We start from the raw sequence: 121,896 nt of genomic DNA, 5'->3' as shown, positions 1-121,896 counted from the left end.
CTGTATTCTGACCTATATTCTCATCCATTCCTCTATTTCCAATTTTAACTGAAGTCATAAAATAGACCGGCATTAAATAACACTCCTCAAGGCAACTTTGAATAGATTATGAAGCTGTAAGCATTACTGTCATTAAGATTTTGGAGTTAGTTCCAAGTCAAGATGTTTCCCCAACATCAATGGGAAATCCCAACAGCTTCCTCAATAGGAGGAACATAAAAACAGAGGATTGATAACCAGGAATTGGTCATTTGGCTCTGCAAACCTGCTCCTCTATTCAATAGGATCATAGCTGATATGGTTGTTTTCTCAGCTCCACTTCCCCATCTGCCTTCCATAACCATTGACTAGCTTCTTTATCAAATATTGATCTAACTCAACCTCGAATACATTTAAAGTCCCAGCCTCCACTACCCTCTGGGAAAAAAAACCCCACATGCCAGCACCCCTATGAGAGGAAAAACAAATTCTCATCTCCACTTTAAGGAGAGACTCATTGTTCTTAAACTATTTCCCAAGATTAAATTTCCACATTTAAAAAAAAATCCTCCTGGTATCTACCCTATTCTGTTACCTCAAGGTTTTGTATACTACACTCAGATTACTTCTCATTCTCCCAAGTTGGTAAAGATCTGAACTTTCTTTTCAAGGTAAAACCCTCATTGCAGAAGTAAATTGTGTGAACTTCCTCAAAACTGCTGTTACATGTAGTCTCATAAGTGCTCTGTCCAAATCCCATAAAACATTGACAAGAAACTCAACCACACCATCCATATACATACCGTGGCTACAGGCCAGGTCAGAGGCTAGGAATTCTGTGGCAAGTACCAAATTTTCTGTCTCCCCAAAGTCTATTCACAAGCAAAAGTCAGGAGTGTGATGGAATACTTCCCACTTGCCCTGATAAAGACAGCTCCAATATCACTCAAGCAGCTTGACATTATCTAGGACAAGGCAACCCACACAAACATTCAGTCTCTTCCCCTCTGATGCTCAGTAACAGCAGTGTGTAATATCTATGTGATGTACTGCAAAGTTTCATCAAGACTCCTTAGACACCATCTTCCAAACCCATAACAAATACCCTCTGGATGGGCAAGGCCAGCTGACATGTGGGAACACCACCATCTGCACTTTCTCCTTCAAGCCACCTCGCTATCCTGACTTGTAAATATATCACTGTTCCATCAGTGTCACTGGGTCAAAATCCTGGAATTTCCTCCCAAGTGGTATTTTGGTCTACCTTCGGCATTTGGATTGTAGCAGTTCAAGACAACAGCTCACCACCATCTTCTCAGGGCAACCAAGGACTGGCAATACTTTCTAGTCCAGTCAGTGATGACCATATGTAATGAGTGAATAAAAATTGTCAACATTCTAATTTGTTCTAACTGGCTGTGCGTGCAAACTAACTTTGTGATTAATTTACTGATTTCTGTTTGTGCAGGTTACAGAACGACAGCATATTAACTGACAGGTGGAGTTGCAAAATGGCACATACACAGCACCTGGGAGCCTTAAAGTTGAACCCTTAAAGGCAAGGACAAATACAAAATCTCCTTCCTTTCCAAAAAAGAAAGTTTGACATTTTACAATAACATGTGAGGCAACAATTCATATTTTCCAACTAAGTTATGGATGTTCAGATAAGATCCTCACCACTGTGTGGTGAGAGGTATACAAATGGAGATAATCCTCATTATCACCTTCATTATTACATAATCTCATCTCATTAATATGCACTCACCTATTTTACCAGAAAAACACTAGATGTTGAGTTTTCTAGACGTGAAAGTCAGAGTGGTTACCTATGAACTCCAAATTGTTGCTTACACCTTTAGATGACTATCTTAGACACCCAGTGTTTGCACCTCAAGGAATGGTCGTGATCCCTTGCGCTCTAAGCACCAAGTCTACTGCATTCTTAAAAAATATTTAATGTTTTGGCCTCAATCGCTATCCATGGCAGAGAATTCCATGGTCCACCAGGCTCTGGGTGAAAAAATTTTTCCTTAATTCTATTGTGAATAGCTTATCCTGTACACTAAGACAGTGACACGTGGTTCTGGATTTCTGGTCATCAGGATCATGCTTCCTGCATTTACCCTGTCTAGTCCTGTTATAATTTTATAAGTTTCTATGGGATTCTCCCTCATTCTTCTAAACTCCAATGAATATGGAGCTAACCGATCCAATATCTCTTTGTATGTTAGAGCTGCCATTCCAGGAATCAGTCTGGCAAACCTTTGTTGCACTCCCTTTACATCCAGAACATTGTTCCTCTGATAAAGAGACTGAAACTGCACTTAATATTCCAGGCTTGGTCTCTGTGAGGCCCTGTAAAATTGCAGCAAGACACGTCGACTCCTGTACTCAAATCCTCTTGCTATGAATGTTAACATATCACTTGCCTTCTTCACTGTCTGCTGTACCCGCATGCTTACTTTCAAATTAGTGTACATAGACACACAGCCTTTCCCAATCCATTATCATTCAGATTATATTCTGCATTCCTATTTTTGCTACCAAAGTGGATAATCTCACATTTATTGACATTACATTTGCCTTGCATTTGTCAACTCACTCAAATCATGCTGAAGCCAGAGATCCTGGAATATCACAGAAATGCTGAGTACTCCCAGCTACAGTAAGTGGGAGAATTGATCTAGCATTGGAAAAGACAGGTGCCATGGGGACATTCCAGGCAGTTAATGAGTTGAGTTTGGGATGATAGAATATGAAAATTTGCTAGTGTCATAGTAAGAAATCTTCCATGAAACTTAACAAAAATGGCACTTTGCCAAAGCTCGATAAAATTCTGTCTGCAAGCGTAGACTTGAAGTGTAATTGAAAGGCATTAGTTTGCTTTTGGTTTAACATAATCAGTTATTGATTTCAACTTAGAAAACTCGGAGAGTTGAAAGATTTTAGGACAGTTTTAGGAGGATACCTGACTTTAGTCATAAACATATAAAGTTTCTCTCCTGAAAAGAAGCCAACAGGACAGTTTAAGGAAAGCAATTACTTTGAGGTAAGAGTTTAGTTTGCAAACCTTTCATTCCAAGAGTGTTTGGTATTAATCTGTTTTTATTAAAAAACTGAAAAGATCTAAGCTTTCCAGCTAATGAATATACATATAAAAAAGCTTCACAATTCACTGGACAGGGGCAGCTAAGTTACATCAAAAGACTTAACATTGAAGGGCAATTTCTCTGGATTTGAAACATTGCAAACTGATAGTATTGGGTATTGATGAGACTTTGTTTTGCTTTTTTAAAAATCTTCATAATTGTGTTCTATATGTAAATAGCATGGTTGGATACTTTTATGGCTCTGTAATAAAATTTTGTTTCACTGTTAGAGAAAATCTGCAACCTTGTGTACCAGTATTTCAGTAAATTTCAGTAAAAATGATCATATTTTTAGGAAACGTGTAAATGATTGACCATGCGAGATTTCATTCCGGGATCTGGCCCATCCAGAAGTATAATGAGCTGTGTTCATAACAATACACAATCAACAGACCCCTCTCCATTTGAGATTTATGACCAACCAGCAATCCCCGTCCAAGAACCAAATCAAGCTCCCAAAAGCATCCCCAGAAGAGGTAGATACTCTGTCACCTTTCCCCGTTGCTGATTATTCCTCTTAGTTGCATCTACCCGATTACCAACAGATGCTTGTTAGTTGTAGGTGAGTATCCAATTCCAAACACTGAATATTTATCATAAATCAAATTAACTGATGAAGGTCTCTTCACATCTCCATAGCAGGACTTGATGATTGATATCATTGACTTTGGATAACATGTTAACTTCAGCTCTGCTGTCTGTTGTTTGCTCCACATTGAAACTTGGGCACTTTTTATGGGCAATGCCTTATGGCCATTTTAAACCAGTATTTTAATTCCTTTTTAAAGCTATTTTCATTAGTGTTTGTTACTCCCACTCTAACCGGAATCAACACTGTGTTCCTATCTGTCGATTTAGTTATTGCTGTGGTCTTCAGTGACTGACACCCGTATGCAGAACCCCACTGGAAACCCATGTGTTAGTAACGCCATACCTCTGGGGACAAGGGGGTAGTGAGGGGAACTGACTGTAATATTATACATACTTGGTGGAATTAAAACTCTATGCAGTGTAGGGGGAATCCTGAATTGTGATCTCCCTCTAGTTTCCTGACTGACTCATTTCCTATGAGTCATGTCAGTTAAAAAATCTGCTCTATAAATGTGTTGTATTTTGGTTCTGTTTCTGATTGTTAATGACAACAGAAGTGATGCACATAGTACATTATATTTGGAGATAATAAAATGTGAGGCTGGATGAACACAGCAGGCCCAGCAGCATCTCAGGAGCACAAAAGCTGACGTTTCGGGCCTGGACCCTTCATCAGAGAGGGGGATGGGGAGAGGGAACTGGAATAAATAGGGAGAGAGGGGGAGGCGGACCGAAGATGGAGAGTAAAGAAGATAGGTGGGGAGGTAGGGAGGGGATAGGTCAGTCCAGGGAAGACAGACAGGTCAAGGAGGTGGGATGAGGTTAGTAGGTAGATGGGGGTGCGGCTTGGGGTGGGAGGAAGGGATGGGTGAGAGGAAGAACCGGTTAGGGAGGCAGAGACAGGTTGGACTGGTTTTGGGATGCAGTGGGTGGGGGGGAAGAGCTGGGCTGGTTGTGTGGTGCAGTGGGGGGAGGGGCGAACTGGGCTGGTTTAGGGATTCAGTAGGGGAAGGGGAGATTTTGAAACTGGTGAAGTCCACATTGATACCATTAGGCTGCAGGGTTCCCAGGCGGAATATGAGTTGCTGTTCCTGCAACCTTCAGGTGGCATCATTGTGGCACTGCAGGAGGCCCATGATGGACATGTCATCTACAGAACGGGTGGGGGAGTGGAAATGGTTTGCGACTGGGAGGTGCAGTTGTTTGTTGCGAACTGAGCGGAGGTGTTCTGCAAAGCGGTCTCCAAGCCTCTGCTTGGTTTCCCCAATGTAGAGGAAGCCACACCGGGTACAGTGGATGCAGTATACCACATTGGCAGATGTGCAGGTGAACCTCTGCTTAATGTGGAATGTCATCTTGGGGCCTGGGATAGGGATGAGGGAGGAGCTGTGGGGGCCCCCCACACCTCCTCCCTCACCCCTATCCCAGGCCCCAAGATGACATTCCACATTAAGCAGAGGTTCACCTGCACATCTGCCAATGTGGTATACTGCATCCACTGTACCCGGTGTGGCTTCCTCTACATTGGGGAAACCAAGCAGAGGCTTGGAGACCGCTTTGCAGAACACCTCCGCTCAGTTCGCAACAAACAACTGCACCTCCCAGTCGCAAACCATTTCCACTCCCCCGCCCATTCTGTAGATGACATGTCCATCATGGGCCTCCTGCAGTGCCACAATGATGCCACCTGAAGGTTGCAGGAACAGCAACTCATATTCCGCCTGGGAACCCTGCAGCCTAATGGTATCAATGTGGACTTCACCAGTTTCAAAATCTCCCCTTCCCCTACTGAATCCCTAAACCAGCCCAGTTCGCCCCTCCCCCCACTGCACCACACAACCAGCCCAGCTCTTCCCCCGCACCCACTGCATCCCAAAACCAGTCCAACCTGTCTCTGCCTCCCTAACCGGTTCTTCCTCTCACCCATCCCTTCCTCCCACCCCAAGCCGCACCCCCATCTACCTACTAACCTCATCCCACCTCCTTGACCTGTCTGTCTTCCCTGGACTGACCTATCCCCTCCCTACCTCCCCACCTATCTTCTTTACTCTCCATCTTCGGTCCGCCTCCCCCTCTCTCCCTATTTATTCCAGTTCCCTCTCCCCATCCCCCTCTCTGATGAAGGGTCCAGGCCCGAAACGTCAGCTTTTGTGCTCCTGAGATGCTGCTGGGCCTGCTGTGTTCATCCAGCCTCACATTTTATTATCTTGGAATTTTCCAGCATCTGCAGTTCCCATTATCTCTGACATTATATTTGGAACTTGTTTCTGCATACTTCAGGGCAACTTGCAGAGAGCAATATAGTGAAGATAAACACTCCAGCAAATAAATGATGAAAGGGTGTATCAGAAAATTGACGTGGTGTTCAAGCACATGATCGGAGGTTCTGCACTTCTCTAGGTTCGGATATTTTAATGCAGTATGTCACTATCACTTACTGAGCTGTAGTCTGAAACATTAGGTAAAGAATCACATTTAAATAATGTGGAATTCTTGGCGACGTCCTTGAACTACAATCAGCACTCATTAGTAATAGTGGGACCTTATTACACACCAGCACTAATTAGCTCAATCAGGATACTGAGTGGTAACTAAAGGACACAAAGTCAGCAATGGCTACCCGCCTGTTGTGCTAAGTAATCATAATTGCTTTAGGAACATTGTAACAACTGGTGCTGTTGGACAATCTGTGTGGTGAAGCACATTGAAAAAAAATTGCTACTGCTGTGTTGTTTATGGAGTAATGACAGAAGGCAAAGGATATTTCTCAGTTTTGATAGGCTCACAGGGGATATTTCGCCTGTACTGTTGACCTGGTAACCTTTAAAACAATTTCTTTTGTTCTACTGAGATTATTTATACTGTGTAATGCTATATAGAAGCCTAATTGCATGCATTATCCATTGCTGGAAATTTTATGAAACAAATGTCTCTAATAGAAACTGGACTTCATTTTTACAGCAGCGATACTGGCCACATGCATTGATACTTAGTGTACAACATTGATTGCAATCCTAAAATACTCTGTAATTAGCAGCAACCATCAGATTTTTAAATTGTATTAAGATTGCTGAAATAAAGCAATCAAGTGTTGTTGTATTAGAGATCCAAACAAATGTTGCTTGTAAGAATGTTTTATAAAACTTGTACAGTCGTTTTGTCATGATAATATGAAATATTGAGTGCTGAATTCTGAATTCCATTGTCTTGGAACTTTCATACATTATAATAGTTTTAAAAGGGATTCTCATTATTTCTAGTAGAAATAACTACATTTTAATTAGAGAAAGGTACATATATTTGCTAAGTAGAAAGATCAGAACACTAAAACCTCCCATCCTTTGTCAGCCTTCTGCAGGGACTGCTCCCTCTAGGACACCCTAGTCCACTCATCTTTCACTCCCAACACCTCCCAAACCTCACCTCTCTCCTCACAACACTTTCCACTATAACCACCTGTCTGTTCACTTCTTCCCTCCTCAGTATCCAGGAGACCAAACACACATTTCAGGTGAAGCACCAATTTATCTGCACTTCACACGGTTGAGTCGACTGCATCTGCTGCTCAAAATATGATCTCATTCCCACGGGGGAAACAAAGTGTAAACGCTTGCATTCTGTTTGCAAAAAAGAGCCTGAATACTTATCATACCGGCCACTTCAAATGTTTCCTGGCCACCATCTCTGTCTCAGGTTTTCCGCAGTTCTCCAGCGAAGCTTAGCGCAAACTGGAACAACAGCATCTCATTTTCCACCTGGGGTCTCAGTAGCTTTCAATATCAAGTTGAATAACTTTAGGGCTTGAGCCCTCCAATGTCCTTACCCCAACTCCCAAAACCAGGACTTGTTATCACATAGCCTGCCATTACATAGCACCCATTGTTATAACAGCCCCCATTGACAGTTTTTCACCCTTCTAGCCAGATCATTGTTAACTCCTTTATATGTTTAACTGTTCTTCTCTCTCTTTGGGTTTTATGCTCACTTATCCTTTACTCCTTATCCCCTCCCCTGACCCGATCTTCTGCATATAAATCAACAGCTTCCTAGCTACCATCAGTTCAGAGGAAGGGTCACTTGACCTGAAACATTAGCTCTGGTTTCTCTCTAAAGATGCCACCAGACCTATCAAGCTTTTCAACAAATTTCTATTTTTGTTTCTAGTTTATAACATCCAGAGTTCTTTCTGATTTATTTTTTATTAAGAATAATTACAATATTTGATACTTCTGATAGTCTAATATCCATCAAATAAAAATAATTTTTATTGTGTCCAACTGAGGAGGTTAAAATGAGAGGAACAAATTTGCTGCTCTTCATCTGGTTGTAACATTATTATTGTAAACACTGATGTTTTATATCCATACCCACTTGAAACAGGTGTGCAAGTAAAAATCACTTCCAGAGCTTAAACATGTCACTCCTGTATGTTGTATCTTTAGTCGACATTCTGAGCAAGCGAAAGGAACATCGAACGGAAGCTAGTAGGATGCTTCTTTAAATATGCAGAACAGAACATAATTAATCATTTGGACTTGAATGCCATTTTAATCTATTTATGCTGACACTTTTGTAGTTTCAAATTAATGGATAGTACACCAGGATGACCTAGTCATTTTGGTAATTATGTCAGAGTGATTATATTGGATTCTAATGCTTCTTCTGATATTGACCATTACCACCAGGTATACGGAACACCAGCGACTGCAATTGCTCCTCTAACTCACAAACCATCCTATTCTGGAACTATTAATCAGATGAGGAGGGGTGAAACAACTCCCTTCTTTTTAGTCTCCATGGCTGGCCACAACAAATACTTACATTTTTGGCAGTGTGTAGCTGAACCTCTCTCCAATTAAAATGTAGTTTATTAATTTCTCTTGTAGAAGTAAGGAACCAATTACGAAGTTTACTTGAGTTAAAAGAAAAATGTTAGCTGCTAGTGCTGAGAAAAAAAAACAACGTAATGTCAAGCATACATGGACAACTATACAAGGATAGTGTCCAGCTCAAAAGGAAGATGAGAGGTGTATGTGGTTCAGAATTTCCTAAGTTATTGTTTCCTAGGTTAATAGTTGCTGGTGACATCTTTCATTTCTCAAGTTGTGAAAATTCTTGTAGACCAAAGATGAGCAGACCAGGTGGATTGGCCAAGCTAAATTGCCCATTGTGTTCAGGGATGTGCAGATTAGGTGAGTTATGGGGGATGGGTCTGGGTGGGATGCTCCGTGGGTTGGTGTTGGGCCAAAGGGCCTGTTTCCACACTGTAGGGATTCTATGATTCTATGCGAAAGTCAATGTGAACATTATTGCACCAGACTGGGTTGCTTGGTTTCACAGCCTTTTGACAAAATGTCAATTTATTTCAGTTTTGTTTGTATATTCTATGTTGGTTTCATGATGCATGACTAAGCTGTGTGGGCAGATGATTGCTGTGGCCATTTTGTGTCAGTACTTTTATCCATTTTTAAAATTGTTTAGTCCATTAAATTTCCAGATTTTAAAATCTATTAATGAGATTCAAAAATAAATCGGTCATATTTTATCACTACATTTCCATCCTGCACGATTGGGTCAAAATTCAGGAACTCCCTTCCTAACAGCACCATGGGTCTGCCTCCATCATTAGGACTGCACCAGTTGAAAATTATTTCTCAAGGGAAATGAGGAATTGGCAATAAACACCCGGTCTTGCCAGTAATGCTCACATCCTTTAAATGAGTGAAAGGAAAGGACCATATGGGACCTACCTGGCATGATGCAGCATTGCTGTGTTTATCCGTTATGTACCACATCCAATCCAGAGCACAAACGTAAGGCCAAGAAATCTAGAAATTCGGTCATGCTCTAAAATGGAGGTGGCTCTCTGGCTGCTATACTGAATGTTTGGATGCTCCAACCACAATCACATTTGTAAGCCTTAGAGTCCAAACTGTACTGCTTTCGTTTAGTGAAAAGCATTAGTGGTCAATTAATGTGCCAGGAAATGAAATTAATTTAAAGTTATCTCTTTTTACTGCTGCGTACTCTTGTCAAAAAATATTGAAGTTCCAAAGAGACAGTAAGCACTGCCGATGCTGGAATCAGAAATAACACTGTGTGTTAGTTGGAGGAACACAGCAGGCCAGGCAGCATTAGAGGAACAGGAAAGCTGGCGTTTCAAGTTGGGACCTTACTTCAGAAATCTGGGATGGGGAAGGGAGCTCTGAAATAAATAGGATGTGTGAGGCTGGAGAAGGTAGGCAGGATGGGATAGATGAGTGTAGGTAGGCAGTGGTGGGGATTGGTCAGTGAGGTGGGAGGAGCTGATAGGCGGGAGAGGAGATGGACAGGTTATGTCAGGTCAAGGAGGCGGGGATGAGAGAGACGGTTGGTCATGGAATGAGGCCAGGGTGGGGAGATTTTAAAACTGGTAAAATCACATTTAGGCCATTGGGCTGTAGGCTCCCAATGGAATATGAGGTGCTGCTCCTCCAGTTTCCAGGTGGCATCATTGTGACGCTAGAGAAGGCCCAGAATGACATATTGCCCAGGGAGTTGGAGGGGTAATTGAAGTGGTTAGCGACTGGAAGATGTTGTCGTTTGTCATGACCAAAGCGCAGGTGCTCAACAAAACGGCCTTTGAGCCGTCACTTGGTCTCACCGATGTAGAGGAGGTGACATTGGGAGCAGCAGATGCAATAGACCACATTAGCGGATGTGCAGGTGAACATCTGACTGATGTGGAAGGTGTTTCTGGATGGAGGTGAGTGGGGAGGTGTCCGTAGCACTTCCTGTGTTTGCAGGAAAAGGTGCTAAGCTGGTGGGGTTAGTGGGGAGTGGTGAGTAGGCGAGGGAGTTGCGCAGAGAACGGTCCCTTCAGAAGGCAGATAGGGGATGGGAAGGAAATTTATTTTTGTACTAATTTAAAGGGAAAAGAGAGATGCCCCTCATCTTTTGCCGTAACATAATTCTTTTTAGCTAATCCATTCATAATTTTACCTTTAACTCTCGTGTAACATGAGAATGGAACACATGGATGGGCCAAAGGTCAAAATGAAGGGATTCTTTACTCCACTAGCATCAGTGCATGAGAAACATGAAGGGAAATTGAGGTTAAAGACATTTTCCATAATTACATGGAACGAAGCCTGTGGGATACATTGTATTGCGAATCCTTGGTCTGATTGCACCTTTATTTCAAGAGCTTTCCTTCACCCAAAGACACATTTTTTCCCCCAGGAAATCCATTTGACTGCTCTCGTTGTCTTCCATCACTGTCACAACGTTCCCCCACCGCATCCCAAAACCAGCCCAGTTCGTCCCCTCCCCCCACTGCACCACACAGCCAGCCCAGTTCTTCCCCTCCACCCACTGCATCCCAAAACCAGTCCAACCTGTCTCTGCCTCCCTAACCTGTTCTTCCTCTCACCCATCCCTTCTCCCACCCCAAGCCGCACCTCCATTTCCTCCCTACTAACCTCATCCCATCTCCTTGACCTGTCCGTCTTCCCTGGACTGACCTCTCCACCTATCTTCTTTTCTCTCCATCTTTGGTCCGCCTCCCCCTCTCTCCCTATTTATTCCAGAACCCTCACCCCATCTCCCTCTCTGAGAAGGGTCTAGGCCCGAAACGTCAGTTTTTGTGCTCCTGAGATGCTGCTTGGCCTGCTGTGTTCATCCAGCTCCACACTTTATTATCTTGGATTCTCCTTGAGACTGTTTGATCTCTGCTGCTCAGGCCTTCCCTCACCATTGCCACCTGCTGCTGAAGATTCCAGTACACACTTCCCTGCTTAGAACTTGTTGTTCCGGCAACTACATGCAGTGGTCATTTGCTAACAATGGGATGATTAGGCTGGTCAGTTGCACCGTGATGGCTCGAATTTTTGAGACCACATTAGTGGTAGCATTCTCTTCTTGCATCATTGTTCTGGATAAATAGTAAGAGTTCGGAGATATCCACCATTTGCTTGAGAACACCTTTTTAGCCTCTTATCTATACTGGCAGATTCCAAGGCATCCAAACTCTGTGGTGTATTATCCATATTTGGGTCTATGTCGGCCAGATATCTAGGAGTCGTATGATCAAGGGACATGTTGGTCCAGTTGCTGCTTCTTGACAAGTCCCTCTATACTATCTTCTGAGGCAGAAGGATATCTGCCCATACTGGTCACAACACACAGGTCACTCCATTGTCAACCATCTCCACATCACTCAAGATACCACCCATCAATACTTCAGAGTCAGCTATACCTCTCAGTGAGCTGTTTGCTTACATGTTATCCAGCAGATTACTGACCTCAAATGACTGCCCTATTTGAAGCAACTTCTGAGGCTTGCATCCGACTATGGATTCATCAACATAGGTATTGCCCCCCTGTGACCAGCCACTTAAAACTCTGGGGTTCAATGTCCTATGCATCCTATAATTTATTCCAACCTATGTTATTATGCTCTTTGGAACATCAGACCTGTTGGGCTTGTGATCTTAGAGATATCTCTTAATACATTTGATTCCAGATTACAGATATTCTCAAATTCCTTATTTCTACTGGATTATCAATCGGGTCACAACCCAGGCTATGTAAAGTATGGTCCTGAACTGATGGGGACAGCTTGGCATAAGACTGTGCCTCCTCCTGAAAGAGCCTTGTCTCTGCCTAGCTCATGGTGGGAGACTCGACCAGTTCAACATCTGCTGAGAAGTGAAAGCTATTCCATTAGATGGAGTCTCTGTGCCTGGTGGTCATGATTGTTGAGGGAAATCTTGTTTGAATTATTCAGCCCTATCACAATTCCAAAACCTCTTTGGAGCATTCCTAGTGTGGAATCATCAGGGAAGCTTACAGCAGAGATGGAACAGCATGGCCTGGATCTGCCAATGCTGTGCAGCAATCTGTTTGTCCTACTTTTTCAGGCTGAAGTTTACATCCCTGTGCAAGCAAGCAATCACCTCCCTGAAGTGACCTTCTTTCCTGATCTTCAGAGCCCAATCTTCAGAGATCCAGATGATGTTATCCTGTGCTTCCAATCATGAAAATTAGGGTTTGTCACATTAACTTCCTTAACTCTATCTTGATGTTAACATCCTTCCTTGCTTCTGCTAGGTAGTCCTTCATCTGTCTGTCTCTGGTCAGTTTGAAGAAGGGATTCTAGAGAATTATGTGATTGAACTATTGCATCATTTCAGGGATACAGAAACAAGGTCCTTTCAGCTTTCTTATCCCATTAAACTTGTACAGTCATGATTACAGGCTAATGTTGTCCCAAAAAACCCATCCTAAGGATCTTCTACAGACTTCTTTGAACATCTGTGCCTCTTCCCAATATTTTCTGATAGGTTTTTCCACACAAATGTCCCTTCACAGACTGTTCTCTCTGCCCCTGGATGTCATAACCAACGGTGTTTCTTCAATCTAACTTTCAACACCAGCTCATTGGGTCTTTCTGGTCTTCCCCAAAATCTGACTAACTTCCTATTCATTAGCAAGTAGAATATCTGACCAGGAGTATTGTTTCCTTCTTCTGTAGCACCAAGAGAATGCACATGAGGAGTCTCTACCTCGGATTAGCCTAAAGATTCAAATGCCTTTGCTAGTATCTTCCAATGATCTCAGATGTTCAGCATCCTTTAAGGGTGCTGCCATGTTAAACTCCTACATCATTTCAGCCACGCACCTTTCAATCCCATTTACCAAGACTTGATACCCGTGAAATGAGATTTGAACACATGAATGGCCCAATGATCATGAAGCAGGGATTCTTTATTCTACTGACATTAGGTTATTATAAACGTGAAGGTCATTTAAAGTTAAACAAATAAGTATTTATGGTATTTGCATGGAATGAAGCCTGCATTGTGCACCAGCTTCAGCAATCCTTGATTTTTTTTTGCTTTTTCTTACCTTGAGCTTTCCTTCCTCCAAAGGCAGAGAGGGTCCATTTGATGGATCCAACTGGTGTCCATCACTGTTGCCATTTATTTCTGGAGGCACTGGCACAATTGCTCAAGTCATCCTGCTCTTTGCCCTTCCTACACATTGCCACCTCGTCCTGGAGATTATGTTACAATAGGTGAGACAAATGTACATAACGATTAAACAGTATTCAGCACAGTGAGGCAAAATGGTTTCCAAGCCTGTATGTATTTATATTTCCCTGAGCTGGAACAGCAGTGATGTGCAGGTTTCTGAGTGATGTGTTTCTTAATTAGATTCCTAGTCGCAATATCAAAATTGTGAGAAATTGCTAAAGAAATGGAAGTTAATTGGGAGATTAGGTTTCAGCCAATGATCAGAACAGCACAGATAACAGTTTAGTTTCTGTACATCAGAGAGAGAACAGACAGAGTGGCTCTTGATCAAGCAACGTGTGATAAACTGAGAGCTTTGAATCACAAAACATATGGGCCATTGAGAAGAATTGGACTTATGTTACAAAGTGATCAGAAGAAGGAGACTTTGGAAAGCTTCACTTTCAGAACTGTCAAGAAAAAAATCCAAGTTTCGCAATTCTAAAATATTAATTAATAATTTTAGTAAAACATAAATCACTATCATGGAAATAATAGAAATTGATTTTATATGAAACAAATAATTTATTTCTGCAGTCTGAAGGCTTTTAAAACATAAACTTGGTCATCATTAATATGACCTCCTAGGTTCACCTTTTCTTCACTGCACCGTGGAAGGTTGATTTTTTCATACATCAAAATAATTTGTTTCATATAGCAATGTATGATGAACACAGTATCTCTTGACAGTATATATATTAACTGGAGTACCAAAAAACTGTCATCTTTCACACACGCCATGTTCTTCAACAGTAACATTTCTCAAATATTATAACTATGACTCCCCTACCTCTGCCTTCATTCTGTCATCGAACAACATTGTCATTATCATTGTAGAACTAAATGTCCGCCACCACATGATGTGCAAACTCAGTCACTGAAAGCACTGAGATAGCAAGTTATAGAGTTAGATGAAGTTCCCACCATCATTGAAAGCACTGCTGTTCTGAGAAGTGTCAAGTAAGGTGAGTAGCTGCTCGTGCACCTTATAATATGTTCTTGATCTCTCTGTTGGTCTTCTGTCTCCTGCTGTTCTCCTTTTTGTTGATCCTGCTCTCTGCTTGTTGCCCATAAGTTTACCCATAGTAGACAATTATTGGCGCTGAGTCATTTGCTCTTTGCGTTTTAGTATGGGTTCTACTATTATTCCTAGAAACTCAGACTAAACCTCAAAGTTTCTTTAAATAATATTTATTGACAATTTATGTATAATGGTAAGGCAGCAAGCCTCCACTCTTTGAGGTGCCCTTGTTCCGGTCTTTTATGCTCTCTATGACACAGCTTTGGAAGTTAGTTCCATAACAACACATCTTTTCAGCCCATCTGCATATTCATTAAACTCTTTCTTTGTATGTTGCCCAAAGTCAAATGAGTCAGCCATGACAACACCTATCCTGATCTCAAGTCTCAATATCTTATAAATGTATGCAATAGTTTCTCAACAAGGGTACTCAAAAAATCCTTTCCAAATGAATATCGAGGAAGCTGCTGTGAACGCTTGAGAATCCATGCATGTCATATTTAAATTAAATCCCATTTCAAAGACTTGTTCAAAACCCCTCATTTCTATGTCAGGAACCAGTAATCTACCTCTTTCTTATACATGCACATTGCTGAACATTTGAGTTAAATCTGGAAGTATTCATGTAGGAGCTGGTTTCCAGATACGTGGGCTTTTCCACCAACTTTTGCAACCCCCGAATCCAAGCCCACACACTTCTGCTGTCAAAATTTTTGCTTTATTTATATAAATTCTCTGAAGTGTATCAAAAATAATAAACATAAAATAGATATTTAAATATTTTGAATAAAGCACAGCATTAACATAATACATGTTACAAATATGTGCTTCTGTGTAAATGCATACGTCATTGTAGAATGAAATAAGAACATGATAATGTTAGTTAAATGGAAGACTTGAATTTATAATGCACCATTCATGACCTCAGGATATCAAAAGGCAATGAAATATTTTAGATGATCAGTCATTTTCAAAAGTAAGAAACACTGCAACCAATTTGTGCATAAGGTACCATAGAGAGTAATAATCTTGGAAACATTAAAAGCCCAAATATTCTATCCATAACATTAATATGCAGACATGCTATCAAACTTATCATAAGAAATGTGATTTCTGAGTATTCCTCATAATCTTGCACTGGGGCATTTAAATCTTGTGATTTCTATTCTCAATACACATATTTGCTTGCGAATGAGCTAAAGCTTTTTCCAAAATTTACACCGTCAGTGGATAGCTGTCTCCAGGTTGTGTCGGACAATGATCTAAAGGTAGCTTCCGTATCAGGAAGAAGATTAAACTGAACTTAAAAACAACCTCCACGTGACATTGACACCCTGCCCAGTCTCGATTAAGGCAACATTAGAGAGATATGACTGCTGATGGATTAACCTGGCAGTCACCACACTCAGGTAAGGAGAGAGGTTGACAAGGGAAGTCTTTCATGGTAACTTCAACCAGTATGGAATTGAACCCATGCTGTTGGTATCACACTATATTACAAACCAGCCATCCAGCCAACTTAGCTACCGACTCCTAGCAGGACATTACACTATCTTTCACTGCACAATAGGGACAATTCACACAAAATGATTAGCCTGTCAGAAGTTTTACAATTTTACACCTATACTGCGGTCAAAGATTGGTCACCTACAAAAGACAATCAAAACTGACCAGCTTACCAGTGGCCAAGTCAGCATGACATTTAAACACTTCGATGCTTCAAACAAGGTTTATTCATTTTCTCTAAATCATTTATATTGAGCAGTGGGGATTAATAAGTGGTTTGTAAGGTTTATAGTTTGTACATTTTAGATCATGTATTAAGGTGCAAATGCTGAATAATTTATTGGACTGAGAATTAGCACTGCAGGAGAGACTAATACGAAACAAGTAAGCATATTTGTTAAGGATATTTTCCAAATCCATCGGCTTTTGTTTTTCCCCATGCAACAGATTTGTCAGCAAAGTTAGACCTTATCTGATAAAAGCAATTATAACAATATGAATATGGAATTGACTGAGTTACAGGAAATGAAGTGGAGAATTGCTAGTCAATTTTCAGATTGGAGGCAGGTTTATATTAGGGTTCCCCACAGGTTAGTGTTAGGTCCCCTGTTGTCCCTGATATATGTTATTATAATTCCAGCTGATATTATTACTGGTTAATTCAGATCCAAGACTTAAATCTGGCTTGATAGATCATATTTTGTCTTTTGGTATTTAATGAGGTGATCTTTCACTGGAATGAAAGCAGGTAAAACTAAAGATTTTGTTTTAACAACAAAATAGAACGAAGATAAAAAATCAAGCTATTTACGCTAACAAAATTGTAAAGATTTTGAAACACATCGTAAAATTTAATCCTTTTTATCCCAACAGCAATTTTTAAAAATAAAACTCAAACACCAGAGAGAACACTTCCTCTACCACATCTAGGCTTAATGTAGCTATTTCTTTCCATTTGCAGTGCTGAGTGTTTGATGGCCTCTTCTTTGAGTGTTCACAAACTAAGTTTAGACTTTCTGAGCTTCAAATAACCCTTTCAGAGTTCTAAGCAAACATTTCTGTTCTGTAACTTCCAAACTAAAACACTTACACTAAGGTAACCTCTTTAGTAACAGGTCAAAACTATCTCTTTTATTCAGGTGATATTATATTTTTAATTCACTCACAGCATGGTGGCATCCCTGGCCAGGCAGCATTTATTGTCCATTCCTAATTGCCCAGAGGGCATTTAAGAGTCAACCACATTGCTATGGGTTTGGAGTCACATGTAGGCCTCACCAAGTAAGGATATCAGTTTCTTTCCCTGCAGGGAATATTAGTGAACCAGATGCATTTTTCCAACAATTGACAATGGTCGTCATTAGATTGTTAATTCTCAATATTTTCTTGAATTCCACCATCCACTATGGCGGGATCCAAACCCAGGTCCCTAGAACATTATCTGGATCTCTGTATTAACAGTCCAGTGATAATACCACTATGCCATCGCCTTCCCTTAATTTCACACAACTAACTTTCTTTGGAACTTCTTCAAAGTAACCCTAACTGCAGGCAAAACACTTTCAGACATATGGATGTTACCCTAAGCAAAACAAAAAATCAACTCTTGATCATTCAAACCGAAAGCAAACTAATGATCATCAACATTTACTTTGGCCACTTGTAAAACTCACCCAATATAAAAACAAATATATTACCAAACCAGGAAATCTCTCAATCACGCCTTACTTTTTAAAAAGCAGCTCTGGAAATATTGACAGGTTAATCATTAGACCCCTACATGCATGCAGACTAACCCATATGATATCTGCTCCAAATTTAATCTTTAAAATAAATAATACTAGCACATATCTGAAAACAGACTTTACTTTAAACCACCATTCAAAGAAGAATGGAAGTGTATCTTTAATCGGCATTTTCACGACCTGTTAAAAATGATCTTAAAACCATTTTCTATGTCACATTAACAGTCGTGACATATGGACATTAAACGTACAATGAGTTATATAACAAACAGATTTTACCTAAATCATGGGCACCCTAGCACTCAGTTTCCTTTGTATATGCTCTCAATAGAGCACCTATTATAACATTTCTTTTTCAGGAACATGAACAATTTTAAGATTATAGTTGGAAAATTAATCTCCATCATAATCATCATTAAGTTCTTCTCCCAAACTTTTTCCAGGAAAATGAAAGGATTATGATCCATATAAATAGCAATTTCTTCCACATTGTTCATGATGTATATTTCAAAATGATACAGAGCCAACACAAGACTAGATGTCTTTTTTTCCAACAGTTGAATATTTTTGCTAGCAGGTGATTAGTTTCTTTGAAAAATAACTGACAAGCTATTCAATCCCAGTTTGTTAATCATGAAGTTAAATGGCCCTGCACTCCAATGTCACTGGCACCAGCAGCAAGTTTGAATGGCTTCTTACTACTTGGGCTGAATAACACTGGCTTTCAAGTTTCAAAAGGCATTCTGACAAATTGCATCCATTCAATATTTCTGACTTTCTTCAACGAATTTGAAGCAACAACAGCGCTGATGTTAGGGACAAACATGCAGTAAAATCAACTCATTCTTACTTTACACAAGATCTCACATTTTGCGTCAGGCACCAGAATTCAAATTCACTTTAATTTCAGTTTTATTTTGGCCTTGTTCCCATATTGCAGCCCAAACAAGCCATTTTTGCTTGAACCAATTCAATCTTGGCCTGGATTATAACCAAACTGGTTTGTTGTAGCCAATCAAGCATTTCAGGTCAAATGGTAGAAATATTCTGGCCATATTTGGCTAAAAGCAACCAAATTATTGATATAAACAACACAGTGATGCATGCCTTTAATTACTTTATTGGCTAACTGTTATAACATTGCTGGTGCATTTTTCATTCCTGTGGCATGACTTTGCATTATTAGTGCATAACCAATGTTACAAAGTTGCTATTTCTTTGGGTCTATCAGTAAATAAGACATGCAAAAATTCTTTTAGCATGTCGAATTTTGTGTCAAATTGCATGTGTCCAATTTGTTCAGTGCAATCCTCCAATCTCAAAGCCACCATTGTTAAAACCTTGACTTTGTGACCCACCTGATTTCAGCAACATCACAATAGGTAAACTCCAGCTTCTGTAATTTGGTTCACTGATGTCATTGTTCATCATGAATTGAATTTCTTCCCTCACATGAGGTATTTTTTCTGGATTGAGTCTGTAAGGGTGTTTTCTTATATATAGGTTATGCATCCCCCATCTTATTATCACAAATAATAAAAACATTTATTTCCTGGCCTCTTCCCACAAATTCATTTATGATTCTGAACAGCCTTTGTAAATTACTTCAAATTTTTTTCTGGATGATAAGACAGGCTGCTTTCTAACGTTTAGCCTACTCTACATTATCCAATCTGGTTGCTAGAAGGTAAACTTTGAAGTTTCAATTTCTGATTCATTCTTCATTTTTTCCAGATATTTCACTCCCTACTTCTATCACTACCTTAAGTACACTTTTTGCCAAACTACCATGACTGCCATGATATCTTTTTTAAAATATTAAAACAACATACTGACTCTTTTTCTCCTCTCTGGAATACTCACTACAATTTTAGATCGTTAACTTTCTTTTTGATTTGATTAAGCTCAGTTAACCCTGATTTTAATGGAGGCCTAGAGACAGGTAACAATATTGACATCTTGTCTTAGTCAATCAAGGTTCAAACTTTAGACTTGACATCTGTTCTAGATTTCATTGTTTGTTGAACCTCATTCAAATGTAGTTAATCATTTGCTCTGGTCAGTTTCTCTGTGAAACTAGTACCAGAAGATGGAAATGTTACCAGTGAGCCTCAGTTTATCAAATTTTCTTTAATCGCTTTAAGTAGTCCTTTCACCTCATCTTTATTTGTTAGTTAGAGTCATAGATTCATCTAGTATGAAAACACACCCTTTGGTCCGACTCGTCTGCACTGACCAGTCATCTCAATTTGACCTAGTCCCATTTGTCAAGATTTGATCCATATCCCCCAAAACCCTTCCTATTTATATATCTCACCAGATGACTTTTAAATGTTGTAATTGCACCTACCTCCATCACTTCCTCTGGTAGCTTGTTCCATATACATACTACCCTCCGCATGAAACTGTTACTCCGCAGGTGGTTTTTAAATATTTCTCCTCGCACCTTAAACCTATGCCCTCTATTTTTGGACTCCCCCCTTGGCTATTCATCCTATCCGTGTCCCTCGTGACTTTGTAAACTTCTTTAAGGCCACTCCTCAGTCTCCGATGCACCATGGAAAATAAAAACAAGCTATTCAGTTTCGTCATTTAGCTCAAACCCTCAAGTCTGGCAACATTCTTGTAAATCTTTTCGGCATCCACTTTCAAGGAACTGTGGACCTCCATGCCGAGGTCTTTTTATTCTGCAACATTCCCCAGGGTCCCATCATTAACAATATAAGTCTTACCCTGGTTTGTCTTAACAAAATACAACACTGCATTTTTATCTAATTTAAACTCCATCTGCCACTTCTTGGCCCATTGGCCCATCCGATCAATCAACCATTGTGCTCTGAGATAATCTTCTTCACTGTTCACTACACCATCTATTTTGGTGTCATCTGCAAACTTAATAACTACATCAATATTTATATCCAAATCATATATATAAATGATGAACAGCAGTATACAGGATAAATCATGCAGTCTTATTAGCAGCACCTGATTGGCAAATAGTAACAATTCATTCTAGTCATTTGAACATCATTGGTAAATCAACTCTAATTATTGTATTCAAAGTTTAATTCCAGCTTTCCAATGCATCTTGAATGCGGGTGATAAGTTGGAGATGTAAACTAGTTTATTCCCAAAATTAGCTATTATTTCTTTAAATATTGTGACATAACATTTGACCCTTGATATGAATGTACTTTTTGGGTAATCCGTAGCATTGAACAAACTTGCCTGTTATCAATTTTGCAGGGTTTTCTTTTGCTAAAGACATTATTCACTGATTTCTAATGCTGTTTTTATGTATGTGTCCTACACAATATTTTATGACCCGACTATTCTGGTCTTTAAAGGTTGATATTGGATTTAAAGGCACAGGTTTAAATAGAGGGTTGGAGTTCTTTTAAGATTCTTTTAATTTGACATGTGCAGCTATTACCCTAAATGTGTACATTTTTGTAGATTTTTTTCCAAGGGGTAAATAGGTAGATTAGTTCTGCACAGAAGACTACACGAAGTTATCTTTTCTTTTCTGACAATTCTGCATTGCATTTTCAAGGTTTTTGCCTGCTCAAATGAGTCACATGCAATTTCGTATTAGTCATGTTGTTAAAGGGAAGCAAGTTACTACAGGTGTAAAAATAATGGGGACTGATATACTTCTACCAGTAACAAAAAAATCAGACTTTCAGATGCATGTGCATTTTTGGCTGACTTGTGTTAAAGACATCAGCTCTAGAAATTCTAGAGTAAATAACCTCAAAAGATATCTGGAAACTTACAAGCATGTAAGCTGAGCTCTGGCCTCGAAAATGCCGCAGTCAATAACAGGCTTTGTTAGCTCAGTATCACAGACTTTACGCACAAAGTGACAACTGCTAAACTTTTTGCCAAGTCATCACAGAACATGGACTGCCAACTGCATTTTCAGGTCATTTCACAAAACTCATAAAGCTGATGTTTCCTGATTCAAACATTACAAAAAAACTTTCCTGCAGAAAAACAAAAACTATATTTCAATAATAAAAGCTCTTGCCAACTGTTATTTGAATCAGTTGGACCTCATACCAGACCTGCCCTTTTGCTCAAATGATGGGTGAGAGTGATGATAGTTTCAGAGATATGGAGGCTTGCATTATCCATATGTACTTTCAACGCACAGACTATGAAAACTGACCTCTTGATTGCTGAAAACCTATTTAGTGTAATAGATTCTGTTTCTGCTAACCAACACTTTTTCTTGAGAAAGTGTCATTTGTTCCTCTTCTGACTGTCTTTTTAATCTTGTAAACAGTTTTCTGATAATGTCAATACAATTGTTGTAAATAACATAAATGATTATAAAAATATTACTTGTTACAAATTAACCAATTCTATACTAGGATTTAAAAATCATGTGACAATCCATTTTGATTTTTTTCTTGAAAAAGGAAGCATCTTCCGATTTATAAACAAAATCTCTTGATTTTTAAGGGGTTGTCTCTTGATTTATGAGACGTGGGATTGGCATTATTGTTGTCACACATCTTCTGAACCAATATTTCAGACTGACTTCTGTGTTTGATCTTTCAATACACAAGTCCTTGTCTTTCCAGTCATTAATTCAGAGGGACCTTGGCCACATAACTTCAAAAATACTTTGTTGGATAAAAAGTTCAGTTTGGATTGTCCCTTGATTATAAAATGTGCTATATAAATTCAGATTTTATTGTTTCTGGTTCAGTGATATTATTTCAATGAATTTGCAAGCCAAACTGAAATAAAATCTAGCCCTTGACACGAGGGCAAACTCTTTGAAATGGTCTGTTAACGGACATGTGGGATTTGTCAACAATAACAGATAGGGTGGCATTGTATGTGTTCTATGAAATCCTGCAGATTATTTCGCAGTAAAACTGTCAATATTGTGCTTTTTATTTTTCATTAAATATTAAAATACAAGAATAATTTAAAAAAAGTTTAGTAGTGTTTTGTTATGTGTTTCCAGTTCTACACAGCCACTTATCTTTACAAATTTTCATAACATCTTGTTGTGCATTTCTCATTTGAGATTCTATCCTGAACTCTAATGACACTTTAGTAAGAAATACCTTTTCTAAAAACATCACTATCCATCAAGTTTTCTTCCTAAAAGGAAAACAATTGCAAGAAGAGATCAATTTTCATCAAGGAAATAAAAACGAGAGTTCCAAAACTTTGTGTACAACTGTAGATTGTGATATCTGTTGTGTTGTGTTCTTTGGGCTATTCAATCTTGACTTTATACTGAAACATGATATCATTTTCTGGCTGCATTAGTCCAAATCCATATCTGCTTGTGTTAAAGGCTGGGACTTCTGCCTTTGGATCAGTAAGTTGAAAATCAAAACAATTTAGCATTAAAGAAACGAACCTGTAAAACAAAATATACAAATAATTTCAATTACTTTCAATAACAGTTGTTAAGTGAGTGATACAGATGCTGTGTACATAGTTTAAGGTATTGTTGTAATATGGAAGGCTGGATTTTTGTGAAGAAGATGGGTAGCAAGAGCTGAGAGAATTCCTGATTCTGGAATTGCATCGCCTTTAATGAAGGCCTGTCCTCTATCATTTCATTTTATGAAATGGGATGAGGAGGAGTCAGGTCCAGTGCTTCTGGAGGCAGATCTGAATTGGTGACAGACATGGGTGGATGGCAAGCCAGGAAGGCTAGAAAAGTCTATCTCCTTCTACTTTTTATTCTTCATAGGATGTAGGCTTCACCAGCAAAGCCAGTATTTATTGTTCATCTCTAACTGTCCCTGAGAAAGTGCTAGTGAGCGGTCTTCTTGAGCTGTTGCAACCCATCCAGTGCAGTTACAGCCAAGTTGCAGTTGGGAAGGTATTCCAGGATTTTGATCCAATGAAGGAATGAGATATTGTTCCATATCAGGACATTGTCTGGCTTGGAGGAGAACTTACACGTGAAGGTATTCTCATATATCTTCCGCCTTTGACCTGCTGCTGTTCATTTTGTACTCAACACACACTGCTGCCATGGTGTCATTAGTGGTGGGAGTGAAGGTTTGGGGTGGTGGGTTGGGTTCTGATCAAGCAAGTTATCTTGTCCTCAGTGGCATCAAGCTTCCTGCAATTTGCTCAAGCACACTCATCCAGGCAAATGGAGAGTATTCTATCATACCGCTGAGATGTTTCTTGTAGATGGTGGAAAAGATTTAGGGAAGCAGGAGATGTATTACCACCTCTAGGAAATTTTCAGTTGCTAATCTCTTGTAGCCATAGTATTTATACTGCTGGTCCAGTTCAGTTTCTGGTCAATGCCAACCTCTGGGCATTAACACTGCCGGCAAAACCATTGAATGTCAAAGGGACTTTGTTTTATTATCTCTTGATAGAGGTGGTCATTGTATGGCATGAATATTTCATGTCAGCTATTAACCCAAGTCTTAATGTTGTCCAGACCTTACTGCATATAGACTCAGAATGTTTTGGAATCTAATGAATTGCAAATGGTTATTGAATTTAGTGCAACAATCTGAACATCCCAACTTCTAACTTTATAGATCATTGATGAAGCTGGTTAGGACCCAACTCTGACCAATGCTTCAGCAATGCCCTGGGACTGAGATAATTGGCTTTTATAACCATGGGGCATTGATTTATTTGATTAGAATCTTCATTATTTTGTAATAGTGTCCTTCCTTGTCTGTTTATTTATTCAAGGTTAAGAGGTATGAAGTGAATTCAAATATTTTTGACATTAATGATGAGTGGCTGTGATTGATCAATGGCATTATCAAAAGGTAAGGGAGGAAATACTTTACAAAAGGAATTTGAGTGTTCTTATTTTGATTTTTCACTCAATACCTGGGTTCCCCAATGGGTCATGAATTCTCTGAGGTACTGCTAGCCGCATCTTCTGACAGAACAGACACAGCTCCATCAAAACACAGGTGGAGTATATTTTGAATTGCCGAGCTCTGTAATGGACCTGGCAAAGGTGGAACACTACAAACAGGCCAACCACTCACACCTTTAAGCTGTGCTAGTTAATGCTGCCCAAAAGTGAAACAGTTGTGAGAATGCCAGAATTCTTAGTCAGCATGATTTATGTTTCATCTTGGTGGATAGAAAACCTGGATATTGAATAAACAACAGGAAATGACCACTTCAAGATAAACAGGATGGATGACAGAAGTTTTTAACAATCATCAGAATACTTCGGGGAGAAATTTTGCAGAATTTTCATTTACTGCCACATATTCAGAAGTCCAGCAGAAATCCTGGAAAATGCCTGAACAGCTACCTTTAATTATTTGTGCTGTTCCTCCAGGAGTTACATTGAAATCCCTCTGTGGAAATTCCAAGCATTTGCCTGCAGCACAGAACACACCAGTCCGAAAAAGACAAACTTACCTGAGATGCGACAGGCAACAATGCAATTCAAATTGACATATAAGAAAAGTCATTTGCATGCATTGCTCTGTCTGTGTGATGAAGGTGATGAAACCAATATGACACTAGGGCATTTCAGGTGGCTATGGAGTTTTCTGAGAGATTTTGTGATGTATTCCTATGTCCAAGTCAAGTGACCTAGGTTTAAATTCCACGTCTAAACTTGATGGCCATGGAAGATGCATTCATAACTCAGCCAAACAGCTGGCTTATCAGCCTGCAAATCCTCCAAAACACATCATTGGCTGTTGATAAGAGCAGGAGAGATTCCCAATCAACCATGTAATGGAAAGAAATGTGGTAGTTCTACCATAAATTTCCATAGCTGCAACCTACCGCATGAATGTAAACATGCATGTTACCACAGTAATTAGATTCCCTGAGTGAAGTGTAACACAATAACCACAAGAGGGTTTCTGCAATATGGACATGCATTCAGCAGGTGACTGTTGGATTTTTCAGGACAATTTAAGGAGTATTCAAGTTTGGCGAAATAACAAGACAGCAGCAATGTATGACATTCCAGTTTGATGGCTTTGCTGACTTTCTTGTCGCTCATGATACATTAGTTTTTTTGTGAGCTTAAGTAGTTTCAACCTGATAAGACAAATTGTATGGAAATACTTGTGTTTACAGGATTGTATACAAGTAATGTATACTACATACAATGAATCTAAAATACACTTACACTTTTAGGCTATTTGTTGCTAAAGATTGTCCAATACAAACATTGGTTCCTGCACCCCAAGGCATGCTGTAGTGCTTTAGCTGCTTTCCACCCTTGAAGAAAACTGTTTTTCTTGTTCCATCTGGGTTCAAAAATCGATCATATTTAAATTTCTGTAAGGTCAATGAAAAAGCATCGTAATTAAAACCATATAGCGAGACTAATTGTAACTGACAGGAACACAATTCCTGTTCCTGTCTTCTATTTATTGCTAGATTTTGGAGTAATATCTGATGATTGTAAAGCATTCAAAATAAACATTAATCTCAAAAAGTGACAAAGGGAAGACTCTTTCTGGACCATTTTACAACCAGGGTACTTTCTAGATATTATGCAGTTAATATAGGGGATAGAAAAAAAGATTTGGGGGGGTTCAGATGCACACATCTTCATTATTTCATGAACAAGTGCTAAAAATACTCAAGAAAGCTAATGGAATGTTGGCATTTATATCTAAACCTGGATATTGAATAAACAACTGGAAATAACCAGTAAATGAAAATTCTGCAAAATTTCTCCCCAAAGACTGTATTACAAGGATGAAGAAGTTATACTGTAGTTATACAAAACTCTGGTTAGACACGACCCTGGTACATCCAGGTGTACCGTGAGCTGATCTGGGCACCTCCCCTGAGGAACGATTTATTAGCCACGGAAGGAGCACGACATGTTTTTACAAGAATGTTACCTGGACCTCAAAGAAAAGTTATGAGGATAGAATACACAAATTAGCCCTGCTTTCTCCAGATTTTAGAACATTAAGGCATGATGTGATAGAAGTCTTCAAGGCATTAACAGGAAAAGACACGGTAGATAATTATAAACTATTTCCACTGCTTGGAGATTCTAGAACTAGGGGGTATTATTTGAGAATTAGGGCCAGACTATTCAGGAGAGATGTTAGGAAGTACTCCTATACAGAAAGAGTGGTAGAAGTTTGGAACTCTCTTCCACAAACTGCAGTGGATACTGGATCAGTTATTAATTTTAAATCTGAGATACTTAATTTTTTTAAGCAAAGGTATTAGGGAATAAGGGCCAAAAGTAGGTAAATGGAGTAAGGCCACAGATCAGCCATGATCTCATTGAACAGTGGAACAGGCTCAAGGAGCTGAATGGCCTACTCCTGATCCTGTGTTTCTTGGTTCCTATGTTCACTGGTGCTAAAATGCACTGGTGAACATCAGAAGGACATTTTGGAAAACAAATGCTGAACAAATTCTCTTTGCCCCCTATGATAATATTACAGAGTTTGTTGACAAAAGAAATGCTGTGAATGTGACATATTTAAAATTTTGTAATTCTAATGGCTTGACAGTATTACATTGTCCAGAATTTAGGGGGAAGGTATAGAATAGAAAACAAGCCTCTGAAAATTGGCAACACCAGGGAAACGTCAGATGTATAGCAATAAGTGCCATATATGTTGCTTCTGAGAACATTAAAGTATGCAGAAATAACGTAAAAGCAAAGTCTCCAAATCCTATTCATCCACAGGCTGGTCTCTCAGTAGAGAGAGATGACTGGTGGTGGTTTAACTGGAAGGTAATCACATCTCAAGTCAAGAGGAGAGGTTGAGCAGGAGAGTTCTGCATTGTAACCTCAGATGGTGTGGGAATCTAATCTGTTGGCAGCCTCCAATGGTTAAGCATCTTTGGGTAAGCATCCTTCAAAGCTGACTCTAAAATACACAACAATGCAGAATCACTGAGCAGAGACTGATAGCCATAAAGATGGCCGCAGCCGGGATTTTGGCCTCATCTTCTGCTACAAGTGACCCCACTATACAGTTCTACATCTGTAAAATCTTTTTACTTTTCTGTTTTGGCAGCATCACTTTGATAAGTTGTTATGATCTCTCCATCATATTTAGTTTGTACAGTTTTGAATTTCTTATTACCTTTGTTAGACCCTCAATATGTGACTCTTATACCTTTCATGTTATTCCAGTCATGTAGTTTGTCACCAGCACCACCTTATTTTTAATTTTTTGTAATTATCTCTTTTTTTCTCTTAATCAGATTATAAATAATCCCTTTGCTGATTATTCAACTGTTGACACTTTACTCATCATCTAACATTCTTGGTCACCTGCAGAGACTTGTCATCTGACACTCCACTCACACCAGTTATATGATCTTTTAACCTCTCTGCGCTTGATCTCTCTGCCCATAAACTCTGGGTCTGCATGCTGTGCTCTCTCACTGCACCTGACAAAGGGGCTGTGCTTTGAAAGCTTGAGATTTCAAATGAACCTGTTGGACTATAGCCTGGCGTCGTGTGACTTCTGACTTTGTCCACCACAATTCAACTCCAGCACCTCCGCATCATGTTTGCTAGTGGCCTCCTAATGTGCCCCTTTTTCAAACGCAGTTAGCATTTTTAAGGAGGGCACTGAATAAATATATAATTAGTGAAGTGATTAAAGGTCAAGAGAAATAACATTATAAGTACGCACTAAAGCTTAGGGCAGCTGCTGCCAAGGCTCAGTGGGAAAATACCAGCATCTAGCGTCGTTCTGCCAAAGCATAACAGTGTCTGTTCAGTTGTCAGATCCTCCCAGATCCTCAAATGTATTTAAATATATTCTTGTATAAGCAAGAAATGCCTTGGGTTTGTTTGCTCTACACAAGCAAAGATTGTTGTAAGAATCGAACTTCTCTCGTAACTATGTTTCTATACAAGGCTTTAATCTCCTGTTTTAATGTTCATTACAGAAATATAATTTCTGTCTCTGATGACATTCCTTATGGTTAATGGATTTGGCTATATCTTAATCTTGTCTATTCTTCATAAGACATACTGTGGCCGAGTCAGTTATGGATGTACTAAATCTTTAACAAGTTTGTATTTGATCTGGCTTTAAAATTCCTTCAGCCAAAGTCATCTTGGTTATATATGAAGTCACATAGTAAGCTAAAGCTGTTGTCTCAGCACCCATGTATTTTAACATTTTTGTTTTTGCTGTTTGACTAGTAATGATTGACAGGGTCAATAATACGTTTTAATGCTGAGGCATCAGTCAAGTTTCTAATCCTAGTGAGTGTATTGAGAGGCTGTAATACTTTTGGCACTGATCATTCTGTATTATTTGTTAAATAGTTTAGTCACAGCTGTCACTGAGTTGGATTCCATCAGAGATAATGGGAAATGCAGATGCTGGAGAATTCCAAGATAATAAAATGTGAGGCTGGATGAACACAGCAGGCCAAGCAGCATCTCAGGAGCACAAAAGCTGACGTTTCGGGCCTAGACCCTTCATCAGAGAGGGGGATGGGGAGAGGGAACTGGAATAAATAGGGAGAGAGGGGGAGGCGGACCGAAGATGGAGAGTAAAGAAGATAGGTGGAGAGAGTATAGGTGGGGAGGTAGGGAGGGGATAGGTCAGCCCAGGGAAGACGGACAGGTCAAGGAGGTGGGATGAGGTTAGTAGGTAGCTGGGGGTGCGGCTTGGGGTGGGAGGAAGGGATGGGTGAGAGGAAGAACCGGTTAGGGAGGCAGAGACAGGTTGGACTGGTTTTGGGATGCAGTGGGTGGGGGGGAAGAGCTGGGCTGGTTGTGTGGTGCAGTGGGGGAGGGGACGAACTGGGCTGGTTTAGGGATGCAGTAGGAGAAGGGGAGATTTTGAAACTGGTGAAGTCCACATTGATACCATATGGCTGCAGGGTTCCCAGGCGGAATATGAGTTGCTGTTCCTGCAACCTTCGGGTGGCATCATTGTGGCACTGCAGGAGGCCCATGATGGACATGTCCTCTAGAGAATGGGAGGGGGAGTGGAAATGGTTGGCGACTGGGAGGTGCAGTTGTTTGTTGCGGACTGAGCGGAGGTGTTCTGCAAAGCGGTCCCCAAGCCTCCGCTTGGTTTCCCCAATGTAGAGGAAGCCGCACCGGGTACAGTGGATGCAGTATACCACATTGGCAGATGTGCAGGTGAATCTCTGCTTAATGTGGAATGTCATCTTGGGGGTGAGGGATTCCATCAGGTTTGTTGTAAATCTAAAAATTAAGCAAATATGAGAGAAACTTTGAAGCAATGCTGTTCTTCCTGGATGCCATCTTTTCGTGCTGTAAATACTGTAAGAGAATATTGCCAGTCAGGAGACTGCCCTTTCGGCTAAAGGAGACACCCAGATGGAGTGACATCAGTAAATATGCCAGAAATAACAGTGCTAATTACAGCACTATGAATGATATCAGTGAGAATATGACACTGCCCTTGTAAAGTCTGAATTTAATTTGCTTTCAGTTGATATTCCAGTAAAAGAAAATAAGGACATTTTGTGATCCGCAAGATGCTGTGGCAGTGCTACCCTGTAACTTTTATCGAGATTATCAAGAATTTATTTTATCGGGAATGACGAGACCCGTGGAGCGGGGAGTGGGGTGGAGTGGTGGTAAGGGAGCATCACCTTGAAATGACATAGGCACATATCCCTGTTCCTTCATCATTGTTAAGTCAATATTCTGGAATTCCTCACCAGCCACCAGACTGAATGCATCATTATCAAAATGTTTATAGCAATTCAAGGAGAAAGCATTACCTCTTTCTCATGGGAACTACAGATGAGGAATACATGTGGTGTTGCCAGCACTGCCAATCCCAGGAACAAATCTTTAGAATGTTTAATCATTGCCATTCTCCTTGGTCATATCACCAGAGATCAGAACACTGTCCCCAGGAGGGTAACTCCTGCCAAAAGATTTAATGCCTACCCTTCTGATGGAAACTGGTTAGGTAAATTGTTAAAACGCTCATAGTCACTTACTCATCTCCTTCCCCAACAATCCTAATTTTAATTTGCTTCTTTGAGCAGACATGAAAAGCATTGAGCTGAAGTCAGGAGGACCCTTTTTTTATAATGCCAATGAATTTACCAGGTCTTGATCAGTTTTAGCTAAGGTTTTTCCAAATGCCCTTGTCAATCCAAAGCAGGTAACGAGGGAGGGCTTTTTACTTTCTCCTGTGTCACCAGGAATATTTGGCCAAGCCAAACAACAAATATATAGGCCTGTCCATCAATCCAACAATCAGTTAACAGCTTCCTGTTATTATTACAGGATCGCCTGGCCCTACATTATCAGTACCCCTGTTTGTCATTATATGATGCCTGATGTTTAGAATGTCTGCAGGCTCCCCAACAACGTGTGAACAAAGTCTGATAAGACAGTGAGGTTAAAGTTGATGCATTTTGGATTGCCACCAAGAGGATTAAATAAACTGATTGCTGTGATTTCCAGCCAGGAGCTAAATTAATCTAAAAACCTCATGCACAGCATGCCATCTATCGTGGTGCAACATCTCCTTGGTATTGAATTGGATATTAGCCTTGATTTTGAAGTCACTGCTAGAGTGCAACTTGAACCAAAGGCTTTCTGCAGCAATTGAACCAAAATGGTACTTTAAAAGCAAAGCCCAAGCCAAGATTTTAAGATACTTTCTGAAGAACGGTCTAGGCCCGAAACATCAGCCTTCCTGTTCCTCTGATGCTGCTTGGCCTGCTCTGTTCCTCCAGCTCTACACTTTGTTATCTCAGATTCTCCAGCATCTGCAGTTCCTACTATCTCTTATTAAAATATAATTTTGTTCGGTATATAATGATTTTAAACTGCAGCCCTTGCAAGCTGGACAAAGAGAATGGCATTGCATTAATTTCATTTCAATGAGGGATTTATACTATTTAAATTTTCAATTTTGAATAGTTTCTCAACTATTTATGAAACATGTCATCAAATGACTCTAACTTACCTCAGAATCTTCATAGATTTCTGGGTCCATCTGGGGACTTAAATAAGGAAAGAGAACAAGTCTGTCTCCCTTGCGGAGGTGATATTTTCGGCCATCTGCAAGCTGCAGCGCCATACTCTGGAGAATTTCTCTAGTGATAAATGGTGCTGCTGTCAGCCGCAGAGTCTCATTTAAAATACTATCTGTTAACAAAAGAGAAGGAATGTCACCATACTTTCAAAAATTAAATTAATTAATCCACTGAGTTTTCCCATACTTTTCTGTTGAATTTTTCAGTCGAAAACTAATTGTGATACTCGAAACACACAAGGGATTCATTTTATCGTCCTTTTTACACCGTCATGAAATCTCAATCCTTCCACAAATGAAAACATTTACTCTCTACCCACTCTATTTAATCTTCTCAATATCTTGAACTTCTCTATTCAATCTCCTTTCAGCTTTCTTTCGTCTAAGAAGAACAATCCCAGCATCTACACCTCTATCTAGTGAAATTTCTTGTTCCTGGGACCATTCTTATAAATGTTTTCTAGACTCTCTCTCATGCTTTTGCAACTTGCTAAACTGTGGTGTTTAGAATTGTACTAAATATTCCAGTGGTGACAATGTAGTTCAAAGATTAATCATAGCCTCCTTGTTTTTATACTCTGTGGCTCCAATTTTGCCATAAGAAAGAAGCTCTCTGTGGTGATGTCAGAGGAAGTTCTAAATCCTAGGTTCCACCCGTGAACCTGACATTTTCTATTTTCTTGGGGATGGTATCAGTGCAGTGTTGCAGCTCCAAAGCTCAGGAGTATGGCCGGCCTGCTCGGGAATGGATTGCTGCACCAACGTCTCTCATGTCACAGGCTCGAATCTCAAATGAGAGCACCATGCCCAATCCATTTCCACCCTGCACCTTCCCTAATGCCCACTAATCACCACACCAGACCAAAAATGGGCAAAGCAGGCATCCATTTTTAATAGTCAGGTTTGTGGGACTGGGATATATCCATCATCTGTGCACTTGACCTGGGAATGTAGTGCCTAAAGGCGCTATTTATAAATTTCAGGTCTTCTCTACCTTTTTAAGTTTTTTATATAGCTGCCCTGCCACTTTCAAGGATCTGTGCACATTTACCTCTGATGCTGTACCTCCTTTAGAATGGTGACATTTAGTTTACTTAGTTTTGTTCTTTATACACTTTATACTCTCTATATTAAATTATATCTATTCATTCTTCGAGCCTGAGTTTATCTTTTTGAAATCTATCCTTCCTCATATTTCATAACACTTCCAAGTTTTGTATTAGCTGACAATTTCAAAATTGTACATCATACATCCAAGTAAATGCCATTAATTTATGTATCAAGAAAAGCAGAAATCTCAATACTAACTCCTAGGAAACCCGAGTGAGTACCCTTCTCCAATCCAGAAATCCACTGTTCAAAACTGCTCCATTTCTGATCCCAGATCTAACTTTGTATAAATGTGCTATTGCTCCTTTTATTCAATAACTTCAAGCTGGTAAGCCTGTAATGTGGCATTTTATCAAATAACATTTAGAAGCTCAAATAAATTTGATCCTGCACCATATCAACTGTGTGACCCACATTGGCTCACTTTGTTACTGTCACCAAAGTGTTCAATCACGTCAATTAAAAATGATTTTCCTCTAACAAATCCACACTGGTTTTAATTTATTAATTCAAATTTTTCCAAGTGACTATTAATTTTGCCCTGGACTATTCTTTCTAAAGCTTTCCGATCATCAAAATTAGACTGATGGTCCTGTAGCTTCTGGGTTTCTATTTACTTTACTTTTTTGAGCAAATGCATAACATTTGCAATCCTTCAGTCTTCCTGCACAACCCATTAATCTAAGGAAGGTTATGAATATTACCCCTGAAATTTGTAACCTTACTTCCCTCAGCATCTTCAAATGCCAATCCATCCTGCCTTGGTGACTCATCAGCTATTAGTAGAGTCAACCTTTCTCATGACTCTATTTCTTAATTGTTAGCCTGTCTAATACCGCAACTCATTATGATTTTGGAAGCACCTTTTCCGTTGTTTGAAGTATTCATTCAATACCTCAGCCAAGTGCTCTGTCTCCATGTGCAATTTCCTTTTTAGGTCCCTAATTCACCCAGCCGTTTTATGGCTCTTTTACCATTTGTATACCATCAAAAAGCTTTGGATTCTCTTTCGCATTAGCTGTCTGTCTTTTCCCATACTATGTCTTTGCTTTTTCCTCTTTAAGCTGACTCTGAATTTGTCAAACCATTCTTTCCACGTTGTATTAATTATGTTGATCCCAGAAAATAGTTAACTAGTGACAGCTGGAACATATTTAATGTAAACTTAAGACAGGTAAGGAATATCAGAACGAGCAGAACATTTGGTTCCTTGACCCTGTTCCTTAATTCAATGCGATCATGCTACAAATCCACTTAACTCTCTGCTCTACATATTCCTCTAACTTTCTGAGAGACCAAAGATCTATCTCAGCCTTGAGTACAATCAATGATCAACAATTCACAAGCTTCTAGGGTACAGAATGGCAACAAAAATTCACAACACTGAATCACATGATTTCTCTTAATCTCAGTTATAAATGATCAACAATTTATCCTGAGAACTGTACTCCTGTGTTTTCGACTACCCAAGTAAGGGAAATCAACCTTTCAGTGTCTGCCTGTCAAGACTTTTCAGAATCTTATATATTTTAGTTAGATCATGAGTATTCTTCTGAACTCCAGAGAATACAGATGCAATTTACTCAGCAACCCATCAGAGAATAGCTTCTCATACCAGGGACAGCCTAGTGAGCCTCTGCCTTCAAAACAACTATATCCTTCCTTGAACAGGGAGAGCAAAAACTGGCCACTGTACTTCAGGTGTAGTCTTATGAAAATCTATGTAAACTGAGGGATTCTTTCAGATGTTTTGTATTCCTATCTCCTTGCAAAAAAGACTGACGCATAATTTTTCTTCCTAATTGCTTGCTGTCCCTGAATTCGAAATTTCTATGTTCCTTGTGTAAGTGAACCCAAGTGTCTCTGAACGTCAACATTTAAAAGATTCAAGCCTTTTCTGAAAAATTTCTGAAAATTTGGATTTTCTGTTCTTACTGACAGAGCTGCTTACTAAGTTGTAAACAATCTCACATTTCATCACATTATACCCATCTGCCACTTGTTGCTCACATAGTTAAACCGTTTAAGGAGAACTCTTTCAACTAAAACAAAGAATTATTTCATCCAGCAATCATGACCAGCTTCAAAACCAAGTGATACAGGGTCAAAGGACTGTGAATGAGGTCATTCAGTTACCCTATCCTCGGGTCCCAATGTAGTTCGACTGCATTTATTCTCAAAGAGGAGTTGAACATAATCAAAATTAATCACTATTGGCCAGACATTATTTACATAATAATTATTTTTATATTGATCTGAGAACAATATTTGCACCAATGCTTCCCTAAATATGGGTCTCATGCACCTAACAGTAATACCCAATGTAGATTCGCTCGATCCTCAACACTGCACATTGATAAAAAAAACTCAATAAGGGAATGTGGAAAAGTCAATGTACTTAATTTGACAAATTTAGTTACTTTAAGGGAAAAAATACACATCACGTCAGGAAATAAATCTATGATAAAACTGAAAATAGTCTAATTCCACATCAGAGATTCAAGATATTGCAATAGAAATTGATACAGTTGGGTCCTAGAATTGCAATTTGAGTAGGAGACAATCCCATTATTTTCAAAAACTATAGCAATAATTGGTTATTAACTTTTCATAATTGTGAAATGAATAAAACCATATTTTAAGTAAAAATGTACCGAAAATTGGAGTACTGTCAAGAACTTGCTGACTAATAGTAGACATTACACAATTGTAGTGGATTTTCTTGACTTCTTCTTGAACTGCAGACATTGCTTCTGGATGTTTCAGCAGGAACAATAGGAGCCAAAATGCTGCAGGCCCAATATTACCCTAAAATAAATCAAAAGAAGTTTATGTTTTTACATCTTTTGGCAGGAAAGGTTCTATTTATTGAGTTTTCAATACATGTCAGATTCCAACGGCTATAAATAGACATGCACAGCACAGTTTGGAGAAATCTTTTTTGACAGACCCTCTAGAAAAACTGTGAAAGACTCAACACAAAAATGATGCAGATTCAATGCATTCACAGAATCTAACAGATGTCATCATCATGTATTCTGCTTCAGAGTGATTTAATTTGTATGCAGTTTACAAGTTTTTTTTAATTTAAAACATAGGGAATGAAACAATTTGTCAATATAAAACAGCCAAGCGTTCAAAGTTAGTGATAAGAACATAGGAACAGAAATAGACTGTTCAGCCCCTCAAGCCTGTTTTGACATTAAAGGCTGATCTATGGCTTAATTGCATATACCTGCCTTTAGCTCTTATCCCCTAATACCTTCACTTAACAAACAAACCCCTCAGATTAAAAATTAACAATTGATACAACATCAACTGCCATTTGTGGGAACTTTCCAACCTCATCCAACTTTTCTGCGCAGAAGTGCCGAACAGTTTGGCCCGAATTTTTTTTAGACTATGTCCCCTAGTTTTAGAATACCCAGTCAGTAGGACTAGTTTATGTTTACCCTGTCTTTTCCCATTAACAGCTTGAATACTTCAACCAGATCTCCCCTTAAGCTACTAAATTCTAAAGTATTTGAGTCTAATTTGTATAATCTCTTCAAGTATCATTCTGGTAAATCTATGTTGTACTCTCTCTAAGGCCAATTTATACTTCCTATGTTTCAGAGTTAGTGGGAACTGCAGATGCTGGAAAATCTGAGTAAACAAGGTATAGAGCTGGATGAACACAGCAGGCCAAGCAACATCAGAGGAACAGGAAAGCTGATATTCTGAAGAAGGGTCTAGGCCCAAAATGTCAGCCTTCCTGCTCCTCTGATGCTGCTTAGCCTGCTGTGTTCAGCCAGCTCTACACCTTGTTATCTCTATACTTCCTATGGCATGGTTCCTAAGTACTTCAATATTTCTTATGCTTTGGGTTTCTATGTAAGTTTGTAACTCCCAATGCTGTTCATGTAGTTAATTTGTAGTAAGGATGCAAATCTTCCATACACACCTGCAACTTCAATTTAGTTTTGTATTTTCTGATCCTTCCACTGGCTTTGATATGATTTAGTATTTTAGTTTTCTTTGTGCCACAAATGCATATCAAACATGCTTCCAGCTTCTTATCACTTCTTCCTCCTATTATCCACTGTTCTAAGCGTACCTAACATTTCCTTTAAGGGCCTGCTGCTTAGCCTCAAACTTTGAAAAAGAAAATTGGCTCATATGCATTGCAAGCATGGCGTGAATTAAGCTTTTGATTGAATGTGGTATAAAAGGAGCTTAAGAAAAATTGTGGTTAATGGAAAACAATGAAAACTCTCCACTGGTTGCAATCATAAGTAGCACAAAGGAAAATGGTGAGGTTGTTAGAGGTCCATCACCTCAGCCTCATAATGTCACTGCAAACATTTGACATACCGTATCTTAGATCCAGCTATCTTTGATTGTGTCAAGAATCACATTCTCTTCATCATAATATCAGAATCGGTCATGTTCACTGACAATTACACAATGTTTTATTTATTCACAACTCATTAAAATATGTATTAAAATAAGCTTGCAGCAAGACCTGGACATCATTTCAGCTTGGACTTTTAGGTGGTATGTAATGTTGTACCATTCAAGTGTCAGACCCTTACAATCTGCACAACGAAAGAATTCAAGCATCTTTGCATGGCATTTCCAACAGTGAGTCTCCTGCCATCAGCAACTTGGGGTCTACCATTTACAGAAGCAGGACTGGATAAACCACTGCATTCATAAATGTTGGACTAAGACTGCAAATTCTGCAGAAAGTAACGCACCTCCTGACTACGTGGTGCCTGTTCACTAATTACAAGGCTCAAGGTAGGAATGTGATGGAGTACTCTCCATTGTTAGAGTTCAGCACCATCAAGTTCAAAAGTTCAACACCTTACATATTTTATAAACAACCTGTACATAGATGTTATTAAACACCTCTGGAGCAGGTTGGGCTTGAACCTAGGCCTCCTAGCTCTGAGATTGGGGCATTGCCACTGTGTGACAAGAGCCCCAAGTTCAACACCATAAAGCAGCTATCTTGGTGGGCATCTTAGCTATCATCATAAATAATTATTCCTTCCACATCAGGCACACAAGAGGAGAAGTGAGTTCCATTGACTGCAGCGACATGCCAGAATTTCTTTGACAATGAGGACCCAAGGCTCAAATTCTACACTGAGAAGAAGACATGTAGGAACATCACCACATCCATGTTCCCCCCTAGCTCAGGAACCAACTTGACTATATCGGCTACTCCTTCATCTTCACTGGGTAACATACACCCGCAGTACTGTGGGCATATCTCCACCACATAGACTGGACAGCAGCACCTCAGGAAGACAACCCACCATCTATTTCACGTGGATGATTAGGGATGACCATTAATTACCACAGGTGGCTTAAAGAAAAAAATTCTGACTAAGGCCAACAAGTTAGGAGCCCAGGTCTGAAGAAAGGTCTGACTAATTTAGCATATGGCTCAACTCTAGGTGTGGGTTTCCAATTTGCTTAAATTGTCACAACTGTAAGACCGATAAATTGTTCCAATGATGTCTAAATTAAGTTCTAAAATTCTTGACCAAGCTTTTGGAGCTGTCTTTCAAATAGGTTGGGGCCAAACATAGAGTGTGATTCTAAGCAGTCCTGGTCCATAACGAGGCCAACGTGGTGGGCTCAGTGTAGGACATGTGAATGGAGAGCCACAATAAGTTTCAATAAAATCCTTCAAGCCACATACGCCCCTTAACTGAATCTATTTCATCATAATTGTCTGACCACCACCCTATTTGAATATGCTCAGGGTCAGGATTATGTCAAATCTGTCAAATTGTCAATTATGTCAAATGGCCTCCATCTGTACTGCAAATGTCTATAGGAGGACTGGCATGGAGTCTACCAGTTACAAACTTTACAGCCACTTTGCTCTGATTGAGACCCAGACCTTCTCAAAAGGTCTTTGTTGGTCACAGATCCTAATATTACTTTTTCTGGTTCAGCTGGTTTATTTTTTCATTTTGCCTCTGTGAAGTTTAATGAGAAATTTAATGTACTGCTATAAAGAATTCCATTAATTTACACTGCTGTTGTTTCTTTAGATTTAAAGTGCATTACTCTGAAATTATCCACTATGCAGAAAAACTGTAAAATGTTTGCGTATCCCCCAACCCTTCTCCACATTCAAAAGGTCAAAGAAACAGAGATATTCAGGACAGACATCCAAGAAAAGTCACTACTTTTAAATAAGTATTCAAACAAGGAACAACAGCTTTTGAGAAAAGCAAGGAAAACTGGAATAGAAAATATTTCCAAAAATTCACTTGACAGAAGAGAGATCTTCATATATTCACCAATTTAGAAGGCTAATTGATCAGCCATTATTGTGTGCCATTGCATCTGACACCTGATGTGGCAATACTTACGTGAGCACATCTTACTTAAGAATGAGATATAGGTGATAAGGTATTGAAAGATTCACCAGATTTTTATTAGGGCTTCTGATATATAAATATATATTACAGTCACAAGTGCTTTCATGTATTAAGCTATTTGGTTATAAAGGCTAATCCACTTTCACTAATGTATCATGCTTCAAGTAGTCCCAATTAAGATGGAGTATGGGACCTTTACAAATCTGGTCACATGCAGTGGTTATACCATTTATAACCAGTGGTGATACTTTAATGTATACTGCATGCTGTTAAGCATTACACAACAATCGTGTGTTGCACAATGATAGATATTTTTAGCTCCCTGTCATCCTGTTACCATTAAAATTGTTCATGTTCGGGATCTTCTGGCAAAGAGTCTGGCTGTAAATGAACAGCTAATCGAGTTTTAGTGATTTTTTTAAACAGTTTACTTATGGTAGGTGAACCTTGCTGGCATGGCCAACATTTATTGCCCATCTCTAATAGCCCTTGAGAAAGTGATATTTTATTGAACTGCTGGTCATAATACATTGAATGTTATATTGGCAGTTAAGAGCATAGCACATTGTAATCTTTAGAGTATATATTTGATGCAATATAAGTGACATATCTTTCTTAAATAAATGTGAATACTATATTTCAATTTAGAATTAATTCTAAATTGGTCGGCTGTCTTAATTGAGAAATGTTTTAGGAGGCTGGTAATCTTGAATTGCGCAAATTGTCATGCAAGTGAAAGATCGTCTTGTTGCCAGTTAGCTCTTTGGCACTGCATAAAAGTCTGATCAATCAGATCACTCAAAAAGGCAACCCTGCGATAGTCCTTGATTTCCACTAAGCCAGCCTACTCTTCTTTCTGACTACATATTTATTAAGTTTTATGTTTTGAAGGAAATGTCTCTATATTAAAAGTTTCATTAAAACATCAAATCTATTTTCCATAATTATCTCTCCTTGAGACAATTTAATTAAATGTATCTGAAATTGCTAGCTCTGAAAACTTACAAATCAAATGTGCTCAAGTTTGTTTTTGCTTATGATTTTTCAATGGTAAGAACAAGTTATTCATTAGCCTGAGGAAATATGAAAGGGTATCCCACTATCAGTACTGCATTTAATAGTTAAGGAGATTCCAGAGAATCAATTACAGCCTCCTTGCACATTTTCTTTCCAGCCACTTTTCTATATGTTTGCTATACAGAAAATAATTTAGTTTAGAAGCTCAGTTATTACAATTTATTTTACTAAAACGTGAGGAAAGCATTTTTTCAGTGCAAAAGGAAACGAGAAAATTTCCACTGATTCTTCCAGTCTTCTGTGGAACATTGACAATTGTGAAAATCACAGAGAATCAAACTAAACAGGTGCATTTAGTAATTTACTGGCAGTCCTTGGTTGCAAATAATTCTGCTCTTGATCCCTTTCGCAAGTCCATTTGTACATAAGTCAGATAACAATGCAGGACAATATGAAATAGCAGTTGTTAAGTACAAGGAAGCATTTATCTGTTGGGTCTTTAAAATTTCACTCTTGTTGGAATTGCATTTGTGAGTACACATGTTTGTAAAGTTGGACGTTTGTAAATTGGGGGCTCCCTGTATGTTGTTTCCATGAAGTGCTATGGATGCAAGTAAATCTATCCATTTTATTACTGTCCCCCATTGTTTATGTGTTAACCCAACTTCTCAATATAAATACTCCATCAGTGTCAACATGCTTGCTATTTCAACAACTTAAAGCTTCTCAGAAATAAGAGGACAATGTGGATATTCCAGATAAACAGATGACAAGAATATTCATGTTTTCTCAGAATCTACCATTGTAACTTTAACAGGTGGAAATTGGAGATTGGTGGAAATGCTCAAAAACAAATTACAAGAGGTTTCTGTTGCTGTTTTACTGGTCAAGATTCATACTACTAGGAAACACCTGCAGAAGTTCCAGTTATGCATTGACAGAGAGAACTCCTATTCATATAATGCACCTGATAAAGTACATCACAATCAAGTCAGTAATTTTGAAGTGGGTGTCGTATTATAATCAAACTCTTGGTGAGATTACACAATTTGCCATTATTCCAGACAGGGTATTCAACTGCGAAGCTTCTGTCTGAGGAAGGATGAACTGATTCCCCTTCTTTATTCACTCACCACCTTGGTTGGCTGCTACAACGTTAATTTAAACAGGTCCCATTCCTTTGTGATAACAAGCTGTAGAGCTGGATGAACACAGCAGGCCAAGCAGCATCAGAGGAACAGGAAAGCTGACATTTCAGGTCGAGACCCTTCTTCAGAAAATTCCTTTATGGATAACTTGCTCCCAAACTCAAATGAACATAAACTTTAAAAAGAAACAAACTAACCAGGATATCTTGAATTAACAAAAAGGGGCTTTATTAATTATTGAATATGAGAAGAATTGGTAACACAACATACATATGCACAGATTGGAAATAAGAGGTGAGTTCAGGAAGAAAAGATTTGAAAAAGCAGAGCATTTAACTTTGCACCTGCTGTAGTGCACATTAGCAGTAACATTGACAGGATAGTTACCAGTAATTTTTTGAGATTCTTGGTTTTACAGTTTGAGTGAAGTTTCTTTGTCCTGATTTCTTTTATTAACTGGTTGACAGGATTCAAAGTGAGAGTGTCTTTACTTTCACATGTGGGTAACTAGGGGATAGATCATTGACTGTGACCTTTACAGCAACTGTGACTGATACGTATGACAGCATTCGATCCACTAGGCACTCAAGTAGAGCTTAAACTTTGTTTTATATTTCTTGAGGGTAAAAAGATATACCTGTAAGAGATGGTCTTCTGCTGAGAGAAGAGAAATAGTCAACCTTCCTCATTATCTCTTCTTCCTAAGTCTTTCCCTGATTTGAGTTTCCCTGACAATTTAAGTGTGTGACATTCAAAGAGTTTAACCCAAGATTTTGCCAGCAGTCACTGAATTTAAATCTGCCGTTTTTTTCTCTCTCTCTGTAGCAGTTCTCCTTTTGAAAAAGACACATTTTTGAATTAAAAATACAAAATACAGAAAATATTTAGAAATACCTTGGAATTCTACTCCAACATTTGTAGCTGACATAATGAAGAGATACTTCTGGCAAAGAGTCTGGCTGTAAATGAACAGCTAATCGAGTTTTAGTGATTTTTTTAAACAGTTTACTTATGGTAGGTGAACCTTGCTGGCATGGCCAGCATTTATTGCCCATCTCTAGTAGCCCTTGAGAAAGTGATATTTTATTGAACTGCTGCCATCCATGCAGTATAGGTACTCACAGCAGTTAGGGAGGAAGCTCTAGGATTTGACTCAGTGAGAATGAAGAAACTATTGATATAGTTTCAGTCCTTGAAGGGGAACTTACATGTGGAGGTGTTCCTTTGCATCTGCTGCCTTGATTCTTCTCTGTGTAAAACTCCTCGGTGTCACAGGCTTTGTAGACAGAGACTTGATGAGATGTTGCGGTGCACCTTATATGAGGTCACTGTCTCCAGTTCTAGGTCCCTAGTTCTAGATTTTCCCACAACAGGGAACATTCTTTCCACATGCATTCTTCAACATTCTTCAGGATCTTATGTGTTTCACTAAAGCTGTGTCTTACTCTTCTAAACTCTAGTAAGTACCAGCCTTTCCTCATAACCACTAATACCTAACACTGTTATTAGTTTAATAAACTTTCTCTGAACTACTTCCAATGCACTTAAACACCTTCTCAAATAAAGAGAACAATCAAGATGTGGTCTCAGTAATTTCCTATATAACCGAAACATGAACTCCCTACTTTTGTATTCAATTACCATTGCAATTAACAGTAATATTCTTTTTGCTGTCATAATTACTTGCTGTACCTGCATAAAAAACTTTTATGATTCATGCACCAAGACAACTAGACCCCACTGCATTTCAGAGCTCTGCAAATATTCACTTCTTATTTTCTTCCTGTCAAAATGGACAATTTCCCATTTTTCCACATCATGCTCCATTTGCCAGATCTTGTCACTCACTAAATCTTCCCATATTCCTTTGTAGTGTCCTTATGGCCTCTTTTAAATTTAATTTCCTTCATATCTTTGTGTCATCTGCAAATTTAGCAACCATACCTTTGTTTCCTTCATCTTACTCTTTAATTTAAATAGTATAAAGCTAAGACCCTAATACTGATCCATGTGGCATATCATCCATTACAACTTGCCAACCAGAAAATGACCCATTCATGCCTGCTCTCTGTCTCCTGTTAGTTAGCCAGTCTTTTATCCATGCTAATATACTACTTTCTAGACCATGGGCTCTTATTTTCCACAATAGCTTTTGATGTGGTGCTTAATCAATCTGGAAATTTACATTCAATACTTCCCCTTACCTATAGCACACTACTTGTTTAAAGAACTCTAATAAGTTGGTTAAACACAATTTCACTTTCACAAAATCATATTGATTCTGCCTGATGGCCTTGAGTTTTTCTAATTGTCTTTAGAAATAGCTTCTAACATTTTCCCTTTGTGTCAGATATTAAAGCAAATAGCCTGCGGCTTCCTGCTATGCGTCTCCTTCTCCTTTTACATAAATTAGTTACACTCTTATTTTCTAATCTAGTGGAATTGTGCCGAAGCCTAGGGAATTCCAGTGACATTTTAAATTATACTCAACTGATAACTTTCCAACTCATAGGTAAAAGAGTGACCACACAGTCACAGCACATACCCAATCAGTGAATTGAATTAAACAATATCAGAAGATTATGAGATTCTGGGATCAGAAATTAATAGGTGACATTAGATTGAAATTGATCTCTATGCACAAGCATTCATTACACCCTTTGATAATCAAATCAGAAGTAATTCATGTCAGGAATCTTCCAGTGACGCAAATGAAAAACAGAACTCCTATCTCCATTAAACATCCTTACCCACCTGCAACAGTAGAGCAGTACTGTAACTCATGGTGCATCCTACAGTATACTGTTATCGATGTAACTGTGCACAAAGGACAATTTCTTCCTTATTCAGCTGTCTGGTTTTTGTTCTATTTTTTGCTATGGTGGGATACTCACTATCTATAAAGGGATCTATTTGCTGCATATACTAGAAACTATAAATATCATTATCTAAAAAAATCAATGAATTCTGTCCTTGGCTTTTATAATTTTAACCTTCATGCATTAGAATAGGACAACAATTCAACCACAAAAATCTTACGCCCGGAGGAAATGTGAATGTATAATGCTAATAATAACAGGCAAACTGTCATGTACAATACATTATACTAACTGGGCGTTTTATCTTCTGAAATTGCAACACCATGGTCAAGGACACATATATCTATTCCAAGATTTTAAAATTTCACCTAGTGGTTATGAAATAGTATTGACAATATAAAAGCAGTCCTCTAATTTTCCTACATTGAATAGGCACAGGATGAATCAGAGACTGCTATTTTTTTCTCCCGAGTGATCGGATCACGACAAAAATAACTTTTTAATAAGATACCACTCAAGGGAGAATAATAGCACTTATCACAGCATGAGTGAAGAGCCAAGAATGACTTGCAGTAAGATAACCACTTGCAGATCTCTCAGAAATATTCCAAAAAACATTTACTAAATTAGTTATTTTGAAGTGAAATGACTCTAATAGGAGAAAACAACAGGCTAGTCCTTTAAGGAGATCCCAAAGACAACACTGAGCTGAATGACTAGTTCAGATGTTTTAAAATTTGCTGTTATTGATTGAAGGAGAACTGCTAAACAGATTACCATAAGCACAGTTTTGAAGGTTCCTCAGCTCAAAGATTATTATAATTGTTGAATGCAATTAGAAAATACACTGCTGCTAGTAACTCAAAGGAATTCCATTTTTCGTACGTTTCAGTTGGTGTCAACAGTATTTTGAAGAAGTGGTGCCAATGTTTTTTTCTTTCTTTTCTGTGAAGAAATGTTTCCTAATGTCAACCCTAAAAAGCTTAAATTATACTCTCTTGTTTCAGACTCCATGCTTAGACAAAATAATTTCTCTCCATGTCATATCACGGGGAGGAATTTTCCCATTTGTATAATTTAAATGTGTTGTTGAGTGAAATTCATGGCATTTGGACTGCCATGGTTTGGAGCAATATTTTTTGTTCAATCTTCAATCCTTCACCTCATTAATTATGTAACTGTAGTCTCAGCATCTTTCTTGTCGAATTGTGCAGCTGTAAGTGCTCATCACTGCTGAAACCTTCTGGCCTTTGCACTGCTGATTTCATATTTAAATCCCAGCTACACACCACTTCAGATGCTGCGAGTCAGGAAAAACCCCTCACACTGTGCTGCTTGATCATTGTCACTGAAGGCATAGCCAATAGGAAAGGAAAGGATCCCCATTTCTTGGATAGGGGCTTGGATGTCTTGGTGACAGTGTAGGGGAATGAGGGGCTATCCCTTTTCCTGCAGACTGCTGAAGGAGGCCACACTATCAGACTAAAACTGCATGGATCCAAACTAAATCTCACTACTGCATGCATCATATCCACTTAAGAGGTCTCACCCACTTCATTCTCCCAAAAATCCAACCCTCCCTGCCCTCTGCACTTTCTGTTCAGTCAGTGGGAAGACCTCACCCCCTCTACAGCTCATGCTTCACAACACCTGCATTTTCATCCAATTCCATTATACTCAGTCCCTCCCTTTGTCTCATTGCAGGAGGAAGTGTCCCATCTCTGGGCTGATGTCTTCACAACACTTGAACTGAGTTACCTATACTCCTACAGATCTGGCCATGGCCCAAACCCTGGATTGCAAGGGAATGTATCCCTAAACTCTGGTGGGACTAAACATCTGACTGACCTCTGACTGACTGCGGTGTTATCCTGTAAAAGACAATATTTCCTGTTTACCTCACTACGGTCTGTTCTCCTTTGACCTGCGTGCATGGCCACTTGCTTAAAGCACATGCAGTGTGCTTGTCTAATAAACTGTTGATGCATGCTGCTGTTGTGATGTGGCCAGGGTGCTGTGCAGTGAAATGTCCATCCCTTGACTGTTTAGTGCCTCTCTGACTGTGTTAAAAAGCGATGCAAGCCACAAAGGCTGACAACGTGTAAGTCAATGCTGATGTCAGCTAGTGTACATTTAAGAAAGCAGTGTGAAATAGTCAGAGACTGGAGGCATCAAAGTCAATATGTAATGGGTGAAGACTAAGAAAGCAAGCTAGGAGCCATAAGATGCATCCTGTGCATCCCTGTGTGCAAAGTGACTCAGCTGAATCATGCCACTCCTAGGTGTTCCTGAGCTCCAAAGTAAAGTGTTGAAGCGCAGTGGTGTGTGAGTTGATTTGAGACCCAGGTATGGAGATGTGGTAAAATTGGACATTTGCAAATGCTTACTTGAGTGTGCGAATGGTTACGGAGGATGATGGTCAATGAGCATGCAAGGGCATTGTTGTGAAGAAGTAGTTGGGTGATGGCCAGGACAAGCATTTAGTAACTGCAGTTACCAGGTACCAGCTCTGATTTACATGTTGGGAATTTGCAGTGTCTGGTTTCTCAGGGAAGGAAGGGAGGTTTGGAAATTTCATATGAATAAGGTGAGTTGGGGCTTTAATGAACTGTTGATACATAGAAATGAGGTAGTTACTGCTCAAAAGTGACATTCTGAAATCACCATTTAAGGCTTGAGGCAAAAAAATCAGAATATCTTTCACTGATGTTGACATTCTGCTTTTATCATTCGGTCGGCATTTTCTCACCTTTCTTGCCATTGCTTATGCCACGTCAGGAAGGGGAAAATTCTACCCTTACTGTAAACACCTCAATCTACTCTACTCAAGAGAACATAAACCTATCCATGCAAAATATCCTCATTCTTTATCTATTTCGGGACTCAGATCTCCACTTGTTCCAAAATCAATAGTTCTTTTGTAACCAGAACTGTAGGATTTCATGTGTAGGTTAATCAGGGTTTTATGCAAGAATTTTTTTTTAAATGAGATGTGAATACTGATGGCAAGAATAGCATTTGTTGTCTGGCCTATGAGAAAATGGTGGTCACCTTTTTAACTGCTGCAGTCCCTCTGTTGAAGGTACACTGACAGTACTGTTAGTAAGGGAATGTTTTTGACCAAGTGACAATGCAGGACTAAATTTTAAGTCAGTTCCAAGCTCCAAGTCAGGAGTTGCTGCTCCCATGTGTCCACTACTCTTGCCTTTCTGGCTGGTAGAGGTCACAGTTTCGAAAGGTCCAATCAAATTTGGCTTCATGAGTGATATATTGCTGCTGCTGCTGTAGCCTGGTGCCAGAGAATGTGAATGGTTAAGATAGTTGATTAGGTGGCTGATCAAGTGGATCCTTGATGCAGAGAGCTATTTGAGTGTCATTGGAGGTGCTCCCATCAGGCAATTGGAGAGCATTCCATCATGTTGTTCTTTTTGGGGGAAAAAATGTGCATGTGTATAGGCAATGAAGTGACAGAATGAAGTAGCTCCTTTGAAAGTGCCGGGGAGCTGATTAGGTTCTTCATTCAGTTATGGTCATTATGAGGTGCAAATGTTACCTGCTACATATCAGTCCAAGCCTGAATGTTGGGAATGGTAATGAACACCTTGCAATCATCAGTGAGCATACCCACTTCTGACTTGATGATGGAGGGGAGGCCATTGATGAAGAAACCGAATATTCCTGGGCGTAGGACACTATGAAGTCTTGCAGTAATATCTAGGGGCTGAAATGGTTAGCCTGCAGCACTACCACCGTCTTCCTTTGTGCTAAGTCTGGCTCAAACCAGTGAAGAGTTTTCTCTGATTTCCGTTGACTTCAATTTTTCTAAGGCTCCTTGATGCTACTCAGGATCAAATGATGCCTTGCTGTCAAGGGCAGTCACTGTTTTTTCTCCTTTGGAATAAATCTCTTTGTCCATGTTGAGACCCAGGCTGTAATGAGAGCTGGAGCTGTCTGATCCTGTCAGAAACCAAACTGAATACCAATATCAATGGCACCTTTCAGCATTTGCTGATCATTGAAAGGATACTGCTGGAGCACTCATTGGCTGGTTTTGATGTGTCCTGGGTTTTGTGGTTGCAAAATCCATAGACAATTTTCCATTATTACTGTGTAGATGCAAGTGTTGTTGCTGTACAGGGCTAACTTGGTTACAGATGTGGTTAAGATATTTAGGTATAGAGCTGGATGAACACAGCAGGCCAAACAGCATCAGAGGAGCAGGAAAGCTGATGTTTTGGGCCAAGACCCTTCTTCAAAAATGGGGGAGGGTAAGGGAGGGTTCTGAAATAAATAGGACGTAAGGGGAGGAGGATAGAAGATGAATAAAGGGGAAGATAGGTGGAGAGGAGACAGACAGATCAAAGAGGCGGGGATGGAGCCAGTAAAGGTGAGTGTAGGTGGGGAGTTAGGGGGCAGGATGAGGCTACTAGGTAGGAGATGGGGGTGGGGTTTGAGGTGGGAGAAGGGGATAGGTGAGAGGAAGGACAGGTTAAGGAGGCGAGAACAAGCTGGGCTGGTTTTGGGATGCGATAGGGGAAGAGGAGATTTTGAAGCTTGTGAAGTCTACATTGATGCCATTGGGCTACAGGGTTTCCAAGCGAAATATGAGTTGCTGTTCCTGCAACCTGCAGGTGGCATCATTGTGGCACTGCAGGAGGCCCAGGAAGGACATGTTATCTGAGGGATGGGAGGGGGAGTTGAAATGGTTTGTGACTAGGAGGTGCAGTTGTTTAGTGCGAACCAAGCGTAGGTATTCCACAGAGCGGCTCCCAAGCCTCTCCTTGGTTTCCCATATGTAGAGGAGGCTACAGATGTGGTTAGTTTTTTTTAGTATCCAGTAGCAGTCTTGCACACAGCTCAATGCTTTTCTTCTCCATCAGCAAAATCTCCTGTGGTACTTTTCCCCATCTATTAAACACCATCAATAAATCAACTATGTTTTCAATTGAATGATGTGACTAGTCTGAACTATAAAGCTAGTCACCACAGCTGTGTTAGTTATCAGTATCAAAGTATCCCTACTGTACAGAAAGAGGCCATTTGGCTCATTGAGTCTACACTAACCCTCTGAAGAGCATCCCACCCAGACATATCCCTCTACCCTATCCCCATAACACTCCATTTAGCATTTCGTCTGCACATCTTTGGTCTGTGTGAGGAAACCCATGCAGCCAAGGAGAAAGTGTGCAAACTCCACACAGAGGCTGGAATCAAATCTGGATCCTTGACTTTGAGCCACTATGCCCATCCAGGCTCTTAGCAGTAGTGGAAATATTCAGGGCCCAATGTTACTCGAACATCCGACTGCTTTTTGTTCCAGACCTAAAGGTTAACATTTTATGAACCTTTTCACTGACTGCCTCTGGCTTTTCCTCACATCTAGGCAGGCGCATCCTGCTGATTGGTGGTATCTCAATTTATCTTTAGAGAAGCCAGCATGCTAAGGGAATCAAAAGGAAATTGCCATTCTGTACCATATTTTGGCATTTTGTTTAATTGCATTGTGCATCTGTTCCAAGCTTCAAATAATTTCTTTTCAATGTATGCCAAAGGCAAAATCTTCCTAGAAGCATAATGAAAATGTAGAAGGCAAGATTTCAATTGCATAACACCACTATGCAAAATGGCTTTATAATTTAAAGTAATATTTATCATTAACATTTCAGCTAATTGTCACTAGATTGTTTTCATTCAATGAACATATCTGCAAACTTTATGTCTTTGACAGAGGAATCTTACTCTTTCTCATTATTTGCATTCAAAATAGTCATGAAATAGTAGAAAAATAAAAGGGAAATCTTTAAAGACAAAAATGGTTTGCAATCATTTTACAATGTAACAGGATATAATATTATGCAATCAATGTGTAAGATAGCATTGGCTCCTGTCTGAACTATGCTTTCCTAAGGTAGTACGTACTGCCAAGGAACTGCTCACAATATCTTACATGGCCTTCTTATGTTGCCAGGAAAGAGGAACAGTGAGATACTGCACCGGCCTTGTCATTGGTTCTTTGCAGCTACATATCAGAAAACCTTTGAGTTTAGCATGAAGATCATTTATAGAACATGATTCAATTTTAGACACCTCACACTGTCCCACCCCATAATATTGGACTCCACCAGTCTTAATATAAAGCTAATAATCATAACTACTCATGTGATGTGCAAGAATTTCTGCACTTGTTAGATTGGTAACAAGTTGGATCATTGAGCTGGGGTAGAACATCCAGAAACATTGTACTGCCTAAAAAGGCAAGCAAGAATCTTCACACAGCTTTCATAGGAAGAATGGTTCGACTACATCACTGAATTCTCATAAAAATTGATTGAATAGGTCAGAGGGAAACTAAGCTAGTTTTATTCGACAATCACACCTTTCCAACAAGCAATAAATAATGGTACTAATTTATCTTTCAGTATCTAGGATATGTTGAGGAGGTGTGGTGCTGAAAATAGATTGTGTTGCTCTGCCACGTTTTGATGTTCAGCTTATTCACATGTTGTCCGGTTTTCGTGAGAACATTTTGTATAAACGAAGCGCTTGACTTCTGCTCACCAATATTTGATTTGTTTTGGTTTTTTAAAACATTTTAGATATGAAATGTTACTTTTTCCAAGCATTACAAATGTTTAGCTGCACCCCAACAACATTCCTCCCTGTGCATTTTCTGGATAGATGTTAGCCTATTGAAAGTAAAATGCAAATACTGTCCAAATGGTATTTTGGAGAATAATACGTAAATTAGTTTAGCATATAAGAATATATTAGTCCTAAAATAATCCTTGAAAATGATGAGTTGTATTTTGAAAAAAAAAACTTCATGGTCGATGAAATGCTGAAATTGTGCTTTGTTAACAGTTTAACATAATTGTCAACATAATTGATTGATAGCTCATTACAAGTATATGTCCTTCTTCTATTGCCCTAATCATAGTGATACATGAAAGTTTTAATGTCCATGTATTTAACAAATAATATACAGACTACAGAATCCCACAAAAAAAATTGTGCTCACGAGTGGCACATGGATACTAGAACAATAGTTTATCATTGAATTTATCTGTTGAGATATTAACTGACATAGAATACCTTACATACAGGTTGCAAACATTTTAGAATGTTATTACCGTATATGAACTAGATGGAGATGCGCTGGGCAGACATTATTATACACACATGTAAGTGTAGATTTGCAGCAATGAAAAGAGTTTCCTTCAGCAGGTCACAGTGATTCCCTACCTGTGTTGCCCAGAGCTGAAGTACCATTGCACGTTCCTGCATAGTATGATTCATACCCAGTTCCTGAAGATGATTGCAGTAGCTTTCAAGCCAACTGCTTCTGTTCACTTTTGTCTTTAGCTTCTCCACTGACAACAATTGCCATAGATATTTCTTTACCAAGGCAGCCTCATTCTTTTCATCTATCAAAATTAAAATAAATATTTTATTTGCCAACCGGCCATAATTTATGTTGATCAAAGTTGCTTTGAAAATATGAAACAGATACAAAGGGCAAACATTAAAAGCAACATATACAGTGTGTTAATGATTACTCACCAGCAGATAACATGGAGCGAGCTAATTTTATCAAGAGTTGGTCTAGTTTCTTATACACCTTGTAGATTTGAGCTGAATGAATTCTATCCTTAACTTTTGATGCTTGTTCATCGGTTTGAGCAGCCTCATTTCCATACAGCGTAAGGTATCCTGCCCTAATTAGACAATGGATTAAACATTATATCTGCTAGTCAAAATTTCAGGGGCTGATTGTTGCCAGAATGATAGAAAATAAAGATTTTTTTTTCCAAAATTATTTAAAATCTGCTTTGGAATTCATCAAGGCCGTTTCATTTTAAGTGGCTTTGCCCATGTGAATATACAACTATGTATATATATATATACAAGTATGTACATACTTGCTTCCTGTTATTCAAAAATGCAAATCCATCTTCACAGGCTATAATGGAAGGATTTATTTTATGATCAGTGACATTCACAGATAGTGGGAAATTATTTAGAAACTCAGTCCATCATGTGTCATAATTGAGTGGTAACATAAATTGATGGGAAAAAACTGCTATTGAAAAGGAACAAAAATTGTATTGCAATATTAAACTCAATGCTAATGACATGTGGACTAGCTCATTCACAGTTTTCCATGGCTTTCAATGTCTTAACCTCATTTATAGAAACTAGGTCTATTGGAGAGCAACATTTACTCCAAATAGGGAATCAGCATTTAATTGGAGATACTTCAAATACTGCAATGTGACATTATCAATTCAGTGATGGTTTTCAGGACAAGGTTTGTCATTATTCAATTAATTTCTAGATTCTTGAAAACAGTATTGGTGTAGTTATTTTCCGTTCAGCATTTATAATTGATGATAGGACCCTGCAGTGGGAACCTCACTGTGTATCATTTAGGGAATGAAAAAAAGAGATGTCAGACTGGTGAGTTTACATTTATGACTGTCTGTTGCTATTTGTAATCTGTATCAAAGGCAAAAGCACATATACCTTGGCATCTCTGAGGAAATCTATTTTGCCTGTCATTTGAGAAGCAGTGACAACAGCAGCACAAACAGAAATGCTGGAAAAAACTCAGCTGGTCTGGCAGTAATTATGAAGAAAATACTGGGTTAACATTTAGGTCCAGTGACCCTTCTTCAGAATTGTGTTCACTTCTGATACATTGTGGGGTTTGGAGCCCCGTTTGACTCCAATGTTGGAGTTCCAAACCAGAACATAGAATTCTACTGCTACAGTGTGACATCTCAGGTAAGTATGGTGTCAGTGGATGCTGAAATATGATTTTAATTAACTTCTCCTTGTAGATTGCCTGTGATGCTACTTACACTAAATTGGGTACTATGTGTTTCTACAACCACAAAAGTGAAATACATTATTTTGATACTGAGCTGGCCTTGCTTTGGAGGTTTTGAAGTACTTAATTGGCTATTCAGTGCTTTGTGATGTTCCAAGGTTGCATAGTAACTTATATAAATGCAAATCCACTGTTAATTATTTTTCAGTGAAGATCCAAATTAAATTTAGAATGTTCCTGGAGTCTATGATTCAACCATTTATTCTTTTGAGCCAATAATCCTTCAGTGTGCCGGTCATAATTCATTTAAAGTTCTACTGATTAAGGATTCCGATTAGATATGCTTTATTCTGTAAAACTCAATAACACATCAGCTGGTGTATTTGACTCACATTTTTCCTATATAATTTTATATTCTGCTTTGTTTTTAAATGCCGTAATATTGTCACATTGATATTTACACCTGAACAGTAAAACATATCCTACTCATGGCCTGATGTTAAAATATGAAAGCTATTTTTAACAAAAGACCAGTCGAATATGTCCAAGCACATACTCTTCTAGAAATAATTTTAACATGAAAAATAGTTTTCACAGTAAACTCATAATATAGACATTAGATTAAAATGTACAATAACGGAGAAATCTCATTATAACAATTACCTGAACATAACATCAAAACAGAAGTTGAATAATGCTTCTTTTTTCCAGATATTCTTTGTTCCATTTTCATCAATCAGTAAAATTGTTTTAAGATTAGACAAAAATGCCTGTGTCAATGATGAAAGACTTTTCCCTTGTAACTGCCTAACATAAATAAAAATAATCAACATTAGTGTACATAAAATGTATGATATATTCATCATTTCCAGATTCCGGAATAAGCATTGACTCAATAAATAAATAAATCAACTATATATTTCTAGGACTACAATGCCTATTAAATACTGTAAATGAACACTTTTTTGTTTAAAGTTTATTTAAAAACATTTATGTAGGGCTAGAAATAGCCAAAGGGAATTTTAATAATGAGCTGTAGGTGCACTGTTTTCTTTCTTCTAACTATCATCCTTCTTATAATTTTTATAAAACTATATTTTGCTGATAAAAGCTTGCTGACAGCAATGCCAACACATTATTGTTATTGTAAGGTAGAATATACTAAATCTGGAAGGTCTAAAGTTTTGTTTCATCCTGATGCGATGAGAGGAGCTCCAGAGCAAAGCAGAAAGAGACTCCTTCTGGAGAAATGATCTCTTCTGATTTAATGTGCATGTCTTGAATTTTTCCTTAATATCCAATTTATGTTACATATGTGTAATATTGGAGCAAAGTCAAAACTTCTTCAGAACTTAGTTTTAGCATTCTTTACATCAAAAATCCCTGCTTACCTCCGTGGATATCTTGGCATCAAATAAAGGAGATGAAAACAGTTGTTTTCAGTATGTAAAGGACAAGATTTGCCATCTTGACAAATTTCCGGAACATTTCTAAAAGCTGGCCTCTAGAGGCAGCATTACCGTTTGCACAAGATTAGCTCAAGTTGTGCGGTGCTGAATAATCAACAGAAAGAAATGCGCAAAAACCTCAAAGTGTTAAAAATAGCTACAGATACTGCAAATATTTTAGTGGAATTGATAATCAGAGTACACTTCAAGTGTTTGTGAAATTTAAATCTGAAAATCAATAGCAAGAAAAGATAAGCACCTTTAATTACACAAGTATAACTTAGATTTATTTATTATTTTATACCTTGATATTTCCTTATAGGATATAATAAAGAACGTTAATTGAATAATTGCTGTGTCTTTAGAAGCAATCAATGTTTGCTCCAAATAGAACTCAGAAGCTTATTACACTCAGGCTGAAGTCAACTAGGCTGTCAAATGTTACAAACCTACATTATTTGAATCATAGAATATTCTTTGATTTCATTTTTGTGCTATTGGCCTCTTGCTGACAAAACAAGGACAATGTGATCAACAACTATGAAGCTACGGTAAACAGTAAATAATTTTATAATGGGTTTTGCCAATCAAATTGACCAGATTTTCAGTCAGTGTCTATGCAAAGTGTTTTCAGACTCCCAGAATGGTCCTGATGGGCCTGAATTTACTGTCCATGCCTACCTTTAACACCCACTTTTAAGTGGTGTCATGAGGAGCTAATATTTGAGGAGAAATGATAATTTTCCCTTTCTGCTGAACTTCTCAGAAATATAGTAAATTCCTTGAAGAAACAAATTGTATATCTATGCACCATAAAGAAACCTTCACCCCAATAACTAGCCAGAGGCATATTCAACATTTTTAACTAAGCTGTCCCCTTGGGAAGCCAGAGATAGAAACCCAACCAATTGTCACAGGCAAAATTGACATAATTATTGCCATGATCCACTTGAGAAAGTGGGCTAACACTTGAGCCCTAATACTCCCGGGGCATCATAAATATTACAGATTTAATCAACTTATTCAAAGTCTCCAATTTTCCTAACAAAAACCAAAAGAGCCGTGAATGCTGTAAATCAGAAACAACAACTGAAATTGTTGGAAGACCTCAGCAGATCTAAGGAAATGAGCAAGGATCACTCAATTGAAACATTCATTCTGATTTCTCTCCACAGATGCTGTCAGTCCTCCTGAGCTTTTCCAGCAATTTATGTTTTGTCTCTAATTTTCCTGTCTAATGAAGGTGACCAGGTTTTTGTACATAAAAAGAAACTACTATTTCTCACAAATAATTTAGCTCTAACCACAAACAAGCAAAACATGAATGATCAATTTACAACACTACTAATATAAATTCTAACCTCTTCTAAACTCCTACACCTGTACGTAGATGGACACAGATGAACAAATGAACGCAGATGTTATAGGTGGAATTAAAAATAAGCTTTGGGGCACACAGATCAGTAGCACCAGTCTACAGGATTCAATGAGAAGTCCTGTTCCTTACTGAAGGCACAGAGTGTGTGACACACAAGTTGTTCAGTCTCTCAGTTGCTAGTTATAGGCATCAGCTCACAGCAAATTGTTGACGAGAATAGCCAGTTATAGTTCAATTATTTTTCTTCCTTAGAAGGAGAGGGAGGTGGTGGGGGGTTGGGGAGGGGTCCGCTGTCTATCTGCAGTTTGCAGGCTTACTGTCACTGCATTATTGACAGGGAGGCTGTCCAGCAGTTCAGGAGCCAATAGGAGTGTTGTTGTCATGTTAATGACTCCTAGCCCACACAACTGGTCCTGGTTAAAAAAAACTAGTCCATAGTTTGTATCTGGTTAAACCTTTCTCTGACGACAAATCAATAGTGCTGTTGAATCTCGAGCATCTTCCGTCTCAACTTGAACAAAACAACAACACAAAGATTTCCAGTAAGCTGTTTACAAAGGTGCAACATCTCCTTTCATTGTCCTTGATTTAAAGCAATCATTTCCGTATTTTGGTCCTCAGTTCAAAATAAAGCAAACTAAAAAGATGTTATCTGTACACTGCAGAATCTGACACAGGCCCCCTTCAATTATATTTATCAAAAATGGACTGGAAAAACACAAATATTTCTTCAATAATATTTCAGGTGGATCCTGAAGAAAAGAATCTCAGGGCAATAATGCCTTTAACAGTCACTGGTGATGTTTGACTAGATCATCAGCAGGCAGCAAGTCTTCTTCAAGAGTCTGCAGATGTTTGCAACAACCTGACATGATAATCTTAGTCTCTGGACGCAATTTCTCAATCAGATCAAAGAAAATGAACCTCTGCCTGTGCACCCAACTACTTGAGAAGTATTTGCAATCTCAACTTCTATGCTCCTTTTCTCCTTTGCTTATACCTACAGATTTCTCCATGGCTGAATGTTGCTGCTGCCAATGGTCATCACGCTTTTTGCCCAAGATGCCGGCCTTGGCACCACCTATCCTGATCTTGACCCTTATTACATCCAAAAGTGCACAGCTTAGTCTCTCACCAAGTACTTTCAAAGAACCATTTCTCAGTTGGACGAAACTAAGAACTGTGGCTACTGCATATGCATTTGTTGGCCTCTGAGAGCCTAACATTTATTTAGTCCCATGAAGTTGTGTGTACTTTTCTAACCTTAATGCCAATGGTAAATTTCAGGAAGAATAAAAATCCTATGCAGGTTATGTTAAATTTAAATCTCTCTGAAAATCCTTTTGAAACTGTTTCATTTAACTATTATTAGCAATATCCACCTGGCAGATGAGGGAATATATAGGAGTTGAAAAATCTGGAGCAGCTTTGGTCACACAACATTTTCCTTGACTTTAATTATCCTCTTGTTCATTATTACTATTCCCCCCACTTTTGTTAGCAATTGCCTTACAAATTAGGAGGGACACACTGTCAGAATTTCTCCATTGATAGAATAAGCATTAGTGAATATCCACCTCAAGGTTTTACATTCTGCAATAGTTTAACACTCTGGCTCTCATGCTAACTGATCTTCTATTTAACTTTAAATGAACGTTTATGCTCTCCTGAACTTCCATATCAACCTGCACATTCCATGCTATGAATCAGTATTACAGAGAATCTCATTTATCTTCTACGCACTCTAGATATTATTATGGATTAAGGTTCCCCTCGTATGTCATAGCTGCTGCCCTAATGAACAAAAAATGTGAGTTGCATTTTGACACAACTTATGGAAAGACACATCAAAATCAAATAATGGTCTATAGGCTAACAAGGGAAACATGACATGTAAATCCATAGCTCACTAACTCCATCATTTGACTGAAGAGGAATAGTGAAAAGAAACTTCAAAGGCCTTGGCAGCACATAATCAGCTTATTTAAGAAGTATTGGTCTGTGCCAACAGTGTTGTGCAATCCTGTTCACTGAACTTCCTGACAAATTTACATATGTTAAAATCCCATCATTTTAGAAAAGATAATCTTCGGCTCTATGTTTTAATCATTCACGTAACAGAATTGGAAAGAACGTCACATATGAACCTATCCATGAGATGCCTTTATTCAATTTTAGATGCGTTATTTTTCTACTTTAATATCTTCAAATTATGTTATTAGGAATGAACACAAGAATGTTTAATAAACATAGATAACACAGTATGGAGCTGGAGGAACACAGCAGGCCAGGCAGCATCAGAGGAGTAGGAAAGTTGATATATTGGATCAGGGCCCTGATGTTGTCTGGCCTGCTGTGTACCTCCAACTCCACACTGTGTTATCTCTGACTCCAGCATTGGCAGTTCTCACTATCTCTGTTTAATAAATATGACTGAAACTATTCAAAATAAATGGAATTATGTCTCCAGCATCTCTAATACCACATAACACAGCTTTTTGAAAGGCATTGTGCTTTGCACTCATTTAAATCAATGACCAGATAACTGCAGGAGTTGTAAGTTAGACATGCTGATTTCTGTTCCAAGTTTTTTGATCTGTACTCCTGCTGATTAAGACTCCATGCTATAATGAAGTCTTTGAAACTTTTTTCCTGCTCTTTGAAGGAGCGGATAACCAACAAACAAGTTTTCTCAATGTGAAGTATTTACACAATAATTAACTCTTGAATGGTCAGTCGAAGTTTAAATGCCTGCAATGATGGCTGTGAAAAGTTATATTTTGTGTGTATCAAGGTCTTATTAATGTCATGAGATCAGTAAAGCTAATTCACAAGAGTGTCAAGAAATAGTTCTATGTCTGAGTGAAAGAAACTTCAACAAATATTTAACTGCAAAAATACTGTTTAATTTCTTCCTGCAAACTCAGTCACAAATTTCAATTACATTTTAATGGGCTGCATGTTTCTATGTAGCTATAAATAATCATTTACATAGCAAATCCTTTCGTATTTTCACTCATTTGAGTTAAACAGAACTCATTTCCATATGATAGTCATTTAGACTGACACATGCTTTGGTTGAAATTAGAATGGTCTAATTATTATGTCATTGTTACTTTCTTGAAATGTTTATAATGAATATTCTGTGATACTTACATTTTCAGCAACACTTTTTCTTTGTTGTGATCATAGTCAGGAAACTGAAGGTTGAAGATTCTGTCCATTAAAATTGCTGAATATTTTGTGAAATTCAGTTTTGTACCGGATTCTGTCACAACTGAACCGAATGAATGTGGATCAAGTAAAACAGTTACATATCGTCCTGCTAATTGGACCTAAGTGAAAACAAAAATTACAAAAAAAACACTACTTTAGCAAGTGCAAGTTGTGGAATTGCCCACAATGAAACTCACAGTTTGGTCATGCAAATCTATGTTTTGTTGAAATAGCAGGTCAGTTAGCTCAATCAGCTGGAAAATGCAAAGGTTAGATTGAATAACTGGATGCTTCTAAAATGAGTATTTCCCCATGCAATCTTTTGCTTCCAAAGGAAAAGAGATATATTTGAAAATGCTTGTTAAAGCCATACTGTTTAAAATAAACAATTAATAACAAGTAACAATCTGTGACAATTATTTACAATTTACATTGGCTTAAGAGGCCTAGAGGCTTTTGAGAAAGATGTGTTTTTTTTTCAATTTTCATAGCTAGTTAGTCCTGAACAGATTGCCAGCCTGTTGCCAAAGGCTATATTTCAGGGGCACCATTCCGCATCGATGATGGCTGATTAGAAGACTCTCATGTTCTTACACCTGCCAGAGGTGTACTGGAAGGATTTACAGGTTGAAAATCAACCTGTTTGTCTAATTATGAACACATCTTTGAAGCAGAACATGAGCCATGAGCTTCTGACTCAGAGGGAGGGATGCTACTCACTGCACCACAAGATAATTATATTATGATAATTATATTATGATACTTTCAACACAAGTTTCTGTCTCTCACATTTCACTTCCGGTTGCTATGTTTTTGTTCACTTTTGAGTCACCTTCCCACTTTGAATTCCTGTGCCTCATTTCCAATAGAAACTGCCTTTGTAAATTGCCACGCTGCACTTACATCATCAAGTTGATAATGAAATTGCAGCAAGTCAGTTTCGCAACTCTTTGTTTATCAGACTGCACATTAGTAAAACGCCTATGATTTATCCATCAAACACTATGCTATATGCCTCAATGACACCATTTCAGTTTTCACCAAGCTACTAGAACTCTTTTCAAATAAATAATACAGTAAATTATCTAAAGCGTTACGTACACAAGATTGGGACACATTACATCAGTTTGAAATGAGAACGGATTTGCACATTAGGCATTGTTCCAATCACTCAGTCAAAAGATCTCAACTGGTCCCAATGATATAATCACGTCCTAATTTTCAACTAAGAATGAGACCCAAGTCGGTATCAGGTGGGTGACTCAACTGCTCCCTTCTTTAAGCCGCTAAGATGGTAGTGAATGGCAATTGATTAGGCAACATGCCTTTGGCAGCATTTCAATATTGATGGCTGCTCAGTTTATGTTGGGCAAGCTTTAGTGGGAGCTTATAGATATAAATATTTGGCATTTATCAAAGTAATCAAACAGTGTAGTGAAACTGAGTATGCATTTCCTCATAACCATAAATGTTCGACAGGGCATTGGCCTTTGCGTAAGGCACATGGTTTTTTTCAAGTGCATAAGGAAAGAAATATTTAATAGCGATGTCAGCGTTTGAAATTTCGACGTGCTTTTTTTGACATTACTTTACCCATGATTGTAATATTGCTGAAAAAAGAGAAATATCGCTGAAACTATTTCAATTCAAATGTCATCTCATTTCAAATAAAATGTTAAACATTTATTATATTAATATTCCTGTTTAAAATGTTTCTTTCCTTTGATTTTGTTTCAAAACAAATATGTTTTAGTCTAATAAGTTTGATGATACTCCAGTCTTTTTACTTGGAACAAATGTATTTTGATATGAATGAATCAGTAAGAGAATTCGGGCTGTAGTTTGCCTAGTTTTGATGTAATGTTTTCATGCTACAAAGAAATGGAGACAGATCATTTATTATTATTATGTCTATTTTCTAGAAACATTTAACATGTCAAGCTAAGATGCTGAGAAGTATGTTCTGTTGGGGAGGAAAACATTAGCTGAGAGAAAATGAAATAGCTATTTATATTTTAGTGAGTGCTAAATGGCTAAGATGTAGGGGTGTCTTAGATGCCCTTCCCCCTTGCCAGGCATGTTTCTGTTGGGAGGCAGAAAAATACATCAAATCGTTAGCTCACAGCTTTCCTGAACACTCCGGTCATATATCCCTGCAGCTGCTGGGACTGCTAAAGCCACTGCTGGGACTGCTAAAAGCCGCTGCTGGGACTGCAAAAGCTGCTGGGCAATTTGAATGCTGGCAGCTCGACAGCAGAACCTCCTCCAACTGAGGGGTGGAAGTCTCATTGTTAACTCCTGAGCACATCCAGGGAATGTTAGTGCTGAACTGTTTAACACTGATTGGCTTGGAACTGACAATTTTCAGGGCTGGGTGATGGGTAGGGTGGATGAGCTGTAGACCTCCTGTAAAATTCAGCCCCAGTGTGGCTCATGGCTAGTAGGTGAAAGTGACATGGATAATAAATGCAGTTACCTACACACCACCACTTAATCCAGAAGAAAGTTTAAGGACCTCAGCAGGCCAGGCAATGATGGGAGTAATCAGCTATAACTTATAAATAAATACTATCAACTGTCAAGGTAGCAGAATGCATTTTATACCCATCTTCCAGCTGAATGCATTTCTTTATCCAGGACTGTCGATGTTTTAACCCTATAAAACCCTCTACATGGCATGTAATTGCTTGTTGTGTGCACTAGTCATCACAACAGTTATCACCTGCACACAGCACTTGGGCTTTACAGTGTATTATGGTCATTAAAGTCAATTTGGTTGTTTTACTATTTTTTTTCCCCAGTTCAAAATAATTACTAACAGGAAGCAGAAATCGGGGTCAGTTGGCAGGTTCATTAAATCAAAGTCTTTATCTCCTTAGCTACAGGGAATGTTGTGCACTCTGAGGTTGATTGTTATTAGAAAAGCTGGATATGGGTAAGTGGAAGAGCGTGTCTACTGAGGGTATATTATTACAGTTTTCATTTCATCCCATTTCACCTTTACATAAGTGTCTGTTAACTATACTATGAAATCATAAGACTCTTCTGCTATTAAATGCAACATGTGAGTCTTTAAGAAAGCATTCTAATTTCTTCTTCTCTTTCCCTTATCTAGATGGCCTGTCAGAACAAGAACAGGCCAATTACCATCTGGTGTTAGAAGCACTTAGCAACATGCACCATTAGTCATTCTACCCTTCCCAAGGACCATACAGATATTTACACCCTGGGGGAGTTACAGAGTCCAGCAGAACAGACTGCATGAGGTGAGCTGCTTTTGACATATAAAGCAGTTTGATAGTTAGCTAGATGACCAGGAATCATTGTGCTTCAGCTAAACAGAATATGAAGTTCATTGATTCTGCATTAAAAGAATACAAGCAGAGTATCTTGGAGGTCATTATCAATGCACAGTAGATGAAATCTCAGGGGAAGATTCTCTGAAAGATGATTGAATAATATTACCATCTGCTATGTGGTTGTTCCAGGGGCATTTGAGAAGAAGTCACACGTTACGCACCCTAGGAACAGCCTTTGCCATGTTAGTGGATATTCAGAGTCTTTTTTTGTTTTTGGAAGCAGAGGCAGGAAACAGCGTCAACACAGAGCAAACCAGTACCTCATAAGTAGCCGTAAGCCTCTCGGGGAATTTGTTGCTGACTTAAGCTGGAGGTTCTAGGGATCTACCCAACTAGAATAAGGAAGAAAAAACTGGGTTGCTCAAGAGAGACCCAGTCTTGAGGGGCAATTCATATTTCATCAGTTATAGGTGGAAACTCTCATCACAGTCAATTATCTAGTTGCTTGAAAACTAACAAATGGCATTTGAAAGTCTGATGAGTATCTTCTCTGCCTGAATTAACTTTGAGGGAGAACTTTAAATAGTCTCCCAACGTCTACACCAACTCAGGCAGGTGAACAACAATAGTATTGTAACGGGAGCAAAGGAACTTGTAAAACTGAATGACAGTCCACTGCTGCCAACAGCTGGTGATTGCTCAAATATATTCATAGCATATAGAAAGTGTAACAATGAGAGGCACTGTTTGAGAAATAATATCATTCTGATACTGAAATAAGCACAACTAACGAAACTATGCAGAGACTTTCAAGTTGGTGTTGACATAGTTGTTAACCCCTTCAATATAAATGAGATAATTCTGAGGCGTGGTGACCTTCAGGTTAAACCACTACCAGTCACCCTCCTAATGGGAGAGCTACCTATGGGTCAATAGGGCAATGGCAACTTTACCTTTAATACTGACATTAAGAAAATGATAATTGTTAAATATAATTTTAATTACCTGTAATGAAGGAAAAAAAGCTTGAAATGTTTTCTTTAAACTATTTAACATTGTTTTTGAACATTTTTGCTGCATCACATTGTCAATCATCTTCTAACATTTTTTTCTCCACTCAGGTTACTTTACTGAATTAACTTTCAGTACCACCAGATGGCAATAGAAGTTAGCATTCTCTAAGAATTTTCAGCTTTCTTGAAGAACCTTCTATAAAACTGAACTGTAGCATTAAGAGTATTCTATATAACTTAACACTTAATTGTTTTCGTGATGATGGGTAGCAGAATTTTGTTTTTCAATTTATCTGCCTCACTTGGCAGCACATTACATTTCAAGCATCACTTTCCTTTCATATAAGTGCAAATTGGATTCACTCTATTAGGTCATTTAATAATAGTAAAAATAATGTTCTTCATATTAGACTGGTACAAGTTATAGTGTATTGGTTTACATTTTTACCAGAATTATTCTTTGTACTATAGCATAACTCTGCTATGTTGGTTAAGGATGTGGAAGAAGAAAAGATATGCAACCAAGACCAACCAAATGACAAACCTGCTCTTCCATTAGCTATGCAATCGTTTTAGTGCAATTCATTCATTGGGTGTGGGCATGGCCAGTAGTTATTGCCCATTCCTAATTGCGCTTGAGAAGGTAAAAACTAAAATAACTGTGGATGCTGTAAATCAGGAACAAAAACAAAGTTGCTGGAAAAGCTCAGCAGGTCTGCCAGCATCTGTGGCGGAAAAAACAGAGTTGACATTTCAGGTCCAGCGACCCTTCCTTCTGAGGGCCCGGACTCAAAACGTTAATAACGTTTTCTCCTCCACAGATGCTGCCAGACCCACTGAGCTTTTCTAGTAACTTTGTTTTTGTGCTTGAGAAGGTGATGGTCACCTGTCTTCCAGTGCAATACACCTTGTATAGGTAAATCCACAATGCTATTAAGGAGTAAGTTCCAGATTTTGGGTCATGCTACAGCAAAGAAATGGTGATATGTGTGTGGCTTTCTGGGAAATAGCAGGTGATGCAACTGCTACCCTTTTCTTTCTGTGAAGGTCACAACTTTGGAATATGCTGTTTAAGAAATATTGGTGAGTTGCTGCAGTGCTTCTTGTAGATAGTACACACAGCTGCTATTATGTGTTGTTACGAGGGAGAGAATGTAGAAGATATTAGATGGGGTTCCAATCAAGCAGACTTCCGGATGTTGTTGAGCCAGATTCGTACAAACAAGTGGGAAGTATTTTCATTACACTCCCAACTTGTGCCTTGTTGGCAAGATTTGAGGAGTCAGCTGGTGAGTTACTTGCTTGGTGCAGTTCAGTTTTGAATTAATTGTGATCCTGAAGATATTGGTTATGAGGATTCAGCAATGATAATGCCATTGAATATCAAAGGGTGATCATTGGATTCTCTCTTGAAGATGGCCATATCTTGCCATTCTTGTTGCTAATGTTAATTGCCATTTATCAGCCCAAGCCTTAAAGTTGATTGGATTTTGCTGCACTTGAACTTGGACAGCTTCAAAATCGTGATCACAAGGGTAGTCACCCTCATTTTCCCTTTGCTTACTTCTGTTTGTTGCATGCTGCTTCTGCTGTTTGGCATGTAGGTGGTTCTGGGTTGTGGCTTCACAGGATCAACACCAAATTTTTAAGTATGCTTGCCTCTGCTTGTGTCATGCCCATCTGCTTTCTTCACGTTTCCCAGCTTGGTTGTGATAGAACATAGAACATAGAACACAGAATATAGAACAGTGCTGCATAGTACAGGTCCTTCGGTGCACGATGTGGTGCCAACATATTATGCTCCTAAGATCAAACTACCCTGTATACCCAACATTTTATTATCTTCCATGTGCCTATCCAAGAGTTGCTCAAAAGTCTCTAAAGTGTCTGACCCCACACACACTGCTGGCAGTGCATTCCACATGCCCACCATTCTCTGTGTAAAGAACCTACCTCTGACATCTCCATTACACCATCCTCCAATCACCTTAAAATTATGCCCCCTCATAATAGTCATTTCCGCTCTGGGAAGAAGTCTCTGACTATCCATTCTATTTTTCCCTCTCATCATCTTGTACACCTCTATCAAGTCACTTCTCATCCTTCTTTGTTCCAATGAAAAAAGCCTTAGCTTTCTCAACCTTTCCTCATAAGACCTGCCCTTTGGTCCAGACAGCATCCTGGTAAATATCCTCTGCATCTTCTCTAAAGCTTCCACAAACTTCCTAGAATGAGGTGACCAGAACTGAACACAATATTCCAAGTGTGGTCTCACCAGGATTTTATAGACATGCAGTATAACCTCACGGCTCTTAGACTTAATTCCCGTCAATGAAAGCCAACACACCATATGTCTTCTTTATAGCCCTATCACCTTGGATAGCAACTTTGAGGGATCTATGGATGAGAACCCCAAGATCTGTCTGTTCCTCCACACTGCCAATTAACCCTTATTCTGTATTCAAATTCGACCTTCCAAAATGAATCACTTCACACTTTTCTGGGTTGAATTCCATTTGCCACTTCCTTGTTCAGCTCCGCATCCTGTCAATGTCCCATTGCAATCTACAACAGCCCTCCACACTGTCCGCAACTCCACCAACATTTGTGTTATCGGCAAATTTACTAACCCACCCTTCCACTTTCTCATCCAAGTCATTTATAAGGATCACAAAGAGCAGCAGTCCCAGAACTGATCCCTGCGGAACACCACTGGTGACCGTGCTCCAGGCTGAAAACTTTCCATCCACTACCACCCTCTGTCTTCTATAGGCCAGCCAGTTTTGTATCCAGGCAGCTAAGTTTCCCTGAATCCCATGTCTCCTTACTTTCTGAATGATATAAAATGGGGAACATAATCAAATGTCTTGGTAAAATCCATATGCACCACACCATGTCTGCCTTCATCAATGTGTTTTGTCACATTCTCTAAGAATTCAATAAGGCTTGTGAGGCATGGCCTGCCCCTCACAAAGCCAGGCTGACTATTCCTAATCAAACTGTGCTTTTCCAAATAATCATAAATACTATCTCCCAGAATCTTCTTCAATAATTTGCCCACCACAGAAGTAAGACCGACTGGTGTGTCATTCCCAGGATTTTCCCTATTCCCTTTCTTCAACGAGGGAATGACAATTACCACCCTCCAATCATCTGGTCTACTCCAGTAGACAGTCTGGACACAAAGATCATCATCTAAGGGGTAGGAAACTCTTCCCTATAAACCTTGGGTATATCCTGTCTGGCCCAGGGGACTTCTTTATCCTCATGTTTTTCAAAATTTCTAGCATATCCTCCTTCCTAACATCAACCTGTTCAAACATATCTGCCTGTTTTATGCTGTCCTCACAAACGTCAAGGTCCCTTTCACTGGTGAATTCTGAAGTAAAGTATTCATTAAGAACCTCCCCTACCTCCTCTGACTTCATGCACAAGTTCCCTCCACTATCCCTGAATTGGCCCTACCCTTACTCTGGCCATCCTCCTGTTCCTCACATAAGCAGAGAACACATTGAGGTTTTCCTTGAACATACCCGCTAAGGTTTTCTCATACCCCCTTCTAGCTCTCCTAAGTCCATTCTTCAGTTCCTTCCTGGCTCCCTTGTAGACCTCTAGAACCATGTCTGATTCTTGCTTGTAATGGTAGCCTGGAATTTATGAGGAACTTGAAACTAAAAAGATTGACGTTGTGCACAATTCTGCTGTTGCAATTGCTAGATCTGTTTGAAATCTCTCCAAATCAAAATGATGGTAGTGCCACACAACACGGTGGAGTATATCTTCGGTACGGAGGTGGTCATGCCATTGATTTCATGCTCAGCATTAATCTTGATTTATTTAGTTCCAGATTTGTTAACTGAATTTAAATTTCAACACCTGCCTTTGGTGGGATCCAAACCTTTGTCCATTTAGCATTAGCCCGAATTATTATTTATTGAAAATACCACTATACCACCGCCTCAAGCTGAGGAAGACAAAAATAAAATTGACTTTGAACAGAATTAAATAGAAATAAATGTATTTGAAACATTGCTAATGCAGTTTAGACTCAAAATTATAGATCTTACCGTAAAGATATCGCCATATTTTTTCTTCATTTTCAATAAAAATTTGGCACTGTCCTTGCCAAATGCTAAGGCATGACCCAGCCATGGAATTAAACCTTTATCTAGTGGTGGCTCATTTGGTAACCTAAAAGAGCAAATAGAATGTTTATTGTAAACTCACTATTATTGCTACTATCCCCATTACTAATACGGTTACAAAACCATGCCGACCTTAAACAAATCAATAAACATAGTATTCAAATCAGGAAGATTCTGCCTGATAACCTCCTTGAATTCTTTGTGGAATTGACCACCCCAAGCAGATTATCATAAGTTCAACCCACCTATACTTCCTGTGAATTTATATGGAATTGACTAAATGGCAGAAAAAATATTAGGAATAGCATGCCATGAATGTGCAGGGAGACACTCATGATAGTTAAGTATTGAGTGGGATATCACTGAGCATGTTGCTGTTTTTAATTTACATTAGTAACTTGAACTTATAATTCTAATGTAAGATGGCCAAATTTGCAGATGATACCAAAACATGTATGGGACAATGGAATCAGAGGATGCAGCTTATAAAAATGAGAAGTTGGCCAAACAGGCAGTGGGAGGAGAATATCAAAAGGAAGCTTGTCAAAAGATGTCAATTACTGTACATCAATGAACAATTAGCAACACATATGCTTCAGAAATGATGTTAATTTGGCTACAGATAAAGTTGAAAAAGATTACATTTACTCAAAGCCTAATCCATTTAACCATCAAAGAATAGTGCTTCACATTTAGTTGCACAGTCAAAACAATAGAATAACAGTAGTGGAAATTTGAGTTTACACTTCCCATGTACTTCAATGGCTTGGCTCTTTGTGGGAACAACACCCAGAAAGGCAGAATAATTTTCAGCTTTGCTGAACAAGTAGGTGTTGCGGCGCTGGCATATAGCAAAGATGAGGATCTGAAGTAATGCATGAAGGTCACTGATTCATGTCTTCCCAATGCAGGGAAAAGATTTTCTGGATAACAAAGTGTGGAGTTGGATGAACACAGCAGGCCAAGCAGCATCCTAACGTCAGCTTTTGTGCTCCTAAGATGCTGCTTGGCCTGCTGTGTTCATCCAGCTCCACACTTTGTTATCTTGGATTCTCCAGCATCTGCAGTTCCCATTATCTCTGACCACAAAGATTTTCTGGTCAGTGTTTTTACAGTAACAAAGTGAGTGATGAGCTCAAGCAAACCATATAGTTATGGAAACAGAATGATTAGCATACAGTCATAGAGCCATAGAGATGTACAGCACGGAAATAGACTTTGGACCAACTCATATGCTGACTTAGATGCTAGTCTCATTTCCAACATTTGGCCCAAATCCCTCTAAACCTTTCCTATTCATAACATATCCAGATGTCTTTTAAATGTTGTAATTGTACCAGTCCTCCATCACTTCCAATAGCAGCACATTCTATACACACAACCACTCTCTATCTGAAAAAGTTGCCCCTTTGGTCCCTTTTAAGTTTTTCCCCCTCACCTTAAACCTATGGCCTCTAATTTTGGACTCCCCCAACCTCGAGGAAAAGATGTTATCTATTTACTCTATCTATGCCCCTCATGATTTTATAAGCATCTATGATGTCACCCCTCAGCCTCCGATGATCCAGGGAAAATAGGCCCAGCCTATTCACCCTCTCTGTATAGTAGAGTTTGAGATATAACAAAAGTATCTTCTTTATATTATGTTGATGTGTTCAATGCCATGTTGTGGACCTTTTGACGTAATACAGTTCATTGGTAACATGCCACTTTGTAGAAATGTAGAGATCAGAAGTAGGATTGGTGTAGGGTTTTGAGGAAACCATTTGAAGCGATAGTTGTATGAGATTGTGGATGTGATGTAACAGAGTTCTTGTATTATGAGCTCAATAAAGTTTCAGGTTAGCGTACTGCATTCAAATGGAATAATTTACCTGACTGCTCACATTTGATTGTTTATTTGAAATTACTTTTAATCGACTTGCGTACATATGCTATGGCACATCTGTGAGGAAGATGGAGACTTGAACCCAGATGTAGCGAGTCTACTGTGGTTGGTTGACTCACCGAGCTTGTTCGTTAGTTCGCAGATGTTTCATTATCCTGCTGGGTAACATCATCAGCCTCTGGTGATGTGCTGTTGTGTTTTCCCACCTAGTATTTAAACTCTGGGGTCAGTTGGAATTGGTTGCTTCATTTCCAGTTTTTCTTTGGAGTGGTGTATATATATTCTATGTGTTTATTGATGACCTTCTTGGTGGAGAACCAAGCCTCTAGAAATTCTTTGTTTGGTCTGTCCTAGGAATCCTGATGTCCTAATCGAACCAGTGGTTCTCTTTATCCGTGTAAATGGAGACGAGTGAGTACTTTTTGTTGCTAGTGAACCAACCACAGCATCCTCAACCCAAGCTACAAATCTACTCAAGAACTGTAGAGAGTCTATGTCTGCACCACTAGACCCTCAGCTCAGTAAAGCCCTGGTTCTTGGTTAACGTTACAACTGACATTTAAGAAGTCTGTTTTTTTTTTAACAAAACTGAATAAGAAAGAGATATTGGCATAAATTAGTTGACGTCAAGATTATATTGTGCATCACACTGATTATATGGACATTAAATACTTATCTTTGATCTCTTAAGTATAAGGCAGAAATTTAAGCAGTTGGCCACAAAGAAAAGCTTCAAAGTTGAACTTCAATTGTAAAGGGAAATTTTAAATCCTCCGTTTTGAGTAAGATTGAAGTCCATTACCTATTAGCATTTTCTCCACTAACTACCTTAACCATGGCTACTTCAAGCAAACTCTAAATAACATGCATTGGAAGTGAAAAATAATCTGATGTCTGAATGAGTTAAACTTTTAAGGAATACTGTCATGATGCTAATAAAATATGGACTTTTAATTTTCAAATTCCACCATCTTGTTTTAATACCTGAGCGTTACATAGATAAAACAAGGGACAAAACATTTACGTAAAATGATCACAGCAATCATCTGACCATACAGGCCGGTCAAGCTTTCATGAAATCAGTGTGGAATAAATAAAACTGTCAGCACTGAAAGTGCCTTTTGATCAAAAGATACCAAAACTAATGCCCCAAATCAGGCATTCTTCAATTCTTGCTTTGACTCACACCTTAAGTTAAGTTTCACATATGGCAGATTAAATACATCACCTCCAATCATCCAGCTTGGAAAAATGAACTTGTGTGTGGAAATACACACAGAGTCTATATTTCAAGTAACTGCTTCTAGCAGAGGGTTTTTAATGGCAGAACTGGAAACAGTTTGGAAAAGTGTTCTCTTAGCCTCATATGAAGGAAAATTACCTGGTCACAGAACTGATCAAAAGAAAAACATCAAGAACTCAAAGAACAATTGAAATGTTTGATACTGCTAATGATTCAAGGTACCGACTAAGTACAACTGTCTCAGGTTAAAAACTTTACACCTTAGGGACACCCTAAAGGCTTTAAATTTTATGTTTTTTATCTATCAAACACTATCTCTTTTTAACTTCTCACCTGTGTATATGTATGCTTAATCTTTATTATGTCTTTCAAAATTATTTGTAAATGAAATACCCTTTATTTTATTTAGAAATGACTTAGAATTGGTCAATTTCTGATTCTGTAAACATTGAGTAGCTACTCTTATATGAGAGTGAAGTACAACCTTGTACTAAAATGAACTTAAGTCTGTGTTTAGTCCAACCAGGGAGATTGAAAATGGAACCACTTCATGTTTCTTTATCTGGTTATAATAAATTGTAACATATGAGTGAAAAAAGAACAGTACACCCATATCAATGCCTAATGAATTGGTAGGATCAATAGCAAATAATTTCGTGATGTATCAGGAACCACAGAAAATAAATGGAAAAATGAAACTGAACCACAATTTGGTAAATTTCTGAGTTTGCATCAATCACTTCAAGGATATATGGAAAGAAAGTGATCCTTTTTGGGACCATCAATGATACCAAGACCCTCGCAACAGCCCCAACCAGCTCTCCATCCTTTCATTGTATTACAGAACAATGAAAACCAGTAAGGCAAAGTTGGAGGAGGACGGATCAGGGATTTTCCAAGTTGCTGATTTTTTTAGTTAAATTGGTCAGTTTTACCGAAAATGACTTAGACAATTGTTTCATTACATCGCCACATTTTGGTTTGGTTTCCCTATTTTCTGCTACTCACAATAGAAGCGCACAATATGCCATGCGGGAATTGTAGGAAGTATTTTTTGGAAACTATGATGTTATTTAAAATACACCCTGCAATGGGCTTCCTGCTGGTTAATCTTTGGCACTGTGGTATTGTGTAGTATTGGAGAATTAGAATAGAATGTTCTTTATTTTCACATGTACTTCAATACAGGAGTGCCGGAGTACAGTAAGAATGTTTTACAATGGCTGCCCCTAATGGCACCATCTTAGGTAGAAATATCTAGGTACAAATCTTGTATACAAGAGAGGAATAACAAGAAAAGTAGCAACATTGCTTACAGTGGCTAAAAAATAAGTTAGAAGTAAGATAGCAATAAGTTAGAAGTAAGATAGCTATAACATTGTTAAAGGATTGATATTACAGCCCGGTAAAGAATTTCAGATTGAAATTGCATTGCAGCAGCTCAGTGAGCATGTGGTCTGATCATCCATGCCAAACCCCAGGCTGGCAACAGTCTCGCTCTGCACCAGTAACCAGCTTCACCAACGTAAGCAGCGCTGCTCCGCGAGTCACTTCTCCTCTCCCGGATCTCCGAGACTCACGTCCCCGCACAATGCTGCGGGACTCACTTCCCCATGCACTGCTCTAGGACTGCTAAGAGAGAAAAAAAGAAAAAGAACATGTGGAGCAGAGAAGCTCCAGGTACAGCGTCCTCCTCCGCCTCCATCTTGCCGGATGGTATTGAGATGTAAATTGAAGCCGCAGTCAAAGATGAAAATGATGGAGAAAATTAGAAGAAAATAATATTTTAGTTATAAACTGGGGATGGCACTTCAGAAGGCAACAGATAAAGGAGTCTTTCAAGGACACGTAGATGGAGAAAGGAGTAAAGAGTTTGAAAGAGAGATAGGCACCAGAGTGTAGCAGAAGAGACAATAGGTAGGGTGGGGAGGTAGCCTTGAGCCCCAGATGTAGAGTCAGCAGCCAGCCAACAGACTCAGAACAACCCTGGCCTATTGCTATAACAGGCTGTAGGAGATAAATTTACTGATGAATGGGACTTCAACCACTCCGTGGCAGGAACACCCAAGCTTTGCCAGCCATTCTGATTGACTGACAGCTCCAGCAGTGACTGAGCTTGGTAATGTGTACTGGTATGATTATTACCAGTCCCAGGATGAAGGGCCCAGTGGATCCCAATAAGTCAGGGGCATTGTGCAGGGAGGGCTTACCAACTTTAGGGAGGGTGGTGAGTAGGCCAGATGTGCCACACTATGAATTGGGAACATGAGGGTTAAAGCATTGCTTTGGTGCGTTCATATTAAGAAATCATTGTACAACTGCTTGAGTGCCTGAATCAACGGTAACGGTCAAATTTTCAAAGCTATAGTGAAAGTGAGAGTTTGAGAGACAGTCTCGGAGGAACGCTGCAAAACTGCTGGTGGAAAGCAGTGCTCAGCCATTGGAAGAGCATGATTTGATCATACACATGTATGTTGTCTGGGGACATAGCTGTGGGAGTTGTGTGTCCAGCTAGTGATAAGCTGTGTTTGATGTGAGAAACATCCTGCCAAAATGGGCTGAGTAACTGTATAACAGCGATGCAAACTTGTAACTCAGAGAACGAGAGAGTTCAACAGGGGTTAATCTTCTATGTGCATGTAAAACAAACTTGGGTTTACTCAAACAGATGCTATTGATGTTATACTGTAGTGAGTAAAGTGGCCAGTTTTAAAAAAGTTTGGGGGGGGGGGGGGGTAAGGAAAGGAAGATATTTCCTTCTGGGTCATTGTCCCCATGGGCATTAGGCAACATCCAAAACAGTACTCTGCTTATTTCCCACACTTCTGAAAACTTTTCAAACTCAGACCGCTGACTCATGCCCACTTATGTTAACTGTGCTCTAGTATGAGAATAGTAATATAGGGATCATTTGAACTCTTACCAAGCTCAGGATGAATTCTGAAGAAGCATTATATTGGAGTCAAAGCTCCATTTCTCTCTTCACAGATGCTACCAGACCAGTTGAGTTCATCCATAATTTTATACTTTTATTTTAGATTTCCAGCATTCCCTGTGTTTTGCTTCTAAGTGACTAACTGTGAAATTATTGAATTTCTGCTTTTATGTCATATCGTAGTACAGAAAATTAGAACTTACATTTTCTATGCCACAAACAAATCTTCATGGAAATGAGTTGAACGCATGTTGCATAGGAAATATTTGAAACCCATTTTTATCATATTAATTGTAACTATAAGTTCAAATTGTTTCACTCCTTAACAGTAAAAATAATATAGTTCTCATACAGTTAAAAGAATGAAACTATCATGTCTGTTTTAAAAACAATCATTCCATTTAAAGTAAATGTTCTAAGACAGTTAACTGGAAATTTCAACTTAAATGAGTGGGAAACATTCCAAGTGTACAGATCACTCATTTTGTTACATTATTCCATTATTTTTGGAAGAATGATTTCAGTTTGTTCCAATTTGCCTTTTCGACTCAGCCGAGGTGCCTGCAGGGTTTTTCCACTGAGAAAATTTCATCTGATTCAAGAAAAAATGTAACAGAAGAAATGGATGGAATACAGCTGGAAACTCTTTTCTCACTGAAGCAGCCAGAACCATGTTAATCCAGCTTTCATTTCTTACACTCTACTTTTTGTGTATGCCTTCCATCCTCTTATACATCAGAGGCACTGCTAAATGCGTTGTTTTCGTATAACTCAGTTGCTTTAGTCAGCTCAGTCATGGGCATTTTTTTTAATGAATGCACACTTTGTCACGTGCTGCTACTTTAGCAGTGTTACACCCAAGCCTTTGTCAAAGCCAGCAACTCCTTTGCTCCTTAGCAGCTCTTTGGTGATCCGTGTAGCAGTTTGTTGGGATTTGATGGTGGACATAGCATGACCTGCTCTGGAGCTGTTTACAATATTAAAAATAAATGCAAATAGGACCTATCTCATAGCTGACCGAGGCTCAATTGAATTTGGGCCTTCAGTTTGATCCTTAAATTACTCATGAGAAAGGACTCCAACGGAGCACCTAACTCATTATTTCAGAGCACGCCAAAATTGTTGATTTTAATGCTGAGCTGTACCAATAGTCGGTCCAATGAAGTGGGGGTGAGGATGGGAAGTGAATGGGAGAGTGTGTCAGTGGGGAGGCGATTGGTAGTGTAACAGCAATCACAAGAGATAGTACTCATAGTATTTCTGTAAAGTTAAAGAAGCTCTCCATCAGAGGGGGAAAAAACCCTAAATGAGCATGTGCAGCACTGGTTTCATTTATTATTAACAAATTTCACAATGGGACTTTATAACAGGCCTCAAGACCCTGACTATCATATTCACAATTTTCCCAGCTCTGCAGTTCATGGCAAAAATTACAGAAAAAAAAAAGAGACATGCCAAGTTCTATACTATTTGGCAGTTTGATGGTCTTGCAAATGTACTCATTGTTGACTTTTGAGACAGCCTTATTGAGGGATTATTATCTCATTGTGGGAAACCTTACCTCTCCTGAACGGCAATGGATTGCAATAGTTGTAAGAATTAACTTATTTTTCTAAACAACCTGTTTGGAGATGTTATTATACACCTCTGCAGCAGGTGGGACTTGAACCTGGGCCTCCTGATCTGGGGTAGGGACACTACCACTTCGCCACAAGAGTGGCCCTTACAATATTCTTCAGTAAGGTTTTCCTGCATCAAAGTGCAGTGACTAGCCAATCCAAAAACCCTCAAAAATGGTGAATAACACATACTAATCTGACTCTCCTTGTCTATTCCAAAATGGAGGTCCAGTACGACCAGTACGTTCATTCCAAGTGAGAGACAGTAAGAACTGCTGATGCTGGGCTCACAGATGATACAGTGTGGAACTGGAGAAACACAGCAGGCCAGGCAGCATTAGAGGAGCAGGAAAACTGACGTTTTGGGTCAGGATGCTTCTTCAGAAAATTACTTCAGAGTCAAATCAATCACTCAACAAATGGTTATTACTCTGATTACAGTTAAAAACTCAGATCACTTCATTGAATAGCTTAACTGTGTTTTTAACATTGAATAAAGACAGTAGAAGAGGGGACATATTCATAACATCAATTGATTCCACTGGTGACCAGTGAAACTGGTAATTGTGTAGGGGTGGTCAGAGCAGGAGTTCACAGCACTGCCTGAAGTGGCACAGTTATATGCAGATGGGTAATGATGGGAAATTCTGGTAGTTTGTTGTCAAAATCTTAACAATATCAGGGTTTTTAGTTCATGTATTACATCGAATAATACTGCAGCAAGACTAATTTTTAGCAAATAAGCTGCATGGTCTGACATTACCGTCTTATGTCATAATTTTGAGGTTAAGTAATATGAAACTTTCTTTTCCAAACTTCAATATTCCAGCATTGCTCAATCTTATACCATTCATTACAGCATTTAGTTTGATGCATATTAAGAAATCTATCTGAAGAAGGCAGGAATCAAAATGTTCAATGCAAAGCAAATATTTTTCTTTGCCCCCTGACTATCAGAGAACAGTCTTGCATTCACAATTCACAAGAAGAGCAATGTAAAGACAACAAAAACATTTAGACTGCATGAAAGAACAGCACTGATTTGCTGACAAGTGAACTTTGGTAGATACTTTGACAGGGACAATGCATCAGTTAATGACAATTAATAGTTATTTGCCAAGCTTTGTATAAATTTTAAATCACGTAGGTTGACTCTGACCGGTCAAGGCATGGCTTTGAGAAATGGCATAGCGAATAGGTGTCACCTAGTTTGTTGAGTTGAAACAGACACAGGGCACGTACATATTTTATCTCTCTCTGCAAGAACAGGGCCCAGTATACTAATATATGTAGCTTCCAGTACACAGAAGTGCACCACATTTTAGGCCCAAATGACAATGTTAAATTGGTTGCCTACATAATTCTTTGTGAACTCAGGGTTTTCAGCAAAAGTTGTTCAATTGTAGAAACATATGGGCTACAAGCCTAGCATTACACCACGACTGAAATCCATATACCATATTATCCAATCATGTTATAGGCAGAACATCTTTTTGTAGTGAAGGAAGCATCCTCTATAGCAATGCTCAAGTTCTGTACTTCCAGATGATTAACTACGGTACAATTGATTCCAGTATTATAATCTATCACAAGAAATGTAAATAAATGTTATCATACTTGTATATAACAAATATTTTCTTTGAAGTTAATGATTTGTTTTATACATACTCAGATGAGGAACTATTGAGATTTTGGGTTTTTCTCATATTTTATGGCAAATGTTGAGTAGACTATGGGAAATTGTCAGACACATTCAGCAATCAGAACAGCAGAAAAGAAACCCAGCAGGTCCTGTAGCATCTGTAGACAGACAAGGAGTTAATATCACAAGAACAGTATGACTGTTCAAGATCAGCCCACAGGTGTGATGCCAACTCCCACAGTTGTGACTGGGGTCACTGGCTGTATAAGGGAGGGAGAGTGGAAGGTAGGGCAAGGGCAGCTACCCCACCCTTTATGATGCCAGGGTCTTCAATCAAGGAACTCCACTGGGATTCCACAAACAAACACATTAAGATTGTTTTTTCAGGCTCCCAACAAGGTAGTTTCTGCAACTGCCCTTGCTTGAATACTGGGGTGATAAGATGAGACTCTTTGGTTGACAGTAATTGGCTGCGCAAGGGCCTCGATTGCTACCTACGAGACTTAGATGGGTGGGTGGAGGGGAACATCAATGTGACTGAATCTCCACCCAGCACCTTCCTGTCCTTGCCTCTAACTATACGGTGGGCATTCAGTTTTGCCAATCAATGTAATAGATCTCCCTTTAGCTGAATATCATAAAGCATAGGAAAATGGGACAGGAACAGACTGTTCAACCCCTTGAGTATTCTCCACCATTCTAAATCATGATTGATCATTTATCTCAACATTTAAAAGAATAAATGAATTGGATTTAATTAAGACTTACCCCTCCTTCTCAACAGGCAAATATAGAGTTGGGGGTGGGACACAGCGACTGTCATCTTGTTTGATCTCACTTAATAAACTGTTTTTTTGATGGAGAAATGATGGGGAAACTGTCAGTTTTTACCATTATAATACTCTGCATTGGTAGGTGAAGGACTTTTCTCCCAAATACATAGATCAAACCAAAAGTTCTCCCAGGCTGTGGTAAGACATTTAAAACCTGTGTTCCGTAATTGAATTTTCTGATGACTAATTTACTCATTAATGACAAATGTTTAAAATTATGCCACTTATTGGAGAGAAATGTTTCTTCATTATGGCAACATATTGAAAGATTGTGAAATCAATTTCATTCTGTTAATTTTAGAGGACTGATTATTTTGAGGGGAAGATTCAACTTCTAATATTGACAGGGAGATTTCATCCCACCCTTAATTGCGACATTAATAAAATCCATTAGCTATAAATGAATTGTTTAGAGATAAAATATTGTGAATATTAATTACATAATGAATCATCAGATCCCATCATCCTTTCATGTTCGAGTCAGGGAGCAAGAAATAACACATTAATATTTTGGTAATGCTTGCAGTTTATCAGAACGAAATAAGCTGCATATAAAATAGCCCAATATATTGTTTCATGATATACTAATTGACTAGTTGATCTAAGTGATCTAATTTTGAGAGGTCCTGCTTTTGATTGAAATGTTAAACCAAGCCTCAATTTCTCTTTAGTGGACAAAAAAATTCTATAGTAATATTTTACAGAACAGCAGGGACCTTATCCCTAATGTCCCAGACAATATTTATCCCTAATCGACATCTCTAAAAAAAAACACAAAATATCTGGTTGCCACTTGCTTGTTAGTTGGAGATTTAATCAACATTACTAAAAGAAAACACAAAAAATCTAGTTGCCGCTTGCCTGTTAGTTGGAGGTATTTGTGTGCAGATTGGCATCCATATTTTCTACCACATAGCAGTGGCTGGATTTCCAAAGAGTTTCAGTAGCTGTAGGGCTTTTCAGACTATGGACAGGCGCTGACATAGCGATAACGTCACTGGTCTAGTAACCCAGAAGGACAGACTAATGTCCTGGGAATGTGGCTTTGAATCTCACCACGGCAGAGCGTGAAGTTTGAATTCAATTAAAAAAAATTGGAATTAAAAGCTGGCCTAATGGTAAAACCCATGTGGATCACTGGCGTACCTTAAGGAAAGAAGTCTGCTATCTCTATCTCTGATAATGGGAACTGCAGATGCTGGAGAATCCAAGATAATGAAATGTGAGGCTGGATGAACACAGCAGGCCCAGCAGCATCTCAGGAGCACAAAAGCTGACGTTTTGGGCCTAGACCCTTCATCAGAGAGGGGGATAGGGTGAGGGTTCTGGAATAAATAGGGAGAGAGGGGGAGGCGGACCCAAGATGGAGAGAAAAGAAGATAGGTGGAGAGGAGAGTATAGGTGGGGAGGTAGGGAGGGGATAGGTCAGTCCAGGGAAGACGGACAGGTCAAGGAGGTGGGATGAGGTTAGTAGGTAGGAGATGGAGGTGTGGCTTGGGGTGGGAGGAAGGGGTGGGTGAAAGGAAGAACAGGTTAGGGAGGCAGAGACAGGTGTTGTGCTCCTGAGATGCTGCTGGGCCTGCTGTGTTCATCCAGCCTCACATTTCATTATCTTGGATTCTCCAGCATCTGCAGTTCCCATTATCCCTGAAGGTTGGGGTGGAAGGTGTTGGTGAAGTGGATGAACTGTTCGAGCTCCTCTGGGGAGCAAGAGGTGGCGCCGATACAGTCATCAATGTAACGGAGGAAGAGGTGGGGTTTGGGGCCTGTGTAGGTGCGGAAGAGGGACTGTTCCACGTAACCTACAAAAAGGCAGGCATAGCTGGGGCCCATGCGGGTGCCCCCAAAGAGGATCCCCCTCATTCTCACACACCACCCCACCAACCTCCGGATACAACGCATCATCCTCCGACACTTCCGCCATCTACAATCTGACCCCACCACCCAAGACATTTTTCCATCCCCACCCTTATCTGCTTTCCAGAGAGACCACTCTCTCCATGACTCCCTTGTTTGCTCCACACTGCCCTCCAACCCCACCACACCCGGCACCTTTCCCTGCAACCACAGGAAATGCTACACTTGCCCCCACACCTCCTCCCTCACCCCTATCCCAGGCCCCAAGATGACTTTCCATATTAAGCAGAGGTTCACCTGCACATCTGCCAATGTGGTATACTGCATCCATTGTACCCGATGTGGCTTCCTCTACATTGGGGAAACCAAGCAGAGGCTTGGGGACCACTTTGCAGAACACCTCCGCTCGGTTCACAATAAACAACTGCACATCCCAGTCGCAAACCATTTCCGCTCCCTCTCCCATTCTTTAGATGACATGTCCATCATGGGCCTCCTGCAGTGCCACAATGATGCCACCCAAAGGTTGCAGGAACAGCAACTCATATTCCGCTTGGGAACCCTGCAGCCCAATGGTATCAATGTGGACTTCACAAGCTTCAAAATCTCCCCTTCCCCCACTGCATCCCAAAACCAGCCCAGTTCATCCCCTCCCCCCACTGCACCACACAACCAGCCCAGCTCTTCCCCCCCACCCTCTGCATCCCAAAACCAGTCCAACCTGTCTCTACTTCCCTAACCTGTTCTTCCTTTCACCCATCCCTTCCTCCCACCCCAAGCCGCACCTCCATCTCCTACCTACTAACCTCATCACACCTCCTTGACCTGTCCATCTTCCCTGGACTGACCTATCCCCTCCCTACCTATACTCTCCTCTCCACCTATCTTCTTTTCTCTCCATCTTGGGTCCGCCTCCCCCTCTCTCCCTATTTATTCCAGAACCCCCACCCTATTCCCCTCTCTGATGATGGGTCTAGGCCCGAAACGTCAGCTTTTGTGCTCCTGAGATGCTGCTGGGCCTGCTGTGTTCATCCAGCCTCACATTTCATTATCTTGCTATCTCTATCTCGTCTTGTTCTATAAATGACTCTGGGTCCACAGCAATATTGTTGACTCTTAACTGCCCTCTGATAAGGCCCAGCAAATCATTCAATTCAAGGTTAATTAGGAATGGGAATAGAAATGCTAGTCTTATCAGTAATGCCCATGTGCAAATAAAAATGAAAATTTTTGACATGATGAAAGCCACTATCTCATTACAAGACTGTCTTTTGTGCGGGAATTGTCACTACTTTCTCTTCTGCACAAGTCTGTATTGCATAAAGAATTCAGCTCATTTGCTGCGGTAAATAAAATGGTGGCACTAATCTTTCTGGAGTTGTTTGTCTAATCTTTGAGGAGCTCTCTTTTTCATCTTTGGTGCCTTGGGTAATGCTGCAGCACCATGGATTACGCTGGCTAATTTTGGTGAGCACCCTCCGAGGCAGAAATCTCTTGAAGGAATTCCTAATGAATTCCTAATGTGCCCAACACCTGAAAATAGATCCGAATTGTGGCAGCAAGTGGAAGTTCTGTAATAATCCAATTCTACAAGTGAACTTGCCTTGAGGGAAGCTTAAAACAAGCAAACAAAGAAAAACTTGTATTTATATAGTTCCTTTCACAACAACTGCATGCCTCAAAGTACTTTATAAACAATGAAATACTTTTTGAACTGTTGTAATGCAGAAACAGTGGCAGCTAATCAGCATTTAACAAATTTGCACAAACAGCAATGTGGTAGTGACCAAATAATAAGTCTTAGTGTTGTTGATTGAGAGTTAAATATTGGCAAAGTCACCAGGGATAACTTCCTTGCTCTTTTTCAAAATAGTGCAGTATGGTCTTTGGTATTCAGCAAGAAGGCAGTTATGCCCTAGGTCTCAACCAAAAGACAGCACCTCCCACACTGCAGCACTCCCTACACTGGAGTGTCAGCCTTAATTTGTGTGTTCAAGCCTTGGATTGCAACTTACATCCAAAATCTAGCAAAGCAGAACTCAGCCTGAAAAAGTATTAAATCTGATGGTAAAAGTATAATCAAGTTATTAGATTTTAATGTTCAGTAAATTTGAAAAAAAACTAAAAGATTTTAAAATAAAATGGTCACTTAGTAGTACAGAACCTGGATATTGAGAAGAGAAGCATTCTGCTGAGACATTTCATTTTCTGCTCATCAGAACAAATGCTAGAACTTGGGGGGGCTACAGTTCACTGTTGTTGTATTTTCCATGGCAATACCTTGGCCAATCAGATTTTACATACCAACCATTCCAAACATCTTTCTCCTGTAGTATGAATTGTTGTCATTATTTGGAATTTGGCATTCTTGAGTTTGTCCTGATGAGTCGAGAACCAAAAGGTTTGACGTTCTCTTCAGACAAAAAAATACCAGATTTACTTACAGATTTAATCATATTAAACACAGTGAAATTGGGCAGATCCCTTACTGGTGTATATATGATTTTGCATACCCTCCTACATATCTTGTACATGCAACCAACTTTGCTATGCATTATGTCCTGATGATCGAATACCCTAAGACACAGCGATTGTGGTTTGTAGCCATGCATCTAATTCTAATATTTTATTACAGTTTGAATAATGATATTTTCTAAAGCTTTTGCTTATTGCTTCACCATTCTACTCTAATGCTCATGCTTCTCAACTGAATAGCTGATCAATCAATATCAGCACGTGTCATATCAAGACAACTTAAAATTTGAGCCTGTAATGTATGGGTTATTTGCTAGAATCTGCAGCAACTGTATTCTCTCACTTAACTGCACCTAGCACCTCTTCTGTACACAAAACTGAGATAGCTGTCACTATTTTTGCAATAAATGTTTGAATGTAATTACTGTATTTCTTGCTCTTGACATTAATAATTATTTATTTTTCTATTTAGATTTTAATGTGTATTGAAACTGAAATTCTCATCCTTGATCATTTCAGTGTAAAGCAACAAGGTGAAAAAGTTTGGAGCTGGAGGAGCATAGCGGGCCAGGCAGCATCAGAGGAGCAGGAAAGTTGATGTTTCGGGTCAGGACCCTCCTTGAGAAGAGTTTTCTGAAGAAGAGTCCAGACCCGAAACATCAACTTTCCTGCTCCTCTGATGCTGCCTGGCCCGCTGTGCTCCTCCAGCTCCACATTGTGTTATCTCCGACTCCAGCATCAGCAATTCTCACTATTTCAGATGAAAAAGTTTAACATCAGCAAAGGGAAGACTTTTAATCCTCATTTCAAATTGAGCATAGTATTTAATATGTGTTCCAAATACAGCCCAGGTGTGCAAGTGAAAATAAATTAAGTAACGACAACAATTCAGCATCCTTTGATTACTTATTCTACAATCTATTAAGTCTTCCTTGAAAGTCATTCAAGGTACTACAAATTAATGCTCATCCAATGTCGTTAGCAGATTAGTAAAAACAACCAGCTTGCCCAGGTGAATGTGTTGAATCTACTTGCATTACACAATTCGAGTCAATCATGATATAGCATCTGATTGATTCCAGACTATATAACGCCCAAGACATCAATAGCCTCAGTGTTCCCAGTATGATGCATGTTTCTGGATTTATGCAACTGCTGGATGATTGTGAATCCTGCAGTATGCATATTTAGAGCAAGTGGTAAAATAGTTAAGGTGAGAACAATGCATATCCTTGTTAAGCAGTGTGACTAACATAAAAGAAGCAGATGTAATCCCATTAGTGACCATGAAAGATCAAGGTAGGAGAGTGATATAAGTAGTGAATATTTGTTTTTTTTACTAAACACCATAGTTTTCAATGGGTCTTTTAAGAAAGACCAGTGACTGAATCAGAAGCTTCCTAGCCTGGAGGGAGGAGGCCATGTTGCAATTCCTGTTTATATTAAGAAAAACAATATGTCCAATATCTGAAAATCAGAAAGCATTATCACTTGAACACAAAAATCTTGAAGTATTGAATGAGACAATCAAGGTCATTGTACAATTACTGAAGTAAAACATTGGCTGAATTTTAGATCCAGCTCTTGATTTTTCAATGTTGAGTAAATTCCAGATCAGAAACCTGTGGTAGGACACAGAGATTTTAGGAAGCTTATCTAGGAGCTAACTCTAGAGCTAATTCCTAGAGTTAAACAGTTAGTGTGATTTATGACACAGGAGGGTCAATGGGAGTGTGTAAAGTTCAAGGTAACTGGCAGCCACAGTGGGAGCGGTCAATGTTAATGCTGTAGGTGGGGGAAACTACAAGGATCACTTAAGATGGAACCATTTTCTGAAAAACTTGTACAAAATAAATATTAGTCACAGCTGTCTGCCCAACTTAGCAGAAGGGAAGTCCTTTCACAAGATGGCCTGTGACTATAGCAAGATAATAAAATGTGAGGCTGGATGAACACAGCAGGCCAAGCAGCATCTCAGGAGCACAAAAGCTGACGTTTCGGGCCTAGACGCTTCATCAGAGAGTCTAGGCCCGAAACGTCAGCTTTTGTGCTCCTGAGATGCTGCTGGGCCTGCTGTGTTCATCCAGCCTCACATTTTATTGTCTTGGAATTCTCCAGCATCTGCAGTTCCCATTATCTCTGTGACTATAGCACTCTGGATTGCTTTGCAAGCTGTGTCTCTGTGCTTTCGGACAAGCCCTTTGGTGGTCATTACCAGGCCAATTTGAGGCTCCAGCTACATTCAAGGGGCCCATCCACCTCTCCGGCAATCCACGTAGTAAGTGAAGTGTTCTTGATTGGTACTTTATTTAACGTTGGGTCCATCAGCCCAAAGGCAGATGGAATGTGACAGCTGTCAAAGAGCTACTTCCTTAAACATGACACCAGGTTCTTGTCCAACAGGTTTATTTGAAAACATAAGCTTTTGGAGCTTTGCTCCTCCTTCAGGTGTTAGCGAGCGAGGTAGTATCAGACTCAGAGTTTATAAGGAAAAGACTTGTTACTTATTTTTACTGATTTAAAATTAATTTTAAATTTGTTACTGATACTACCCCTCTCACTTACAGCTGAAACAGGAGTAAAGCTTTGAAAGTTTGTGATTTCAAATAAACCAGGGGGACTATAACCGGGTGTTGTGACTCTTCTGGCCTTGTCCAATACTCCACATCCTCGAAAAGAGGCTGAAGGGAGGAACACACTGAGAGGCTGGTGAGCCAATATCACATGCACCTCCCTTCCAGATGAAAAGCCAAGGCATTCAAGGCCATGGGCCAAGAGATGGAAAATGGGATTAAAATTGTTTGTGCTTATTTGTGACAAGCAAAGGCCTGTGTGAAAGGGCCTTTTTCTGTGCTGTTGACCTATGTGACTCTGACTCATAAAATTATGCTCTCCTTTTCTCTTCATAAATTCTGCCTAAGCTGCTGAGTATTTCCAACATTTATCATTTCTATAAACAGATTTTATCCAATAAAACCTGGTAGACCAATGTAAAAAAAACTGAGATAGATGTTAAATCATGTAGAAACCATCGGAAGAGGGGGAAATCCGAGATAACAAAGTGTGGAGCTGGATGAACACAGGAGGCCAAGCAGCATCTCAGGAGCACAAAAGCTGACATTTCGGGCCTAGACCCTTCATCAGAGAGGGGGATGGGGAGAGGGAACTGGAATAACTCGGGAGAGAGGGGGAGGCGGACCGAAGATGGAGAAAAACGAAGATAGGTGGAGAGGAGAGTATAGGTGGGGAGGTAGGGAGGGGATAGGTCAGTCCAGGGAAGATGGACAGGTCAAGGAGGCAGGATGAGGTTAGTAGGTAGGAAATGGAGGTGTGGCTTGAGGTGGGAGGAAGGGATGCATGAGAGGAAGAACAGGTTAGGGAAGGAGAGACAGGCTGGGCTGGTTTTGGGATGCAGTGGGGGGAGGGGACGAGCTGGGCTGGTTTTGTGAAGCAGTGGGGGGAGGGAAGAGCTGGGCTGGTTTTGGGATGCAGTGGGGGAAGGGGAGATTTTGAAGCTTGTGAAGTCCACATTGATACCATTGGGCTGCAGGGTTCCCAAGCGGAATATGAGTTGCTGTTTCTGCTACCTTCGGATGGCATCATTGTGGCACTGCAGGAGGCCCATGATGGACATGTCATCTGAGGAATGGGAGGGGGCGTTGAAATGGTTTGCGACTGGGAGGTGCAGTTGTTTATTGCGAACCGAGCGGAAGTGTTCTGCAAAGCAGTCCCCAAGTCTCCGCTTGATTTCCCCAATGTAGAGGAAGCCACACCGGGTACAATGGATACAATATACCACATTGGCAGATGTGCAGGTGAACATCTGCTTAATATGGAAAGTCATCTTGGGGCCTGGGATAGGGGTGAGGGTGGAGGTGTGGGGGCAAGTGTAGCACTTCCTGCGGTTGCAGGGGAAGGTGCCGGGTGTGGTAGGGTTGGAGGGGAGTGTGGAGCGGACAAGGGAGTTGCGGAGAGAGTTGTCTCTCTGGAAGGCAGACAAGAGTGGGGATGGAAAAATAGCTTGGGTGGTGGGGTCGGATTGTAGATGGCGGAAGTGTCGGAGGATGATGCGTTGTATCCGGAGGTTGGTGGGGTGGTATGTGAGAACGAGGGGTATCCTCTGGGGGAGTTTGTGGCAGGGGTGGGGTGTGAGGGATGTGTTGCGGAAAATGCGGGAGACGAGGTCAAAGGCGTTCTCGACCACTGCGGGGGGACAGTTGTGGCCCTTGAAGAACGTGGACATCTGGGATGTGCAGGAGTGGAATGCCTCATCCTGGGAGCAGATGCGGTGGAGGCGGAGGAATTGGGAATAGGGGATGGAATTTTTGCAGGAGGGTGGGTGGGAGGAGGTGTATTCTAGGTAGCTGTGGGAGTCAGTGGGCTTGAAATGGACATCAGTTTCTAGCTGGTTACCTGAGATGGAGACTGAGAGGTCCAGGAAGGTGAAGGATGTGTTGGAGATGGCCCAGGTGAACTTGAGGTTGGGGTGGAAGGTGTTGGTAAAGTGGATGAACTGTGCAAGCTCCTCTGGGGAGCAAGAGGCGGTGCCGATATAGTCATCAATGTAATAGAGGAAGAGGTGGGGTTTGGGACCTGTGTAGGTATGGATAGAGGGGGAAATGGTTGGTTTTGACTGACAGACCACTATCCCTTTTAAAATAAAGGTGATGGAAGCACATATAGGTATCAGATTTGAACCAGTGTATAACTGAGGGATGAAAACTTTAAACAAATTCTGGGACTGACATTTTGCAGAATATGCTTCTGGAAAATATGAACCCAAGTGGCTTAATCAGTTTGAATGCAACCTCTGCCCGAGAGTATCACTTTCTTTATTCCAATCTCCAGAACTCCTTGGTCCTCTTCCTGCCCACAAATGATACATTGCCTCAAGATGAAGCCAAAATTCTGATTGCTGATCTGCCTGTTTATTGACAATAAATTACACAACTAATTTACTCAAGATAAAACACATCTGAACCACTCTTGTGATCATTACAGGATAGCATCTCCACCAGACATTGAGTAAATGTCCAGGTTTATCACAATTTGTAATGTCAGATGTTCTGGAGAAATGTTTAAAATGGATGCCTTATTCACTTAATGACTTCTGCAAGAGACCTTTTGAATTTTAGTAACAGTGTCAAGTTGGGAAATCTGCCCTGTTAGTCTCCACACCAGTACTAAAGCCTCTTCTCCTTTCTAGGAGAAAAAAGATCTACTTTGCAATGGAGATAATGAGAACTGCAGATGCAGGAGAATCCAAGATAACAAAGTGTGGAGCTGGATGAACACAGCAGGCCAAGCAGCATCATAGGAGCCAAAAAGCTGACGTTTTGGGCCTAGACCTTTCATCAGAAACCCAAAATCTTGTATTTTGTTTTACAAAATAACAGGGGCCTGAATCTGAGCAACTGGAGATAACAATCTGCAACATTCACTCAAGGTGGATGCAGCATGTAAGAGCTTCCTTCATTTGAAACATTGAGCTCAACTTCAGTTCCAAGGTCTTACTTTTATAACTGGGCTAAATTCTCGATGAGAACCTAATGCTGATAATGGTTACTTACGATGTAATTGGATGTTCTTTTCTCTGTTTACTAGAGTGGTGTACACACAATACTCATGCTGGGCAACCACACAACTGCTTACCCACGCTTCAAACCCCTATTTTAGTTGACCTTCAGACTTTTCTAACCAGATGTTTATTTTACTATTTGTTCTCTCAGGCTCTTTGATTCTCTTCTGTTTTTACATTTCTTTTTGTTTACTCTGGCTTGTTGCCCTTTTACTTTTTATTCTTTCCCTTAAACATCCAATTTCTATTTCTTGCTATCCCAGGTTATGTAGTTTCATTTCATTGCTTTCACCAGCCAGCCTGATTTACGCAGTTAAGGCTCCACTATCAGGAATCTTTTACACACAGCATGGTACCTAGTGTTAATATTGATCAACTTTGGCAGTTGTTAAACTTGTAAAATAGAAACAGCAACTCTGGGAATGCTCCTCCAAAATCTTAATAGATTGAATTAAGAACTATTCTGACCAAAAACTGGTGAAATCTAGTAACACCCTCATTATTGTAGCCAATAGACAATAGACAATAGGTGCTGGAGTAGGCCATTAGACCCTTCGAGCCAGCACCACCATTCATTATGATCATGGCTGATCATCCACAATCAGTATCCTGTTCCTGCCTTATCCCCATAACCCTTGATTCCACTATCTTTAAGAGCTCTATCCATCTCTTTCTTGAAAGTATCCAGAGAGTTGGCCTCCACTGCCTTCTGGGGCAGAGCATTGCATATATCCACCACTCTCTGGGTGAAAAAGGTTTTCCTCAACTCTGCTATAAATGGCCTACCCCTTATTTTTAAATTACGTCCTCTGGTTCTGGACTCACTCATCAGTGGAAACATGCTTCTTGCCTCCAGAGTGTCCAATCCCTTAATAATCTTATACGCTTCAATCAGATCCCCTCTCATCCTTCTAAACTCAAGAGTATACAAGCCCAGTCGCTCCAATCTTTCAACACATGATAGTCCCGCCATTCCGGGAATTGACCTGGTGAACCTACGCTGCACTCCGTCAATAGCAAGAACGTCCTTCCTCAAATTGGGAGACCAAAACTGCACACAATACTCCAGGTGCAGTCTCACCAGGGGCCTGTACAGCTGCAGTAGGGCCTCTTTGCTCCTAAACTCAATTCCTCTTGTGATGAAGGCCAGCATGCTATTAGCTTTCTTCACTGCCTGCAGTACCTGCATGCTTGCTTTCATTGACTGATGTACAAGAACACCTAGATCTCGTCGTGCTTCCCCTTTACCTAACTTGACTCCATTGAGATAGTAATCTGCCTTCCTGTTCTTGCCACCAAAGTGTATAATCACACGTTTATCCACATTAAACTGCATCTGCCATGCATCCGTCCACTCACCTAGCCTGTCTAAGTCACCCTGTATTCTCATAACATCCTCCTCACATTTCACACTGCCACCCAGCTTTGTGTCATCAGCAAATTTGCTAATATTACTTTTAATGCCTTTGTCTATATCATTAATGTATATTGTAAACAGCCCTGACTAACTCAAACTAAACAGTGGATTTTTTTTTGCAGAAATTGGTAGCCAAACATGTACATGTTTGCACAAGGCATGTAAAATTTCTTCTTCATAAAATGACACGTTGTCCTTCTCATGGCTAAAATTACAAAGGAGTATTCATCCTAATGTGACACCATGCAGCTCCATTTGGATGATAGTACTGCTTCCGTTGCATATATGAAATGAACCTGGGCAAGTCTGTCAACCAGATTGTCCAATGACCTATTTTAAAGAAACCACCTTCTCATTTACCATGATGCAGTTATCATTAATTTTGCATCACTTTCATGTGTTTCACAGAACATTTGGAAAAGTAGTGGCATAAACCCAGAATTATGCTTTCACTTTACTTCCGTGAGATGTAATGTGGTGGAAGAACTGGGTAACTTTGCATCAAATGGGCGCTTGGAACATTCACTGTAATGAAACAGTTTGATTGGAGAGTGATCACAAATAAATTTCAGACTTTGTTTCAATTAGACTCCATTCGGAACATCACTTTGGGTGAACCTAGACCCCCAAATACTTCCAAGGAAGTGACTGACCACCAACGCCTCCAAGGCAGTTTAGGATGAACAATGAATAATGGCCAAACCAGTGGCAGCCATATCCTGTGAACAAATTCATTTAAAAAAAGGACTGCTGAAGCCCGTGTCTCTAGATAACATACCAAAGAGGCAGCAATCAGTTTCTGGCTGGTCTGTTGGTGCGCATTTAGTCTCACCTCAGTAATTTAGAGTTTTAGCAGGAATGCTGTACACTTGTGGAAATACTTGCAATTTGCACAATATATTTCAAATCTTTTGGCTGGGAGCAGTGCAGCATGTAACTATTCTGTTTGAATAAGTCTCTTACAGATGCTGTCTCAACCCAGGATCAGAGAAGGCTGACGTTTCAGGCCTAGACCCTTCTTCAGAAAATTTAGAGTTATTTAAACAGAATAATTACATGCTGCACTGCTCCCAGCCAGAAGATTTGAAATGCAAATTGCAAATAGTTGCCACCTGGCCTGCTATGTTTGTCCATCTCTGCACGTTGTTGTCTCAGACTCTCCAGCATCTGCAGTTCCTGCTATCTCAGGATCAGAGAATGTGTTTTTAAAAAGGGTAAATCCAGAACCAAAAGTGTTGAAAATGGCAGATATAAACCTCTGATTCATATTTGATTGGCATTCCTGGATGAAAAGAATGCACTTCAGTGAGTTAGCTGCACAACCAAAGATCGTGGCAGAGTGAGGCTTCCGTTCAAAATCTAGAGACCTACTGTTCAGTTCTGTAATGCAAAACAGGTGACTGTTAGCTCAGAATAGTTTGCAGTTTCTCACTTCCAAACCATGCCAAACAATTATGCTGTTAAATGATGAGTCCATACATTAGAAGTTGCTTCTTATTGTTGCAATATATCCATTGACATTTAATAAATATACAATGCTTTTATATTTATTCCTGTACAAACTATATCACTTAAGGCATACAACTACCCCCAATAAAGATACCATTAATTACTGTTGAAGAAATTGTCCTATGGGCATTCAGTAAGATTTCTGACTGAGATAATGGGAACTGCAAATGCTGGAGAATCCAAGATAACAAAGTGTGAAGCTGGATGAACACAGCAGGCCAAGCAGCATCTCAGGAGCACAAAAGCTGACGTTTCGCCTCGACCCCTCAACGTCAGCTTTTGTGCTCCTGAGATGCTGCTTGGCCTGCTGTGTTCATCCAGCTTCACACTTTGTTATCTTAGATTTCTGACTGATACTTTTTTTTGCTGATATGAGAGTTTATTGTTGATGTGGTTTATCGTCGATGGGAATTACTACTGCTACTGTTAAAAGCTAGCAAATGGAAGATTCATACATCATAGCTTAGATAGAGGTGGTTTATCTCTTATTATTTACAGCAGTAGGTTTTACTTCAAGATTTTTATTGGTATTTTGTTTAGGGTAGCTGAAAGTAATTACCATCCCTTTTACAACAATCTTCCTCTGTTAACAGTCAGTAGAGGGATTAGTGGATGGGTTCAGCGTATCCCTACTGTGATCCTGATGTTGATCTATGTGGATTTGGAGGTTCACTGGCATTTCATTCCTGGGAACCATTGTCATCTGTCTCTGGGTTCAGCCCAAAGGTCTGTACATTTCCTGTTGTGGCCAGATATACTTGTACTTCAGGCTCCCACTCCTGGCAAATCGAGCTAACTGAGTTTGGAGCAGCAATTCCACAGCAATAAGCGTCATCCCTCAATTCTCCCATCATAAATTGGCCAAAGCCTTTGAGCAGTGTATGCCAGTTACTAAATTTAATGTGGCCAGTTTCTGGAACAGGGTGGTATATCTGGGCTAAATTGCCTCGGCCGGCTTGCACTGGGGACAAGGAACATAGCTGGGGGCCTAGACTAGGAACATGGTATGAGAGTTTCTGATTCACCCATCCTTTTAGCAAATGAGTTCCAGTCTTCCATCAAACCAAGTGGGAGGGGAAAAAGTCTCCTCAACTCTCCTCATAGCCTTCTCCATCTTCCCTTGAATCAATGCCCTAATTGTTTCTGATACCTCCACTATATGTTTCATAATCATATAGACTGCTATCAAGCCCTTCCTTAACCTTTACTGCTCCAAGAAGAACTGCACTATATTATCTAAACTTACTTTGTATCTCAGACTGTCCAGGCCAGGCAGCATCCAGGTAATTCTCAATATACCTCATCAATGTTCCCTCGAAGCTGCATTCCATGCTTGGCCATCAGTGGCAGCACACCAATCATGGCATTGGCTTCCGGTTCCTGTAGTCACAGCAGTGCACAGACCTCAGAGGCCCATGCATCCAGTAAGAAAATTAGAGGGAACATTGCTTTCCACTGCAATCACAACCTTCCTATAATGTGGTGACCAGAACTGCATGCAGTGCTCCAGTCCTGGCCTAAATGTGTTTTGTACAGTATATAACCTCCTTTCTCTTGTATTCTATACCTTTGCTACTAAAGGAAAGTATTTCATATGTTTTTTTTAAATCACCATATTTACCTGCCTGACCACCTTCAGGAATTTGTGGATGGGGATACCAAGGCTGCTGTGATCTTCTGCAGTTTCCAGGAGCCTACCATTCACACAGTAATCCTTTACCTTGCTTGCTGAACCCAAGTGCATTATTTCCCACCTTTCCAGGTTGAAGTGCTTTAGCTACTGCTCTGCCCCACTGTCCAAGCCATTTATATCCTACTGCAGTTTATGGTTATCCTCCCCATGATTTACCACCCTAGCAATTTTCATGTTATCCATGAACTTCTTGACCATAACCCTACATTTAAGTCCAAGTTATTTACATACATCAGAGACGGAGTCCTGCTGGGCCCTGCTAGAAACATATGCCCATTCACAGAAACATCCCTCTACCATCACCCATTGCTTTGAGGATCTCGGCCTACCTCGGATTCAGCATGCCACTTTGCCTTAGATACAGTGTGCGCTTCCTTTCTTGATCAGCTTGCGTAAGAGACCTTATCAAAAGCCTTGTTAAAGTCCACATAGACCACAACAAATGCATCACCTCATCAATTCTCTTCCTTAAAGAAAACTATGCTGAGTATCTTTGATTAACCTATGTGTCTTCAAGTGCATAAGTATCCTGTCCCTCAGATTTTTTTCTAATAACTGAGGCCTGTAATTTCCTGGCCTATCCTGTTATCCCTTTTCAATATTGGGATAAATTTACAATCCTATTGTTCCTCACCTCTGGCCAGACAAAATTTGAAATTCTAGGGCCTCTGTTACCCCCTCCTTTGCCTCCTTCAACAGCCTGGGCCACAGCCCATCAGGACTTGCATAATTATCCACTTTTAAGACTGCTACACCTGCTAGTAGCCCCTTGTGATCATATGGAGTGACAGAGTAGACTCAAAAGGCCAAATGGCCTACTTCTGTTCCCATTTTCTTTTTTTTTGTGCTTCTGTGTTTCCTCTGCCCTCCAGGTTCACTTACCCGTGGTTTTCCTTTTCATTTCATTGCAGACTCTTTGAGCTGCTTGTCAGGATCCTATCCCCTGGCAATATAGTTTAAATCTGTCCAGACAACATTATTAAACATTCCCACTTGGATGTAACCCATCCAACTTGTACATGTCCCACTTTCCCCAGAAATGATCCCGATGTTTAAGCAATCTAAAGCCGTCCCTCCTGCACTGTTGCTCCAGCCACATTTTAATTGACTCTATCCTCCTTTTCTTATTCTCAATACTGCAATGGCATGTGAAGTAATCAGGAGATCACCACCTTTTTAAGGCTTCCTTTCAATTTCCTACCTCATTCCCTAAAGTCTGTTTGCCGGATCTAATTTCTCTTTCTTGCTATGTCACTGGTCCCAACATGAACCACAATTTCTACCTGTCCCTGTTGGTCTGTGACATCCTTAATATAAAAACAGAATCCTGGGGAAACTGAGCAGGTCTGGCAGCACCTAAACTGAAGTTGCTGGGAAAGCTCAGCAGGCCTGGCAATATCTGTGAAGAAAAAAATCCGAATTAAAGTTTCGGGTCTGGTGACCCTTCCTCAGACGGCCCTTTACCAGTTCTGAGGGAGGGTCACCGGACCCGAAACGTTAACTTTGATTTTCTCTTTGCAGATGCTGCCAGACCTGGTGAGTTTTTCCAGCAACTTCTGTATTTGTTCCTGCTTTACAGCATCTGCAGTTCTTTCAGCTTTTATTAAGTCTCCTTAAGTCGCTGTCTTCTGAACTGCTTGATCCTGGTAACGTACAATCTACAGTCATGTCTACAGACAGAGAAGCACTTACCTCTCCTCATTTACAAATCCCCAAATGCTTGCCCTTTCACATTCCTTCCTGAGCAGCTGGACCACCTAGAATGCCAGCAGCTTGGCTCTGGCTGCCCTTCATAAAAGCATGAAGACTCGTGTTTTCTGAGATCGAGAAATGGTTTACAAGTGAGAGAAACTCAGCCAATTCCCTCACTGCCTGCCTGATCCCTTTCCTTTGTTGTCAGTCACTCATTCCATCTCTATCTGCAACTTAAGCTGGGGTGACCACATCCTGAAGCATGTTATCCACAAACCTCTGTGCTTTGTGAATACACAATCACGCCCCAAGCCTTTGCTCAAGCTCCAAAGGCTGGAGCTCAAATTGCTCTGCCCGGAAGCACCTAGTGTTCATGTGGCCATTCAGGCCACTAGGAGCATCTAGGATATCCTATAAGGCGTAGGTTGAGAAAATAATGAGTCTGAACTCCCCAGACATGCCCTAATAGAATATAAATACTTTTATTTTACAGTTGATGATATCCAAGTATACATGTGGAAATATATTGTTCTTGTTTTTATCTCAAATCTCATTCAAGCCAGCTGTCAATCTGTCCACTTCTCTGTGATGATGCTAATCTTATTGGTAATGCTGACCGTTTGTCACAAGGTTTCACTTCAGCTGCTCCTCTTGGGTGTGTTATGATAGTATAAGTGCTGCATTTGCTTTTAAATTGAAAAATTTGAAGTGGAGCCTGGCAGAAGTTCTACTTTCAGTCTCATTCAAGCATAGGTTATGTATAAAGAACATAGAACATAGAAAAGTACAGCACAGTACAGGCCCTTCGGCCCACAATGTTGTGCCGTGGAATAATCCTAATCCAAAAATAAAATAACCTAACCTACATTCCCCTCAATTCACTGCTGTTCATGTGCATGTCCAGCAGTCGCTTAAATGTCACTAATGACTCCGCTTCCATGACTACCACTGGTAAACTATTCCATGCGCTCACAACTCTCTGGGTGAAGAACCTCCCTCTGATGTCTCCTCTATACCTTCCTCCTAACACCTTAAACCTATGACCCTCGTGGCAGTCAATCTTGCCCTGGGGAAAAGTCTCTGGCTATCGACTCGATCCATGCCTCTCATTACCTTGTACACCTGACAGTCTACTCTCTATCATCAGTAAAATGATGGAAGGTGTTGTCAACAGCACCTCCTCAGCAGGAACCTGCTCAGTGACACCCAGTTTGAGTCACGGTGGATACTCGGTTACCATCTACCACCCACCTGAGAGCAAAGGAGAGAAAATCGAGAACATGACAACACAAATAAGAGCAATATCTAATCACAGCAGTTCTAAATAAAATCCTAGACACACCCAAGCACAAATAAGTTGGTGCCGGTCAAATGCCTCACCCACAGATGACTTGAATATTGTTTTTCTCTTGGTCAACTTTTGATTTTTTAAAAAATCTTGTATGGCTATTCATTTGCCATGAGGCCGTACCTTGCAGCTGATGTAGACCACTTTCACTGCCATTGTAGCTCCGCAGGTACAGCCCTGCCTCTGAGCTAAAAGCTCCAAGCACCAGTCCCAATTCAGGACCTGTACATGGAAGAGGCATTCTAGATATAGTCAAGCAAATTTGATAATCAGCCCACTATCTCCTTGGAATACTTCCTTACTATTCCCCAAATGGAAAAGTAGGGTATGTTAAGTACAGGGTGATTCCCATTCTTCCATTCTTGAAACAAAATGAATAAAAGACTATAAGTTAGTTATAGGAGCCGAATTAGGCCACTCAGCCCATAACGTCTACTCTGCCATTCAATCATGGCTGTATGCTTCTTAACCCACTGTCTTGCCTTTTCCCCATAACCCTTGATTTCTTTAGCCAGCAAGAACCAATCTATCTCTGTCTTAAAAGCATTCAATAACTCGGCCTCTACATCCTTCGGCAGCACTGAGTTCCACAGATTCACCACCCTCTACCTGAAGAAATTCCTCCTCATCTCAGTTCTCAAGTGTCATCTCTTCACTCTGAGTCTATGCCCTCAGGTCTTAGTCTCTCTTACTAGTGGAAACATCATCTCCACGTCCACTGTATCCAGGCTTCTCAGCATTCTGTAAGTTTCAATCAGATCTGTCTCAACCTTCTAAATGCTGTAAAGTACTAACAGATTTCGCAATCATTCATCATATGACAAGCCCTTCATTCCTGGGATCAATTTTGAAAGCCTCCTCTGGACCCTCTCAAAGGCCAGCACATCATTCCTTTAGATACTGGGCCCAAAACTGCTCATAATATTGCAAATGCTGTCAGACCAGAGCCTTATACAGCATCAGCAGTGCATCCTGCCCTTGTATTCTAGCCCTCTTGAAATGAATATTAACATTGCATTTGCCTACCTAACTGCCAACTGAACTGCATGTTAACCCTGAGAGAATCATGAACTAGGACTCCTATGTCCCTTTGTGTTTCAGATTTCTGAAACTTCATCCCATTTAAAAAAGGTATGCCTCTATTCTACCTACCACAGTACATAACCTAATAATTTCCCACATTGTATTCCATCCGTCACTTCTTTGCCCATTCTCTGAGCCAGTCCAAGTCCTTCTGCAGCTTTCCCACTTACTCGACACTATGTACCTTTGTGTCATCTGCAGGTTCAGCAGCAATGTCTTCAGTTTCTCATCCAGATCATTTGTGTATGACGTGAATAGTTGTGGCCCCAACACTGGCCCCTGCAGAACTCCATTAATCACTGGCTGCCACCCTGAAAAAGACTTCTTTATCCCCACATTCTGCCTTCTGCCAATCCTGTATCCACGTCAGTGCCTTGCCTCTAACACCATGGGCCCTTCCCTTATTTGGCAAACTTCTGTATGATCCCCTGCCAAGTGCCTCTGGAAATCCATATACATCCACTGGCTCTCCTTTGCTCATTACCACCTCAAAGAATTCCACCAGACTTGAGAGATGTGACATCCCGTTGAGAAGCCAAGCTGACTCAGCTCCATGTTACCTGGTACTTTCATGTACTCTGCAGTCTCATCCTTGAAAATGGAACCTAAAATCTTACCAGTGATTGAGGTCAAACTAACTGCCCTATAATTTCCATGTTCTGCCTCCCTCTCTCCTTAAATAGGGCTGTTACGTTAGCCAACTTCTCTTTAGAGATGGCCACTATACTCATCTCTGCCCTCTGAAGCTCTTAAAACTTTAGGTTTACAAATAAAGTTACTGTTGAATGGAATTTGTACTTAACTTGCCAAAATAATTTGTTATTGTACTGTTTGACTGTGGTTTAAAACTGATGCATGGATCTGATCAGCAGCTCTGTTAACACTGCACTCAGAATTAAACAGATGGATACAATGAAGAAAGTGACCAATGGCACACTTGTCCCTTCACCATAGATTGGAAAATCAGAGTGAGTTTCTCTACACAACTTGCATATCTGGAGAGAAAGCCAAGTCAACATTTTGGGTCCAATGACCCTTCAGAATGGATCACTGCCAAGAAAGGTAGATATTATTTGTAGTTCTCTAGGATTGGGTTCAGCCGGGGTGCGTGGCTGCAGGAAGTTGGGATTCGGAAATGGGGACAAGGAACTGAGCCTCTGTGGCCATCCCCTTGCCCTCAGTTCACTCCCTCAGTGTTGCAGAAATTATCCTATACTGAGATAATCAACCCCTGTCCCAAACTGACAGTCTGGTACACAGGTTTACCAGGCTGACCCCATCTTGTCTGATGTGGAGAAGCGGTAATTGCAGCCCAAGTGGGATAAGGCCCTTAAGTGGTTATGAAATGACCATAGATCCTTAATTGGCTATAGCACGGGTAAGATGAGCTTGGGACCTCCTGCCTAGAATATAATTTCTGTGGTGACAAGAAAGCAGCAGAGATTCCCTTGAAGCCAACTCACCCCTGTTATCTTCTCTTCCCTACTGCTTTTCAGCAGGGGAGATTCTGTCCATCGTTTTAGTATATACGTACGTCATGCCTCTTTTCTGATAAAAGCCCAAAGAACAGAAAGGGTTCAGAAAAGATTTACAAGGATGTTGCCAGGGATGGAGGGTTTGAGCAATAGGGAGAGGCTGAATAAGCTGGGGCTATTTTCTCTGGCATGTTGGGGACTGACGGGTGACCTTACAGAGGTTTATAAAATCATGAGGGGCATGGATAGGCTGAGTAGCCAAGGTCTTTTCTCCAGGGTAGGAGAATCCAAAACTAGGTGGACATATGTTCAAAATGAGAGGGGAAAGATGTAAAAAAAGACCTAAAAGGTAATTTTTTCACAGATGGTGGTGCACGTATGGAATGAGCTGCCAGGGGAAGTAATGGAGGCTGGTACAATTACAACATTTAAAAGGCATCTGGATGAGTATATGAATAGGAAGAGGTAGAGGGATATGGGCCAAATACTGAGAAATGGACTAGGTTAATTTTGGATATTAGGTCGGCATAGACAGGTTGGACTGAAGAGTTTGTTTCCATGCTGTAAGCTCTATGGCTCTAATATGACTATAGTAGTATACTAGACACTATCAAGCAATCCGTGCCATGTGTGTTTGAAAGCAACACATGACTAATTATCATGAAACTCCTAAAATTTTGCTGTGCACCTCAGCACCTTCAAGATAAAAATCAGTAAAGCGAGATTAGGGAAGTCTAAGAATAGGAGTTCCTTCAGGAACATTAGTAGAAATGATAATCAAGGAATTGCATCTGCAACATGTTACTCAAAAGGATTTGTTTTGTTTAATAAAGAAATACAGACAGAGGTCTGTGATAGTTATCATTTCAAATCTTGCTTCTTTCAAGTAGAGACTATAAAATAGCAGGAATATCTCTGCTCACTCTACTTATTGCCACGTCGGAGTCCTACAAATTGTTGAGAGGTTTAGTCTCGAGTAGGCCATTGTAAGGCTATTGGCATGTAATAACTCCATGCCACATATCTTTTTAAATATACATCCTTGATTATCAGGAATTCTGTAACAATGCATCGTTAATCTTTTATTGATTCCTGCAGCTCTGTGCTGCCTTTGAATATTCCACTCTAATTTTCACAACAATTGTAACTATTTAATGACTTTCATTAACTCAAAAAAATCAAATGCAAAAACACGAGTGAGTTTGCTTACAGATTAAATTACATTACATATTTTTGTGCCCCAGAGCTTAAATTACAATACCAACATTCATCTACTTGCAAATATATTTAACATCATCCCAGAATATTTACTCAATTATTCATCTTACCTGATCCTCCACCATTTAAGAAAAAGTATGACGATCAGACAAAGTGCAAAGAAAGACAAAGTGTACATGCTCTTTCCAGAAAAAAATTCTTCTTTTCTCCTTCTCTGGTGATGCTATGTGCTTTGAGTCAGATCTTTTGAATCTCAGCTGTAAGAACAAGTCTAATTCTATAATCGCAGTAGCAACAGGTTTGACCTGCCCTGTCAAAGTGATACAGTGCAAAACCATGTCAGCCTTTATAACAGATGCTGAATTCAGAATATGGCACCTTTCCATTTTTTAGGGCCACCCCTTTTTTCCAAATGGACGTGCTCTACTCATGCTGTAAGATTCAAGTTACGTTTAAAACACCAAAAAATCTTGACACATGAGATTTGAACTAGAATTTAATCTGTTATTTGGATATTCCTTGAAGAGGCAGCTTGGAGATAAACTATAGAGTACTTTGGTTAAGTAACTTGCAGCTCCTGACGTACAAAATTCTGTTCAGATTTCTCCATCTTTGAGAGAGTTTGTCAAGTTACCACCCCATTGTATATTATTTTTTAAATTTGCTTCTATTAAGCTAATAGAATTATAAATAATTCTGCTTGGGTAGCGAACAATTTGTGTTTAATACTCAAAGACAGAGAACATGACATTTGAACAACACCATTGCCTAATTTTATGGGAAGTAATTAAAATTAGAATTATATCAGTATTATTTACTAAATATTAAACTGAACAAAATTAGCAGTTATTTAATTTGTTCAATATCAGTAAGTGAGATAAACAGCACAGAATTACACAGGGTACAGTTTAAATTTGCAGCATGTGAAGTTGTCGTGTACACGGATATGGTTGTTTTTTTTTGTGTGCCTGATTCTATTGGGCAGGAGGTGGCAGTGAAAGCCTTTAAATTGTCCAATTGAATCAGCAAGATCGGATCAGCTTTCATGGGAGGACCCTATTGCCATAATCTGGTGAGCTAGGAGTAATGAAGCCCTGCAGCTTATCAATTATTCAGGCTGTCAGGAGTAAGACTGAAAATTGAGGATGTGGAATATTGAAACGGGGTTGACAGAAAGCCAAAGTAATTTTGTTGGACAGGTGAAACATTTTCCTTTCAGGTCCACTTGTTAGATTGTTCATTGGCTAGCACCAGTGGGTAAAGTATACTTAACTCGTTTTGTGATTACTTGTACATAGGAATGACATTGAGATCCTGCCTGGGATTTTCATTTAAACCTTAAAATGAACCTTCCAGCTATTGCAGGTGAGAACACCAGTCACACACGTTGAGGCCATCTGAATCTAACAGGTATGTGAAACTTCAGGTATCCTTGATTTTCAGAATATAAAATATACAAAATTCACACCATTCACATTTTGAAATGTGGAGCACAAGCTACACCTCCATTAGATAACATCCAAAGGGTTACACACTACTCAGTGAAGCAGGTATTGTTATTACAAGTTATAGTAACAATGACACACAAAGACTAAACAATGCAGGTCAATAGGTCGGTAGAAGTCAAATATTTAAACACTAAATAACTGACTTCTGTAAAATGCTTAAACAAAGCAAAAGGTCAGATAAAACTTTTGGCTCAATCTCAGTCCTCATAATGATCTATTTTCTCCTTGCGGTCATCATTAATTGTTTGTTTCAGGATGAGTAACATATTTCTCAATTCCCATACGGAAGTGAATTTATATAATACTGGCTGTGAGTGTTTCTACTTATAATTTTGTAATGTGTGAATTTTGAAATCCATGAAAAAGAACTAAATTTCCAATAATCAGATATGATGACGATCCATGTTGCTATTGTAACGTGCAACTTTAAATGAGAATCATTTGGACGGAAAAGTGCTAGACAATTGTAAAGAATGCCCCTGAAACCCCTGGTTGATTCTTCCTGTTTCTCATCACATCTCTGCTAAAAGACCAACACAGGAAATTAACTAAATCCAAGTTATGCCCGGTCACCGTTGTTTCAGTATTCTTATACATGTAGGGAAATCCTTCAGGCAATTGACAGAGAAGGTTTAAATATAGATTTTTTTTGGTTTAGTTCCACTATTGAATTCAATTTGGATATCTTGCCATGTAATTTGTGACATGTCTACCTAAGAGTGCCTATGGCCTGACTTTAAAATTCTGCAAAACTCCTATTTATACAATATAATACATTACATTCTGTAAGGTAAATACGCCTCTCTATACAGACTGCTCGTTCTTAACCCCTAGCACATGATTATTCATAGACTGTTACGTCCCTGTTTCTTCATTCTACATCTACCCTAAAGTGAAATAGTAATTCTTTCTATAACATCTTTTCTTAAATCAGTTACATTCCCACCATATCCATCCCAAAGTCTGAACTTCACAGGTCAAACCTCAGTGGTACTATTGCAACTCTCCCTGATCTTGTTCTTGTCACCAAAGACCAAGGCCAATGTTCATTGACTGGGTCACCATTCCATGAGGCAATTTGATATCATCGTTTTGTCATCACCCAGAGTTTTTGGTATTCAAACTCATTTGTTCTTGCGACATTTAATAACATGAAGGCTTTTCTGGATGTCCCAAACTTTCAAACCAGTTTGAATGAGATGGGATTCTGTATATTCAATTCTCATAGTCATAGAGGTGTACAGCACAGAAAAAGGCCCTTCAGCCCATTGAAGCTGCACCAGTCAAAAACAATCACCGAACTATTTCTAATCCTATTTTCCAGCACTTGGCCTACAGACTTGCACGCCTTGACGTTGGAAGTGTACGTCTAAATGCAACTTAAACATTATGAGCAGTTCTGCCTCCTACAGTCCTTACAGGCTGAGTTCTAGATTCCCACCACCTCTGGGTTAAAAAAAAGTCTCCTCATATTTCCTCTAAATCGCCAATGCTTTACCTTAAATTTATGCCCCACTGATTACTGACCCCTCCACCAATGGAAAATTTCCTACCCCATCTAGCCCTTCATAATTTTATACATCTTTATCATGTCCCCCCCTTCAGTCTTCTCCACTCCAAGGAACATAATCCCAGCCTATCCAATTCATAACTAAAACTCTCCAGCACAAGCAACACGGGAGCCAGAAAAGTGAAACAGAATGGAAGAGGCACTTGGCCCATCTTGTTCATGCCAACCCTGGGGCACCCCAGATGCCCCTTTTAATACCTTCTTCCTGCACATGGCCCACAGCCCTGCAGCTTACATCACTTAAGGTGTGGATGCAGGTATTTTTAAGGAGTTTAGGGTCTCTGCCTTTGCCATCAACTAGGCAGTGAATTGCAGACACCTACCACCCTCTGTGTAAGCTGTTTCCTCAAGTACCCTCTAATACTTCCACCACACTCTTGAATCTATGATCCTGGTTTTTGAAGAGAAACAGGTTCCCCCTGTCCAAATCTATGCTTCATGATTTTATATACCTCAATCATGTCACCCCTCTATCTATCTGCGTTCAAAAGAAAGTGACACAACCTCTCCTACCTCTCATATGGCTACAATTCTCCAGCCCTGGCAACACTCTCGTAAATCCTTCCTGCACACTATCCACAGCAATTACATTCTTCCTCTAGTCTGGCGACCAGAATTGCACACAACACTCCAATTGTGGCCTCGCAAGTGTCTTGTATAGTTTCGTCATTATATCCCTACCTTTGTATTCTATACTTGTGCCAATGAAGGGGAGTATGCTTTCTTTACAACCTTATCTACCTTCTAGGGACACATACATTTGCATGCTTAGGTATTTCACTCCATCTATTCCTGTTAATATATTCCTACTTATTGTGCATTCCCAGGTATTTTTGACCTCCCCAAATACGTTACTTCATATGTTTCGGAGTGAACTTCATTTGCCACATTTCTGCCCATCCCACCAGCCTACCTGCTTCATTTTGGAGCTGACAACTACCGTCTATATTATCCATTTCAGGACCAATTTTTGTGTGTCATCTGCAAGTCTGTTTGTTTAAAGGCCGCCCTCAAAATTTCAATATCTGATCATACTTTTTGACTAGGTATTATTGTTAATAACATCTTTACTTTATGCCTGGATGTATACTACTTGTTGTACATTTCTTCATTGATCCTATTCCATGTTGCTTACTTGCTACTGATCACTTGAGATATTAGATGTTATAGAAATATAGAAAATAGATGCAGTTGTAGGCCATTCAGCCGTTCGAGCCTGTGCCACCATTCAATGTGATCATAGCCAATCGAGTAATTTCAGTGTCACATTCTGGCTTTCTCTCTATACCCCTTGATCCCTTTATCCACAAAGGTCATGTCTCGCTCCCTTTTGAATATATCCAATGAACTGGCCCCAACAGCTTTCTGTGGGAAAGAATTCCAAAGGTTCACAACTCTCTTAATAAAGAAATTGTTATCCCAGTCCTGAATGGCTTACCTCATTTTCTTAGATGTGACCCCTAGTTCTCCACCGTTGGGAACATTGTTCTTGCATCTACCTTGTTTAGTCCCATCAGGTTTTTATGTTTCTGTGAGATTCCCCCTGCCCCCACATTTTTCCAAATCCCAGTGAGTACAAGCCCAGTCAATCCAATCTTTTCTAATATGGCACTCCTGCCAGCCTGGTGAATCTTCCTCGAAAGCAAGAATGTCTTTGCTCAGACTAGGAGACCAAACCTGCACACAATACTCAATGTGTGGCCTCACTAAGGCCCTGTGTAACAGCAGCAAGGCATTCTCACTCTGATACTCAAATGCTCTCACTATGAAGGAGAGCATGCCATTATCTTTCCTTACTGCCTGCTGCATCTGCATGTCAATCTTCAACTGTTCTACCTTGACACCCAGGTTCCGTGGTAACTTTTCTTTTCCTATACGGCCACTGTTCAGATAACCTGCCTTCCTGTTTTTGTTTGCAACCAAGGTGGGTAATCTCACATTTACCCACCTTATATTCCATTTGCCAAGTATTTGACCAATTAGCCAGTCTGGCCAAGTCACCCTGCAACCGCTTGGCATCCTCCCCACAGCATACACTGCCACCCAGCTTAGCGTCATCTGCAAATTGAGATATTGCGTTCAATTCCTTCATCCAAATCATTAACGTATACTGTGAAAAGCTGGGGTCCCGGCACTGAAATCTGCAGTACCCCACTCGTCACTGGCTGCCATTCTGAAAAGGACGCATTTACTCCAACTGTCTGTTTTCTGTCTGCCAACCAGTTCTCTATCCCTGTCAATATGTTATCCCCGATACCATGAGCTTTAATTTTCCTTACTAATCTCACGTTGAACCTTGTCAAAATCCTTTTGAAAGTCCAGATATACAACATTGACTGATTCACCTGTGTCCACTCTGTTGGGCCCATCCTCAAAATTCTAGACAATTTGACAAGTATCATTTCCCTTTATTGAATCCATGCTGATGTGGACCAATTCTGTCATCTTCCAAATGCTCAGTTATTACACCCTTAATAACTGACACCAGCATTTCCCCTCTACCGATGTTAGGCTAACTGGCCTGTAATTCCTTATTTTCTCTCTCCCTCCTTTTTTAACAAGTGGTATTACATAAATTACCCTTCAGTCCATTGAAACTCTACCAGAGTACATAGAATGCTGGAAAATGATCACCAAAGCATCTGCAATTTCTGGGGCTACTTCCTTAAGTACTCTGGGGAGTTATTAGGTTTTAATCCCATCAATTTCGCTAATACCATTTCCTGATGAATAAGGATTTCCTTTTGTTCATCCTTTACGTTTCACATTCTGTCCCATAGCATTTCCCGGATGTTATCTGTGTCCTCCTTAGTGAAGACAAATCCAAAATATTTGTTCAACTGTTCTGACGCCTCTTTGTTGTGCATTATGAATTCACCTGATTCTAACTTCAAGTTCACCTTAGGCTCTGTTCCAGCATGAATTTGTGTTTCCATCCTTTAACACACTTTTTCCATTGAAAATAAAGGTACTGAAGCATCTTGCTCCATAATTTAGCAAAACTATATTCCATGCAATATTATTTGCTCGCATTTTAACATTTTTCATCATGCTCTCGGCCTCTCCATTGGTCTGAGGATGAAGAGAACTAATTACATGATTGATTCCATAGTCTTCTGCAAAATTTCTTGAAGCATTCATTCATAAACTGTGGACTATTGCCTGAGAAATTTTCATTTGTAAATCAATGGAGTTTATAATGACACATTGCATTTGCGATAAAGATGAAGTTTTCCTTTGTTTTCTGCAAGGCTCCGGTTTGCTCATTATCCCAAACCTCTGCTTGCTCATTTGCAAAGATTTTCTCAAAGGTTTGGTCATTGTACCAAAGTTCTGGATGAATTTTCTAATCCAGCTGAAAATTTCAGGGAATTTCTGCACATTATTTGCAAATCAACTATTATGCATTTTTGTTTAAATATTGTCTCAAATTTAAATCCTGATTTTGTAAATTCACAATTTTCATTAAAGGTGAGAGCTGTTTCCTCAGAAAACAAATTCTGAGTTGTGTTTCTGTCCTGCAGTACGATGTGTATTATCCATATAACAAATTACTCCGTTATTCCCTTTAAGAAAATTTCACATGATCTGGCATTTTTCTGGTGGCCATGACATACCAAAGAGAAGGTGGAAAATGTTCTTGTTTAACACCTTTGACTTATTTTCAATGGTACCTACCAAAACTCATGATTAGCTTCAAGCTTAATGAAGAAGACGTTGTTGGCAAAGTTCGTCACGCTGCCATCCATTGAAGACAGAGGGTGGATTTCCGCCTGGACTGCATTATTTAATTTGTCAGTTCTACACAGAACCAAACGCAGCTCCATGACACTTGATAAAACAGTTTTATATCAAGTCCCTCTTTAACTTAGTGCATCAATGGGTGTGATCCTCCGGGAATGTACATAAGTAAATATAGACGCAGTCAAGATAGTCTGATTATTGTCAGAACAGATTTGATTAATGGTAATCATTTACCTGCCAGTGATTTTTCTGATCAAGCAACTGAACCGGGCCTATCCTTAACAGTGTCTATCAGAGAAAACCAGGGACAATTCCACTTTGTGCAAGAGTAATCTTGTGCCCCAAAATATACCTCTTCTTTTTACACTTGTGGTATTTCAGGAGTTAAAAGTTCTAAACACAGTTTGACAGATATTGAGTAAAGGTAAGCTTGTAAGGTTCACGAGGTGGGTTGTCTGGATTTTGGATTATGGTGCCAGGTGAGTGAGCGGGGTAGTGTGCTAGACGAGTGCATAGGGTAAGTTGGGTGGTTGGACTGGGTCTGTGGGGTTGTCAGCTCCAGCAGGGATTAGATTAGGTTGGGCTAATGGGAATGGGGTCAGTTCCAGCAGGGCCAGTGTCAGGGAGTGTGTAAGAATTGTGTCCAGTGGGGCGATGGGGGTTATTAGGACTCAGATGTGTTTTTGGGGGAGGGGGTAGCCAGTAGTGAATCATGGAGTCTTTAATAGTTGCTCAGGATTTAGAGTAGGTGGGTAACTGTGATAATGGGAGCTGCAGATGCTGGAGAATCCAAGATAACAAAGTGTGGAGCTGGATGAACACAGCAGGCCAAGCAGCATCTCAGGGGCACAAAAGCTGACGTTTCGGGCCTAGACCCTTCATCAGAGAAGGGGATGGGGAGAGGGAGCTGGAATAAATAGGGAGAGAGGGGGAGGCGGACCAAAGACGGAGAGAAAAGAAGATAGGTAGAGAGAAGAGTGTAGGTGGAGGAGGTAGGGAGGGGATAGCTTTTCCCCCGCAGTGGTCGAGAACGCCCTTGACCGCATCTCCCGCATTTCCCACAACACATCCCTCACACCCGACCCCCGCCACAACCGCCCCCAGAGGATCTCCCTCGTTCTCACATACCACCCCACCAACCTCCGGATACAACGCATCATCCTCCGACACTTCCGCCATCTACAATCCGACCCCACCACCCAAGCTATTTTTCCATCCCCACTCTTGTCTGCCTTCCGGAGAGACCACTCTCTCCGTGACTCCCTTGTCTGCTCCACACTCCCCTCCAACACCACCACACCCGGTACCTTCCCCTACAACCGCAGGAAGTGCTACACTTGCCCCCACACCTCTCCCTCACCCCCATCCCAGGCCCCAAGATGACATTCCACATTAAGCAGAGGTTCACCTGCACATCTGCCAATGTGGTATACTGCATCCACTGTACCCGGTGCGGCTTCCTCTACATTGGGGAAACCAAGCGGAGGCTTGGGGACCGCTTTGCAGAACACCTCCGCTCAGTCCGCAACAAACAACTGCACCTCCCAGTCGCAAACCATTTCCACTCCCCCTCCCATTCTCTAGATGACATGTCCATCATGGGCCTCCTGCACTGCCACAATGATGCCACCCGAAGGTTGCAGGAACAGCAACTCATATTCCGCCTGGGAACCCTGCAGCCATATGGTATCAATGTGGACTTCACCAGTTTCAAAATCTCCCCTTCTCCTACAGCATCCCTAAACCAGCCCAGTTTGTCCCCTCCCCCCACTGCACCACACAACCAGCCCAGCTCTTCCCCCCCCACCCACTGCATCCCAAAACCAGTCCAACCTGTCTCTGCCTCCCTAACCGGTTCTTCCTCTCACCCATCCCTTCCTCCCACCCCAAGCCGCACCCCCAGCTACCTACTAACCTCATCCCACCTCCTTGACCTGTCCGTCTTCCCTGGACTGACCTATCCCCTCCCTACCTCCCCACCTACACTCTCTCCACCTATCTTCTTTACTCTCCATCTTCGGTCCGCCTCCCCCTCTCTCCCTATTTATTCCAGTTCCCTCTCCCCATCCCCTTCTCTGATGAAGGGTCTAGGCCCGAAACGTCAGCTTTTGTGCTCCTGAGATGCTGCTTGGCCTGCTGTGTTCATCCAGCCTCACATTTTATTATCTTGGAATAGCTGTCTGGAACTGTGAGTCAGTTAGAAATCCTGTTCATGCTTTAGTCCTAAAGGGACATAGAACCAGACCTAATGGGACAACTTGAGACATCTTGGGTTTGGACATCCAAGGCATTCAACTTCAATCAATGTTCATTCGCAGAAATACTGGACAAGTAATCAAGACACAGTTACACCTATTCTAAACTATCAGGAAGCCAATTCACCACAACGGAGACAACAGAAACACAATGGAATACACAGATTTGCAAGATGATAATGAAGTACGCAGTCTGTATAACTGTTGGCCCTGGCCTGGGCAGGGCCGGGGGAGGAAGAGAGATAGAGAGAAAGCGCCATCCCCACAGCTGCCAACAGAACAGGGACCCCAGACAGCTATCCTCTCTGAGAACTATCAGCAACTGACCACAATCAGCAGATCTGACAACTGACAATCTCCGAAATCCACAGACACGACTGACAAGAAGTCAGACACGTTCCGAGTTGAAAACTGGCTCACAAAACCACCACAAAGTAAGAAAGCCCAAGTTCTCAAACCAGCTGAAGGCCTATGCAGCCTGAAGCTGGTGCTTCGCTGAAGACTACGGTAAGCGGGTGAAGCCAGCTGTATTTCAATATTGTTTATCCCCAGGGCCTATTTCCTCGAGACCCAAAGTATCCAACCTAGCTGGCAGGGTGGGGAAGGTGGATTGCTGACAGTGCAGGGAAATTCGAGGTTGGGAAGTCTGATTAAAATATCTGTGTTTGAAATTAAACAGTAGTTTCTAATAATAATTAGTCTGTGTTAAGTTAATAATTGATGGTGTCAGTTCCACTGTTTTGAATTAGCGTTTTTAGCTTTCATATTTTATTCACCTTTGTATTATTTCCCTCTTTATTACTTTTGTCTTTTTATTTCTTGTGATATACTCATCTTTGCAATTAATCAACGCTGACCTGAAACACTTGTTTACTGCCTTCTTCACTTCATATTGCTAAATTAAGTCCTGTGTCAGAACCAACGACCTGGTGGGTGATCCAGGCTGCCCGAGAGTTCGGGCAGGGTTACTGATTGCACAGACCAGAGCTCCCCACAGCATCCAATCTAGTGATCCAAATGGGTATAAAAATGGTTTACTAAAACATTCAGAGGATACTAGATTGCCTCATGGTTCTTCAGCCATCACATAAAAATCATTATCCTGAGTGAAATATGGTCATAGAGTGGGTCCTGGTGCAAGCTGATAGTGCCCTGCCTGGAATTCATCTTGATGCCAACATTTTGCGTAAGATGGAAGTAAGTGATCAACACCAACCCTAGCATTCATGCAGAATTGAAACATTTAACAGGAAAGCAGTGAAAATTATGGTGGTCATTCTGAGTAGTAGCTAATATTGATACGGCTCTTTTCAATCTGCTATCCATATTGATTCAATGTTGGGAGTTGTGTAGATTGGTCAATTTAGCATTGTGTGGCCACAGTGTCCAGAGATGTGCAGGGTAGGTGGATTATCTATGGAAAATGCGGAGTTGCAGGGTTACACGGTTAGAGTAGGAGGGTGGATTTGGGTCAGATGCTCTTCAGGGGAATTGAAGTGACTCAAATGTGCAGTTTTATATTTATCTATCAGCTTAAAACTACAAACATTAATCACAAGCAAGTTCAAATATGCTAAATAGATGAATTACTTGAAAAGCAAATGGACCCTGCTAGACCTCAAGGAATGTGACCTAAATCACAGTGAAACCTATATTGCTTTCACCGCCAAAAGCCAGTAAGGACTAAAAGAAGGGTCAGCTTACTTCAATGGATCACTACCTGGTAGAGTATATTATGAATGTTAAACTTTACAATACAGTTTTCTTGAATGTTTCTTTGAATTGAAAAGGACATAGAGTGCCCAAAAGAGGAGTTTTGGCTTAACACCACCCTGGATGGGCTGATGCTATCTAGAGCTGCAAATCTGTTGATTTGCTAATACCACCTTGCAAACTTTGATACAAAGGAGAGACTGTTAGTTTTCTGGACACGTCATGGATGATATTTCTGCTTCACTGCCAACTAGACCTCATCTAGCTATCAGGGGAGTTCACACAGAAGCTGGTGGCATCCTCACCAGATGGAAGCCCATAAAGCAGCTGTTCCCATTAAAATGCTCAGTCTGAATTGAACGTTATTGTGATGATCAGCATACCAATTAAATGAAAGAAAGCCAACATCAGTAAGCCCCATGTTTTGATGGGCACAGGCCAGACAGTCAGACTGGACACCTAAACAGAATTTCATAGATAACTCAGATAACGAGGTGTAGAGCTGGATGAACACAGCTGGCCAAGCAGCACCAGGGGAGCAGGAAAGCAGACGTTTTTGGCCTAGACCCTTCTTCAGAAACTGAAGATAACTTCATAGATACTTCATAGAAACTTCATAGATAACTCAGTTTGCTCAAGGGACTAATACAACTATTGTTTGGATTCTGGGAGGACAGGACGGCTCACATTCCATGGAAATTTGGTTTGTAAGAATGGACAGAGGGTGTTGGAGATGTTTCATTTCCTTGCGGGAATTCAGCGTCATTTCTGCTCTCCTTGGTCCCATGAGGAAATATTACAAAAGATGATCTTACAACTTCAGACCTCTTCTAAACAATGTAGTGTATTTGGACTTCAGCAAAACTTTAGATAAGGTTCCACGTGAGAAACTGATACCACAAGCAATAGGGAAGTTTGAAATACTCTTAATAGTATGTGGGAGAAAAAATTAAGTTTAATGATGGAAAGTGTGTTATCTTTCTGTGATTCAAATAGCTAGGCTTGCATTGATAAACCTCAGCTGCTGTATGACAAAAACTAGTCTTTGTGCACCATAGCTGACCATCAGGGAATCTGTTCTATCCTGCTTGCCAGTCCACATGCCTCCACACTAGCTACCTCTAAGGTGCATCCCCGTCCTTCTGGAGCATTTGAAATCTCTTAACTAACTGCATCAATTTCTGCCTGTTTCAAAATTGTGGTGAATTGTGATTTTATTCTATGACTGGTATTGCAATATCCTTTTGCAGCAATCAAAACAATGAAACACTGCTTACGCAGCTCAGTGCTATGCTGTACACTTACTCCTGTGTGTCTTATTGCATCACCATTCTGCTGTTGCCTGGGGCTTGCTGATTGGCATCATGAGCTAGACGTGCAAACAGATACAGCTAGCTGATGTTCATTCCTCCTCCACATGTGTTGCAACTCAGATAGGAGTGAGGTTTCCTCCATTTTTCTAAATCTAATCAGTGATCTGTGCTCCAACATTAACTAACTTTTCCCCTGAAATATGCTAAATGAATTTTTGACAATGTTTTTATTTAGTTTTAGGCTTTACAACAAAAAATGTAAAAAACAACAGATGGTAGAGGCAAGTACAATTACAACATTTAGAAGACATTTAGATAGCCACATGAATAGAAAAGATTTAGAGGGATATGGACCATATGCAGGCAAATGGGAGTAAATCAGTTTGGGAAATCTTGTCGGTGTGGACAAGTTGGAATGAAAGGTCTGTTTTTGTGTTGTATGAGTCTATGACTCTGTGTTCCTACTCCCTTGGTATTAAAAAGTTACATAAATTGATGGCCCTAATGTTATGAGTTTGTATTTCACTCTGACATGTGGTGAAATTTGAATGCAATAAAAGCCGAAATTAAACTTTTAGCATAATGGTGACTGTCTAACCATGATCGATGTAAATATCCGTCTGGTTCATAAATGCCTTTAGGGAAGAGGAGTTACCACCCATACCTGGTCTGGCCTACAAGTGACTCTAGACCCACAGCAATGTGATTGATGCTTAATTATCTTCTGGGTAATCAGAGATGGACATTAAATACTGACCAAGTCAGCAACGCCCATATTCGAAGAATGCACGTGAAAAGCTTACTATTATAACTGTGATGCCTATGAGGCATGAAGTGATTTTTATCACATGCCAATTACATAATTTATTGCTTTGCTTAACTTGCTACTTTGGCAACAATTATAACTCTACTTTAAAAAGACTATCACAAGACTCTTTAAAACATAAATGAAAACATCATTTAGGACAACCACAGAATAACTGAAGGTAATTGAAATTACTAATATCAACCCATCATCCAGATTGATGTAATTGTATGATGCCCGCAGCATGATGAACCAAAACCTAAGCACTGGCTCAACAACAGAGATCACTGTCTCTGAACATCCCTGAAAGTACTGAACAGTACTCAATTACATCTGCAAAGGGCATGGATGATGTGGCTCCCTGTTGGACAAAGTGAGAAGATGGTCATGAGTCCCAAACGTGGAACGCATAACATCGACCTGTCCAATCTTATCCCTTATTGGAAGCACTCCATTTCTGCACTGGCTCCTCATGGGGCTATCAAATGAATACCCAAACTGGACAACTCATCATAAGGTTTTCCTCTCATCAATGCAGCAGAATCAATTCTACACCCAAGCAACAAGTAGCATTGTCAAAGTTTGTATTGTGTAAGAGATGCCTTGTGATTGAACCTTCTTTGTTTAGAGCTGCTGCTACAATTCTTCTTGAAATACTAGCTTATGGGGCTTGTGCACATTAAGTAGTGAAAGATGTCCACATCTTGTACCTTTTTTATGGAAGGATCTTATAAAAACAAAATACCCTGGGCATTGGAAATCTGAAAGAAAAACAAAAAAAAATGCTGGAGAAATCCAGAAGGTATATCAGTATTGATGGAGAAAGAGACAATTATTATTTCAAGTCTGATATGACTGTCCTGCAGAAGTCCTTTCGATCTTTGACGTGGCACTCAGCATGATAAAAGGACTTCCTGGAGAGTGAGGTTTTGTTTGCTGGGTTTGTATTACATGACTCACAGTAAAGAGCGAAGTGAATTAGGCTGTTCCAATTAAAAGATTCTACTTTGTTTCGCTTCTGAAAACATCCATAGTTTTAGTTCATTTCATAAGGTCCTGGCTGAAGTGAGATGTTTCCCTTCAAGAAAGGTGATAGTTCGGAAATGTTAGGAAATAGGTAGCCTCAGTGCAAGGTGTTCAGTTTAAAAGTTCCGGACCAGAATGTTTTGTTTAGAACCCTGAAGAGATTTTTTTTAAAAAAGCTGAGCAATTCTAAGCACAGTTTCATGAATGCTCGTAGAAAAAGCTATTAAATTCTGAAGATGATGAATGGAAGGCCACAGTTAAGTCAAATCCAATGGCTGTGATAGGCAATGGATTCTCTCTTGTGATTTAATAATAAAAAGGGTCTTGTTGGGATAGATGGAATATTGTATTTTAACATGTATTTAGAAATCTTTTTTGTTATGTTTAAATAGTTTAATTTCTTTTGTATAATATATTCCTGTTTTATTGCTAAAAGATATATAGCATTGTCTGCCTGTGTTTACATGAATAACCATCTTGCTAAAGAAATAAAATGTAAGGCATGATCTCTCAAGCTAGATTTCTGTCTGGAAGCTAACTTGTCCAGGAATAACATTAGCTGAGCTATAAACACTTTGCTGATGCAAGGACACTTTGCGTACAGGGACCTGTTTCACATATTGGACCAGGCTATATCTCAGGGTTGTTTGCTAACTCTTAGTACTCACTCACTTGTCCCTACCTGGAAGCTCTCATGTTATGTCAGTGTTACACATGTTCTGTGCATCAGCAAGCTGATCCAGAAAACAAACTGCATGTGCTTCAACCAATGGAAGGATGTTTCTATATTGGAAGGATGTAGTACTCATTCGCATCAAGAGAGACACCCTTTGGTAAAAGGGTGACTGCATGGTAATTCAAGATCAGCCTCTGATACCAGTTTAGGGGCAAGTTAAGGTGGACAGGATCAGGAACTTTTCATAGGTAGTGAGGAGCTGAATGCCAGATTCTCCAACACTCATATCAGTGCTTTCTAATCCATTACCAGGCCATTTTATTCCTCCAGTGAGAGAAAAGGGAGGGAGGGAAGTGAGTGAGATGGAAGTGGATGGCAGTTGTTAGCTCTGGTGCAGGCTGGGGAATTGTGGTGAGTCTCCCTAATGAGTGAGTAAGCTGTGCTGAGGACATGAAGAGTTAGTTGTGTTAAGGCTTTGTGTGTAGGTGGGAACAAGTGAAGGAGGATGTGGTGTGCAATAGTGAGAGTGGTAGAGCATTCACCTTGCAGGAAGGTGCACTCAGTGATAGAAATTATCAGTGTGAGATAGTAGAGGTGAAATGCTGGCATTTGCCCTGGCCGAATGGAGAAGGCCACTGGCTGCTTGCTATACAACTGGGCCCTCCTTCAGATAGACCATACTAACAGCGCTGATCACAGGTCAAACTGGCAAGGTCTGGCATTGTGCCCTCCCCTGCCAGAAGTGTTGTTAATGGACATTCTCTTTTTGCACTATCTCATCAACCAACACAGCCATGTTCCTGTCTGGAGAGCAAGGTATCAATTTCCCCTCAACTACCAAGTACAGGGAAACTGCCACAAACTGTGTAGAGCTGCTCTGGGCTGCCAGCATTTGTTGTGTGTCCAGCAGCCTTTTGAATACGATGCCAGGAATGTCAATATTTTGCAGGTTTGTTGGCCATGGTGACTGGTCGAATTGTGTTAGCTTTGGACACTTTGAGGTGTAGTAGATGGTTAATGAAGTGCATTTTGGACAATAGTACAAGAAAACTTGTAAGGTCTCAAAGAGAGAAACACTGCATGAAATTTGATGAAAATGAAACATTGAATAACTATGAAAATAACACAAAGCATTGTGGACACTGAAGACCGGAATCAAAAACAGAAATTGCCGGAGAAACTTAGCAGGACTTCAACTCTGAAGTAGTATCACAGGACTCTAAACATTAGTTCTACCTTCTCTCCACAGATGCTACCAAACCTGCTGAGTTTCTCCAACCATTTCTGTGATTTGAAAAAGATATGGTGACATTCAGCTATAGCTTTTATTCGGGGTCTATGCAGAATTAATTTCTCTCTGCCAGATGCCAACTCAGACTGTGCCAATTGACCCTAGGATGTCAAGATTTGAGGTGGGCAATAGTCTAGAATCTGACTCCTGGCTGCAGTAACCATATGCATGAGGTAAATATGTATAAGTGTTGGGCAATTACAAAATTGGATTTAGCTATAATGCTTTCACCATATCACTACGTTCCAGGAAAGATCTGCCCAAAGAAGAGGGTGGAAAACTGGGGGATGGGATGTGGCATGTGGAAGGATTTCAATTTAGTAAGTGGATAGAGGCAGTATCAGGAAAACTGACAGCTCTGAATAAATAATTGGAAACTAAAAGCACCTTGAGCCTTCTAAACTTTGTTTTGACCTGTCATGACTGCGAAAGATTTATAAGCTTTATCACAACTTTCCATAAATTAATTTGACACAGATTTGATACTTTCTGCTAAAGCCTTCCTTGAATTCTGCATTGAGGTGAGAAAGTGGTAAAGAAGTGTAAATCATTATGGCAGCTGGTGCTAACATGTTAGATAATTGAATTCCTGCTTGCCCATAGTAAAAATGTCTTGAATCAAGATGAAACATTGTGAAATATACTTAAGATATAGCAACAACTACTAGACAAAACATCTTATTTATTGGTACAGTTGATGCGTGGTAAGTAACAAACTTGTTGAGAATATTGCAAAACTAAAAACTTAGACTATTACACGACATGAACTGAGATGGCTTATGAGTATTGGAGAAATTATGGAAAGATTACCTAGCCCATTGAACCTGTTTCTCACAGGTGTGATATGCCTCAAACATCACGATTACACATTGCCCTGCCCCAACCAGCGCCCAGGCACGTACTCGCCTTACAGAAACAAAAAAAAAAAAGAGCTTTGGGAAAATCCCCTTCCATATTCTTTAGACTGTCAAAACCTACTTCAGCAGACCACATTGGTTGGGTTCACCCTCTAAAGCAATTCACCAGCCTTTCTCTGGAACTTTAATTTCCATACACAGACTTCGACAGTTTTTTAAATTTAAAATAATCAGTCACTTGAAAAATAATGTTATTCTTTGTGCATACTGGTCACAAATCACAAAACCCTTATGCAGATCTAAAGTAAAGAAATATTACTTTTAAGTTTTGCCTGAGAATCCAAACTTATTGAAGTTGGTACTCAATGTTGTAGAGCATATAAATCTTTCCAAAAGACTTCACTATTGCATTACACAACTCAAAACTGAACATAGTATTCTAAATGGGATCTAAACAACACACTGTAAGGAGGAAATGGTGGGAAGAATTTACACATATCTCCACAGAGATGGGCTAGGAGGCCAGGATGTCCATTAAGTAGATGAGTAGGATGCACGGTGGAGATAATTAAATCTATGATGAGAAAATTTAACAATGCACTTCACACTAAGAAATCACTCGAGGCAATTATGTATTTCCTTAAGGACTTCATTCCATGCCAATTGGCTCTGATAATCCAATGTTGTTGCCCTTCAGTTTCTGCTTCTTAATTTGGTGCATAGCTCCTCATGCTTGTTATGCAGAATGTTTATCTTCCTGATTGTAGTTATAATTACAACCGGTTCTTTTCCCACAATCCACCGATGTGCAAACTGCCAGCGTCTGATTCAAGGGTGTGAACTTTGGATTTGGACCTCTGGTGGCATGTTGAACCAGATGCCTTCAGCAGCATGACAATAAATCAGGCTGTCGGGTTTAAAAATGAATTCTATGCAACCTGTCTTTTCTGCTCAGACAGCCTGTACCCAGTGGAGAGACCAGTTGGAACCTTGACTGCCCACACTTAATGGCCTGGTCTACCTGGTCTTAAAATAAGCCTATTATTATAAAGAGTTATGGTTGCACATCCCAAACGATCATGGTCCTGATGAGGAAGGAGGAACTTCTTTATTCAAGCCCACCTATGTCAGTCACAACAGAATTAACAAAACAAATGATCCCTTCTCTTGTACTCATCTTTCTTAGTTTCAATGTACGTTTCTTTTAAAAGAAGGGGCCAATTTAGCTTTCTTGAGATAAAGAATAAATTTATTAATTATTAAAATGAGGAAAAGTAAATGCATTACGCAGATTACAAGTGAGATTTGAGTAAACAGGTAGTTAAAATAAAATAATCTTTGGTTTGTCTGTGTTGTTAGGTGATGAAAGGTTGTGCCATTAGGTTGGGTAATACCAGTGACGTTGACTCTTACAATTGAGCAGTTATTCTGGAAATATTAGGTCTACAAATTCGCCAGAGGAGTTGTTTGGTTTCCTGTTTGATTATTGCTTTTGACTGGCAACTTGCTTCTAGCAATTAGAGAGAGAGAGAGAGAGACAGAGAGACGGAGCGAGAAAGAGGAAGAGTTCCTGTTTTTTTTTCCCCTTTTTACTTGCAAGCACAGGGATGTCAAGTAGATGATATATGCTGTAATCATCATAATACACTCCAGGCCAATAGCTCTAGAACACCAGACTAGTAAATCAGCACTGGAACAATAGGTTAGAATATTATGACAACTGTACAATTTGACTCTTGGCTCATTCTTTTGTGTATTACTGGTAGGGAAAACTCCAGACATATCTTTCATGCCAATTCTTACAAATGTCCATAGATGAAACTCACAGCAAATTGTTCAGGTTTTGTGTTTTTTTTTTATTTTTCAAGTGGCTATCTGAAAATCCTTGACATCCTCCCTGGCATGACATTCTATTATCTATCTCTCTCTCTCTCTCTCTCTCTCTCTCTCTTTCTCAAGGCTAACTGGAATCCCCATGGGAATTCAAGATAATCACTGAATTACATTCTTAGCCATGTCCTTTTGCTAAAAGTAAGACCATCTGTTTCACTTAGAATTTCAATACATCTATAAATAATTTTGTTGTCATGGAAACCCCTCTCCTTCAGTGAGAACTTCTCACTCTAGCTCCATTGAAGCCACCGACTTACTTTGTTCCCTTCGTTGCATCACTGATCCTCGAGGCAGATCCTAATCTAAACTGTATAACAGTGCAGGCAATGATCACCAAACATGCCGTCCCTGCTGGTACCGGAGATCTGTCGGCCTCTGTGTGTTTGGCTGTTCTCAGTGGTCAGAAAACCATCCTGAATAGAGCATAGAACATAGAACAGTACAGCACAGCACAGGCCCTTCCGCCCATGATGTTGTGCAGAACTTTTACCCTAATCCTAAGGTCTATCTAACCTCCACCCCTACCTTATACTATCATCCATATGCCTACCTAATAGCCACTTAAATGTCCCAAATGAGGTTGACTCCACTACCCGTTCCGGCAATGCATTCCATGCCTGTACCACTCTGAGTAAAGAATCTACCTCTGATGTCTCCCCTATATCTACCTCCACTCATTTTAAACCTATGCCCTCTTTTGATATCTACCTTCACGCTAGGAAAAAGTCTCTGGCTACACATTCTATCTACACCTCTGATCATTTTGTACACCTCTATCAAGTCACCTCTCATCCTTAAGCATTCTAAAGAGAAAAGCCCTATCTCTCTCAACATTTCCTTGTAAGACCTTCCCTCCATTCCAGGCAACATCCTGGTAAATCTCCTCTGCACCTTTTCCACATCTTGTAATGAGGCAACCAGAACAGGAGATAATACCCCTCATGAGGCTGAACCAGGCTTTTGGATAGCTAGAGCATAACTTCATGGCTCTTGAACTCAATCCATTTATTAATGAAAGCTAACACACTATATGCATTTTTAACAACTATACACCTGGGTGGCAGCTTTCAGGGAACTATGGACTTGAACCCCAATATCCCTCTGCTCCTCCAAGCTGCCAAGAATCTTTCCATTAACCCTGTTTTATGCTTTCAAATTTGTCCTTCCAAAATAAATCACCTTACATTTTTCAGGATTAAACTCCATCTGCCACCTCAGTCCAGCAGTGCATCTGATTGGCTATAAATGGGATTGGTGGGCATTTATAGGTTGTGGTGGTGATGCCATAGGCTCTCTATCTAGCGAACATGGCCACTTCCAGGAGCATTACATTCCACCAAGTGTGTATTATATTGAATAGTTCCATTAATATAATCTTAATAGTCTATGTACATTGTCTGCAGAACCTTCACATTGTTGTTCACAAATCATTAAGAGGTCTGACCATTCTTTTTCTCTCAAATGATTTAAGCACTGCACCATTCTACCCTGGGGCATAGTGATCCCAGGAAATAACAATATGTATAAATAAATAGCAGAGGTTGGCTATTGATAAGGTTGCTGCCTAGAAATTGGTTCCAGCAAGTTAGGAAGAGATCCTTTTTTCAGGTAGAATGGCGTTTGTTGAATGGTAATTTTGACCTTGGGAGGAGTTGATTGGTCTATCGGGGTAGAACCAAAATTATTTATTTTTTTAATAATTTTTTTCTGGGAGATGGTTCTGGACTGCTGCTGAGAAAGCTCCCTGTCTAAACTGATGCACCAACTTCTGGAATGTCAAAATGTATAAAGTTGACTTAGAAGTATTGTTGCTTTTGTCTGGGTGACCCTGATCAACACTTCAGGAAAAAAAAATCAAGGTGTCCACATTAATGCCCGTGAAGCAACATATCATGAATGCTATTTAAATTGATGTAGGACCGGGAACTGGTGTTGCATTCGCTAGTAGTCAGATAAATCAATCCTAAAAAGCCTGTCTCTTCTCTCCATTGTCTACCTCCTCCTCAGCTGGTTACTGAAAAGTAATGGATTATGCCTTCATAATGGAGAGACTTACAGCAACAGACCATAATGAATCTTTGCTCTTCTGAGGTCTACGCAGCTCCTCCAGCACAGGCCAGACAACATAAACATTATGGAAGCATCTTGTTGAGACAATATGATTAACTCTCAACTGGGTGTGGACTTTCTAGTGCTGACCTTAACCAAGAGCAAGATCAATAGATGTTTGCACTCTACGGAAATCAAGACATTTGGAGATCTGGCAGAGATTGAGCTAAGAATCAGCCATGTTCATTTTAAATCATAGGCTTGAAAGACCACCTGACCTTCTCCAATCCTTCCTCAGTCTTATGTTTTTAGGAAGGGGAGGAGAAAGGCTCTCTGGAAGGCTATATCAGACCAGAGTCTTCAGGAAGCAATTTTCCTACCTGGCCCTCAGTAAGAAACAAAGCATCAGGCTTCCCTGTTCAGCAGGTCCTCACTGATATCTGGTACTTGCTTCAGTTACAAGTGCAGCCTTGCAGCAGGAATAACAAGAGCATTGCACAGGAAGGTGGTCATGAAACATTTGTGCTTCTGGCTGTTGAAGGCTGAAACAGGTGACTTCTGTAACATTTGCCAAGTCACCACTCTCTTCAAAATAAAGATTGGCCGCTGCGTCCTGAGTTCCAAGTGAGCAAAATCATTCTAATTCTTGTTCTGTTTGACAGAGACAAGCAGCAACAGTTAGCATGCACCTTCAGAGGGATTGCAAGACACCATTTATGAGAGGGAGAGGGAGAGGGAGAGGGAGAGGGAGAGGGAGAGGGAGAGGGAGAGGGAGAGGGAGAGGGAGAGGGAGAGGGAGGCATTTATTTGGAACTTTGTTGTAGAGTAGTTTGTGTCTGCCTGTAATGTTTAGTTTTGTACTTAATTGTAAGCCGGATAAATCTGGGTCCGACTATATCCTTCACCAACTGGTTCACTGCACTAAAACATGCACATTTATCTGCACAAGTTAGCTCTTTCTGCCGATGGTGATTTACAACCTTGTCCTGCATGAAGGAGAAATGTCTGTCAGTGAGCGTGAAGCAATGCGACTGGGTAATGTATTGTCATGATTGATTGTCTGACAGTGTATTCAAGCTGTGCCAATGAGAGTCGCAGCAGTGTTAAACATGGTAAAGGTGAAGCTATGAATGTATTGAAAGTATTAATAAATGAGTGTAGAGATAATGGTTGCTGGTGGCTGAGTGACAGAGATATGGTGCATTTGAGCATTATGTAAGGCTAGTGAAGCAAATTGACATGTAAAGATTAATTCTCAGCCCATGACGCTTGTGTGAGATTAATGATTTTCTTGCAGCACTGTATCCAGGTCCTCTGTGGCAGTAACAGTCACAGCTAACTGCTTCATTGCCTTTACACAAATTGCATAGGTGACTTCTGTCCATTTGTGTAATTTTCACCAAGGCTTCTAGCATAGTGTCAGAGTACCCGGAAATATTCTCTCTGCTCAACTGAGCCATCATTCAAATGTTCTGTGATAATGGGAACTGCAGATGCTGGAGAATCCAAGATAATAAAATGTGAGGCTGGATGAACACAGCAGGCCCAGCAGCATCTCAGGAGCACAAAAGCTGACATTTCGGGCCTAGACCCTTCATCAGAGAGGGGGATGGGGTGAGGGTTCTGGAATAAATAGGGAGAGGAGGAGGCAGACCGAAGATGGAGAGAAAAGAAGATAGGTGGAGAGGAGAGTATAGGTGGGGAGGTAGGGAGGGGATAGGTCAGTCCAGGGAAGACAGACAGGTCAAGGAGGTGGGATGAGGTTAGTAGGTAGGAGATGGAGGTGCGGCTTGCGGTGGGAGGAAGGGATGGGTGAGAGGAAGAACAGGTTAGGGAGGCAGACACAAGTTAGACTGGTTT

General features: G+C 40.0%; 1 protein-coding gene across 2 annotated transcripts; it reads right to left on the bottom strand.

Moving 5' to 3' along the window:
* Nucleotides 1-15,631: 15,631 nt before the first annotated feature.
* Nucleotides 15,632-99,641, bottom strand: ptgis (prostaglandin I2 (prostacyclin) synthase). 2 transcript variants are annotated; one of them, XM_048549677.2, is made up of 10 exons: nt 99,447-99,641; nt 67,754-67,877; nt 59,315-59,493; nt 53,996-54,139; nt 52,063-52,217; nt 51,745-51,926; nt 35,787-35,940; nt 31,954-32,135; nt 26,169-26,320; nt 15,632-23,435 (listed from the first exon to the last, which is right to left on the bottom strand). In XM_048549677.2, exons 1-10 carry the CDS (start codon nt 99,512-99,514, stop codon nt 23,288-23,290), a joined length of 1,488 nt encoding a protein of 495 aa, XP_048405634.1. In that variant the 5' UTR covers nt 99,515-99,641; the 3' UTR covers nt 15,632-23,287. The 2 variants fall into 2 exon arrangements, with proteins under 2 accessions (XP_048405634.1, XP_048405635.1); XM_048549678.2 differs by lacking the exons at nt 67,754-67,877; nt 99,447-99,641 and adding an exon at nt 65,251-65,341.
* Between the last annotated feature and the right edge of the window lie 22,255 nt (nt 99,642-121,896).

Source organism: Stegostoma tigrinum, chromosome 19 (assembly GCF_030684315.1).
Source record: "Stegostoma tigrinum isolate sSteTig4 chromosome 19, sSteTig4.hap1, whole genome shotgun sequence".
In the NCBI taxonomy this organism is placed as follows: domain Eukaryota; kingdom Metazoa; phylum Chordata; class Chondrichthyes; order Orectolobiformes; family Stegostomatidae; genus Stegostoma; species Stegostoma tigrinum.
The sequence above is the reverse complement of the archived record's forward strand: the minus strand, read 5'-3'. Positions and strand labels throughout refer to the sequence as shown.

Coding starts and splice junctions, on each gene's coding strand:
- ptgis (XM_048549677.2), bottom strand. CDS start 99,514: ATGTACACTTTGTCTTTCTTTGCACTTTGTCTGATCGTCATACTTTTT. Junction 59,494..67,753: donor AATATGGCGATATCTTTACG/GTAAGATCTATA, acceptor GTTTTCACTTAG/GTCCAATTAGCAGGACGATA. Junction 52,218..53,995: donor TGTTTTGATGTTATGTTCAG/GTAATTGTTATA, acceptor TTGTCTAATTAG/GGCAGGATACCTTACGCTGT.